The following is a 142176-nucleotide window of genomic DNA, read 5'->3' as shown; positions in this document are numbered from 1 at the left end:
CCCTGCAGGGCAGAGTTGAGGGGAGGACCGAGGCCTCTGGGTATCCCAGCATAGAACTCCTTTTCCGGTACATGGTGGGCCTTGGTTAACATGGGTCCCCCTCCTGGTGCTCCAGAAATGGTCTTTGCAGGGTCGGATCTGCTGCTCCGGTCTGTCCTTGCGCAACCCCAGCCCAGCCATTTGTCCCAGTCCGCCTTCTGGAGCCATAATCTCGTTCTCTGTCTTCCATCTGTGAGCAATTGCAAAGCACCAGAACCCTCCCCAGGAGGGACACTGTGCCTAAGCCAGGATCTTGGCCAATGTGGGAAGAGGGCCCAAGGTGTGTCCCTAGAGTTCCTGTCCTCAGGGACTGACATCCTTCTTGGCACACAGGTGCTTTGTAAATATTTGTGAGAAGAATGAACAGGTGAGGGCAGGGGAAGTAGATGGCACCTGAGGGGAGAGTCCAGATCTCCTGCAGACTTTTTCAGAGTTGAGTCTAGTCTGGGAAGATAAATTGGGAAGATGAATCAGGTCACAAAGGTCACTGAATGCCAGGTTCAAGAGTTTGCCTTCATTCTGCCAGCAGGGGGAGCCATCTTGCCTGTGATGGAGAAGGGGCTGGATTGGACTATAGATTTGTTTCCTTCTTTTTCAAAGTGAGAAAAATCATTGTTAGTCAAGGGCATACCTGCCTCAGAAAGCTGTCATTGCTACCTAATGGAGAGATTATAATAGATCACCTGGATACCTGGGTTCTTTTGTTTCTAAATTTAATAATTAAGCCAGCCGCATGTCTTTGGAATAAATAGAGGCTGTCTTGATTAGCTCCCAACGCTCAGGAAAGACTCACAGCCTTTGTGATGCCCTGCTGAATTGCTTCCTGGATGTCACCAGACTCTGAACCGTGCTGAATACCCGGCAGCAAGACAGTAAGCCTGCCTGGCCTGGGTTCCAGGGTAGTTCTTCATCTCTTTCCTCACCGTCTCATTGCATGGCTCCCGGATGGAGGTCTCTAGGGGGGTGCTGTAGGGCTCTGCTCAGTGCTTTTATCGGTAACCTGTATGAACTCATAACAAGTATTCAAATGCCCCAAAACTTCAAAAAGGAATTAACGTGTGTTGGATAGAAGAAGCAATACTCAGAGGTTTGCAGAAGTTAGAATGGTAGAGAGAAATCAGATGTTGAAATGTTCTACAAATGCACATCAAGTTCTTTGTTTAGATTCAACACTAAAGTGAGAAGGCTTGAGAGAGAGAAGATGAGATCTATGACACAGGGCTGCCTCCAGGCTCCAAGGGGCCACGTCTGGAGCATCATAGCCCCTCAGAAATGGGTCCTTATTACTGTGGATGAAATTTTGCCAAACTCGAACATTTTAGGTCAAGCGCTTTAACTTTTCTCCCACTTTAAAGTGGCTGCCTTCCCAGCGTCCCCAGGGCAGTCGGTGGCAATTCAATAATGGCCTTTCCTTAATGGTGTGAAGAGAGGAATTGTAGAATTGAGGGAAACCACGATTATTTATTTTTTTTAAAGATTTTATTTATTTATTTATTTGACAGAGAGAAATCACAAGTAGATGGAGAGGCAGACAGAGAGACAGAGGGAAGCAGGCTCCCTGCTGAGCAGAGAGCCTGATGCGGGACTCTATCCCAGCACCCTGAGATCATGACCTGAGCCGAAGGCAGCGGCCTAAACCACTGAGCCACCCAGGCGCCCCGGGAAACCACGATTATAATCCAAGAACTTAACATCAGTCCGAAGCCTGAGCAATGGAGCCAGGAAGCACCTGGCAGCTGGGAGCTCCCGGAAGAGAGAGCATCTCTGCGTGTCTGGAGGGAGAAGAGCTTCGAAGGTGTTTTCTCGGAACAGTGTGACAGGGATGCACCAAGAACTGCTTCTTCCAGGGAAGGAGAGGGCCCGTTTTTTTAGAGGAAACAGTGTTTCTTTGTTTCCAGACAGCCAGTAACAGTTACATTGGACCTGACCCTCCTATGTCTATTTTTCATTTTCCTTTCATTATTTTCAGTTTTGAGAATAAGCATCTACAAAGCCTCCCCTCTATTCCAGACATGGTGTTGAACTAAACCTAGTTGTGACTTCCAAGTCGCCGTGATCTATGAGGGGAGCTGGGACTTGGACACGAGGAACTCGGATGTGACTCTCTGCTCAGTTGGTACCCGGCAGGGAGTGGGGGCCTGGGAAGGGCTAACTTTCATCGAGTGCTTCCTGTATGTTGGGCACCCTCTCACGTGTGTTAGCTCATTTCAACCTACGAGTGTGCAGCACGTAGATATTATCTCAGATTAAACCGAAGATCCGAGAGGGTAGCAGTGACCTGGTCAAAATTAGACAGCTAGTCCACACTCTGAACCACTGCCCCAGACTGCTTCTCTATACATAGGGGTCATGTAGTAAAGGCTCGTATGTGCCATAAGAGAGGGGCTGGCCACACCAGGAGAAACAAGATTACACCGTAGTGGCCTGGAGACATTATGCCTGAGGTAGGACTTGCTGAACAAGATGCTGGTGACAAGCAGGACAGAGACAGGGTGTTCATTGTAGGAGTAAAGGGATCAAACATGAATGGCCTGAATCTGTCAGGTGGGGTGTCTGTTCGCTGCCTGCGGGACCCTCTCCTGCTCCCCTGGAGCTGATTAGCCCAGGGGTGTTAGGGACTGAATTTTGTCCCCACACAAACTCATAGGTTGAAGACATAATCCCCGGTATTTTAGACTGTGACTGTATTTGGAGATGGACCTTCTAAAGAAATAGTTAAGTTAGAATAAGGCCATCAGGATGGGATCCAATCCCATCTGATTTGTGTCCTCCTAAGGAGGGGAGATTAGGACACACACACACACACACACACACACACACAGAGACATCAGGGATGCTCATGCCCAGTGGACAGGCCATGGTGGGGGGTTGGATGGCAGTGAGGAGGCAGAGCTCTGCAAGCCAAAAGGAGAGGTCTCCGTAGAAAACAACCCTGTGGACCCCTTGATCTTGGACTTCCAGCTTCCAGAACTGTGAAAGAATAAATTTCTGTTATTAAGTCCCTGCTGTGGGTGGTGGTTGTTACGGCAGCCCTCGCAAAGTAAGACAAGGGCTGTATGAGCCCAAGACAGAAGAATGAAGACCTATGACCAACGCGGGGGTAGAGATAAACCAGAACAGAACCTTTCTGTTAGCAATTCGATCTGAGGGAACCTTACAACAGAGGGGGTGAACCCTGGAGGTAGAAGTTGAAAGGATACTTGTCAGGACAGCGGTGAGTTGAAGCCACGAGAGAGCAGAAACTATAAAAAAGCAAAGGGATGGCGCCATAGAGAGCCTGAAGCAAGACATACCCGAAGGGAGAGAGACCAGAGAACAAGAGAGCCCTTGGGGGTGGAGAATCATTCCCAAGAGGGGCTTGAGTTTCCGGCTTCTTCCCAGGTTGCGCCCCAGCCCCTGCGGGGGTGTGCTGGGAAACCCCATTAGCCCTGGGCACCTGGCGTGCATCTCTGTTCCTCGCTCCCTGAAGACCCAGAGGAGCAGGAGAGGATTACAGCTCAGGAAGAATGTCATGTGTGTGGGAAACCAGCAGGGAGCAGGCCAGGAGAGAAGGTTGAAGCAACTGCCTGGAAAGCCTGAAACGCGGGGCCAGGAGAGGGTGAGCTGTGCTGCGGGGGGTGGCACTCGGGAGCTGGGGGTGGTCCATGCAGTGGTGGGGCCATGAGGGTAAGGACCAGTGGCTGTAGCAAGCGGGCCCTGCAGTGTGTGTGACCCGGACGCAAGAGGCCTTTATTTCTTGTCTCTGCAAAGCCTCAGGCAATGGCTCTCTGTCTGCCTCCAGGGTTGATGCAGGGGTCCCGGCCCCTTCCTTGTGGGGGCTGCACCGTTGTGAGGTGAGCGCCCCCCCACACAGGTGAAGGGGTGCGTGAGGAGGGCCTGGTAGCAGAAGGAACGGAGTGAGAGCAAGGAAGGGGAGCTAGGGGCCACCCTGGCCTGCGGGAGGAGCGGGGACCTGACAGACGGGGATCCAGGGGTCTCGTTCCCATTCAGCTTAGAAGACCATTTGGAATCCATGGCCATGGTGGCAACTGGGAAATCATCACTCGTTCTCAGCTTCGAGAGAGGCGCGCTTGGACCTGATCAGGACCCCACCACTCCTTAGGCCCCTGCGTCTGTCTGTCTGTCTCTCTGTTACCTGTTCTCAGTCCCTCTGATGGGCGCCCAGCTGTTGCTCTGTGTCTTGAGGCCAGACTCCCGAGACACACCCATCCACCTCCCCACACACAGTGTCCATCCCAGATACTGGGTGGACATCATTGAGGACCGGCAGTCATGGGCCGGGCATTTGGTCCCATCAGTGGTGCCCTGGGGCAGTCCTGTCGCACCAGCATGGCAGCTGGGGCCCTGACACCGCTCTGTGAGCCTTGGATTTCTGAGGCTTGGCCGGTCCTGTGAGTACATGTCCCTTCCTTAAACATTAGTTTTCCTACCCTTAACATAAGGACCTGGGCCTTCATGTTCCGTGCAGTGTCCCCTAGGACAAAGAGGCCTGTGCTTCACTGGCTTATGATGGTAGAATTTTATTTCTTGCTCACGGACCAGTGTGTGAAAGCACAGTTGGTGCAGAGAACAGGTTCCCTTACGGAGTGATCCAGGGACCCAGGCTCCTTCCATCCCCTTTCTTTAGGGTCTTGGAGTCCTAAGCCAGCGGATGGGGAAGGAGAAGACATCTTTAACTCTCTCAGCCCAGAATTAACCCCTGACACCTCTGTCGTTCATTGCTGAGCCATGGCCCCGCGTCTGTTCCTGGAGGCCAGAGCCTGGGGACTGTGGCTCTGGATAGGCCAGTCCTTCCGACCTCACTTTATGGAAAGGGATCAGGAATCCCAGTGCACGGCTAGCCGGTTCTGCTGCATGGGTGGGGTTCGGTTTTGAACTTTTCTCCATCCTCTTGTCCCGGCACGGGTGTCCTCTTCCAAAAAGAATCTTGAAGCCAGTGGTCTTAGTTTCCTAGTTTATTGCCTTGAGACAGCATCCTACTTTATTGCCTATAATAATATTTACAGCTAGCCAAAGAGGCCTTAGCTACTGGGCAAAGTTCTGATAGCTCAGGGGGGGCCCCCCTGCCCACCCAAGCAGGCTAACAGAGATAACAGCTGTCCAGGAGAGAGGAAAGAGGAAGCAGCTCCTGCTTTTCAAATGAGAAAGCAGGAGAAGGGGAGGAAGAGCGGAAAAATAGTTGTCTTCTGAAACAAGGAAGAAGGCCACCTGCCTGCTTTCGTTTCCCTGGTAAATATTTGACTGGATGTTTGCCTTTTCTCTGTGGTTTTTGGGTGCTGTGAAGAGAACTGGGCAGGACACCAGACTCTCAGAAGCCGTCCATAACTGAGAAGCCCGCAGCACAGTCCAGAGAGGCAGACTGCTCACGGGGGCCGCACGCACCGCTCCTCCCGCCGAGATGCTTTCCCCAAACTCGAGGTGAGTTATGAGAGTCAGACTGAAGACAAGCTGCTAAACAAACAAACATCGTTGGCAACTGTCTTCTTTGATGCCGGCGACGCATGGAAACTGGTGGAAGGGCGTCGGGTTAGCCGACTTGCAGGTAGGGCTGGCACGCGGGCAGGAACCACAGATGGGTTCCTGGGTCCGTGAACAGATTTCTGTTTGTCTTCAGTTTGGAGCCAGAGAGGAATGGGAAGAGCCCAGGTACGGTGTTGGAGGAGCCGAGTCGGAGCCCTGGCTCTGTAGTTTCTAGAAAATCTGAGTGCCTCAGTTTCCTCCCTTATAAATCAGGTGTAATAACTCTGACCCCCCCCTCAACCCCCAGCTTAGGGAAGATTACAGGAGGAGAGACTGTGAAAGGACTTTGAGATCTGACAATCCGGTCCAGATGCCAGCAATTAAAATTCTTGCTCAAACATTGGAACTTAAATATTTAATCTCAAATGATCTAAGAACTGAAAAGATGAGCCCAAAGCATGACAGAAAGTAGAACTGGTACTTTCTCGTGTCCTAGTGTGTTTGGTTAGGTTGTCAGGGGGCTCTCGTGGAGGGTGAGAGGCAGAAGAGGAGCTGTGGACAGACAGACATGCCGGGGGTCAACTTGGGAAAGCAGATAACAGGTTTCCCCGCTGTCTGCCACGAAACTTTTCAGAAGCCAGAATGCTGGAAAGCCATTATACGGAGAAACTTTTGAGTGTTCCCAGACCCCAAAAATAACCTCTCTTAGGCTTTTCTGTTACCCTCAGACACATTTTGCTAACAGATGCACAAACTAAATGGAGATAAAGCACCAGTGCTCACCCCGTTCGAAGCTCTGGCGGCTAGATGGAAATGTGTCTCCAGGGGAAGGAGCATGGCGACAGCCCCCTCCCTCCCAGGGTCCCTGCTGCTTCTCTACTGGCTTGTTGTGAAACAAACCCAGGACACTGTTTTCACTTTGGCTTTTTTTTCATAAAGGGGAAAATCACCTGTGGATTTCTTTTGGTTAATGCAGATAGGGACTAACACAGGGCTTCTGTAGAAGGGAAGTGGCGTAACATGAACTTTGGAAAAGCGGGAGGTAGCTGTCCCTGAAGCTCCAGGCATCGGGAATGGAGAGGGCAGGGGTGGAGAAGGACATGGGACAGGAAACCGAGCAGAGGGGGTCCTGGAGGACAGGTGGACAGAGAGGGGAGTCAGCTGAGTGCCGGGGGACAGGAACCAGGAAGCCGGAGGGCGCTCATCACTTCCTCTTCTCTCCAGCTGGGCTCCGTGGGCTGAGCAGGGGAGTGGGGTTGGATGCGGACTTCAGGGAGGTCCCTCTGGTCACAGGGTAGAGGACGGATGAAGGGTCAAACCAAGAGGGGTGAGACAGGGCGAGAAATTCACCCTCAATCCGGGTGACAGTGAGGGTAGCCTAGACTGTGGCAGGGGCTGGGGGGGGACAGAGACATGTCTGGATTCAGCAGGGATCGGAGAGTGCCCCTGACTGGGCTGGATCTGGGGGGTGAATTGGAGAATGTGCCTCTGGGTGTCTGGCTTGGCCGGATGAGGGGACGGCGGTACCATTCCTGACATGAGGAACCCTGAAGAGGAGCAGGTTGGCAGGGGTGTCCAGTGGGGACGCGCTGGACTGGAGTCCCGTGGCACATCCAAAACGAGAGGACCAGGAGGCAGGCAATTGGCCATATGGTCTCGACTCAGAATAAGTCTGTGCTGCACCCAGAGGACGTGACCGACCCCATGGCCTTCAGGGGCCCCTTCCAGGACCTCCTCTTTATTGTGGTCATTGCCTAGACCCAGGCTGCCTTGTCAGGCCCTTCTCACAGGGCAGGGCTCAGTCCTGAGCATGTTGCTCAGATCTGTCTGGCCGGTGAAGAGTAGGGGTCACTGTCGTCTCTGAGGACCCCCAACATGGAGCCATTATCAATGTCTTAGTGTGATTTCAAAGGTTTTATTTATTTATTTGTCAGAGAGAGGGAGAGCACAAGCAGGAGGAGCAGCAGGCAGAGGGGGAAGCAGGCTGTCCACTGAGCAGGGAGCCCAATGCGGGGCTCGATCCCAGGACCTTGGGGTTACCACCTGAGCTGAAGGCAGACGCTTAACCGACGGAACCACCCAGGCACCCCCTTACTATAATTTTAATGTGTGAGTCAGTTTCCTGTTTAGAAAATAGCAGAAGGGTTCCCATGCCAGCTCTGCCGCTAGCTGAGGCCCTGTGGTCATTTACTTCCCCTCTCTAAAGCCTCTGTTTTTCCACCCATGAAGTGGGAATAAGAGTCCACGCTCCACAGGTTGTGAGAGATTCAGGGAGCTGATAACTTAAAAGACGGTAGCCCGGTTGTCTAGCACATGGTAAACCTTCAACAAACAGCACCTGTTATTATTGTTATTTTATTAAGTGAGAAGAAGTGAAAATGAACACTGCCTTATTGGACAGTTAGGAATGGTAGCAGTAGAAAAATGGGCTTCTGCCTTCTTTATTCACTGATTTTGTTTTGTTTTGTTTTTTTTTTGTGGTATCCCTCTCTGAACTTTTCAGAAATGGGTGAGAATGCCCCCTCAGATACCCACCAGGCTGACCATTCCGAGCTGTGCAGAAAGCTCAAAGCGATGGGTGAGGTGAGAGCAGAGGAGAATTAAGAGAATAAAGACCTAGACACAGGGAGGGGGAGAAAATGGAACAAAGACACAAAAGGCCTATTAACACCTCATCTCTGATCCTCAGAGCTTCAAGTTCCGTGTCTGTGTCAGAGTCCCCTGTGGATAAATGACAGCCTCTCTCTGAACCTTGCTAGGGACGCAGCGAGACCTCGGGAGTGAGGGCGCTGGGTGAGCTGTGCAGCCCCGTGCAGTCCTGCGGCGTCCTTAGCTCGGCGCTGACAAAGATCCCGCGGTTCCTGGGCCCCAGGCAGAGAGCTCCGTTCCCCACCTGGCCGAGCTGCTGCTTCTGTTTCTCTGAGACACTGGTGGAGCCTGGACACACACCCAGGATGTCCAGCTCGTTGGTACAAGGTTCTCCTATGGCTCTCGATAATGCTGGTGCCAGCCCAGGGGAGTGCCCTAGGGCCCCCTGGGGGCCAGGCTGCTGCTTGGAATCCACCTGCAGCTCAGGGAACCGCATCTGGGGGAGGCAGCTGTAGGGAAGGGCGACACGGGCCTCAGTTAGCAATGCACCATCCAGACCCATTCTTTCTCCCCCCGCCTTTATTATTTTTTTTTTTTTTAGATTTTATTCCTCCATTTGAGAGATAGAATGAGAGAGAGAGCATGGGGTGGGGGAGGGTCATAAGGTCAGCAGACCCCCCACTGAGCAGGGAGCCCAATGTGGGGACTCGATCCTGGGACTCCAGGATGATGACCTGAGCTGAAAGCAGTCGCTTGACCAACTGAGCCACCCAGGCACCCCTGATCTAGGCGGGTGCTGGCATCCCACCCATTCCACAGACATGCAGCCAAGGCTGCAGGAAGAGAAATGATTGACCCCAGGTTTCAAGATTGTTTGAGTCCAAATCCCAGGCTCTTCCCTCCAGACAGATCTGAGGTCCCACGTGAGCTTGAAAACACTCCATCGCACACCCTCTAAAGGATGTTACCGACCCAGAGCTGACCATTTCTAACTGTACAGCAAAGTCAAAATGGATGGAAGTAGTCAAGGCAAAAAAAAAAAAAAAAAAAAAAGGAATTGGGATTTTGGACACAGAGGAGACAGAAGCCCTGGGGCGAAATTAGAATAAGAACAGGGTGTGTAAATATCTTTCATGATACAGCTTTCCCCTGATTATCAGAGAGTCAAAGAAAGTGACAGAGACAACAGGCAGTAAGAGAGAAACAGAAGTGGGCAGCAGGGCTGGGAAAAAAACAAGAGATCGTCTGCAAGGTGGCCACCTGTGTGAGTTTCATGATAGTCATGGACTTAATTTTATTTTGTTTTTCAACAATTTAAAGTTTTAAAATTGGAAGTATACCATTTATGCAGAAGAGGAGGGAATAATATATCAAACCCACTTATTCCCATCACCGAGTCCCATGGCCAGTCTGGTTTTGTGGGCACCCCCGCATGTTCCCCACTTCCAGACAGCCTGTCATTTCGTCATGTGTGTCAAGTGTGAAGGGAGTTTGCCTCCCCTCATGGAACTCTTAAAGCTGCGCGCAGATGGCCTGGAACACAAGGTCAACCCTTCACAGCCCCTGTGCGTCTCTGGTCTTCCTCCAAGAACGTTCGGCCTGCCGTGGCCACAGGCACAGAATATGACATTGAAGAGTCCTAGAATGTGTCAGAAAGTCCTTATGTGACAGTCCACACTGCCAGGGCTCGAGTCCTGCTGTCTCCTCCCCTTACTAGCTGGGGAGGCTTGGACAAACTTCCTGACCTTTCGATGCCTCTGTTTTCTCATCTGTGAAATGGGGTGATAATAGTGCCTCTGTCGCAGGACTGTCACGGGCATGAAGTTCGCTAAGAAATATACAGCCCCTGAAGTGTAGCTTGATGCACAGTGGGCCCCAGGGGAGATGCCGGCCGGCCCTCCACCCACTTAAGGGAATAGTAGTGAGCACCTACTGGGGCCACGTGCTGGGCCAGGAGCCAGACTCATAGAGATGGATGAGAAGGGTCTCATCTCAGCCCCTGGGGAGTTCCCCATCCAGTGGGGGTGCAGACCTAGGAAGAGACACTTCCCAGCAGTGGGCTGTGCCCCAAGCAGTTCAGCCTTCTCAGTTTACCAATCTGAGTGGCCAGACTGAGACCCGAGGAGCCACACGGCACTTAGCAGCAGAGCCGGGTGGCCTCGAAGCAGTCGTTCTGGCCAGTTCTCTACATGCGGGTCTCAGGACCCAGCGACTCTGGAGGGCAGTTGGGCTCTTCTGGACAGCATGGAGGTGGGTTGTTGGGCCAAGTGTAGGTGGCCACTGTGGCTACTGGTTAACCAGGTGAAGTACTTCAGTCCACTGCATAGTCATGGGGCCAAGGGCAGGGGGGTCCCTGATACCCCTCTGCTGAGTAAGAAGCGGGGGTGCCAGGCTGTACCATGCAGTGGATTGAGAAGGGCAGATTGCACACACTCCAAGGACAGAGGAGCAGACAGGCTCTGGCCTGAGGAGGTGGAAACACAGCCAGCAAGAGTACCTTTTTTGCCCAGCAGCAGGAAAATCCCTTTTTTTGGTCAGAGCTGTGCAAAAGCGGGAGCAGGATGGAAAAGAACATCAGTTCTCATTGAGCGTGAGGTGGACCCTTGACTCTCACTGTGTCTAGTCATTGGGCAGCCTGGAAGGAGGAGCAGAAGGCCCAGAGAAGGCATGGCTCACCCACGGCACCCACGGTCGCACAGCTGCTGAGTGGTGGGGCTGGGCTGGCTCTCAGGTCCGTCTGGCTTCCGTTCCCTCCAGACCCCGCTGACTCGGTAAGAAGGAAGGGTTGGCTTTGTGGGGGAGACGATGCCCACGCCTAGAAGTGCCCAAATGAAACATCTTCACTTCTAGGTATGGGTGTGGTGGGGAGGGTCCTCGAAGGCATTCAGGCATCCAAGAGGGATGGATTCCAGAGCCTTCTGGTGACTAGGCAGGAGTCTGTGATTCCATGGCTGGGTAGATGAGAACATTTACCCTCAGGGGTGGACAGGGCACAGCGATGACACAGGCAAGGCCACCACACCCAGTGCTGCGTGTTTCTTATTCTCCCTCTCTCCTCTTCCCTTTCCTTTTTCATTCATTCATTCAGCACCTAATTTGGTTTGTCCCAAGTCAGAAGCTAGGGGCAGGGCTGGGCTGGGCTGGGAGATGGTTGGAATTTAAAGCCGAGTGAAACGTTTCTTGCTTTGGAAAAGCCCAGACAAAGAGTCAGAGCTCGGGCCTGAAGAACGCACCTGGGACAGGAGGTGATGAGGGCCAGGGAGCCATGTGGCTGAGGAGCTGGGGGGAGTCCTTCCCAGGGGAGCGCCGAGGGATGGACTCTGGCACCAGGGAGATGAGCCAGGGCGAGGAGGCTGGTGCAGCGTCCAGAAGGGCAGGCTGATAAGGGCCTGGGCTAAATAGTTTCCAGATGATCTCACCTGCTGTGACACATCGGAGCAAGGCCTGGTGTTTGGGAGCTCCTTGGTGCAAGGACAGACGCTTGCCAAAGGTACCGTGAGTCAGACGCCTTCAGGGGTGGGGGGCCCCTGCTCTCCCGATCACCTCCTAATCAGGGTTTTTTTCCAAGCAGCTGACTGAGATCCATTAGTGAACTGTAAAGTTAATTTAGTGGTTATGACCAGCCTCTTACAAAATGGAACAGGCCAGAACAAAATGAAGAGAATTGAATCAGATTAAAAATCCAAGAGGAGGGACGCCTGGGTGGCTCAGTGGGTTAAAGCCTCTGCCTTCGGCTCAGGTCATGGTCCCAGGGTCCTGGGATCGAGCCCCACATCGGGCTCTCTGCTCAGCAGGGAACTTGCTTCCTCCTCTCTCTCTCTCTCCCTCTCCCCGCCTACCTGTGATCTCTATCTGTCAAACAAACAAACAAAAAATCTTAAAAAAAAAAAAAAAATCCAAGAGGACACAGTGCATAGGAAGGGTATTGTGTTGTGAAAATTAGTTTTGCACGTGGTTACACCCATACACACACATGTGAACTGGCTCATGGCGACAGTGTGTACTTGACCACAACTATGACTTGTAGTCCAAAAACCTAAAAACACTGAACTGCTCCAATCTCCTCCTTTGGCAGAGCTTGGGAGAAGAGGTTAGGTTGGGGCGCTGGCCCCCTCTTGTGCTCTTTCCTCTAAACTTCTTTTTGTCCCAAAGCATAATTTATATCGACATCCGTTTCCAGCGTTGGACTTCCTCATTATTCTTGCCCATGCCTAGAGCCAGGGCCACCTCTGCCCAGGGGTGGGCCAGAGGTGTGCAACAGCTGACTCCCTGGAAAAAATATATGTGCTTGACATAGACTGTACCTACCTAGCACGTATCACACAACTTGTACATAATGAAATACACAACGCTCTTTATAGTCCATACAGCCAGTTAATTCTCATGGAATGCTTTCATTGATTTTTGCTGAACTCTTATTGTAGCCAACCTGCAATTGATGAATGAGCATAGTTTCGATGTGATTGTTATTTGATCGTTTTATTTGCATTAATGAGTAAGACAAATGTGCAACAATGAAGACAAGGGCTCAGAACGTCACTTGTTCATCAATTGACGGAAACTATTTCTAAGATGAATAGGATAAGAGTTTTTCAATTCTGGAAGAACAGTTCCAGATGCCAGAAGAAGGCACAACCCAGGGAGGGTGGTTCTTCTACATTTAGGGCTATTGCTTGCTGCTGCCCTGTAGATGTTCACCCTTCAGCACACCTGCCCCACCGGGATCTGCCAGGAAGGGGTCTCCGTGGCTTTCGAGCTTGGGTTGCCTGTGGTAGGCTTTGTATGTTCACGGCAGTGGCTGCCAGAGAGGAAGTGTAGCCCAGGGGGCCAGACTCTGGGGCTGTGGACCCGTTATGAGCTCACCTGTTTCCAGCTGCTGCCAGACCAGCTCTCGGCTCAGCCCCTCGAGCATGAGACAGGCCTGCTGGTGCATCTGTGTGGGAGGTCACCCATCTGGAAAAGTGTGATGGTTCTGTATGTACTGACACGAGATATTTCCTTTCCTAGGTAAATGCTTTTTCTTTCCTTGATTAAATGAAAAAAATCGAGTTTAGTTAGGCCCAATTTTTGCTTAACATTTTTCTTAACACTATAGATGTTGTAAACACACATAGTTATTGAAAAAGAAAGGACTTTTATTTACTACTTTATACATTTATACATTTGTACATACTTTGAGTGTTTTACAATGAGCATATATTACATTTCAAATGTTATATACATGCATGCATGAGAGAGTGACACGGTGAGGATAGAGAAAGAGAGAGAGTCTGAGCATATCTGTAGGCACCTTTCTGAGTATTTCCTTAGCTTATATTTTTCAGAAGTAGAATTCCTGGAAGTGGGATTGCTGTATCTGGAAAGTTCTTGGTGTATATATTGCAAAACTAGTCCATCGAATGGTTATACCAGTTAAACTTCTTACTACCAGGGGCACCTGGGTGGCTCAGTGGGTTAAAGCCTCTGTCTTCGGCTCAGGTCATGATCCCAGGGTTCTGGGATTGAGTCCCGCATCAGGCTCTCTGCTCAGCAGGGTGCCTACTTCCTCCTCTCTCTCTGCTTGACTTTCTGCCAACTTGTGATCTCTGTCAAATAAATAAATAAAATCTTGAAAAAAAAAACCCCTCTTACTACCAGTAAATGGACACTAACTTGCTTTAACCTTTAGTAATATTGGGGAATATCTTCAATAATTCCCAATTTAATAGATAAGATAGCATTTTATCTTAATTTCTACTTTTTTTTTACTAGCTGGAATCTTAAGAACTCTGCATATTTCTATCTTCCTTGTTGGTGGCTTACTGTTCTCTGGACATTTTTGTTCTCGTGGAGTTTCTCTTCTAATCTTGATTTTGTTTTTTTCTCTTCCTATAGTTGGTTGGAACGATTGAATTTTCTTTCTTCCATAGATACTTTTTAATATACGGGTTTACACTATAATCGTATTTTTCTAGCAGTTACCTATGGGATTTGTAACATACTTCCTTAGAACTCCTTTTTTCTTATACGGCCCAGAAAGAGAAAACCGTTTTCTTCATCATCCTGCCAAGCAGGAGAACGGGAAGGTGCCTTTCTCCCCTCGGGGTCCACACCTGTTCCCACCCCACCCCTCCCCACTGCAGGATATCACCTGGTATTTTATCTCCAATTTGGCATTTCACACATTATGTGTCACAATAACTACTCGCCGAGATATTTATTTATTTAAAGAAAGCATGAGTTGGTGGGGAGCAGCACAGCAGAAGGAGAGGGAGAGGGAGATGATCTTTAGCTGACTATGCCAAGCACAGAGCTGGACATGGGGCTCGATCCCGCATCCCCAAGATCATGCACCTGAGCCAGAATCAAGAGTTGGACGCTTAACCGACTGAGCCAACCAGGCACCCTGATATTTAACCATGTATTTTACTCATTTTCTGTTAGTTGTTGCTTTTAAACCCTTCTCCTTCTTCCTAGAATCCTCTTTCTTATTTCTTGAGAATTTCTTCCACTTTTCTTTCCAGAGGGTCTTTTGTGTCCTGGTGTTTCTAAGAATGTTATCTATATATAAAGATATATCTCTCTAGATACAGCTAGAGAAATTTATCTTCATTTATGTCATATATATTTATATGTTTATGTATTTATTTAAATGTATATTTTCTTAAAATCCTGTGCTCGGGGTTAACAGTAAATTTTGCTGATTTTTTGCCTGTTGTTGCTCCTTGAGCCCTTCTACTTCCTGGGATTATGCTTCTTATAAAAAATTTCCTATAGTAATAACTTCAGAGAGGTTCTGTCTTGCCCCTTCTTCAATTTTTAGCTCCTTTTGTGTTTTTTTTTTTCCCTCAGATGTTTGATGGCCCTCGACTGTGTGCTCATCTTTGTGACTGAGTGGCCACTGGGGTGCCCACTTTCTGGAAGGTGGCTTGTCCTAAGGCTGCCGTCAGGGCGGCGGGTTGGAGGGTGAGACACCGCTAGGCGGGGTGCCTCTGGGGCTGGCCATCTGGAAGGTGAAGCTCTTGGTCCCTCGCAGACCACCTGTGATCCAGAGCATGACCCGTCTCTCTCTCTCTCTGTGACCCATATGCACCACTCCTGGGGACAACCCCCACTGCCCGTGGCTGGTCAGTGGAGGTGGGAGGACAGCTGGGACTCTGCGAGACCCCAGTTCATCACTCAGTGGGCTGTTGGCAACCGCGTCCTGCTTCCCCTCTTGCACTGTGGGTGTAGAGCCCTGTGTGTGTGGCATTGTTGACTCATGCCTTTTCTCTTTGCTGTTATTTGACAGAGAGAGCAAGCGAGCGAGCGACAGCACAAGCTGGGGGAGTGGCAGAGGCAGAGGGAGAGGGCAGGGAGTCCAGATGTGGGGCTCATGGGGCTCCATCCCCGGACCCCTGGGTCATGACCTGAGCCAAAGGCAGATACTTAACTGACTAAACCACCCAGGCTCCCCTCTTTGCTGTAATCCTAATGATCCCTATATCATTCAGGGTCTTCTTGTAGTTTTGTTTACTTTCTCTGTCTTGTTTTTTTATTTATTTCTATTTATTTATTTATTTGACACACAGAGAGAGAGAGAGAGAGATCACAGTAGGGAGAGAGGCAGGCAGAGAAAGAGGGGGAACCAGGCTCCCCGCTGAGCAGAGAGCCCGATGCGGGATTTGATCCCAGGACCCTGAGATCATGACCTGAGCTGATTTTTTTGTTTTTTAATGACATCTTTGTCATTTTGAGGGTTTTGTATGGGATGGGGAGGCTGGTGTATGTGCTCCGTGTATCCTCCTGAAAGCAGAAGTGTGACCTTTAGGGTTCTATCATGTTTCTGGCCACCTGGGTTCCCGCACCTTCTCCACCACTTCTAGGATCTTTCAGACGCGTGGTTACACGTACCTGGGGGAACATTGGGGTTTTAAAGAGCTACAGGGAAAGGTGCTCCGCTCACGGGTTTCCCTGAGGAGTACTCTTCCCTGAGACCTTGGAGGGAAAAGCAGGAGCCGGCCAGGGAAGGAAGCCTGGAGAGGGCCAGACGGATGCCACCATGGGTAGCGCAGACCTGTGGGCCCCCGTGAGCGTGCCTTGGGGGAGGGGGTGGAGTGGAATCCAAGAGGCAAGAACAAAGAATGGGGAGTCCGGAAAGGAGAGAGTCCCTGTCAAGAGAAGTCATGGAACTGCCTTATCATCTTTTAGCCCTGAGGCCCCAGCATCCTGCTCCTGCAGCCTGGGGAGGACACGGTCCGCAGCCACTGGTCCAGATGCCCGCGGCGTTCCTGCCCAGTTAATGAAACTCCAGCCTCCACACAGGGAGGTCCTGCCAAGACTCGGCGGGAGTGGTGGGGGGGAATCCTGTTAAGTGTTTATGTGGCGGCATGTTTTCCTGAAAATACAAAAAAGTAAGAGGATTTCTTAGTTTTATTTGAAAAGGATGTCCAAATTAGATAAGCCTTGGGCCTCACAGAGCCTGAATCTGTTCCCGGCGGTGTCATCAAGGAAGGAAGGAGCTAGGAGCACTGCTGGCTCAGTCCATGGAACCTATGACCCTTGACCCTGGGGTCATGAGTTTGAGCCCATGTTGGATATAGAGACTACTTAAGAGATAAATTAATTAACAACAACAACAACAACAACAAAAGGAACGAAAGAGAAAAGGAGTTAGATCCAGTTAGCAGGACAGTTGGGTAGATAATCTGGCTGGAGAAAGAAACATGGATGAGGATAAATTCACATAGGGAAGACACATCACAGTGGGCAGTGCTGGCCCTGAGGAAGCAAAGTTAAAAAAGATCAGATGGTCCTAGTGGGGTACAAGTCGAGCTTCTGCCAGTGATGCTCAAGGCTGACGGGTCAGTGACTGCAGCCATGACTGATGGTGTGAATGTGGTTTGGGCTGTTTTTCAGAACCAGGCAGCTAAACGGCACCTGTGTCGGCTCGGTGGACTTGGAGCTCTTCCTCCATTATTCCCTCATCCCATCAGTAAGTAGAAGCAGGGGAGAGCCTGGAGCAGACTGGGTCACTCCCATACACAGACTCCCAGAGGAGCCTAAATAGGTCAGCAGAGAGACTTCGGGTGAATTTCCTCAACTAGCTCTCTTGCATTATGCACCAAAAAAAACAAAACAAAACAACAAAAAAAAACAAACAAACAGGCAGAAGAAGCCTTTTTAAGGCCAAAGAGTCAAAGACACTGGTTTTTAGGGGAGTCAAAAAAAAACTCTTCTAAGGAAGCGATGGTAGGTGAGGTCTGCTGGGAGATGTGGTATAGAGCCTCTCAGGCAGGCAGGAGAGCACGTGCAAAGGCCCTGTGGAAGAGGGGAACGGGGAGTGTGAGGAGCTGAGAGGGCTTGTGTGACTGGAGTGGGGAGCTGAGGTGGAGGTATCTGGGAGGTCCCGTGGAGCCCTGCGGGGCTCTGTGCGAAGGAGTGGTGTCAAGTGCAGTGGGGAGTAACTGGAGTGTTTCCAGCATGAGGCTGGTGTGATCAGATTTCTGTTTTGAAATGATCACATTGCGGGAATCACATAGAGGTAGGCCAGAGAGGAGATGGTTACAGATTTTAGCTCATCCTGGATGGTGGTGGTCAGCTTTAAGACTTTTGGGAGGAAATACAGTAGGACTGGGGAATGCATAGAATAGAGAAGTTAGGGAGAGGAAGAGTTGAGGGGGTGTGGGTTTCATCACTTGCACAGCTAGAAGAATGGCAGTATCTGCCATTCACTAGTTAAGGAGAACCAGAAGAGATCAGGGTTTACGGTGGTTGAAAGAACGGGGCAGGGAAGCAAATCATGAATTCTATTTTAAGACATACTGAATTTAAGACGCTTTCAATACATCAAAAAGAAATGCCAACTCTGTAGTTTGATGAACAGTTACGGAGCTCGTGGACAAGGTCCGGGCTGAAGAGTCAAGCACGTGAGTCTTCTGTGCATTGATGGTCATTGAAGGCACGGATGTGGGTGAGAAGATCCGGTAATAAGGGGTCCTTGGACTGAACTATGAGGCATTATGAGGAGCACTTTAATAATCCAGCAGAGGAGGCTGAGAGGTAATGGAGAACACCCAGAAAAGCGCAGCTGATGGAAGCCTAGGGAAGAGGGTGTTTCTAAGAGTAGGAGGTGGTCAACACCATGGAACACGGCAGAGAGATCAAGCCAGATTTGGGCATCAAGATTCCATTGGATTGGTGGTAATTTTTGACTTTGGCCAGAGGTGTTTCCGTGGATGGGGGTGAAGCCAGGTTAGGGGGTTAAAGAGCCAGCGAGAGGCGAGGAAGTGAAGGCAGCGAGTGTAGACAGTTCTCAAGAGGTTTCTTGTAAAGGGGGAGAGACAAGGGGTATCAAGAATTGCGAATATGATTGAATCCACAGCAGGTTAAAAACAAACAAACAAAGAACAAAGAAGGATTTGTAACCTGACAGGGTTTATCCCCTTTTTACAGATGAGGAAATGGAAATCAGCGAAGTTAGGTCTCTCTTCCAGTCAGTCTGTGGGGGGAGACGGGATTTGAACCTGTTCAGGGCAACCCAAAGGTAAGCTCAGTACAAAACTGAGCTTTCTGGAAGCTCAAGAGTGCATGTAGCCAGCTCCCCGCCTCGGGGGTCTGAGGAGTCACAGACACTCCGTGCCCTCTGCTCGCCCACACGTTTTCTTTCAGGGAAGGCCCCGCGGCCACGCTGAGGATGAATGTTCCCACTGACGCTCCTCTTCTCTTCCCGTAGCTTTTCATCATTTTGATCTTGTCCTTTCTCCAAAGACGAGAGCACCGTAAGCAGAGAGAGGACCCTTCTCACCTCCTGGGGAACCGCTTTGAAATCATCATGTGAGTGGTCGCCACCGCTTGGGGCACCCTGTTGCAAGGCCAGCATAGCTCCCCATGCCTCCTCTCCACCCCTCTTTCCCCTCCCTATCCTATCCCTGCCCAGCTCTGGGAGTTCAGAATTGGCCTCCAGGCCAGTGTGGTCTCAGCACCCAGGGCTGCCCAGATGTGATTACGATGTCTCAAGGAGGCTCTGCTCCTGGTGGGAAAGGCCTTTGCACACCCAGCACCATGGCGGCCTTGGGAAGCAGGAGGAAGCGAGCTCTGGGTTGGTCACTGGCAGTGGCAAGCATTCGTGCTGGGATGGCACCATGGGTCAGTCACACACCAGGAGATCCCACCCGGACGAGGCTGCTTTCGAGCCCTTGCTGGCTCTGCACCCCTGATCACGTTTATCTTTACGCTCTAATCATTCATTTCCCTGCCACATCCCCCTTTAATAATTCATAATAATAGTGATGCTAACGCAGATAACAGTTACTGCACAGTGACCGTGACCCAGGCACTGAACCCTTTGCTTTGCTTGCATTACTTGGATGAACTCTCTTGCTGACCTAGTATGCTGGAGGTTCTTATCCTCAGGTCATGGATGACAGCCCAAGTCCACAGAGCTAACAAGTGACGAGAGCTTTCACTGAGGTCTGCTTGATATTTGCTCTGATTCTCCAGATGTTGGAGCCCAAGCAGGCTCGAGTGTGCAGACACACTAAGGTCTTCCCCTTGGGCTCTGGCAAAGGGAGAGGAAGCAGGGCATCGAGACCAAGGCTAGCAGGGACCTACGGCTTCAGGGTGACATAGGAAGGCCCTGTGCCAGCTCTGAGGAGCAGACTCATTCTGGGAAGCACCCACTGAAAGGGTCAGTTGCTCCCAAGAGGCCAGGCCTGAGCCCCACTGTTTGGGGTGCCGAGCCAGACTCGGCCCTGGGCATCTGACAGGCGGGGCTGGTGCGGGACGTTTTAAGAAGCAGGAGCTCCATATGGGTCATGTTGAACTGCTTCAACTTCAGTTGGTAAAGGCACAGCCTGCTTGCTCCCTGGCCACTTTCCCATTAAAACCCCCGCTTTTCTGAGGAATTCTGTCAGGCCTACTGTCTTCACGCATCAGAAGCCCCTCACTTGTGCGTGGCATGCCAGTTTGCCAAGCAGTTCTTCATTTGCCGCCCACGGTGTCGCTGCCATAAGTAGAGCGGGGGCTGCCATCTGTCTGAAGGATCTGGAAACAGTCTCACATATCTCTGAGGTACCACAGGTGGGACTGACTGAATTCGGTTCCCGTCCACAGAACGGGTGTTGGTGAACATGCGCTGAGCACCCACTCCCACAAGAGCTTGTATTAGGTGCCCACCCCTTGGAGCATATAGTTTTCTAGACAAGCAGTAGTGTGTGAAACACGGGCATGCCCTTAGGGCTAAGGGGACACAGGCAAGGCAGCACCTAGGTGGGCCTGCTGGGAGGGGTCTGGGTGATAGTGGTGGGGGTGCTTTCCAGAAGAGGTGCTCCTTGAGCTGAGCCTTGAAGGGCAGGATGAGCAAGACTAAAGGGGCAGGAGGTGAGATCCAGACCCTGGCCCCAGGTCCCTGCCTCCACGCATCACTCCCAGTGTTTTCATCAAAACTTGCTTCAGATGGCCCTTTGACGGGAAAGTCCTCTCTTTTTTCCAGATGCGGTTGCTTACTTTGATCTGGACAGAGCTATTTTGGTTAGAAGAAACAGACATCCTATAAAGCTTGTTTTTGTCGAAGGGAAATAAAGGATTTTTATAAAGTTACAGAGATTTCACAGAATCTGGCAAGGCCAGCCTCATGGCCGCTGGTCTCCTGGGATGGTCATCTCTGGGAGACTAATTCTCTTCTTGCCTCCCTGCATCATGAGAGCCCCTCAGCACCATTTTATTATTGTCCTCTCTGCTGTCTGCTTTTATCCTCTGATTTAGGATCCTTCCTTCCCTAAAACCTCCATTTGCCTCTAGCACCCGCTCTGATCCCAATGTGGCATAGCTTTCCAGAACAGAATTTTAACAGCTGACTGGCCCATGTCTTCAGGGTCAGAAGCCCCAAATCCAAGACCAGGCGTCTGACTGGCCCACCCAGGGTCAGGTGGTCACCGCTGGTCCATTCGGCTGTGGCTGGGAAGGTATTCTTGCGTGGAACCTGCGTGGCCCATGCTACCCAGACCTCTCCAGGGATGTTGGGGGTCTCCTAGCAGCCGGGCACAGGGCAGGCTCCCCCAGGCCTGTCGAGCACATAGTCCTTGCTTTGGTCTCTTGAGTCACACTGCGCGTGTCTCTCATAGATGAAACTCGTCCTATTTTGTTTGTTCTCGTGGTTATTAGTGTCCTAATAACTAATTGCTTGTGTCCCTTCCCCCATCCTCCTCCCCAGGACTTGGAGCTCTTCAAGGGCAAAGATTTTGGTCTTCCTCACTTCGGTACCCTGAATCCCCATTTATCCCCAAGAACTGGCCCTGAGGGTCTCAGAAAAAAGTCAGTTGAAATGAAAAATTCACCACCCAATAATCCCTCCTCAGGGTGGGATTGGTAATTTGGAGGTGAACTGTTGGACGGAGCCGCGGTTTGGCCTCACAAGCTCTTTCCCTCCTTCACAGACCTCTGGACTTCGTGGGCACCTTTAGTAACCGATGGTCCTATGGAATCGCCTTTGGGGCCACAGCCAATAAGGTTATGTTCTTGTTCTCAGAAGGCTACCAGCCCTTGCAGATCCCACAGTGGGCCCAAGGTAAGGGCTGCCGCATACTGGCCTGGAATTTTGCCGTGGCATGTCTTGCTTTCAGAGAGCACATGCAAGGGTTCTCAGGGATCGGGATAAACGTGATGAGCCATCATTGTTCCTCCCTGCTTGTAACCTCCCCAAGGAAGATGCGTCATCTGCCAGGTCTCAAAGCTTTTTTGTGGGGCTTTCTTCCAGGGAGAGTCAGAGTTCCTTCAGATAGAGAATAAAGGTTTAAAAAGTGGGTTCACCATCACCTAACCTTGAAATTTCAGTCCTGAGTCCTAGGCATGCTGCCTTCTTGATATCAACAAGCCCTGGCATTCCTCCTCACAGAACAATGCTTATTTCTTTGGCCATTGGTCTGAGGCCTCTTTATTCCCCATGTCTCTCGTTCTCCCTGAAGGATGGACCCTAATTTACAGAATAGGCCATCCCAGTACAATGACTCCAAACCTCTCTGCCCAGCTGGGTTCTCTCTCAGGGCCTCCAGGCCTGTATGAGCAAATGCCTGTCAGCTTCTCATTAGTCTTTAGGGAAATGCAAATAACACTGATATGCCACCAGACACCTCTTTGATGTGTACAATCTGATAAGTTCTGACAAATGTTGACATCCATGAAATCTGGACCACAATCAAGACAACGAACCCCATAAACTTCCTTGTCACCTTTTGTCATCTCTCCTTCCCATCCTGTTCCATCACCGCCCTCATCACTGATCTTTTTCCAGAATTTTATATAAATGGAATTATACAGGATGTACTTTTTATTTTTGGTGTATCTTCTTTCACACAGCATAGCTATTTTGAGATTCATATACCTTTAACCTGTGCCAGAAATTCATTCTTTCTTATTGCCAGGTGGTGTTACACTATACTGAGAAAACAGATTTTGTGTGTGCCCATTCCCCCTTTTTTTTTCTTTTTAATGAGATTTATTTGTTCATGACAGAGAGAGAGAGAGAGAGAGCGAGAGCTCCCGGGGTGGGGTTGGGGAGGAGACGGGGAAGGAGATGGAGGGAGAGTCTTAAGCAGACACTGTGCTGATTGAGTGGGGCTCAACTCCATGACCCTGAGACCTTGACCTCAACGGAAACCAAAAGTTGGAAACCTTGTCATTGGCCGTCCCACCCAGGGGCATCCCCATTGATGGACATTTGATTTATTTGTGTCTTTAGCTCTTGCAAATAAAGCCACTAGGAACATTTGTGCACAAATCTTTGTGTACCTCGGCTTCCTTTTTCCCTGGATTTGTACCTTTGAGTGGAATGGCTGGGTCTTCATGTAGAAGATCACACTTTTTAAGGAAATCATCAAACCGTTTTCCAAAGTGATTGTTCCATTTCGATTACAACCATCAGCATGCGAGACTTCTGCTTTCTCTGTATCCTTGGCAACACGTAGTCAGTCTTTCTATTTTTTAATTTATATTGTTGTCAGTTTCTTTTTATTTTTTCCCCTTCTTTCTCAGCTTTTATTTTTTTTTTTTAAGATTATTTATTTATTTATTTGACAGGCAGGGATCACAAGTAGGCAGAAAGGCAGGGAGAGAGAGAGGAGGAAGCAGACTCCCTGCTGAGCAGAGAGCCTGATTCGGGGCTCTATCCAAGGACCCTGGGATCATGACCTGAGCTGAAGGCAGAAGCTTTAACCCACTGAGCCACCCAGGTGCCCTTTATTCTATTTTTAAAATTTTTTATGTTCAGCTCACCAACATCTAGTACATCAGTAGCGTTTGATGTAATGTTCAGTGATTCATTAGTTGTGTATAGCACCCAGTGCTCATTACGTCGCGTGCCGTCCTTGATACCCGTCACCCGGCTACCCCATCCCCCCACCTTCTGCCTTCTGAAACCCTCAGTTTGTTTTAAGGAGTCAGTCTCTTTTAAACATAATCTTTGGGGCCCTTAGGTGGTTCAGTCAGCTAAGCGTGTCACTCTTGATTTTGGCTCAGGTCATGATCTCAGGATTGTGAGATCAAGCCCCATGCCTGGCTCCACACTGATTAAGATTGTCTCTCTCCAGGGTTGCCTGGGTGGCTCAGTCAGTTAAGTGTCTGCCTTTGGCTCAGATCATGATCCCAGTGTCCTGGGATTGAGTCCGGCATCGGGCTCCTGGCTCAGAGGGGAGCCTGCATCTCCTTCTGCTGGCCACTCCCTGGGTTTGTGCTCTCTCTCGCTACCTCTGTCTCTCTCTTTGACAAATATAAATAAATGAAGTCTTAAAAAAAAAAAAGATTCTCTCTACCCTTCCCCTTTCCCCACCACACTTTCAGATAATAAATAAATCTAAAAAAAAAAAAGATTCGCTCTCTCCCTCCTCTACCCCTCTCTGCCACCCCCACTCATGCATGCACTGTCTTACTCAAAAAAAATTTTTTTTAAATTTAATTACATTAGTTTCAGGTGTCCAACATAGTGATTCAACATCTCGGTATGTTATGCTCTGCTCACCGCAAATGTAGCTCCCATCTGTCATTATACAACGCTATTATAATGTCATTGGTTATATGCCCCATGCTGTGCCTTTTATTCCTGTGGCCTTTTCCTTCCATAACCGGCAACCTCTGAGTCCCCTTCATCCATTTTGCACCCCCTCTCTGGCAACCATCAGTTTGTTCTCTGTAAATATAGATCTGATTCTGCTTTTTGTTTGTTTGCTTATTTAAGAAATAACAAGTGTTGGCGAGGATGTGGAGAAAAATGAACCTTTATGGACTGTTGGTGGGAATGTAAATTGGTACAGCCACTGTGGAAAATAGTTGGGAGAGTCCTAAAATATTAAAAATAGGATTACTATATGATCCAGTAATTCCACTACTGCGCATTTACCCAAAGAAAATGAAAACACTAAGCTGAAAAGATAGAAGCACCCTGTGTTCATTGCAGCATTAGTTACAGTAGCCAAGATATAGAAGCAACCTAGGTGCCCATCGATAAATGGATAAAGCAGTTGTGATACACACACACACACACACACGAATATTACTCAGCCATAAAAAGGATGAAGTCTTGCCATTTGCAACAACATAATGGACCTAGAGGGTACAGTGAAGTAAGTCAGACTGAGAAAGACAAATACTGTATGACTTTATTCATATGTAGAATCTATAAAACAAATGAATAAGCAAAGTCTTTTTAATTTTAGCCATTCCAAGAAGCATGTACTGCTGTCTTATTGTGGTTTTAATTTGCATTTTCATGATGACTGAGGACGTTGCGCATATTTTCATGTGCCTATTTGCTAACCCTATAGCTTCTTTGGTAAAGGGTCTGGATCGCTTTCCTTATTTACAAAAGTGAGGGGTTTTGTTTCCTTCCTATTGAGTTTTAATAGTTCTAGATCTCGTTCTGTGTGTAAGTCCTTTATCAAATGTCTGAATTGCATTTGCTCCCAGTCTGTGGCTTTTGTTTTCATTCTGCCAACACTTTCTTTTGAAAAGCTGACTTAAAATTTTGATGAAATCTAATTTATTCATTTTCTTTTATGGATCATGCTGATGGTGTCATAGAAGAAATCTTTGTCTAATATAAGGTCATTTAGATTTTCTCCTGTGTTTTTTCTGGAACCTTTATAATCATGATATTTTGCACTTAGGTCTATGATACATTTTGTTAATGTTTTGTGTATAGTATGAGGTAAGGACTGAAGGGTTTTGCTTTTGTTATTGTTTTTGCTTTTTTGCTTTTGGTTATCCATTTTTTTTTCTATACCATGTATTTCAAAAACCTATTCTTTGCCCACAAAATTGCCTTTGGCCCTTTGTCAGCATCAATCAGCCACATACGCAGGGATCTGTGTCCGGACTCTGCTCTCCTCCATGGATCTACAGCATGTGGGGGCTCCAATCTCTCCACACCCTCCCCAACGGTATTTTCTATCTTTAAAACAATGACAGCATCTCAGCATGCGTGAGGTAGCATCTAATTGCTGTCTGGATTTGCAGGTCCCTAAAGACCAGTGCTGTGGAGCAGCTGGCTGGGTCAAAACATCATTTCCTGCTTCGTGGCTCGAGCTCCCTCTCTTTTGTTGTCACAAAGTGATCATAGAGCTGTATCCTACTAATACCCCGAGTCACCTTCCCCAGTCAGCTTCTTCCCTCCGCTGGCATCTGGGCCCACGGTTTCCCAGCTCCTAACGTTCCTCTCCCTCTTGCTTTAGAGTCTTAGGGGTCTGCAGGCCACCTCCATGGGGGCTGTGTCGTGGGAGCGGCCTGAGATAGTCTGCAGAGTGAGGTCAAGGCCAACGGGTTTTTCTCACCCGTGATTTGCAGCCTTTGTCACCTGGTCGGCTTTCAGCTGGGATTTCAGCTCCGGCGTCTTGTGTCTGCTGGCAGAGGGGGGCCGTTCTATTCTCGGGCCTTCAGACATCCCATTGCCTTCCTCTGCTTCCACGTATTCAGATGTCGAGACCAAAGGGCCTCGAGACCTAGATTTCTGGTAGATGTTTTCTCCGGGTTTGGTTTTGCCGTCTTAGTTGCCCTGTCTGATTGCAAAGATTGCAAAATTATGCTCTTGGGGCTTCTTTCCTCCCCCAAATTCTTCCTCATATATGGTCCTGTCCTGCTGACCACCCACCCCTCACATGCACGTAAATACTGACCAGCCCCAACCGGCCATCTCCTTCCCGTTCTCTGAGTGAGGAATTCCCTTCCTTCCCTTCTCCTCTCCATCTTACAAACGCCTGCTTGTATTTCCTGGCCAGGCTAAATGTCACCACCTCCAGGAAGCCTTCCCTGATCAGGACGCCAGGTGAAGTCAGTGGCTTCCACTTCTTATCCCCACAGCAGATTGACTGTGCCTCTGTTAACACACCACTTACCTTCCTCCCTGTCTTCTCTACTAGACAGCAAGCATCTCAAAGAAAGAAGCTAGTTATTCCTCCTATAGCCTTAGTGCCTGGCTCTGGACCCGGCTTAAAGCAGATACTTCGTAAAGGTCATCTTGCATGATTAGATTTTCCTGGACCCTGTTAAACCCTCTAAGAGCTAGTCAGTGGCAGAATGAATATCATCATCACCTCATCTAGGACAGGGTGGTTACACGAGGCTTTGTGCACACACATCACCTCGCTTTGTGTTGCCGTGGTCCACTCCCGGTGCTTTACTCTTGGTCGTTTCTGTTTGTCCCTTTATGTGGCCTGTCTGTACATCACGCTGTGAGCTGGCCAAAAGCAGGGGCCAGGTCTTCTCTATCTCAATATGTAGCCAGTGCCTGGCATAGAAGAGGTCCCAGGAAGGGTCATTTGCAAGAGGGAAAGACATTCCCGCATTCCTCCTTGCGGAGCTGGGGCTTGTCCTCTCATCTCCTTGGGTCCTGAGGCCTGCGACCCAAAGTCCCTATAAAGCCCCATCGCTTCCATGGGACACGCCGAGCCCGTGAGAAGAGGACTCACACGGCATCTCTTGCTCTGTCTCTCCCAGCCTTTGTGCTGCTGATCGGAGGTATGGAAGTCGGCCTGTCCCACTTCCCCTTCTTCGCCTGCCTCTCGTCGGAGTTCCAGCTGCTCAGCTCTGTCCTCGGCTTCAGCTACTCTCTGATCTGGTAAGACGGACGCCGCCTACCTGCCTTCCTGTGACTGCTTCGGCCGTGGCTGACCTCTGGACAAAGGGCTGGGGGTAACTTGGGAGCTCCCTATGGAGGGCCTCTTTGCCCAGACCTGAGGCTCAAGATGGGCAGGTTGGGTGACTGGTCGCAGTCCCACTGGGGCCTGTGTGTGGGGCTGCACGTCAGGCTGCGGAAGGTCGGTCCACTGTGCTTTCTGCCTCACGAGCCACTTGTGATCAGAATGTTCCCCGAAGTCAGCGATGGAGCCGACTTCATTTCTGGAAACTGCCCAGAGTCCTGGTGGGGCGCATGTAGGAGTCCCATTTGGATGCTTCTTCTCTGTGCTGTCCTGTCTCCCCTGGGAGCGCAGCAGAAAGTCCGCAGCAGAAAGCACCTCAGCTTGACGTTCAGGGCACTGAGGGCAGGCCTCCCCTGTCTCTCCATCCTGCACAGTCTCCAGCACACACCACCGCTCACACTGGGTTCCTGTGCCCCTTCACCCACCCGCTTACTCCCTTGGCAAACACCCTATCATATCCCTGCTTGGAGCCCAGGAACACGCGGAAGAACAGGCCAGTCCCTGTGGACCATGTGTTCTAGCCTCTTGGTCTGCACCGTGCTGTTACCCCTGTGGACTACCGTCCCCGACTTGATCCGGTGGGATATACAAGTCCATCCTTCATGGATTATCAACCCCACAGATGCAGACCAGAATTGTGTCGATCTGAGCGCACGCGAGATGAATTTGGTGCCCGTACTTGAGCATAAGCAGGGTGGCTGATCTGGGAGGGAGGGACACAGAGGCCTGAGCACCAGCTCTCCCAAGGAGGAGGGGAAGGAGAGGGAGTTCTAGGCTGATGGAATCTGGGCTTCTTCCCGCAGGCTATACAGGGGGCAGCCACAGTACCCCAAACCTGTTTGTGTCCTGTAGGTTTGCTGTCACCGTCCTTTACATCACAGAGTGTCCCCACGGACAGGTGAGTCCCTGCTGAGCTAAGTTTAGAGTATTCAGTCCTGTCCCTGTGACCAGTTTGCTGTGTGACATTGGACAAGCCCCTGCCACTCTCTGGCCTTCAGTTACCCGTGTGAATGGAAGGAGAGCTGGAACCATTCATGGTGCTTCCATTTGTACATCTTACGCTCATCAAGGCGCTCATTCACAGAGTCCTCAGGGTTCATGTTCACAGCAGCCCCTCGAGGTGAGGAGCCTCTCAGCAGTGCCATTTCACAGGTGAGGAAACGGAGGCCAAGTGTATTAAGTAACTCTTCAGAAATAGCAGATTCGAGAGTTGAGACCAGGTCTGGCTGACTCCAAAGCTTATTTCTTTCAATTCCTTCATGTAGCCTCACTTTCTCTGTCTGGAAAATGGGAAGTTGGACTGGATGAACCCTCTGGGTTGACCATGCCAGGTTGGAACTGGAGGGAACTGGTTCATCTGTCTGGCCTTTTATGTGAGGAAAAGGAGCAAGATGAAAGACGGTGTCACGCTGCATCTAGAAGGGTGACTAGGCAGGTGGGGGGAGCACCAGGGGGCCACGGGGGTCTGGAGCTGATGGGAGCCTTGCCAAGGTCTCTCCTGGGCTTCACTCACCGTGGGGGACTAGACGGTATGAAGAAGGGAGTCTGGGGGAGCTGGACTAGAAAACGAGTTTGGAGGCCGGGCTTTCCCTCTGCATCTCTGTGCTGGGATTAAGAACATTCTAGCACACCTCTGCCCTAAAGGATGCCCTCCACTCTGCTCACAGTGCCGGAGATTCCAGATCCCCGGCATTTACTCCGGTATCTTGGAGAGCTTCCAGGCTTCCGAGGTTCTTCTGAAATTTGAAATATTCGTGGTTAATTAAGGGAGAGGGCAGGGTCTTAACTCTATGCTCAGAATCACTAATGTTAAGAACTGCTGTGTGCTAGGTGTTGTTTGAGGCTCAGCCCCCCAGATGAACGATTGCAGAGTTCAAGGCGCTTCGAGGCCCTTTGAAGGCTGTCTGTGGGAGCCGTCCCCAGTTCACTGATGAGAAAATGAGGCTCAGGGGCTAATGGGACTTAGGGGTTAAAAATCATGGGCCTGGAATCCAGGCTAAGGTAATAATAAAGATTTCGTCTCATGTTCTGAGATGTATTCATGGAAACATTATATATGAAAATGAGACATTGGAAGAGTCTAAAAAGTCAAAAATTACGAGAAGCTTTCAAGTTGGTTCATGTAAATAATGCACTGTGATGCAGCATTAGGAGTGACGTATGCAAATAATTTGTGAGCATGTGGGGAGCTGATTATGATGTATACAGACCTATGTATTTGGTATAATTTCAGTTTATGATAGAGATGTAAGGCTGGATGCAGAGGGAAGACACGGGAATATCGGCAGCAGTGAGGTCTGATGTGTAAGCAGGGAACAGACATTAGAGAGGAGGAGGAAGGGGAGACAAGAGCCCCCACATCTCAGCATGCTTCCGTCCACCTGAACAGCATGACATCAAAACCCAGCTCCCTGTGGGAGCAAGTGCTCTGGAAACACAGAAAACTGGGACGCCTGGGTGGCTCCGACCGCTGAACTGCCAGCTCTTGATTTCAGCTTGGGTCATGATCTTGGGGTCGTGGGATGGAGCCCTGTGTCCAGCTCTGTACTGGGCAAGGGAGTCTGGTTGGGATTCTCTCCTTCTCCCTCTCCCTCTGCCTCTCCCCCTGCTCACACACACACACTCCCTTTGTGTCTGAAATAAATAGATAAATCTTTTTTTTTTAAAGATTTTATTTATTTATTTGACAGAGAGAGATCACAAGTAGGCAGAGAGGCAGGCAGAGAGAGAGAGAGGAGGAAGCAGGCTCCCTGCCGAGCAGAGAGCCCGATGCGGGACTCGATCCCAGGACCCTGAGATCATGACCTGAGCCGAAGGCAGCCGCTTAACCCACTGAGCCGCCCAGGCACCCTAGATAAATCTTTTTTAAAAATTCCACAAAACCAACCTCTAAATTGTGAAAGATAAGTCACAATATTTCTTGTCCTGAAGCAGTGAAAAAAATTGACTGTGTGTGTGTGTGTGTGTGTGTGTGATTAAAATGAAACTAAAATCACAGATAAACCATGAACCATGTTGAGAGATCCGTACTTGGGAACTTGTGTTGCTGTCAGCATGATGGCAGTTACGGGGCCTTCCTGCCTCCCCGTCCCCCCTCCCACCTTCCTTCCTTCTTCCTTTGTGCCTTCCCCCCCTCCCCTCCTCCCCTCCTCCCCTCCTTCCATTCCTTCCTTTTCTTCCTTCTCTTTCCGTTCTTCCTTCTCTCTCTACTCTCTCCCTCTTTTCTCCTCTCCTGTCCTCTCCTCCCTACTTCTCCTCTTCACCCCTCTTTCTCTCCCCCACTGTTGTATGTTCTGAAAGCAATATTTAATTCCTGAACAGAAGAAGCCATGAAAGCCCTTCGTATAAAATAAAATGGGAATATTGGGACTCATACCCAGTGCTGCTGGGCTGTGGGCCACGGCAGGTGCCACAGTGGGGAGCTAGGGGAGCAGAAATGGACCCCTGGATGCCCAGCTCTGAGAGAGTGGGCTTGGTGGGTGCGGCCGGGACAGGCAGATCCCCAGCCACAGCCTCACCGGTGGCCTGGCCCTAGCCCAGCGATAGCCCGCACCTTGCTCTGTTTTGGTTGCAGTTTTTGGGGAGGTTCGAGACGGTCCTGTTCTACTGGCCCTCGCTGCTGTGCCTGGCCTTCCTGATGGGCCGCTTCCTGCACATGTTTGTCAAATCTCTGAGGGTGCACCTGGGCTGGGAGCTGCAGACGGTGAGTACAGAGTAGGAGTCCCCTGTGTGTCCCCGTGGGTCTGGTCTGCACAACCACCCCGGGAGGGAGGCGCTGTTCTTTTCTTTTCTTTCTTTCTTTTTTTTTTAAATTAACATACACTGTATTATTTGCATCAGGCTTACACAACTCATAGCACTCACCATAGCACATACCCTCCCGAATGCCCCAATGTCCATCACCCAGCCACCCTATCCCTCCCCACCCAGTCCCCAGCAACCCTAAGTTTGTTTTGTGAGATTAAGAGCCTCTTATGGTTTGTCTCCCTCCCGATCCCATCTTGTTTCATTTTTCCCTCCCTTCCCTGCATGGCCCCCCACCCTGCCTCTGGGTGGGAGATCATATGATAATTGTCTTTTTCTGACTTATCTTGCTTAGCATAATACCCTCTAGGTCCATCCACCTCATTGTAAATGGCAAGATTTTGTTTCTTTTGATGGCTGCATAGTATTCCATTGTATATATATACACCACATCTTTATCCATTCATCTGTTGATGGACATCTAGGTTCTTTCCATAGTTTGGCTATTGTGGACATTGCTGCTATAAACATTGGGGTGCATGTGCCTCTTTGGATCACTGCATTTGTATCTTTGGGGTAAATACCCAGGAGAAGGCGCCTGGGTGGCTTAGTGGGTTAAAGCCTCTGCCTTCAGCTCAGGTCATGATCTCAGGGTCCTGGGATCAAGCCTCACATTGAGCTCTCTGCTCAGCGGGGAGCCTACTTCCCCCCTCTCTCTGCTTGCCTCTCTGCCTACTTGTGATCTCTGTCTGTCAAATAAATAAATAAAATCTTTAAAAAAAATACCCAGGAGGCACTATTCTTTCTGCTCCAGTTCTGTGTGAGGAAACTCGGACCCGGGGAGGTGGGTTGCATCGCCCGAGGTCATGTTGCTGGTCTGGAGCAGAGCGGGAACCACAGCCAGAGAGCTTGGTTGCTGAGGCTCTCTCTTAACCACTGCGCTCCATCCAGAAGAACAACTTGACCCAAATTCCTGGCCTCTGTGACAAGAGCCTGTCACGAGGATTTTTGAGCCCCAGCATACATCTGTCTCTTTTCTCACAGGAAGAAAAGCCGTTTCTGGAAGTTCACCAGGCGGAACATGTCAAACGTCTCCTGAGGAAGCCCCCCCTGCAGTAAGCCATGGTGTACCCCCATTCACCCCTCCATGTCCACCAGTGTGGAAGAGCCCTGCGGTTGTGGCAGCCCCTGAGATGCCTGGAAGGGCACAGAGTAGTCAGGACTCTTGTCGGCTAATGGCAGAAACTCAACTCAAACTAGATTTAAGAGAAGAAGGAAGCGTATGGCCTCCCATAACTGAAAGTGTAGAGGCGGTCAGCTCAGATGGCCATTGATCCGGTGGCTTCATTGATAAAAGAACCAGGGAAAGTTCCCTCATTTTCTCTTAGCTCTGCTTTGATCTATGTTAGCCTTGTAGTGAGGAGGGTTTCCTCCCAGTGGTGGCCCCCAGCATCTCTAAGCTTATACCCTCTTGGTTTAACCTCATAGGAAAAAGAAATTTTCCTTTCTAATAATTCAAACCAAACTCCCATTGTGATTCATTGGATCACATGGGACTACACGTCTTTCCAAAACCAATCCCTGTGGCTAGGCAATTAGAGTAAATGGATTGTTAAGCTGGTCACACATTCACCATTGGAACTAGGATGTTGTTCAGGCTCACTTAACCACTAGGACTGATGGGAGGGAGCAGGTTCCCAGAGAAAGCCTGCTGTGCTCCTACTAATATAAGAAGACATAGCTCATGGCCAAGCAAAAGCACCTGGTCTTCAGTGACCTATCCCTGCCACAGCCACCATATACAAGGGGATGTGCCCCGGAGAAGGGATGTGGCTAGTCCAAGGTCATACAATGGCAAGGCTCATACTTTGGTTAGAACTACATTTGCTCACGTGTAGCAGAAAATGGAAAACAACAGTGGGACACACAAGAGGGAGATTTCTTTCTTCTTCATGTAAAAGAATTCTGCAGGCAGGCAGTTCATACTGACCCCACACTGCCCACCATGGAAGTTTGCTGATCACCTGTCTTTTGGCTGCCATTCTTAGTGATTGTCATCATGAAGGCTGTCCACGTCCAAGGTAGATGCTGGTCGGGCTCCAGCTTGGACCAGCCACCATGTCTGCATTTCAGACGCCAGGCAGGAGAAAAGAAGGAAAGGCAGTGGGGTCCCTCCCAGCTGTGTCAATTCTAACTCAGCACCTTCCCCAAAATGCCATGCCACACTGTGGTCACATCAGATCAGCCCTTGCTTGGTCTTCCAGTCTTAGCTGTAAGAGTCAGAAGCCATAGCCCTTTAGTCTGCTGAATTGCTGTATTGAGTAAAACAGTCTTTGTTCTTAAGAATGAGGGGAGAATGAAAACTGGGATCTGTCAGTGTTTTTTCTCTTCCCTGCATTCCAAGATGAAGCAGCGGCAATAAGTTTATTTTCAGAAGGATCGGGCATTTGCTATCAACCACAGCCTCTCTTTCCTTGTTATTCATTCACAGGGAGACTAAAAAGTCCTGGTTCCAAACCAGAATCTATGAGTGGGATCCCTGCTTTCAGTTCCCAAGCAGAATGATTGGAACCACTGTGTTGGCTTTCATATGCCTGTACCTTGTAAGTAGATCTGAACAAATCCTTTTCTGTTTCATAAATGGGGTGGGGTTAGGGCAGGGGATATTCTTTAAAAGCTAGGTCAAAACTGAATCTCTGTAAATCAAAGAAGAACAATATTTTGACCCCTACCATTTTTACTCCAAGGATACTTTCACCCACATGGCCAATATTACTAATAAATATAATTGAATAATTTATGGAGGCTTCTGGTGATCAATTCTGTGTAAAGAGTCTGCAAGATGCCACTCTATCCTAACAACAAGTAAAAACCTGAACAAACTGAAAAATCAATAGTTCTTCTTAAATGCATGAGGAAAGAGAAGTCATGGTGCAAACCATTGCCCCTAAAATTGGAGACAGACAGGTGGGTAGGAGAACCACAATGGAATGGAGCAAATAAAATCTAGCAATGTCTGGAAAGAACTATACACCACAACAAAGTGGGATTTACCTCAGATATGAAAAGGTACAATAGCAAAATTAATGTAATCAATCATATCAGTAACTGAAAGAAGAAAAACCACATGATCATATTAATGGATGCAGAAAAAGCATTTAACAAAATCCAATACCAGTTCATGAGAAAATTTTTCAGCCACCTAGTCATAGAGGGGATCTTTTGCAATATGATAAAGAATATCAACAAACCTACAGCTAACATCGTACCTCATGGTGAGAAGTTAGAAGCCTTCCCACCAAGATCAGGAAGAAGGCAAGACTGTTCCCCCTCACTGCCCAACATTAACTTAGGAAATCCTAGCTAAGTAATAAGACAAGAAAAGGAAATAAAAGCTATACTGATTGGGAAGGAAGAAGTTAAAATATCTTTGTTCACAGATGACATGATTTTGTTTGTAGAAAATCTAAAAGAATCAAACAAAAAAACTCCTAAAGGAGCACCTGCCCGGCTCAGTCAGTAGAGCAGGTGACATTTGATCTTGGGGTTTTAAGTTTGAGCCCCACACTGGATGCAGAGATTACTTAAAGTCTTAAAAAAAAAAAAAAAAAGAGCCCAATTCTGGAACTAGTAAGTAGTTATAGCAAGGTTGCAGGGTACAAGGTTAACATACAAAAGTCATTTGCTCTTTTATATATCAGCATTGGACAAGGGGAATTTGAAATTAAAAATACAGTATCAGGGTGCCTGGGTGGCTCAGTGGGTTAAGCCTCTGCCTTTGGCTCAGGTTGTGATCTCAGGGTCCTGGGATCGAGCCCCACATAGGGCTCTCTGCTCAGCAGGGAGCCTGCTCCCCCTACCCGCCACCTGCCTCTCTGCCCACTTGTGATCTCTGTCAAATAAATAAATAAAATCTTTTAAAAAAATACAATATCATTTACATTAGCATCCCCCTAAGAGAAATACTTACATGTAAATCTAATAAAAATATGTACAAGATCTATATGAGGAAAACTACAAACCTATGTTGAAAGGAATCAAATAAATACATGGAGATATATTCTATATTCATGTTTGGAAAGACTTAATATTGTCAAGGTATCAGTACTTCTCAAATTGGTCTATATATATCAGGATTGATCTATACTGGAATTCAGTTGCAATCTCAATCAGAATCCCAGGGAGTTAGGTTGTGTACATTGACAAAGTGGTTCTGAGGTTTTCAGGGAGAGGCAAAAGACTCATAATAGTCAACACAATTTTAAAGGAGAAGAAGAAAGCTGAAGGACTGACACTATTCAATTTCAAGACTTATTGCAAAGCCGCGCTAATCATGACACTGCAGTGTTGGCAAAAGAATAGACAAACGAATCAGTGGACAGAATAGAGAGCTAAGAAATAGACCAACATAAATTTAGTCAGCTTATTTTGGACAAAAGGGCGAAGGCAATACAATGGGGCAAAGGTTTTCTTTTTTCTATTGAAGATTTTATTTATTTATTTGACAGACAGATCACAAGTAGGCAGAGAGGCAGGCAGAGAGAGAGAGAGACGAGGAAGCAGGCTCCCTGCAGAGCAGACAGCCCGATGTGGGGCTCGATCCCAGGATCCTGGGATCATGACCTGAGCTGAAGGCAGAGGCTTTAACCCACTGAGCCACCCAGGTGCCCCCAAAGATTTTCTTTTTAATAAATGATGCTGGAAAAACTGGACATCTGCATGCAAAAAAAAAAAAATCTAGACACAGACCTTCATAAATATTAACTTAAAATGGATCACAGACCTAAACGTCAAATGCAAAACTATGGAACTCCTAGAAGGTAAAATAGGAGAAAATCTAGTTGACCTTGGGTTTGATGATGACTTTTAATTTTTTAAATGAAATGAAATTTATTATTGTTATTATTTTTGGCATTATCAAGCGTTTATTTGAGGGACTGAATAAGTGTGAATTTATGTATTTATGTATGTATGTATTTTTATTTTAAAGATTTTTATTTATTTATTTGACAGACAGATCACAAGTAGGCAGAGAGGCAGGCAGAGAGAGAGGAGGAAGCAGGTTCCCTGCTGAGCAGAGAGCCCGATGCGGGCCTCGATCCCAGGACCCTGAGATCATGACCTGAGCCGAAGGCAGAGGCTTTAACCCACTGAGCCACCCAGGCACCCTGTATTTTTATTTTAATTCCAGTATAGTTAACATATTATTTCAGATATACTGTATAGTGATTCAACTATTCTATATATCACCCAGTGCTCATCACAACAAGTGCACTCCTATTCCCCTTCACTATTTCGCCCATCCTTCCACCCATCTCCCCTCTGGTAACCATCAGTTTGTTCTCTACATTGAAATGGTGATGATTTTTTAGATATGACACCAAAGACACAGTCCATGGAAGGCTGATAAGGTGGGCTTCACTAAAATAAAAACATTTTTACTCTGCAAAAGACCTTGTCCAGAAAGCAAAAAGACAAGCCACATTGGGAGAAAATATTTGCAAAAGACACATCTGAGAAAGTCTGTTATTCAAAATATATAGAGAGTACTTAAAATTCAATAAGAAGAAAATAAATAACCATGATAGAAAATGGACCAAAACCTTAATAGTCACCTCCCAGAGAAGATAGACAGATGGCAAATAAGTGTTTGAAAACATGCTCTACAGGATATGTCCTCAGGAAAATGCAAATTGAAACAACAATGAGATACCACTACACACCTATTAGAATGGCAAAAATTCAAGATACTGACAACATCAAATACAGATAAGGGTGTGGAGCAACAGGAATCTCATTCATTACTGGTGGAAATAAAAATGGTATGGCCACTTTGCAAGATATTTTGGTGAGTTCTGATAAACTACACGAACTCTTACCATGTGATCCAGCAATCACTTCCTTGGTATTTACCCACATGCACTAAAAACTTAATGTCCACACAAAACCCTACACATGGATGTTTATAGCAGCCTGATACATGATTGCTAAAATATGAAAGTGACCAAGAACCTTTCAGTAGGTGAATGGATAAATAGTTTTTGGAATATCCAGACAATGGGATTCAATTCAGCAATAAAGTGAAATGACTTATCAAGTCATGAAAAGTCATGGAAGAAACTTATTAGATGCTTATTAGTAAGTGAAAGATGCCAATTTGAAAATGTCACACAATGTATGATTCATACACACAATGTATGAATTTTGGAAGGCAAAATTATGGAGACAGTAAAAGACCAGTGGGTTCCACGTGTTGGGAAGAGGGAGGGATGAATAGGCAGAACACAAAAGACTTTTGAGGCAGTGGAAATACTTTGTATGATACTATTATGGTAGATACATGTCATCAAAAGTTTGTTGAAATCCATAGAATGTGCGACACCAGGAGTGAACCCTAGTGTTAACTATGGGGTATGGGTGATAATCATGTTTCAGCTTAGGTGTATTATTTAAGTTTGCTTTCTCAACAACCAAAAAATTTAAATGTTGGCATAATTTTGGATTTTAATATTTTATTAAGCACAGGGTCAAAACATTTCATGTGGTCATAGTTACCTGAGGTAAAATGTCTGAGTCAAAAGTGGGGTCAACCTGGAGAGATAGAAATGGCAAGACCAAATTGTCTTCTGGTTGATACCTATATATATATTAATCCTGTGATTGAATTTTAAATGAATGTATTAGATAATGCTGAAGTACCACATAAACCTCTGAATTTCAGTGACTTAACACTATATATATTTTTGCCCATGTAACAATGCTGAGTGGGTGGGGTTCAGGTCTGGAGGGCAGCGGTCCTCTGCATGTTACTCCATAACCCAGATTCTTCTGTCATGTTCCTCATTATCTCCAAGAACCCTCACCATCTGCATCCAGTCAGCAGAAGGGGGAGGTTCATGGAGAAATGCATGTGGAAGGTTTTCAAAGACCTGTGTGGACTGGCACACATTCCTTCCATTCCTCTTCCGGGGCAAGAACCATGTCATGGTGGCCACATCTAACTCAAGGGAGGCTGGGAAAGGTAGTCCAGCTTTGTGCCCAAAGGGGAGAATGGATTTTAATGGACAACTGGAGTTCTCAATGTGAATAACTAACTTGAAGTTACTGTATTCCTTAAGTCTTTGGTGGCTATCTACTGAATGCCAAGCACCATGCTAAGATGGAAGGCTATTTAAAACGAGAAAACTCTATGGGGCACCTGGGTGGCTCAGTGGATTAAAGCCTCTGCCTTTGGCTCAGGTCATGATCTCAGGGTCCTGGGATCAAGCCCTGGGGTCATGGAAGAGAGAAGACAGCGGATTCATAAGTCTTGGCCTAGGAGTAGGCCCATGGTCTAAGAGAAGGGGATATGATGTGGTCTGAAGTACTTGCCATGTAAAGAGAGAAAAAAGGTGAAAGTGCTCTGAAAGCTGAGTGAATTATCCTAGATTGAGACACTGCCTGAAGATGGTAACATTTGGAGCAGCACATTCAAAGACAAATAAAATCTGGTTGATGAAGTAAAATGGTAGTAGGAACTCTAGAAGCTTTGGTATGATGGTAGGCATGGAGCCATGGAACCATGATGACAAGATGATGGGAGTGAGCACGTATAGGAACCAGCAGCTTCTCTAACATGGTTACCACCAAGACACCAGAAGGACAGTGAGTGGTGAGAGATACAGATGGAATTGTCCCCAAGGTCACTCCTTAGTTACAGGTAGGCATTCATTTCACTTGGATGTAATCAATGTTTGAAGAGTTCCTTGAGCCCTTGTGGGACCTAGTCTTGTGTGCTATCAGGTGAAAATAGTTTGGGCTGACTCCAAAGAAGTCCTCAAAGAAGTCACAGTCCTGCTCATGTTGGATAGCCACTGTCCAGAATCTATTTCAGATGAGTTTTGAGCTTGTTTTGACCTCAAAACCAAAGAGAGGGCTATATGTTATTCACTTACTAGGCTGGACTTGGGTGTGACATTGAAATGTTTGCTGTTTGTACCAGTTCATTGTCATTGAGTTCTGCATGTTCGTGTACGTGAGAGATGAGCTGGATGTGTTTGAGGGGGAGCTGGAGAGCTACATCGCCTCCGTGAACCAGACGGGGACCCTGACCCCAGTCAGTCTGCAAGTGAAAGAGCTGATGAGCGTCTCCGAAGGTAAAACCACCACACCTCCTTTGTTGGGAAAGTGTGGGAAACTGGGAGAAGGACTTGGAACTCGCAGCAGGTGCACCCCTGGGATAATTATAGTTGTAGCATTGCTATTATCTGCATGAGGTGCCTGGTTTGGGAGACAAGTGGGTTACGACTGGTCTATGCCTCCCTGGGTGACTGGAAGGCCAGTGGGGTTGGGATCCGGGCCATTCTGTTAAAATCTGTTTGGGGCTGAATTAAACATGCCCTGAGAATTTTCTCATTTTCAAGATTTTATTTATTTATTTGGTGGACAGAGATCACAAGAAGGCAGAGAGCCAGGCAGAGAGGGGAGGGAAGCAGGCTCCCTGCTGAGCAGAGAGCTGCCTGAGCCAAAGGCAGAGGCTTAACCCACTGAGCCACCCAGGTGCCCCATAGAGTTTTCTCATTTTAGTATATGTGCTGCCGAAACGAGCACAAGTTTTCTCATTTTAAATAGCCCATTTTGTTTTGATGCCAGTGGGAACAATTAAATCATCATCTCTTTTTCACTTTGGAAAAAATAAAACACAAGTCATGGCTTTTCGTTAGGGTTATATGGAAATTTTATTTCTGCTGTTCATATGTAGTTTCTGGTTTGTGCGGACTGCTGTGACAAATTGCTGTAGACTGGGTAGTAGAAACAACAAACACTTACTCATTCCCCAGTTCTGGAGCCTGAGGAGTTCAAGGTGCCAGCAGGTCTGGTGTCTGATGAGAGCCTGCTTCCTGATTTTGTATCCTCAGTGCTGGAGAGTAGGGAGAGGAAGCCAGCTCTCTCCTTTCTCTTCTTATAATGACACTAATCCCCAAAGCCACAACTCGACCTGCCATCATGCTGGGGTTAGGGTCTTGACATATGAGTCTGTCCATAGCAGTCACTTCACCTTAAGATACCAGCTGTCTTTGAAAACGACATTCTCTTGTCTTCAGCTTCCTCATCTTTAAAGATTTTATTTATTTATTTGACAGACAGAGATCACAAGTAGGCAAAGAGGCAGGCAGAAAGAGAGAGAGAGAGGAAGAAGTAGGCTCCCTGCTAAGCAGAGAGCCCAATGCGGGGCTCGATCCCAGGACTCTGGGATCATGACCTGAGCCGAAGGCAGAGGCTTAACCCACTGAGCCACCCAGGCGCCCCAGCTTCCTCATCTTTAAATAGGGGCTTGGAACAGGGTGGGAAGTGGTTTCCAAAAACCTCAGTAGCATCGACATTTAATGGTCATAAATTACCAAATGTTCCTAAAGTTGTGAAACAGGTGTTGCAAATGATATTTTTACTTAAGACACATAATCTGGTAGAGTACGGCATCCAGAAGGAAACAGATCTCCTGTGAATTATTTGAGGGAAATTCTCTTTCATACACGTGGCATGGAAAGTTACTTTCACGGGAGCAGTGGGGTACCACCCCTTCCAAACCAACATACTTCACTGTTGCCCTTGAACATTCCCACTCATCTTTAATGTAGTGTCATGCTCAGGCTGAGGAGTCTTGAGTACCAAGCTCAGCAAGCCTGGTCTAATCATTAAGTTCAGTCATACTGATTTTAAGTCATAGTTTTGAAAGTTTACATTTCCCCCCCTCCTCTGGGAAAGTTTGTAATGCCAACCGCGGTTACTCACTCTGGGTGAACCCGGAGTACATATATCACCATATTCACTTGTGTTTTACCTCCTCTTCCACGTATTTCTCTCATGTTTAGATACTTTGAGAGTCAAAACATAAAATTTTCACTCCATCTTGATCTTTTTCGGCTTTAACACCGCTGTCCCCTGGCCGAGAGAGACTTTTAGGTTTCATCTTTGAAGATAAACATTCATCTTTGGGATGATAAACATTAAATGAATAGTGTGCCGTCAGCCATACTCTCGCTGCTGGCTGGAGTAAGTCTGCACTCGCTCTGCTCATGGCCAGACGCCTCCCATCCTTTCCTTCAAGGCTCTCTGTGCCCCTGGGGGTGAGATTTATGGGGGTTTACCTGCATCCTTTGTGATGGTTGAGGTTTGGGATATAGCCCTTGCCTAATCCTGGTGATGCTGGGACAGAAAAATATTTAAAACTTGGAAGAAATGGAAATCAGCTTTCTTTTTCCTTCTTTTTTTTTTTTCATTTTATTTTATTTTATTTCTTTTCAGTGTTCCAAAATTCATTGTTTATGCACCACACCCAGTGCTCCATGCAGAACTTGCCCTCCATAATACCCACCACCATGCTCATCCAACCTCCCAACCCCCTCCGCTCTAAAACCCTCAGTTTGTTTCTCAGAGTCCACAGTCCCTCATGGTTTGCCTCCCTCTCCGATTTCCCCATGTCCTCCGTGATACTCCTTCTGCTCCACAAGTGAGTGAAACCATATGACAGTTGGCTCTCTCTGCTTGACTTATTTCACTCAGCATAATCTCTCCCAGTCCCGGCCATGTTGATACAAAAGTTGGGTATTCATCCTTTCTGATGGAGGCATAATACTCCATTGTATATAAAGAAGACCACATCTTCTTTATCCATTTGTCTGTTGAAGGGCATCTTGGTTCTTTCCACAGTCTGGCAACTGTGGCCATTTTTGCTATGAACATTGGGGTACAGATGGCCCTTCTTTTCACTACATTTGTATCTTTGGGGTAAATACCCAGGAGTGCAATTGCAGGGTCATAGGGAAGCTCTATTTTTAATTTCTTGAGGAATCTCCACACTGTTCTCCAAAGTGGCTGCACCAACTTGCATTCCCACCAACCAGTGTAAGAGAGTTCCCCTTTCTCCACATCCTCTCCAACACTTATTGTTTACTGTCTAGTTAATTTTGGCCATTCTAACTGGTGTAAGGTGGTATCTCAATGTGGTTTTGCAACACATTGCAAATTGCATCATTAACTGATGGTTAATGATGATGAACATTTTTTCTTAGGTGTCTGTTAGCCATTTGTATGTCTTCCTTGGATAAGGGTCTTCTCATGTTTTCTGCCCATTTTTTGACATGATTATCTGTTTTGTGTGTGTTGAGTTTGAGGAGTTCTTTATAGATCTTTCCAAAGATATAACTCACACACCTCACAATCCATCCACTTAAAGTACAGTTTAGTGGTTTTAGTATATTCTCAGCCATCACTGTTGTGTGACCAATCACCACAATCAAATGTGGAACGTTTTCATCACCTTAAAAAGAAATCATAATCATTTGCAATCTCTTCTCATTTCCCCTCAACATTCCCAGTCCTAAGTTACCACTGTTTTCTGGCTCTGTGGATTTGGCTCTTCTGGACTTCTTATATAAATGGAATCCCAGAATACAACGGTCTTTTAAAATTTTATTTTATTTATTTATTTGACAGACAGAGATCACAAGTAGGCAGAGAGGCAGGCAGAGAGAGAGAGGAGGAAGCAGGCTTCCCACTGAGCAGAGAGCCCGACATGGGGCTCGATCCCAGGACCCTGAGATCATGACCTGAGCCGAAGGCAGAGGCTTTAACCCACTGAGCCACCCAGGAGCCCCTACAATGGTCTTTTTTGACTGGCCTCTCTCACGTAGCAAATGTTTACAAAGTTCATCTATGTCATGGCATGCAACCAAACTTCATTATTTTTTATTGCCTGAGTTTATTCTGTTGTATGAATATATCACATTGTGTTGATCCAATCATTGGTTGATGAAAATCTGGGTTGTTTCAACTTTATGGCTATTATGAGCAATATTTCTGTGAACATTCATCTCCAAGATTTTCATATGTCTTGGATATATACCTAGGAGTGGAATTCTGGATCCTATGGTAACTATGTTTAACCTTTCAAGGAATTGCCAGTCTATTTTCAGAAGCACCTGCCTCACTGTATATTACCACCAGCGATGTATCAGGGATCCAGTTTCTCTCTATCTTCACCAACACATGTTGATATGTTTTTTGTTTTTTAATAAGAGCAATCTAGGAAGTGTGAAATGGCATCTTATTGTGGTTTTGATTTCTCTGATGTCTAAGGATGTTGACTGGGGTGGGACTGGAGGAGGTTGGCCATTTGTACATCTTCTGTTTATCTCCATGGAGATTCTTTGCCTATTTCTAAATTATCACTGAGCTGTAAGAATTCTTTTATGTTACACATAAATCCCTTAAAAGAGATACAATTTGCAAGAATTTTTCTCTCAGTCTGTGGGTTGCTTTTTCTCTTTTTTGACAGTGTCCTTTGAAACACAGATGGTTTTAATTTTGATGGAGTTCAGCATAGTCATTTTTCTTTCATCACATGTGTGCATCTAAGAAAACATTGCCTAACTTGAGGTCACAAAGATTTATTCTCCTATTTCCTTTAGAGACTTGTACAATTTTAGCTTTTACATTTAAACCTATCATCCCCTTTTAAGTTAATTTTTGTATACGCTGTGAGGTAAGGTTCTCACTTTGTTTGTTGGTTTCCATGTGAATATCAGTTACCCCGGTGCCGTTTGTGGAAAAACATATTCTTTCCCCCATTGAATTGTCTTTTTTATCCGTGTTGAAAGTGTGCTGATGGTGAGGATTTACTTCTGGATTCTCAGGTTATCACACTGATCTATTTATCCTCATGGCAGTACCACACTGTCCTCATTACTGTAGCTTTGTAGTAAGTTTAAAATCAAGAAATGGGAGTCCTGAAATTTTCTTATTCCTTTTCAAGATTATATTGCCTATTCTAGGTCTCTTCATTTTCATATGAATTTTAAGATTAGCTTGTCGATTTATGCAAAATTGGCATTGGAATTTTGAGGATTAGATTGAGTCTTTAGATCGGTTCAGGGAGTGTTGCCATGTTAGCAGAGAACCTCCTGTATAGGAACACGGCATGTCTTTCCATGGATCAAAATCTTCTTTAATTTCTTTCAATAGTCTTTTGTAGTTTCCAGGGTACAGGTTGCATACTTCTTCTGTTTATTCTTAAGTGTTTTATTCTTTTTGATACTAATGCAAACATATTTTCATTTTGTTCATTGCCAGTGCCTAGAAATACAGTTGGTTTTTATATATTTGTTTTGTGTCCTACAAGCTTGCTGAACTTGTTTATTAATGAGTTTAATCTTTTTTGTTTGTTCATTCCATAGAATTTTTAAAATATAAGAACATGTCACTGGTGAACAGAGGTAGTTTTATTTTTTCCTTTGCAGACTGGCTGCATTTTTTTTTTTTGCCCAATTTCCCTGGCTAGACCCTCCAGTATGAAATTGGCAAGAGTGGACATTGATTCTCTTATACCTGAACTTAGGGGGAAAACCAATCAGTCCTTTGCTGTTAAGCATGGTGTTAGCTGTGGGTTGTTTTTTGTTTGCTTGTTTTGTTTTGTTTGCAAATACTCTATATCAGCTTGAGGAAGTTCTCTTCTATTTCTACTCTTTGAAGTCTTTTTCATTATGAAGAGGTGTTGGATGTTTTTAAAATGGTTTTTGGCCCGACTGATAAACGGCTTGTCTGGAAGCTTCTCAATTCCCCTTCCCTGTCCCCCCCCCCCGCCCCCTTGCTCCCAAGCACACAGGATCACGTGAAAGCAGATTACATACAACATATTAAAAACTTGCCGAAAGAGGGACGAAAGATGTCAGTCAAGACCTCTTGACTCCAATTACCCTTGCTCAGGATTGCTTTTGACCGGGGGTGGCAAAGAGAAGTCAACTACGAGTCATTCTACAAGGGCTGGAGGTGACTGGGATGTGTGCACTCCTTCATTTTCTCTTCCCATTACACACTGTAGATGAAAAATCTTAATATCAAAGGAGAAGGCTTGTGCGAGAAGTAAAGCATAGCAAGGGCGTGTGTGTGTGTGTCTGAAATGAGACAGAAATAGAAGAAATAGAAGCAAAACTTTCTGTACACAAGAAATGTGTTAAAGGAAGTAAAACGTATCACCCAGCCCTTTCTGATGTGAACAGCTGTATTTTGAAAATAATGTTTCTGGCTCATCTTCTCAGGCCTCTCCCATGACGTCTTCTGTTTCAGGAGTCTGGCTGGTGACCATCTTGCCCGCCTCCCTCACGTGCGTGAGCTATCTGTTCCACATATTGGCCTGTTACCGGTAAGAGGGCTGTGGGAGTCACTGGTGTGTCTTCAGCTCGAACTTTCTAGAAATTCCCGAGTAGTGACTGCAGTGCCCGAATTGGAACCAGGAATGTATATGCCATCTAGGAATAGCCACATTTATTGGTTGTAAAACAGAAAGCCCCAAATCAAAAAAATCTATTGATCTGAGTTTCTGCTATAAGCTTGACATTGTGCTTAGAATATTTTGATTTTCAGGGGCACCTGGGTGGCTCAGCTGATCAAGCAGCCATCTCTTGGTTTCAGCCCAGGTCATGATCTCAGGGTTCTGGGATCGAGCCCCAGCAGTGGGGGAGTCTGCTTCCCTCCTTCTCCGTCTCCCTTTGCTCCTCCCCTGACATGCATACATGATCTCTCTCTCTCTCTCTCCCTCAAATAAATAAATAAATAAATCTTTTTAAAAAAATGAATTCTTTTGATTTTCACCACAACCTGAGAGGCACTTCTGTCTCTGTTCTCACAGCTGAGAAGGCTGAGATAAAAGACAAAAGAACTCAGCCTTGCCATTAGCAGCTGGCCATGTCTTCTGCCCTGAGATGCCTTATCACGTCTGGTATGCTCAGCATCTCTGTTGGGGCTCAGACTTGCCCTGCTCCCCAGGACTAACCACAGTGGCTTCCTAGAAGCTGCATATGGCTCAGGGAGTACCAAAGCAGATCAGGTCAAGGACACCGGGTGCACGAGTCTTTAGAAGAGCAGAGCAGGAGGAGGGGATGGCCTTGAATATGTAGTGAGCATTTCACTGCAGACAGTGGTTGAATTTTAGGTATCCGTCTTCTCTCCTCTCTCTCTGTCTGACTCTCAGTATCTCTCTGTCTCTCAGTTCTTCCCTCCCCCGACCTTAATCTCTAAGTCACATGCAGTCACAGGAGGCTCAGGGCCATCGCTTATTGCCTCCCCTTCCCCAGAGCATCCTGCCTTTACAGTCTCCCCATCTGGCTGCCCAAAGTGTGGGTCTCTTGCAGATGGCAGGCAAGTAAGTACTCTCCTGGTACAAAGAGGCCCCAGCTCTCCATCCCAGCCCTAGCTTGCTCCCTCTGCTTTCTTGTCCCCGGATCCTGTGGGTGGACTAGACACTGCCACTCTCCCCTGCCTCCCCCCTCCCCGATGCAGGGATATGGCCTGCAGGGTGCCTGGGAGATGATCACTGAGACATTGGACCACAACCAGTCACAACCACCTTTTAGAGCTGTTTGTGCTGACATGGGTAGAGGGCACAGGGGTGGGAGGCCTTATTCTTGTCCAGGCTGGCCCCTCCCTCCCATTCCATGAGGACTGATGACCCCCATCCTGTCTGCTTTACAGGACCATGGGGCAAAGGAAATAGCGGATAAGAAAACGCTACAACCAGATAGTACTAGCACTGTGCTCGTATTTTTATTTCTCTTGGAATTAGTCTAATCTCTTTTTTTAAAAAAGATATAAAAATATTTAATGTAAAATCCTTCTCCCATTCAGATCCCAGTTTGTTGCCCCAGAGCTAAGCATTATTCTTTTTCTGTATCCTTCCAGAAATTGTCTGTGCCTCGTGCAAGTATATCTGTTTTTGTATTCCTGGTGGCGTGCTCTACTCCAGGCTGCCAAGCTGAGACAATGAAGCTCACAGATGCAATTTTGAATTTTCTAATAGACACTAACTTTTAACCTTAAAAAGTTAAAAAAAGAGATGAAAATAATTTAATATATTTTATGGAACCTAACAGAACCCCAAACCATCTTTTTGTCGTGTAATAAATACACAAACTTTTTTTTCAAGATTTTATTGATTTATTTGACAGAGAGATTCAGCGAGAGAGGGAACACAAGCATGGGCAGAGGGAAAGGGAGAAGCTGGGAGCTAATGTGGGGCTCGATCCCAGGACCCTGGGATCATGACCTGAACTAAAGCCAGATGCTTAACAACTGAGCCACCCAGATGCCCCAAGTATGCAAACTATTAATGACATGTTTACATTCTTTATTTCATACTGAGTCTTCCCAATTTAGTGGACATAAAATTGCAAAACATCCTGGAAAATGCTGGAGATAGGATGTTAGGAAAAAGGCAGGACACAGATGAGAATGCACCATGAACATAACCATTACCAACCTAATCTTTACTCAAAGGGCCAGGCTGAGAGCAGTTTGCAGGGGTGCTGGGAGCATGAGAGGCTGTGGTTCCTTTTTCAGTTTCCTTTATGTCGTTATAAGGTGGACCTATCATTAAATATGGGTTCCCATTATTACCTATTTTGAAATATTATTACATAAGTAGTACATATTCATCACAGAACAAATAAGAAAACAGAGCAAATTGAAAAAAATAAAAGCCGCACACAGAGAGTCTCAACTTCCACATTTAGTCACCATGAAGACTAGGTAACTACACATTATTTTTACAAACTATATGAAGATTTTTAAATCATCAGGGAAACACATAACTGTGTTAAGACCACAGTGAGGCATCACCTCACATCGGTTCAAATGGCTAGTTTAATCCCCAAACCACAAGAAGTAGCCAGTATGCACAAGGATGTGGTGAAAATGAAGCCTTCGTGTACTGTTGATGGGGATGCAAATTGTGCAGCCACTGTGGAAAACAGCATGGAAGTCCCTCAAAAAAGTGAAAATAGAACTTCTGATCAGATGATCCAACAACTTCATTCCTGGGTATTTATGGGAAGAAAACAAACACCGTATTTTGGACACATATTTGCACCCCCATGTTTATTGCCACATTATTTACAATATTCAAGATATGAAAATAACCTAGGTGTCCGCTGATGGATGGAAGGGGCAAAGAAGATGCGACACACACACACACACACACACACACACACACACACACATATAGTGGAATACCATTCAGACATAAAAACGAATGAAATCTTGCCATTTGCAGAACGTGGATAGACCTTAAAAGGTGTTACGCTTAGTGAAGTCAGTCAGACAGGAAAGGGTAAATATTATATGATCTCACTTATATGTGGAATCTAAAACAAAACAAAAATCCAAGCTCACAGATGCAAAGGACAGATGTGAAGTTGTCAGAGGTGGGGTTGGGGGATGGGTGAAGGGACTCAGAAGGTATAAGCTTCCAGTTTTAGAATAAATATCATGGGGATGTAATACACAGCCTGGCGGCTCTAGGTAATAGTGCTCTGCTGCCGATTTACAAGCTGGGGAGTATAGATCTTAAAAACTCTCATCACAAGAAAAAAATCTTACAACTATGCAAGATGATGGATGTTAACTAGACTCATCACGGTGACCATTTTGCAATATATACTTAAATCATTATGTTGTACGCTTGAACCTAATATAATGTTACATGTCAACTATATCTCAATTTAAAAAGTATTTTGAAAGTATCTTTAAGTCTGACGAGAACGTCCCAGGAGCTGTGGTCAACACGGGGAAGCCGAGCCGGCCACCATCTCCCTCCACTGGCTTTTCTGTCTACATCTCTTGAGCTCGAAGCGCATAAACAGCCATGGCCATGAACGTTCCTGATTTCCCACTTTTTTCTCTAGAAAGCACATGAAGCGGTTGTGGGCAGGAAAGAAACACTTTCTCCCTTTGAAGTTCCATAATCCTTCCTCGGCGGAGAGTGTGGTGAGTTCTCTGAGGCCTCTCTCTGCTCTGAGACCGAGGGGTTGGCCGAATCCTGGTGTCCTGCGGCTGGGACGGGGGCAGCAGCCTCTGGGAGGAAGAGCCCGGACGGGGAGGCCATGGGCCTCACTTCTGCTGCTGGGTGAGCCATCTGGCCCTTGGTCTCCTCTTCTGTAAAATGATGACAGTCACGACACCTGTCTTGGTGTGTGGATCGGTGAACCTCAGATGAGGCGGGGATGCTTGACCCATGTGTTGGAGGCGAGCAGTTTTTTCTCCCCTCTGAGACCCTTTTTCTTTTTAAATCCCAGGTGGCCATTGCAAGGTACTCTGGCTGGCAAATAGCCTACATGCTGTGGGGTAAGTGTCTTCACGTGACCTGTTGTAGTTCAACACCCACTCCCCAGGCGCCTGCAGAGTCCTGGCTGTGGGTAGAGAGAAGAGAGGTCGTCCCAGGCAGAAGACACAGTGCAAGCAACAATGCCAGGACCTTCGGTGGAAGGATGCTGGAGGGGGCACTTCAGGGAGGGCCAGGTATGACCGGGTCACGAAGGGCCTCGGGTGACCGTGTGTTCCCTTGGCCCCCAGGCTACCTCATCATCCATGTGGTGCAGGGCCTCTGTGGCATGCTGATCATGTACAGCCTGGTGTTGCCTGTCGTCCACAACCAGGGCCTGGAGATGCTCCAAGGACTGGGCATTGGGACGTAAGTGCTGGGCCAGCTCTCTGTCTATACTCTGGGCCTTGGAGCATCTATTTAAATTGCCCCCTCCCTGTTGGGATCTCACTAATTCCTGGACGCACGTTCTCAGCTCTGACCCAAGGATGGGCCAAAATAGCAACTCATCACCATGGGAACCTTCTGGTTCACAGAATGTTTGCATTCTCGCTGGTCAGTGGGGGTGCTCACAGTTGTGTCTGTGGGGGAGACACATGTGTCCATTTCATAGCTGGGAAGATTGAGGTTCAGGGAGGTGACATGAGAGTCAGGTCAGTATAGTGGAAGGAGAGAGGAGAAAACCTGAACTTAGGTTCTCAATCAGCTGTGTGACCCTGGGTGAACTGCTTCTCTGAGCCTCAGTTTACCCCTGTGGAAGGTAAAAGTGAAGGTTGACATTACTGAGAATTCACTGTGCATCTTTTGTCTTAAGAACCCTTGGAATGTTGAGTCTCATATTAAGGCCCATTTTTCACACAAGGAAGCAGAGGCACAGAGGCCTCACCAGTATGTCCAAGGAGGGGAAGAGACAGGGTTGGGAGCTAGCCACCTGAAGCCAAGGCCCCATTTAAGCGCCCCACACGGCTGCTCTGGGAAGCAAACGCAGGACGTGGCCCTCTCTGGAAACTCCTGCTCTGAGCTCTTTGGTTCCGTTCTCCCCTAGAGCCGCGTGGGAGGCTGGGCAGAGCCTGCTTGTCCACTCTCGGGGCCTTCATGAACTCTCAAAAAACCCCATCCTTTTTTTTGATCTCCATGCTGTTAAACACGCAGCTTAGGGGTCGCATGTCATTAAATCCTGAACTTCCAGTCTGGAAGTCCATGGTCACAAGACCTGACCTTGCGGCTTTGAGAAAGCCGTCCGCCCTTCGTGAGCCTGTTTTCTCATCAGACAGTGGGTGTGAGAAGGCTCTGGAGGCATAAAGCACAGAGCCGGGGCTCCTTTTGTCCAAGCAGGTTGGCCGGTCCCTGTCCTCTCTGTCACCGGGCACCGGAGTGGGGCTTGGACAAGGCCACCTCAGGACTGTCTCACCCTGTGTTTCAGCCTCACCATAGCCATCGTCCTGGGTCTCATGGTCCTGCAGGTGTGGATCGCCACCACCTTCTTCCTGCAGCCGAAGATGAGTGCAGCTGACAGGCAGAAGCCCTTGGCCCTCAACAACAGGTGGGGTAAAAGAAGGGATGGGGATCGGAGGCTTGGACTTCAGCAGCCTCTCGTTCCTTCCTCTTCGCCCTTTGCAGGTTCCTGGGCGGACAGCGCTCTCCCTGAGAGGGCGAGGGGCAGTGGCTCGGGAGCAGCCTCTGGGACCCAACTGCCTGAGTCCAAATCCTGGCTCCACCCCTTATGGGTGATGGCACTGTATGTGGCCTTCCAGAACACCCACGAATGGTAGTTTCCTCATTTTACAAATAATTGCGCACCTCAGAGAGGCATTTGGAGCATGAACTGTGTTCCATTATGCACTTAGAACAATAGTGCCTGGTCCGAGGTGATCCTTCGTAGTTCACTCATTCAAAGCCCTTCACTCAGGGAGGAAACAAAGCCAGCACTAAGGATACAGAGGTATCCCTCCATGACCTGCTTGCAGAAGCTCTCCATCCACAGGGGCCAGCAGACACAGACACATGGCAACAACTCCGGGGTGGGGGGTGGTTGGTAACAGCCTCACGAGAGCAAGGCAGGTAATGGACAAAGAGAGACAGAAAGGGTTCATTCAATGGCAAGTGGGACGTTTGAGCTGAATGCAGTAGGCTGGTGGGATTCCGGTGGGTAACGCTGAGGAGAGTGCGTGGCCAGCAGCCCTCGTGGTCCAGATGGAGGCAGCTGGCCACGAAAGGGCAAGACGTGTTGAGAGAACAGTGAGAATTCAATATGGCAACCATGCAGTGGCCTTGGATGGTGAGGGGCAGACGGCGGGTACAGAGTGATAACCCCAGGAAGACCCCTCCTAGAGATGGCCCAGACATCTAGGATGCCCGAGTTGGGGCCTTATCCCACCCACAGGCAACAGGAAACCACCCAATCCGGTGGTCATCTAGGAAGTTTCCCCTGGAGGACTTGGAACAGTTCCAGCAGGGGAAGGGGGAGGGGAGCAGGTCATTATGACAATGGACAGTGGGAAAGCCACAACCTCTGCTGTAACCACAAAGCCAGCTGTGGCCACATGAGATTTCTTGTGGTACAGGAAACCTTAAAACCCAAGGATCCCATGAAACATCACAGCCACCATTGACAACCTGCACTGTATCTGAGCTCATCCCCAGACCAGTGCCGTGTGGCCGGGACCATCACGTCACACGGCTAGGAGACGGGAGCTGCAGGGTTTGACCCCAGGCCTGGGGCCCTGAGCCAGCATGCACAGCCACCTCCTCCTGCTCAAAGCCTGCTGCCCCTCTGCCTGCTTCTGTTTGCAGGAAAGCATTCCACAACTTCAACTACTTTCTGTTCTTCTACAACGTACTGCTGGGCCTGGGCGCTTGTCTCTCCAGGCTGCTCATCAGTTGCATCCTGGGCACGTGGCTGATCGCACGCATCGACAGGACCATCATGCAGAATGGCTATGAGGGGGCGGACATGGGTGAGTGGCTGATCCCTGGTGGCTATGCATTGAGATCGGAGGCGGGGGGCCACGGGGGTGCTGCTCTTGCAGCTTTCTGGAAGCCGCTGGCCGGTCGGGTCCCGGAGGCCTGGACTTCACACCCTCCTCCTGCCCAGAGCTCAGCTTTCATGGAGGCTCTAACGCTGAGCAGAAAAACAGCATTCAGTCTAATAGAAGAGAATTCAGGCTAGTGAAACAGCTGCATATTTGACAGACCTTCCTGGTATCATGGAGAGCAGTAGGAAGTACTAGAACTCCATCTGAACAGTTAGAAGGTAACTAATTTACTCGAACATTTTGAGGAAGAATACATCATAAAATTAACAGTGTCATTAGCTGGAAACATAGTTAAGAAAATGGTCTGTCCTCTTGAAAAGACTCCCAAATCAAGCCATTTCTGTAGAGCAAAAATCGTCTTGGTTTTCTTTCTGACCTGTGTCCATTCATTCACTCCCCCATTGCTTGTATGCCTGGCAGCCTCTCCATACAAGCCACGGTGTTCCTCCCGCTTTCGACTTGGGTCTCTGCAAAAGGGAAGGATTAGGACGATAACCCGAGAGCCCTTCCAGCTCTTTGTGCCTGATTTTCTAGATTCTCAGTGAAAACAGCACTGTTGAGGAACAGCGTGGCACAGGCTCGTGTGTCCCGGGACAGGACAGAGGGCGTGCTGCCCAGCCTGACAAGCCGTGTGCGTTTCAGGGTTCAGTGCCTGGATCGGCATGCTCTATGTGGATCATTATCATACCAACCCTGTGCTCGTCAGCTTCTGTAACATCCTGATCACAGGGCACAGGGAGAGGAAGCTGCAGCGGGCCATCAAATACTGGTGCCTAAATCAGTCGACAGGTAAGCCTGCTCTTTGAACCTATGCTGGGGTTGGACAACAGGCAATGAGGACCCTAAGGCTTCTCTGGGAGCCCCGATGACATGGCCCAGCTTCCCCCTTCCTCCATACTCTGTGCCTTGGGGAGCCTTTTACTGAGGAGACCAGGAGGCTTAGCACACAGCCAGCCTGGCCTGGGGACCCTGGAGGCCTGGTGTCCTTGTCCTTCTAAGTGGGCTCCTCCCATAGTCCCAGGAAGGAGCCCTAGTTCTGCTGTCTGTGTCCTCCAGTCCCTTTGTTTGAGACCCCACCCATATCCCAAGCTTCATGCCAGACACCGTCCAAGATGGGGCTCGGTTTGGTTACACCAAGCTCTTCTGGCTACTATTTTCTGCTCCCCTGAGGGTCAAGACTGTCTACCCCACCCCTCCCACCCTTATTACTCTGCCTTCTGCTGGGAAGCCCACCACTTAGCCACGTCTCGTGAGCACTGGTCTGGACTATGTTCATCACTGTTCCCAACTGCAGACATCCGGCTCTGGCAGAGTCTCACATCCCTCCAGCCGCCCTCATGTCCCCAGAAGTCCCCGTCCAGCTCCTTCTCCTGCACCCCACACCTACCAGCCAGCTTCTCCTAGAGCTTCTGAGAACAGAGACAAGCTGCCCCGTCCCCCAAGTCTGTCTGCTCTGGTTCACTCCTAGGTCCCCGGATCTCAGCCAGGTCTAGGACAAGGTGGTTCCTGCTGCAGACCCTGGTCAACAACCCCAGACTCGTCATGCTCAGAAAGGCAAGACCAGGTCACGGCTCCCGGGACTTTACCCAGATCCTGCTGACGTGCTCAGAGAGCTGACAGTAACCTCCGATGTTGTTGCAAGGCCATTCCAGCACAACTGCCCCTGAGACGGGGCCCAGGCTCCCAGCTGCTGTCCCCCGCAGTGTGAGGGGATGCAGTCACTGTCATGGGACAGCACGTGGGCTGAACCACGAAGTCTCAGGTCTAATAATCCAGTCCCTTGGTAAAAAGATCAAGAACTAAAGAGAATTTCTGTTGAACAGTCTTTTCTCAATAATGATTTCCACTATCCATGGTTAGGAGGTAGCGCTGGGGATTTCTGTACGGACAAGCACTCAGTTGGAAGACAGGATAGATCTTTGTGAAGAAAGTGGTAAAATGTCTACACCAGGAGAACTTAACTGTTTAAAACCGTTTTTCTCTAGAAGAAAGTGTGGCCTTAATCCAACAGGATCCTCATTGCTTCCCCCTTTCCAGGCCTTGTGGTGGTGGGAGAGATGCAGACAGGGCCTAAGCAGGGGGTGCGTAGGGGCATTCTGGGGGTCAGGAGAGAGGCAGGAGGCCGGTTCCGGGTCTCTGTACACTTGGAAACCCTCCAATTCCATCCAGATCCTACCTATCCTCAGAGACGGGTGTAAATAGCTCCCCCTCAGGAAGTGGGACTTACCCCACCCACCAGATGGATGGGTCTCCCACTTCTCTGTTATAAAACTCCCAGGGAGTGTCCTGCCTGGGGCAGGAGTGGGGGCTCTGATTCCCGCCCCCCCCCACCAAACCCCCGCAATACTCCCCCTGCAGTGAGTTTTCGAGAGATAATCACCTCATTCCTTTTCTGGAGGTTGATCTGGTTCCCCCGGGAGGCAGACAGCCAGGGTCCATCAGAAAGAGGGCCCCTAGCCCATAACTGGCCTCCCTTCCCCACCCCTTCTCAGGATGCACTACTGCCGGGGCCCTCCAGGGGGCAGGGCATGCACAGATAACAAGACAGGGACCTTGGCCAGGCTCTGGGCCCCAGAGAAGGGGGGAGGTGAGAGTTGAAGCTCAGGGAGGAGCCAGCACAACCCACTCTGATGACAGACAGGGAGGCGAAGGTCTCAGGCAGGAAGTGACTGCCGGGCCACTTATGTGTCTCCTGACTTGGAGGAACCCCACATCTCTCCCCCCAATGTGGGCATCTCCTGAAGGAGAGGCTGAGTCCCACTTGGGCAGCTTTGCTGTGGGGCAGCTCCAAGAACCATGACATGAGGTTTACATGGTGCCTCCATTTAGTCCTCCCTAAGAGGAGCATGAAACCCCAGCACGAGAGAGGCCTGTCGGGTACTCTGACCTCAGGACTCAGTAGGCAGCTTTCTCCTCCCAAACCCTGTGATCCTGGCCCTGCTGTCCTGCCCGCAGGTTGTCTGGCTTCCAGATAATCCTGCATTGCAAGGTCAGTGAGAAATGTGCCAAGGAAGGGGAACATCAGGGCGGGAGTGGGGATGAGCTCTGGCTCTCAGGTGCCCCCAGAGACTGTCCCCTGAAAACGCCTCAGCCTCCACCTCAGGGTTCCCATGGGGAGCCCCCTCAGTTCTCTTCCTGTCGCCCTCTAAGAACACCAGACCCCTACTAGTCCCCTCTCAAGGCCTGCTTCTGGCAATCCCTGGGTATGTGGTCCTGGGTCCCAGTCACTGCTAATGGGGGGTTTCCGACACTGTGGTGACGGGAGGTGGAGCTGGAGGGGGAAGGCTCCACCCCCTTGGTGTGGAGACCTCTGTTTAGGAGGCCCCTCTCCGCTGACCCTGGGCCCCGTTCCCCACAGGCGTCCTCACTTTCTGCTGCTGCCTCTTGTGGGCTTTCTGGGGGATCATCCACAGTGGCAGACTCGGAGATCCCCTCCTGCTAAGTCAAGGACAAGGTCAGTGAGACCATTGTCCCCTCATCCCATTTCTTCCAAGATTCCCTCATACTGTGGACAACTGACCTATGTCCATGACTACCAGTGCTACTCTGTCTTCTAGAGTGCTCTGATTCTGGAGCAGTCCCGGCTCCATACTCACCTAATATTTGGCCTCGGGCCTGAGCCCTGGCCTCCTGGGCCTGTTTCCTCATCGGAAGAGTGTGAGGAGAACTCCCAGGGTCTCCAAGGACTCAGGGTCATATTACTATCATCATTGCTCCCCCCTCACACCTCAGCACATTCCTCTCATCCCTTCAACCTTATCACTACCAGGTCCTGTGGGGCCTGCACCACGGGATCATCACCTTCCACCTTCCAGATGAGGAGACAGAGCCCCAGAAAGGGGCAGTGATTCTCTCAAAGGCCTACAGAGGAGAAGCCACTCCCATCTCCAGGCAGAGGCTGTGCCTAAGCTGCCTTTCCCTCAGCCTGGCCCCGTCACTGACCAGAGTCCTGTCCTCTGGGCTGTCAGTGTGAGTCCTGACCCCCAGCTCCATCCAAGCTGTGGATGAAGAGGGATAGGGGTCTTGGGAGCCTGGCTGAGTGGCTCCTGCTTGCCCAAGCCCGCCGGGATTTCTGCCACCCATGCTGGGCCTGCAGCCACACCGAAGGCTTTGTCTCTCCAAGATGACCCTCAGGACATTGTCCTGCACAGCTGTCTTCCTTCTTCCATTCAGAAAGCGGCTGCTGAGGCGCCATCTCTGGCTGACGGGGGAGGGAGTGACCAGAGCATAATGTGGGAACACCTTGCTTTCTCTGTTTGAAGCTTCTGACTTCCATTCAGGAAGGATCCACAAAGAATCCACCCATTCCCCAAACTCTTAGAAGGTATCTGGGACATATGTCATGTCTGGGACATCTGGGACATATGTCAGCTAGATACCCAGATGAGACTCCTGACTGACTGACTGGCAGTGATGCTTGAGGAAGTCACAGAGGCACAGCTACAGGTCCCTGGTGCCGGCCATCTGCACCCAAGCCTAGGCAGCCATTTGTGCATCCAGCCCGTGGGATTCCCCTGCAGCTCCCACCCCGGTGCAGGCAGGATGCCCTCCTCTTGGAGATGAATCCTGGAGGAGCAGCACAGGTCTGGCTTCCTGAGGACAGGTTTGGCTTATTTAGGGAAGAAAGGAACCTCCACCGGCCCCCAAGAGCTTGGAGGAAGCTAAGTGCCAGGTGGATGGACCAGCATGGAAGCCGGACTCCTGCTAATTCTCCCAGCTCAGAGACCCCTTCTGGAACAGCCCAGCTACCACCACTGTATCCCATGACCAGGGCCTTCTGCCCTGCAAAGTGCCCCCCACCTGCTTATAGACCAAAAAGCAGCTTCTTTCTGTTAATGTAGACAAGACTAGAATTTTTCAAAGATGAGAAATAAAACCACACCCTGCCTGGTCCCCCTCCCCACCTCCTCCTCCTCTCCTTCCAGACCTCCAGGGCTCCACTCCACCTGCCCGGTGAGTTGTCTTTGCTACAAAGCTTTTGAAGTTTTCAGGAGCTCTTCCTGAGGGGAAGAGAAAGAACAGAAGGAAGGAAAATTGGGGGAATGATGGGAAAGCTGTGAGTGTCAATACATGTTATTTGAGTACCCAAAAGATCAAAACTGTCCAGATGAGGGTTTCCACTGGTTTCCTCTGAGCTCAAAGGGCTCCATGGGCCTGGGAAGGGAAGCCTTCATACTGGTCTTCATGCTGGAGCTCCCATTCTCATTTCTTCCAATTGTTTTGGACTGGTTTTGGTTCCAACTGGACGTAGAATTTGTTGCTATAAAGTGAACACTTGAAAATCTCCAGTTTGGCCCAACCCAATCTCTGGCATTGGAAGAAACAGATTCCTGAAGCAGAGCTGGTGGTCTAAGCTTCCAGGGAGGCTGAGAGGCTCCACTCCCAGCTCAATCCCTGTCCCCAAGGTTGGCTGCCTCCCAGAAGGTTCCAGCTGAAGGAAGGGGCAAAGCCAGCCCTGCGGGAGATTCCTCACCCACCCTACTCCTGTGGAGAGAGGCCTCCCATTCTGGAAACTTCTCCCCATGTCTTCTTCAGACAGTGAATGGCACACAGTGAGAAGAAGTTCCTGAGGACCCAGCTTTCCTGGAAAAGGGGGGAGAATGAGCTGTGAGGGGAAGCTCTACTTTCTCTAGCTGAGACTGCCTCACTGTGCCCAGCTGCTCACTGGACCAATGGTTCTGCTTAGGTGAGTTCTATGTAATCCCCCCACCTGCCACCTCTGAGCTCCCCAAGACCTCTGGAGCCCCACGGGTGCCCCCCATGGGTGCCCCCCACGCAATCAGGTGGGTCCACAGGGTGCTGGACCTGGTGGGCTGGAGATCCTGGGGAGGAAAGAATTACTTTTCTATTTTCCCCCTTTAGCTTTAGAATGTATTGTCAAACGTTTAAACTTCACAATTTTGTCATATTATGACTAAGCCTGAGCCTATTTTCACATATTTAAGGCTATTTATATTTCTCTTTCTATAAACTGTGGATTCATGTCTTTTGCCAAATTTCCCACAATGTGTCTGTTCTTTTCCTTATCGGTTTCTAGGAACTCTTTAGTTATGAGGGATGTGAGCCCCTTTGTAATATGAATTGCAAATATTTATTCCCAGTTCATCAATTCTATTAGGACTTTTTGGTTGGTTTGGTGGTGTTTTTGTTTTTGTTTTTGGTGTGTGTGTTTGCTTGTTTTGCTACGTATCATTAAGATGTCATTTCTCCTGAAACTGATGTATAGATTCATAGGGCCACAGTAAAAGTATGTCAGCAGATATCTGGTGGACATTAACTGTACGCTTTCAAAATTTCCATAGAAATATAAGTGACCAAGAATAGTCAAGACAATCTTAAAGAAGATCCAAATTGGAGGGCTTACACTACCAGATGGTAAGCCTTAGTATAAAGCAACAATAATCTGGGCAGTGAGCTATAATAGTGCAAGGACAGACAGAAGGAGCAACAGACAGAGTCCAGCTGAGACCCATACATATGAACATCTTGTAGATGATAAATGGAGAGAAGATAGTCTTCTCAGTAAATGGTCCACGGTCACTGGTTATCTATATGGGAGCAAAATTAATCTTGACTCCTACCCCCAATCCCCATCATAAACAAAATCAATTCCAGGTGGGTTTTAAATCTAAATGTGTCAACTCAAAACAGTAACATTTGTAGAAGATAATTTAGGAGAATATTTTCTTTTCTTTTTTTGAAAGATTTTATTTATTTATTTGACAGACAGAGATCACAAGTAGGCAGAGAGGCAGGCAGAGGCAGGGGGTGGGGGTGGGGAAGCAGGCTCCCCACTGAGCAGAGATTCTGATATGGGGCTCGAGGACCCTGGGATCATGACCAGAGCCAAAGCCAGAGGCTTTAACCCACTCAGCCACCTAGGTGCCCTAGGAAAATATTTTCATGACCTGGAGGGCAGGCAAAGATTCCTTAGGACATAAATTACACTAGCTATAAAGAGAAAAATGAATAAATTGGACCTTATTAAGAATTTCTCTTTACCTTCCAGAGAGTTAGAAGGCTAGAACAGAATGGGAATAAGCACTTGTCATCTATTTATTGGGGGAAAAGCACCAGATAGGATATGTAACTGTATCCTATGAATTAATAAGAGACAACCCACCAGAAAAAAATATGGGCAAAACATTTGATCAGATATTTTTCAGAAATATAACTAAAAGTGTATAAAAGTTTACACGACATCATTACTCACCAAGAAGGTTCAAATTAAAACCACAATGAAACACCACTACACAAACACCAGAGTAGCTAAAATAAAAAAACACTGACAACAGCAAGTATTGAGGAGGATGTGGAGGAACTGGAACTCTTAAACATTGCCGAGGTGGAAACACACACAACCACTTTCAGAAATTTTGGTAGTATCTGCTAAAGAAGGACTTACACCTAGTGATTGGCCCCAAAAGTCCACTCTTTGGTAAATACCCTATAGAAATGCCTACATACATTCCCCAGGCTAAAGAATGGTCAGGGCAGCCCGACTTGGTAATTTCCTAGACTGGAAACACCCCCCATGGGCATGAAAAATAGAAAGAATAAAATAGGGCATTAAAAAAAATAATGGGATGCTATACAGAAATAAAAATGAACTTACAGCCACATTCAAAAATGTCTGAAACTTGACAAAATGAAAAGTCCAACAAAGGAGTCTGTTCTGTATGATCGCATTTAAATGAAGTTCAAAAACAAGCAAAACTAATTCAGAAGTTAGAATACTTGTTATCCTTGGGGAATAAAGGGCAGTGACTTCAGATGGGTAGATGAAGGGGCTCCTGGAGAGTTGGTGATGTTTTAGTTCTTGGGGGTACTGGTTGCCAGGTGTGTTCCTTATGGGTAATGTATTAAACTATACCCTTATGCTTTCTGGGTATGTACGCTGTGCTTCAACATGCGAATCCAATCAGCTTGATCCAGGATTTTTTTCTGATTAGTACCAAGGCCAGCTGGCATAGTGTTTGGCCCAACATTCTGGAATTACATGATCTCGACCTCGATTCATATCCGGGATCTAACATCTCCTATCATGGAGATCTTGGCCCAGTCATTCACTCTCTGAACTTCAGTTTCTTCACCTCTAAAATAAGCTTATTATGCTACCCTGTGTAAAGGGATTAAATCCTCTCCAAAAAGATTAGCTCTTGTTGGTCCTTGTCAGTCTTTCTTCTCTGGACTGTGGAGAAGATGGAATATGGCCAGTGGAAGAGGAAGGAAAAAATGAAACTCTAGTCAAGAGACCTTTTGGGGGTGCATGAATGACTCCATCATCAAGAGTATGTGACTCTTGATCTCAGGGTTGTGTCCCACATTGGGTAGAGAGATTGCTTAAAAATAAAATACTTTAAAAAAAATGAAGATATTTTCAAGGTGAAACCTGAGATATGATGGTGAGGTGCAGAAAAAGTTCAAAAGCTTGACTCCACTAAGCCCCATTCCCTGTCTCTTGCCTCCTGCCCACCTCTCACATGGAGCAGAGACTAACCTGGTGATCTCTGGCTGGTTAATCTTCTGGATATCACATTGTGGAGTTGGAAGAGCAATGCAAATGGCATCCAGAAGCCAAACACAAATTCCCATGTTTGATCCAAACTCAAACACAAAGACCCAGACTCAGGAGGTAAATTCTCAGTGGTGAGACTATGGGTTATATTTATGTTCTCCCTGGAATATTTTTTCTGTTTTATACAGTAAGTGTGTTGCTTACTCAGAACAAATCACTGTACCTGATATATCCATGCCTACATATTTCTATCCATATACATTTAAAAAAAAAATAGAACTCCCAGATTATAGATGTGCCAGAAACTAGGATCCAGAACACATCCGGAGAGAGAAAACACTGTTTTTGATGTGCAAGTGTCAAGCCAACAGGGTGTCCAGGGACAAGACAGAGTATGGATGACTGTAAATCATCCCTGCACGTTTCCTGTTTTGGCAGGGGGGGGGGAGGTGGAGGGGGGCAGAAAGAGACTCCTAAGCAGGCTCCATCACAGAGTCCGAAGCGGGGCTTGATTCACAACCCTGAGATCATAACGGTAGCCGAAATCAGAGTTGGATGCTTAACTGACTGAGCCACACAGATGCTCCCACATTTCCTAGTTTTGACTGTTTTTCGCTCCCCCCACCCTCAGTTATCTACACTTTTCTCTTTTTGCAGCTAAAATTAGTCCAACCTTTTGTTACAGTATTTGTAACATAATATTTGGAAACCCAGTGCCAAAGAAGGGGAATAAAAGGGTTTTCTATTCACTGTTTCTTAATTTTTGGAACTAGTCTGGATAGAACTAGTCTGAATTTACTAGCAATTGGAACAGAGATCTCTGCCGAGGGGAGGGATTTTCTGGGGAGTTGGGTACCTCACAAAACATAGGAAACCTTCAAGGCAGGTTTAGTGATAATGTCAGGTAGTGTCTGGTCTGGACTCTGGCTGGCTGGGTGGGAAGGAGACAAACTCTAGGAGGGTCAGACCAGAACATTCCAGCTAGTCGTGCATTCACCCAGGGAACATTCACTGTGTCTGAATCATGTGCAAGGCACCAAGCGAAGGGATAGTGAGGCTGCATCAAAATTAGATGTAACCTGCTCTTCAGGAAACACCTACTCTGGGATGTTCTGTGCTCCTGTCTTTGCCAGCCACCAACATAGGAGCACACGCTGTGAAAGGAGCAGCGACAGGGTTTGAGGAACGTGAGTGACTGGGACCTTTGTCCCTGGTAGTGCAAGCCTGGCTGGCTCTGGGATGTGGGGAGACAGAAGGCTGCCTGCAGAGAAAGCTGAGGAAGGCCTGGCTGGGGGTGGGTGGGCAGGCAGGGGGCCGGGGCATACGCAGAGTGGAGAGCTAGCTGAAGCAGGAAGGGGCAAGGGGCGAACCAGACGTCGGGGCCTCTGTGGTCATCTAAAACAGAGTTGGATTTGGCAGGGGCTCCAGATTTTGGGCGGCGGGGAGGGGGGGCGGGTGTGGACTCTTGAGTGGGAGAGAGGGCAGGTCCGAGCGGTATGTTAGGAGGTTATGAAGCAGTGGTGGGGAGGATGAATGGAACTCAAAGAGTCCTAGAAAATCGTCTTTCATCATAATTCCATACAAGCCTGAGGCCTGAATTCGGAGCCCCTCAACCACGTACTCTGAGAAAGAGCTGGTTTTTTAAGAGATGCGTTCAGCTTCTTACTTAGAGCCAAGCACTGTGCTATTGCCAGCAGAGGTTGGTTTTAACCAAGCAAAGATAGGATTTTCTTGACTACCATGACTCAGAGTTAGAGTTAGTGCGCTGCTCCGGACGCTCCTGAGTGCTCCGAGGCGCCCTCTCGCGCTGGGGAGAAACTGGCAGGGAGGGAATGGGCTCCCAGCGGTTTCCCTGCTCCGGGTGGAGAGCTCACGCTGCTCTGGGCAATCTCCTCCCACCTCCGAAAGGAAGTGAGGGCGGGGCTAGCGGGACTCCCGCCCCTCTGCGTTGCCTTGGTGACCAAGTGCGTCCAGTCGCAGTTGCGCCTGGAAGGGCCCTGGCTGACCTGAGTGGTGCCGCCTTGCAGGTGGGACGTCAGGCCCGCAGCAGCAGGGCCTCCCTTCGTAGGCCTGGTTAGAGGGATGGCCAGAGACTGCCCCCAGCACCCTCTCCTCTGCAGGTTGGCAGGGCTGGTGGCGTGAGAGGAGCCTGCTGGGTCTTCTCAGCATACAGTAGGTGCCTAATTAGCGAAGCCAGAGTCAGGTTGCTCCCTCCCTCCACCACTACCTTCTTGTGTCCACTCGTGGTGGGGAGTAGCGGAGGGGGCAGTCAAGGGTCCTTGAACCCTGTTCAGCTCCAGGTTGGAAGTTCAAGGCCAGGTTGAAATCCAAACCGACGCCTTGGGCACGTTGACTTTTCCCAGGAGAGCTTGGGACCGTGGAGCACAAAAGAATAACACTTATTATTATTCTTTGCCGCCAAAGTTCGGGTTTGCACTCTGCACGGTTGGAAGAGTCAGCCTTCTCCGTGAGTTCTGTCCTTACCTGAGGTTTGTTTCCTTTTTGCTTTCTTCCCCTCTCCTCTTTGTTTAAAATGAAAACCCTGATGTCTGAGAGGGACCCTAGGCTTTCTCTCAGAGCAGTAGCGTGGGTTGCTTGGGTGGGCCTTGTCCTAGGCGGAGGACTTGTCCTGGAGGTGGGGGCGTCAGTTTCTCAACCTCAGTGGGAGTGGAGACCGAACCCCAGACAGGATTCCCGGACAATGAATTCCCAACAGGGGCGTTCAACCAGCGGTCAAGCCAAGATGTCCTCAGTGGGGAAGGTGACCCAGGTTCCCAGCGGGAAACTCTACCACCAGATCTTCGAGGCTGAGGTAGGTCAGTCCCTCTGTCACCCCCTTTCCTCTCCTCCCCAAGCTTCCCTCCCTCTGAAGGCTTTTTTGCCTGGGAATTCGATGAAATAAGGCTTTGAAATAGCTTCGATTTAAAAATAATTCTTATTGGTTCTTAAAACATAGGAATACAAAATTAGAATATCTGTTCTTGAAAATTAAAAAATTTACATTAAGATTTTAATTAAATTAAATTAAACTTAAACTTAAATTATTCAGAAATAGCCAGAATTAACCAATGAATATCTTGGGACCTTTTTCTATGCACAAAAGGATTTCTAGTTTTTTCTATGTAAAAATGGGTTTGATTCTATACCAGTGTCTTGAAACCTGCTTTTTCCCTGTTAGTAGTATCACGGGTTAAGGGGCATTCATGTACTTCAGCCTCTCATGTTGAGAGGCTGCCTAGTTGTTCATCTCCGACTTCCCATCATGTATTAAAGCAACACCCTCTTGACAACCTCTTGATAGGTTGCTTGAATTGCCTTGTTGTCTATAAAAACTGCACAGACAAGAACAATATCTTACTGTACTGCTTATTTAAAAGGGATTTTTACTTTGAGCCCTAAATAATGCTCTCTGTAGAAGGCTTGGAAATTATACAAGTGTAAGGAAACCAAAGAATCAAGTGACTCACATGATCCCGCTCCTGGAAGCAACACACCATTTCTTAACAGTTAGCACATGTTTTCTGGGTCATCTTTCTGTAAGTTTAAAATTTTGAGATCATATTTAATTTTGGTTATAATTTTTAATTTAGGCTTTTAATTGATATGTTCTAGGGTCTTTCATAAGCATTTCCCTGTGCCATAAGAAGTCCTTTGTAAGTCTGATTCTTAATAAATTCTTAATAAATGCCTAACAGTCCACTGAAGGGACATACCAAGTTTACTCAGCCAGTCCCTATCACTGGACAGTCCCATTTTTCTAATTCCTTATGATTAAGGATGCTGCGTTAATAAGCATCTTAGCCCTCATTGAAATTTCTTAAGAGAGACGTTTCTAGACATCTCAGTGTTTTGGGGGAGCATGTGGTTCGTACTCTGGGGTTGAAGGTCCCCCAGCAAAGTGCCCTCCTGCTGGCAAGTTCCCCTTGGTCACTTGGCAAGGCAAGTAACCTTACAAGACTGTGGGGTCAGGCTAGAGTGCTGGGGAACTGACTGCTCTGACCCACCACTGGGATCTTTTGTGGCCTCAGGCGCAGCTGGTCCGCTCTCTAGCAGCCTCCAGGAAGCATGTCTTGGAACGGTCTATGACCCCCAAGAATGGCAGGAAGCCCTTGATGAAGAAGATGGATATTCCTGAAGGAGAGATGATGTCTTTCCGGCAGCGGAAATGGGCACACAGCTTACCCAATGACTGGGTCACAGAAAACCCTGTTCTCTACAGGTAGGTCCTGCAGTCCACACCGCACCACCACACACTGTGGCGGGGGTGGGGGGTGGTCAGAGTCTTTGAAAATTCAGAAAGATCTTCACACTAGACGAGTGCCTGGTAGGAATGGAGTCCCAGGTACCTCCTCTGAAAAAGGTACTTTGCAGGTCTGTGTGCTGCTCTGTCCCTTCTGCTTCCTCCTGTCCCCCACCCCCATGTCAGGAATGATTGATTGATTGAGCACCTAGGGCCAGGTACTGGGTTTGGGAGCCCACCCTCCTGGAACTTGAGGCCTGATAGTAAAAATAAGCAAGTTCCCCCAAAGGTAGGAAGACTCTGACCCAGAGGACAAGCAGTGGTGCAGAAGTGAGGAAAGCGCCTGAGGAGAGGCCTCAGCTGAGACCAGAGGATGAGGGGAGGGAGGCATGGGGCAAGGCTCTGAGGCGGGAAGGGCTTGGTTCTCTCCAGAAGACCTAAGAAGTCCATGGGCCTGGGGCAGAGGGGTGGGAGAGGAGGCTAGGAGAGGCCTGCACCACAGTTCGGATTTGGGCCTGCTGAAGTCAGCAACTGACCTGCCTTCTGAAGGTCTTCTGGCTGCTGTGGGCACAGTGTGGGAGGCCAGCCCAGAGGCTGGGAGGCCAGGGAGGAGGCTGCCGCCATCGCTAGAAGCCTGGTGGGGCTGCGGGCCAGAGAGTAGCGGACTTCACGTCTATTTTGGAAGCAGAACCCCCCAGATGAGGTAGTGGATTGGATGGGAGGAGAAGGCTCCTGAGAGTGCTGGGTCTGTGGCTTGAGTGCTTACGTGGACGGTCGAGGCGCCACTTCCTGAGATGGGCGCATATGGTATTGGGGCCGGGAGTCGGGGAGTTCCTTTTGAACCTCCATGCTTAGAAGTTGAACTTGAGATTCCTGAGCATGGCATTTCAGCTCCCTGAGCTCAGACTCCTCAAGCAGGAGAGAAGGAGAGAAAAGGAAATGGAGAGGCTGCATCTACCTCACTGGGGTGCTGGGGAGAACGTAGCAGGAGCTGACCTTCCCTTCGTGCTGCAAGCTGGCACAAGTCACAGACCCTTCTTAGGCCTGGGACCCTGAAGGGGAAGTCAGTCTTTCTTGACCTGCCCTTGTTTTCTCTTTCACCTGCCTTGGGGTGGAGATTGACCTGATGCTGGGTAACAGTCTCTGCCCCGACCTACCTTTGACTTTTCCCAGGGAAATCTCCTGCAGCTTCTGACCCTCAGCACCCTTAACTACCTCCAGAAGGGCAAACCCACTAGGTGCCCAAGCCCAGGCTGGGAGTCAGTGCTGATGCCCGGTGCAGGGGTCCAGAGGCACAGATGGCAGGGCCCTGTTGATGCTACCCCTACTTCCCAGGAGGATGATCTTGGAGCCTGCCTATGAATCTGGCTCCTGCAGGGTCTAAGCCCCCTCTGAGCTGACCTGAGAGTCCTTGTGCCTTCTAAGGTTTAGCCTAGGACCACCCATTATTCCAATAACCAGAGTAGTCAGGAGCTCTTAGCCCCCACAGGACAGTGTTTTAGGAAAGGCACTTCTCATGGAGGTTGCTGGCATTGTGCTGTGCTTGCTTCCTGGGACGGACACAAAGCCAGCTCTGCCCTGACTGCAGATCCAGAGGACAACTCCCTATGGCCTGGGCAGGAAGAAAGATGTCTTTGTAACCTGCCAGGATCTGCCGGCCTCCGATGACTAGGGTCATTAACTCAGCATTGGCGTCTCTCCGCCAGCTTTGTCCCCTTCTTGAAAATTCAGCCAGGCAAAGCCAGCCAATTTGTGTGTTCCTTCACCCAAGGGAGGGCCTCTGGTGAGTGGAAGGGGAGCCCAAGGTAGGGATAGATCAGCACCAGCATAAAACAATTCCTTGGGTCAAGTGGCTGAGAAGCCAGAGCCATCAGCATTCCTGTAGTCAGAGCACCTGGGCTCCCACGGGCATCTGGTCGACGAGGTTGAAAGACCCACGCCTGCAGGGCCAGCCCTGGTTCTGCAGTGTTCCTTGCTGGTAAGGTTGCAGTGAGGACTGTGTGAGAAACGACTAGAAACCACCACACATGTGGGGGCCCTGAGGAATGGCAGGTGTCATTGAGATATGTTGCATTTCTGTGCTGCTTTGTCCTGTGGACAGTGCATTCGGGGATTTTATTCCAAAGCTAAGGTCCTCCTCAGCCACCCTCCTCCTCCCTACTGAAATAGTTTGTCCTGGGGTCTCAGCTTTCTCCTCCCACACCCAAACCCCACGGACTATGAACCTTGGCTTCATACCTGTAGGTCTGGGAGTCTCAGCCCTGCTTCATACAGTGGCTTCTCTAATCCCCTTTCCCCCCAAATGCCTCATAGGATGGGTTGGCGAAGGAGCAAATGCTGAATGCTTAGCACCGGCCTGACTTTCCCGGGCTGGTCACACCCTTTATGGTCCACAGTGTCCCCGTGTGGAAGTGGCTCTTGCCTACTACTCACACTTGGTTTGCAGCCAGAGCAGAAGCAGACCCCGATTTCTTTTTTTTCTTTAAGATTTTATTTATTTGAGAGAGAGAGAATGCATGAGCAGGGTGAGGGGCAGAAGAAGAAGCAGGCTGTCCACTGAGCCAGACTCGGGGATCATGACCTAAGCCAAAGGCAGACATTTAACCAACTGAGCCACCCAGGTGCCCCATGTCCCTGATTTCTTGTCTGGGGACCATGGTGCCTGCTGGCTGCAGATGTCCATTGGGAGACTGGCACAGCCTCAGGGCTGTCTGGGATGGGGTGAGCCTGGGTTATCGCTGATGCCCACGGTGTCTCTGAGGACTCCCTTGAGTGCCAGAGCTGCCTTGAATGGGGGAGGAGGCTGAGGGTTTACTGTTTTCTCTGTTTGTGCCTCAGGGAAAAGGAAATAATCAAGAAGAAAAAGGCTGAAGAAAGTGAGAGCACCATTGCTGCCAGAGAGGTCCGGGGCCTCATGGACACCATTGGTGAGCTTCTGTCCCACCACAAGGGCAGGCTCGGCTTTCTACCCTCGGCCTCCTTCCCTCAACCTCCTCCCCTCAGCCTCCTCCCCTGGGCCTTCTCCTCAATACAGGGGGCTGGGGAGGGGACGAGGGGGTGAGGGGCTATGCACATTCGGCATGTCCCGATGAAAATCAGTTGGTAACGGGCTGGCTTTACTGCAATTTCAAGAGAGGATTTCAGTCTACCTTGTCTTCCTTCATACTATCGAGGAGGGGTCTTTTTCTTCATGATTAAAAAAATAATACATGCTCACTGTAAGTAATCTCTACACCCAACGTGGGGTTCAAACTTAGACACCCCCTAATATATGCTTACGGTAGAACAACAAAGGAAGGAGATAAGCAGAAAGTAAAAACTCTCCCTTTGCAGTAGCACTGCCTCCTCCTGAGAATGCCCCCCCATGAAACCACATGGGGCTTCCGGTGTCTAGGTTCCCCCATAGACTCAGGGGACAGCCTAGCACGGGGCAGGCGCACAGAGCCTATAGCAGATGGTCCGCAGCCAAACCCCTGCTCAGCCACTGCCCGTGTTTGTTCCTTACCGCCCATGCCTGACCTTCCTCACTTTTTACGTAAATGGGACTAATAAAATACGACTGCTTCTTGGCGTCTTCAGGAGTGGTAGTTGAGTTAGAACAATGCTTGGAAGGGGTAAGTGCTATGTAAGTGTGGGTTACTCTTACTAGTGTACATCTGTGCTTCCACAAAACATTTTAACAAACATAACTGGTCCCGTTCTATACGTCCCATTTGGAAACTTTTTGTGGCATTTAACAATGGATGAAAACTTCAGTCCTTACAGCACTTAGGCATCACCTTTGTCTTTTCTGTTTTTCCTTAAGCCTCTGACCCTGTGGTTTGGTTTGGGGGTCCATCTCCTGAACCGAGGCACTTTCTGCCTTGTTGACTTCTATTGGGCACTCTCCCCTCGCTTCGAAGCTCTGAGGGCCGCCTCCTCACCTCCATTGTTCTCCCCCAGTTCCCGAGAGGCCCTGCACCCCCACCTTGGGCACCAAGGGAATGGACTCCCACAGGCGGGACTACGAGAGTGCCCTGGGCAACTTTAAGAAGGAGATCGCCCAGATTGGGCTGGTGAGAGTCCTCCCCCCACCCTCCTCCCCCACTCCCAACTCAGGGGTCCTGAGTGGCTCTCCGGTAGTGTAGACGGAATCTGAATAGCCATGTCTGAGTGGCTGATGGTGAGTGCTCGGCACGTGCACAGCTAAGTCGGGTGCCCTTGTTTCTCCTAGTCTGCAGGTGAGGCCCAGAAAGTCTTGCCTGACTTGGCATGTAAGGGGCCAGGTGGGAACTGGACTCCAGAGCTGAGGCCAAAGCCCAGCCCTTGAGCTCCCTGCTCAGTCCTGCCGGGGGCGGGGAGAGAGGGGCAGGGGCTGCTGGTCTTCCCAACCCCTGCCCGCTGTCCCTTCATTCATCTGTCCCAGCTGTCCGCGAGCTCTACTTTCGCCTGTGGCTCTGTGGCTTTGGTCATACAGCACAACTGAGCCTGTTTCCTCGTCAGAAGTAAACTCGGGATTCTTGCACTGGGCACTTCTTTAATGACTATTTGTCGACTCCCAGCCATGGGCCAGGCCTGATGTCAGCACCTACTCCAGGGGCTGTGATGAGGAGCACGAGAGTCCAAGGATGAGGACGAGGGCTCAGCCCAGAGTAGAGCACCTGGCACGAGGCCCGTGACCGAATAAATGGTGCTGGCCCTTGTACTCTGGCTGTGAATGGACTCGTAAATCCTAGCCCCTTAGGTCTAGAGAATGATTATCAGTTTTGAGGCAGGACCACAGTTGGCACTTCCCCCGCCAGGGGGGCGGGGGGCGGGGAGGGCCGGGCTCTCTGGAGCATTGACCCCACAGCCGTGGTGGCCCTACTGACCTGTTTTAGGAAATGGAACCTTTCATTTTGGAGCCAGGAATGCTTCTTATGAAAAAGCTGGCTGAGTCAGCTGAAGACATCAACCAACTCTTCAAGAAGGTGGAAAGCAACACCGACCTCGAAGACTACACCTTCGAAGTAGGGAGGGGTTCCCCTGTAGCCAGGCCCCCCCACCCGGGTCCTGCTCCCTCCCTCCAGCCTGTCTGTCCTCCCAGCCTGACCCAGGCTTCTTGGTCTAGACCCTGCTGGAGCTGTGGGATCTGATGGCTGAGAAGTTCCAGTTCCAGAAGCAGGGGATCAAGGAGCTGGATGAGGCCCTGTATAAGGCTGAGTTCTCTCGGACAGATAAAGTGAGTTGGCCTGCATGTGGGCTCGTAGCGATTTCCACCTGTGGGATTTATGACGCCTCGTCTGTGTCTTTTTAGGGCTCCAAGAGAAGACAGTTGCTAACAATGGCACCTTGTTGTTTCTAGCTCAAAAGCGTGCTGAAGAAGTATGCGGAAATCATAGAGAAGACTTCCTACCTCACGCAACCTGACGTGTACAGGCTGATAAACAAGGAGGCCATGGTGAGTGGTCTGCACGTGCAGGGGGTTGGCCCAGAGGTGGAGCGGGACCTGAGGATGCCCCAAGTCTGGTGGTCTCAGGAACAGGGGTTTTCTTGTAGGTCACATTTCCAGGGAACTCGGGTTGGTCACTTGGGTTCAGAACCAGGGTTTTGGTTAAGTATTTTCAATAGAAATCTTTCTAAAGTACATGGTACCCATCCCTGCTGTCTGAATCCCAGTGACCTAGCACAGGGTCACTGGTTTGGGCACTGATGGTTTTCCGAGCAGGTCTGGGCCCAGTCTTAGCTTCCCTTGTGCAGTGTCGTAGGTGCTAGATGATGAGCTGTCCTGCTCTCTGGGTGGTCTGTGCCCTCCTAAGTGACCCCAGCCTGCGCTGTTTTTCTGGTGGTTCTTATCTGCCTTCCTGCTGGCTCTCAGTGCCTGTTGTTAAACCATGCCTGCCTCCTAGCTCTGTCCACATCCCACCCTTGACCAGCTGCTTTCTTTGGGTGTAGAAAACAAGAAATTCAAGGTTGTTCATAATGCCTCCAAAGTCAGAGTTAAGCCTGACTCTTTCGCCATGCGGAAGGACGCTTGTGTATGTACGTATGTATTTTCTTCCAGAATAAGTAACATTGCAGTGCTCTGGGAGTCTCAGGTGTATGGTACAGTGACCCAACACACCCGTATATTATTCAGTGCTCCTCATGACAAGTGTGCTCTTGATACCCTTCACCTGTTTCACCCATCCCCCCCCCCACCTCCCCTTCGGTGACCACCAGTTCTCTATATGGAGTCTGGGGTTTTTTTGTCTTTTTTGTTTGTTTGTTTGTTTTGTTTCTTCAGTTTGACATGAGTCAAATCCTATATTTGTCTTTCTCTGTCTGTCTTATTTCACTTAGCACTGCACACTCTGTGTCCGTCCATGTTGCTGCTTCCTCTGGCTACTTAGGGGCACGTTTTGCCTGCATGGGCTTCTAGGCCCTGTGCAGAAAGCGGGACCTCCCAGCAGTGTGTGGGAATCCCGGACGAACCACAGACAGGGAGCAGGCACAGACCTCCCTCTCCGCCGCCCAGACGCGCAAGCTCCCAACATCACTCTGCTCTAGCACCTGGAATTCCCTGTCCATAAAATGGGGGTCACGATCCTTAAATACCAATGCTTGTTGGGGGGGGGTCAAAGATGCCTCAGCAGTGGCCTCAGTCATTTGAAATAAGTAGGAGTCCCTAACTTTTATCCATTTGATCTATTGTGGGGTGGGGGGGGGGGGTTAGAGTTAGCAGCATCCCGGGAATGTTTCATTGTTTGCTTCCACACACTTACTTTACTCATTAGGATAGTTGCCCTTGCTCCTGACTCCATGTGCTTTTATCTCATGTAATTTCACAAAATCCCTCTGCTGCCAATAGCATTATCTTCAGATTATGGCTGCAGAATTGGAGGTTGAGGAAAAACCTGCCAGTGTTCCCCAGCTAGGAAGTCTAGCTGGCAACAAACCTCAGGTTCTGGTGAAAATTATTACTAGAATTTCTACCCGTTGTGTTTGGCAGATTTCCACCCTTGTCCCAGGGAGGCGCCTCCCGTGAGGGCTTTGGGCAGCTATGGAGACACTTGGCTGTCGCACCCCTTGGGGGCATGGGGGAGACTGCTCTCTTAAAGGGGGCAGGCTACTAAGTAGCAGAACAGTGCCACACAATGAAGAATTGTCCCCGCTGCCTTACAAGAATGCCCAGGGGAGGTTCACTGGGAGGACTGGGGACGAATGTTCTAGATCTGGCCTCATCTGGTAATTGGGTCTTCATTCTCATCATAACCATATGTGACTGATCCCTGTTGGCACAAGCGCTCTGCTTTTGGAACAAATTTTTTAAAAACAAAGCAAAATAATTAAACACTAAGAGCCTATGAGAGTGCTGATCTCTGGTGACCTAAAATCAGCTTCTTCGACAATCTGATATGGTCTTGGGGTTGGGTTAAGGGTACATAGTTAAGTCAGGGTTCATAGTAAGCCTTCCGGGAAAGGCCCCTGTCCCTGTCCATGGCTGCTCAGCCCTAGGCAACTTTGTTGAGTGCCCAGTGGCCCCTCAGTGCCCTTCGGATGCTGTCACTGTCCTCCTTGGCCTTGCTGGGCCCCAGGCCCTCAGCCTGCCGCTCACCTGGCTCCTCTTCCCATCATCCCTCTCCAACTGAGCCTTGTTCTGAGCCTGGAGAGCCCCCACCTCATGCAGAGCCTGCCTGCCTATATCACAGGTTATAAACCAAGCCCTGCTGGGCAACCGGAGGGCCATCGCCCAGCTGTTCATCAACCTCTCGGAGGCCACGCTGCAGCAGGAGCTCCACAGCCACCGCCGCTGGCAGAACCTGCTGGACGCCTGGAAGGATCTCAAGAAGCAGGCCCTGGTGCAGAGTTTCAGGTCCGTGGCTGCCCGCCCTGCCTGCAGCCCCTCTGTAGGCCCCCTGGGAGGCCGGCACAGTAGGCCTGTGGCACTCACCCTCCCTTTTCTGTCGGGACTCCAGAGTCCTGCTGTTCTTCTGGGGTGGAAAATAAGTGCTTCTTTTCTTTTCAAGTCTCAGTAGATCAAAGTAGAAAGAAGAAATGAAAAATCACCACTAATCTTAGCACGGGGAGAAGCACAGCTGATATTTTGGTGTATTTCCTCCCAAGCTTTTTTAGACCCAAACTGCATATGTCGCTTATGTATCTTAATTTTCTCCATAAACATGATCACATAAGCATTTTCGGAGCCCGGTACAAATTGTTTGAAAACATCCATCTGATTATCTGCCCAATTTCCACACTACTGCTACACATAACCCTGTTTTACTGGGCTGGGGAGAATGAGGGTCCCTCAGGCTTTGGTACTTCCTGCCCTCTGGTATCAAGTTTCACCTCAGGGAGGGAGGGAGAGGGCCCATCTCCAGGCTTCTGCAGCCAGGTGGCCCTTTCGTTGATAGGGACACAAGGATCCTGAGGCTTCTGGCCAACAAACAAGGCTTTTTTTTGCTTGTTGGGCCAAGACGTCTGAGGATGTCAAAGGATGTCTGTCTGTCCGCCTGCATGGTGCATCTACAGCTGGGGGCCCATCTGTACACCTGAATTTCCCGTTGGAGATCGCCAGAGTCTGACACCAGGGAGGAGTACTGAGACCTGGATCCATCTGTACTTTCCCTGTGACCTTGATCAAACACTTGAATGTCTCAGAGCCTTTGTCTCCTTACACAAAGCAGACATGATGATGGGCCAGTGTTAGGGTTTGAGTAATGATCAAGATGCTATACGGAAAGTGAGTCGTCTGGGCCTGGGCCTGGAGATTGTTACAGATGTCAATAATCATCAACAGTGATGACAAGAGCTAACATTTATGGGGCATTTCCCCTGAGCCAGGCATGGTCTGAGGGGCTTTGCTTGCATTATCTTACTGGGTCCTTATAAGTGTCAGGCAAGGAAGGTACTCTTTATAAGGTCTATTACAGAAAAGGAAACAGATTCAGAGGAGGGGAGGGACTTGCCCAAGGTCACAGAGCTGGCAGGCAACAGTCAGAACCCACACCTAGATCCGTGCCTGCTGGTCACATGCTCTTAGTGCTGGGATCTCCCTGGTGGCCCTCTAGTTCTTCTCTCGCCTTCCACCCTCCCTCCTTTCATCATTGTCCCAGAGGCCCTCAGTGGGGAAGAAGCAGCTGAAGGGTGTGAGGGTACTTAGATTCAGAATGTTCTCACCGCAGGTCTCATTCCCTCTCTCCTTCTGCCCTGCCCCTCCTCTCCATGGTACCAATGCATCTGGATCCCCAGTGAGTTCATGGCCAGTGAGAGGATCCAGGCTCCTCCAGGTGTGAAGAAGGAGATGGAGACCATGCTGAAGGACCAGAAAGCCCTGCAGCAAAAGCGGCTGGAGCATCTCTGTACCATCTGGTATGCTGCGGGGAGTGGGGAGGTGGCGGGGCTCCAGTGAGAGGTGCCGTGGGGGAGGCAGGCACAGTCCTCTGCATTGACCATTCTCCTGGAGCATCCCCCAAGCCAGGCCATTTCTTTCTAACCTAGTCCTGTGTTGGCCGCCTGGGCCCATGTTCTGGGGGCATTCCAGCCCCAAAGGCAACAAAGAACAGGATGTATTTGTTGGGGAGACAAGTTTAGTGTGGCTGTGCCAAAAAACTTGGAAGGAAGCAGTGGCGGGGGCGGGGGGTAGTGGTGGGCAGGCTGAGTGTGGTGGGGAGGGGGCAGGTTCAGGGGCTGGACTTTCTCCTGAGAGCTGGTGGGGAGCAGATGGCTCCATCAGCCTCGCAGTTTGGAGGGTGAGTGGGAGCGTCTGAGGCTGGAGCCTGAGGTCCGTGAAGAGGCTTGCTGCCACCAGACGGGGAACCTGTCAGAGTCCAGGGCTGCACCCCTCAGCCCTGGGCTCACCCAGCTCTGACTCCATAATAAGCTGTTTGGTGAGGCACACAGTGAATGTGCTAGACCCTGGAAGCCCACTGCCTGGGGATTCTGTAGCATCCCGTCTCAGCAGCAGGACGGAGCCTGCGTGGTCCTGATGTGGAGGTACTTCATGTGCTGGGAGACGTTCCTCCTCTTCCTGTGTGCCTTGGTCCCTCCCACCCCTGCGCAGGAGCCGTGCTTATCTCCCCACCACAGAGCCAAAGTTCTCCTCAAAGTTCTCCTCCTGTGTCAGTGACAATTAGAACCCCACCCAGTCTCCCCAGGCTGACACTTTTCCATGCTGGTGCAAAATGAACAAGGTGGATAAAAATCTTCGCACAAGATAAAGCGCTTTTCTTATTTTCTGTAACTCTACTTTTTCTGACTGAGTCCCTGTTTATGAAACCAGGCCAAACTCAGGTCTTTCTTGAGGTTGTAGCTATTGAGGTGAAGCCATGATTCCCCATGGGAAGCCGTGTAAAGGGGTCTGTTCCTCTGTGTTTGATCCACCCAGTTGCCCTGGGGCAGCTGCCCTCACCTCTAGACAGCTGGCTACAGGAATCTTGAGGCTACTCTGCGCCCCTGTGGCCTCACACCCACGGAGCTGTTTTTCTCCTGGTATCTGGGTCTTAGCTGCTCCCCAGCCTTCCACCAGGAAGGAGGACCCAGGCTGCCCCTGCCAGGCAGCCGTCCTCTCTGCCCGCCCCTGTCCCCAGCCCCCTTCTGTTGGGTGAGAAGAAAGCCCCGGGTCCTCAGGTCTCAGCTGCCAGCCCAGCTCCCCTCCCCTGGGCTCTCAGCCCTCTCCCACCAAGGTTTCCCCTCCCCAGTGCTTTAGGCTCCCCGGAAAACTTAGATTTTGAGACAAGATCCAGAAAGATTTCCAGGCTGCTGTTCTTTCCATCCTGCCATATCCCGCACATAGACTGTGAACACATAGGCTGGCTACCTGCCCGAGTGAAGGGAGAGACAGGGCCAAAGACAGGGGGGAAAATGCATTTCCTGGTGCTTCTGGCCCCTGCTGGGAAGGTAGGGTGCCTTCTCATCAAGCCCAAGGAGCTGTCTCGAGGAGCTACCTCATATGGGATTCCATACCCCATCCTCCCATAGCTCCAGGCCTTACTCCTGAAACCCCAGAGGCCTGGACCTTATTTCTCTGCTCATGCAGAGGCCCTCTGCAGGCTTGTGGGCTCTGGTGTCGCAAAGCTGGGGGGTCTTGATAAGATTCCCAGGGCTCCCAAAAGAGAGTTTTCCAAAATCCTAGGAGTATTTCCGTGGATTTTCTTGGATCTGATAAGCATATGTGCATGTAATTTAAAAATATTTTTTAATTCAATTTTTATTTTGGAGTGATGTTTGACTTACAGATAACTTAAAAAGATAGTGCACAGAATTCCTGTAGACCCCTTACCCAGTTTCCCCTACTATCATTATCTTAAATACAAAACAGAAATTAACTCACGCATTCCCATTAACTAGACACCAGATGATTTCAGATTTCACCAGTTTTCTGCCACTGTCCTTTTTCTGTCCCAGGATCCAATCTGGGACACAGTACTGCTCTTAGTATAATGTTTAGACTTGAGATTATGCTGTGCAAGTCTCGGACTTATCTTTTGCTCTTTACCATCCCACCATAAGTAGGGTGCCCAAGGTCATCCTGGGTTACACATCTTGTCCTAGTATAATTATTAATAGACTCCTCTCTTCATTGTCAAAGACGTCCTGGTTTGGACGATATGGTATAGGGTCCTCGTTGTATGTATCTTTCCATACTGTTAAACACCACTCCAAATTTAGTGGCTTAAAGCAATAAGCTGTTTCTCACCATTCTGTGGGTCGTTTCCCACAGGATGTTTCCCTGGTCTGGGCTGGCCGGGCTGAGGCTAGATGGTCCAGAATGGCCTCACTCCCATGTCTGGAGCCTGGACTGGAACAGCTGAGGCTTCTCTGGTAGCAGAGGCAGAGATACCTGCAACAGGAGAGGGAAAGGGGAGAACACAAGCTTTTCCACCTCACGGTCTCATTTGCTAAGGCCTCATTGGCTAAAGAAAGTCACGTGGCCTGGCCCAGCCCAGGGGTGGAGAAAGAGACAGAGGGGAGCAGCTAAGGATATTGGCCAGTTTTTCAATCTGCCACATGATCTTCAGTGACTTCAGAAGAGAATGCACAGTGCTTTATTTAGACAGAACCAGTTGTTGGATATGAAGTTTGTTTATGGTTTTTTGAGTGCTTATAAACACTACTGTTAAGCATGTCTTAATGCATAAACTTTGTATGCATTTATATTGTTATCTTGAATTCGGTTTGTAGAAGTAGGCAAGTAGGCTTCCTTTGTCCAGTCATGTAAGCCATTTGTTTTTTTTTTTTTTTTTCCCATTAAGGAAATTTAGTTTCTTTTCTTCCTCCTCCTGCTTCTTCTTCTTTTCTTTTTTTTGGGGGAGGGGGTGGAGGGAGAGCGAGAGCGCACATGCGCACAGGGTGGGGAGTGGGTGGGGAGCGGGTGGGGAGAGGGAGAGAGAGAATATTAAGCAGACTCCACACTAGCTCCATCTCATGACCCCGAAATCATGACTTGAGGTGAAATAAGGAGTTAGGGACTTAACCAACTGAGCCACTCGGATGTCCTTGGTTTTATTTTCTAAGTAACAGACTTGGTAATATTAATAGACCTCTTATGAGTTATATTTTTGGTACCAGGAAGTCCCCAACAAGCCAACTATTTCTTTGATATTAATATAGATACCACATAATACTGGGGCCACGTGCCTGAAGATGCTACCAGTTCTGGTAAGTGAACGTTCTACACAAGCATGGCTTACTTGTCCTATGTTCCTTCCCCAGTGACCTTCTACCCCCCAATTACAGCAAAGCTCAGCTGACTGAATGGCATTCTTCTCTCAACTCCCTCAATAAGCACCTTGGTGAGTGAGATCTATGGGATGCCACCTGGGTCTCTTCAGAACCCGTTTAAGTAGTAGCCAGTCATTTAGGTGAGAGCCCGTCATAAACGCAGGAGTGGGGCACATCCCCCTAGAGGAGGGAGAGAATGCAGATGCAAGCATGAGCTCTGAGGGTTCACATAAAATCTCCCAAACCTTGCATGGTAGAGCCCACAGCTTCCTGGTCTCTTCCCCATTGGCAGCCATGCCAGCCACACACTCTGATCCCTTAACCAGCAGGAAGCCAGAGGGATGGCTCTGATGACCTCCTGTGAGGACAGCTTGGGGACCAGGCCCTGGGCATAGGAGATACCAAGCATGTGGTTATGTAGTCAGAGAGACTTGGGTTTGACCCCCCAGCTCTGTGCTGTTCCAGCTGTGTGACCTTGGGGAAGGTGCAGCCTCTCTTGGCCTTGAACTGCTCCTCTGTAAAATAGGGATCTCAAGAGGAGCAATAAAGGTACCTACCTTGTGGGGTTGTTGTGGGAATCACATCCTACAGTCCAGTCGTCCATAGTTCAATGCCTGGCTTACAAGAGAGACTCAATAATAAATGGTAATGTTTAGAAATGCTCTATATCAGGGGTCCTCAAACTCCCACCCATGGGCCCCTGCTTGTTTGCAAGTAAGTTTCATTGGAACACAGCCCTGCCCATTTGTTTCCATATTGTCTCTGGCTGCCTCTGCTCTACAGCAGCAGAAGCGAATAGTTGCAGGGCACCTGGGAGGCTCAGATGGTTAAGTGTCTGCTTTCGGCTCAGGTCGTGATCCCAGAGTCCTGGGATCTGCCCATTCCCCCTTCCCTGCTTGTGCTCTAGTTCTCTCTTTCAAATCAGTAAGTTCTTAAAAAAAAAAAAAAAAAGGAAGAGTAACTGCAACAGAGACTCTATGACTGGCAAAGCTGGCAGTATCTACTATCTAGCCATTCATAGAAAATGTTTGCCAAGCCTTGTTCTAGAAGACATAGGATATTTCGATTTCCTTTGAGGCTTACAACGACCTGGTAAGGTCAGTAGTGTCATTGTCTCCCTGTGATAGAGAAAGACTCAGAGGTATGGAGAGATGAGGGATCCTGCCCATGGTCACACAGCTAATGAAATCACGCTTGAACTTGATCTGGGTACTTCGGTTAAGAGTACCCACCGTTGCTCCCAGGGCTCTCAGGTTTAGAATTGCAAAGGTATTATAATACCAAGGTACGAGCCCCAAGACTCTCAATAATAGCAATGACTGCCATTTAGCAGGCACCTGCTAGGGACGGGAGTGGGCCTGGGCCTCAGTACACAGCAGGATGGCTCCTTGGGTGTTTCCCATCCAGGGTGGGGGTCAGGCCATGCACAGTGTTACAGCAGAGAGCAGACAGGTGACCAGCATGTTTCTGGGCACGCAGCTCGGTTATGGGTCAAAGGAGACCTTGCGGGGGAAGTGTTCTTCCAGTCAAGAAGAGCAAGGCAAGAGGTGGCCAAACCCAGTTCTGAGAGGAGATTTTCTAGCAGGAAGAATAGCATGCGAGAAGGCTCAGGTGCAAGACAGAGCTGAGGCCTTTGGGGAAAGGAGAACATCGCAGGAGAGGCTGGAAGGTGCCCAGGACCCAGACCAGCCAGCCTCGTCGCCATGTGGGGGAGGCTGGGCTTTCTGTGGTTGGAGCAGGAACCCAGGGCAAAGTTCTGACCTGGGAGTGATGAGGTCAGAGTGGGAAGAGGTCAGAGGGGTACAGGAGTGGAAGCACAGATCACTGTGACTTCAGGGGATGGGTGGGGACGTGCTTGCCAAGGAAGATGCCCTGAGGCTGGAGAAACCAGCTTTAGAGCTTCTCCTTGTCGGTTCGGTTCCACTACATACCTGTTCTCCCCCCTCCTGTGTCCTCCATCTACCCAGCTTCTAGCCACCCTGTCCTCCTCCTCAGCCCTCATCCAAAAAAACAAAACAAAACAAAAAACCCACTGCAGAATCTTTGTGCTTTCAGTTTCTAGGACTTCCAGGAACATTAAACCTCAACTGCTTGTCTTAGACACCAAGAGTCACACAATGAGTTTATTAGAAAGTGGGAAACAGTAGACGGGGAGGAGAGAAAAATCAGACACCTTCTGAGTGTTCCACCAAACCTTGCACTTCTTAGGGAATTAACCACAGATGTGATCGGTAAACTCTCGTTAATTTGCACCCTTGGTATTGTTTTATGATTTGGTGCAACCCTCTGAAAGCATTTCATTAGCCTTGAAATGGAGTCAAGAATTAGGGTCAGAATAGATTCGGAACAGATAAAGGCAACTCCTCGTTCCACGCCCTTCTCTTGGGGTGTCGCAGACTTTGGAGGAAGGGGATCCCAGCCCCTGCTCGGAATCGAGACCATGGATCTCACCTTAATTATCTTCGCTGAGGGGAGAAGTTGCCTCCCTTGCAGAGGGTAAACTCTTTCTAATGTCCCCTCTTCCTCCTGGAAGAGCAGCTGACATGTTTTCTTTCTGCCCACGGAGACACCTTCCACATAGACTGCATGATGCGGATCCGCCTGCAGTACGAGAAGACGTGGCAGGAGTGCCTGGCCCAGGTGCAGACGTGCAAGGTGGGGGCCCTTCCCGCCCTGCCCCGCCCCTGCCCTCCTCCAGCCTGGATTACCCCCCACCCCCTCTGCCCGGACCCCTCCTCCCCAGCTTTTCCCACCTGTCACTCAGGGTGGAGCCCAGCCTGACCTCCTCCAGGAAAACTTCCCAACCCCATGGGGGCAGTGATACACTCTGACCACGTCAGCCTTGACCATCTGTACGCCTTACAGCACTTGACATTGATCCAGGGCAGGTCGGACCAGGGGATTATTTCCAGGGCTTCACTTCTGTAAGTGAGTACAGCCACTGCTGTCACACCCAGCCCTTCTGTCCACCCTGCTGGCCCCTGTCAGAGGGTGAGATTGTGGGTCCCTCACAGACTACTTCCATGACAGTGCCTGCTTTTTGGGGGTACAGGAAGATAATTTGAGCAGAATGCCCAGATTATCCCCTCCTGCCTCCTGGCTCCGACAAGTTCCTGCTCCTCCTCCCGTCATGAGTCTGTACAGCTTTTGTTCTGCCCCCGAGACTCTGGGGTGAGCAGAATTCACAGGGAGCAGAGTGCTTCATGGTATCAGGCAGGGTCCAGTGCTCTGTGGCCTTAGGGCCAGCAGCGTACCTCTCAGTCAGGTTTTTCAGGGTGTCAAGCCACAGAAGTAAAGCCTGGAGGGAGAGAAGGGTGGAAACCTTTGCTCCTAGGCCCTAGGAGAGCCTTCCCAGCACCATGCCCCTGAGAGTTTCCTCCCTTCATCCCTGCTGCTACCTGGGACCTCCCGAGGAGCTCAGGGGCCCTCAATGCTGAGCCTTGTGCCCATCCTACTTCTCTTTGTCAGGCACAGCAGGGGCTAAGTTGAAGTCAGCACACACCCCCAGAGTGTCTTAGGCCTGGCAGGAAGGGCCCTTGGTATTCCTATTCAGCAGCATTGGAAGCATACAACTATAGACAATTTTTATTTGGGGAGATTGGTTTATATTAGATTTTGTACATAAACCAAGGCTTTATTAATATGAAGAAGGCTGCTTTCCAGCTGGCATAATGGGAATTCAGTTACAGGAAGTAGGAGCGCGTCTGACTTGCAGCCGCACCGAGGCCGTTAGCATGGCTGATTATGTCTCTGGCGTCTGCAGGACGACAGTTCTGAGTTCAGGTCACAGCCCCCCACTTGCCAGATATGTGGCCTCCAGCAAGTTCCTCCGCTTCTCTGAGCCTTGGTTTCCTCATCTGTCAAGTGGGGCTAAGTGAGAGAACAGGGATAGTGCACAGCGCCTGGACTCCGTGGGCCGACTGTAAAGATGGACCATCTCTACCGCTGGGGGTGGGGTTTCCCCTGAGGCTGGGTGAGAGGCAGACCTCAGGGGACAGGGTCAGGCCCGGAGGTGAAGCCCTCCCCCCATCCTAAGCCAGGCTCTGCCCTGGTTCCCCTCCAGAAGCAGCTGCTGGACTGCAAAGCCTTCACTGAGGAGGAGGCAGAGAGCCTGGTGAGCCCATACTTCTTCCAGATGGTGGGCGAGCTGCAGAGCAAGGTGGAGGAGGAGCTGGAGCTCTTGGATGTGCGTAGCTGGGGACCTGCACAGCTGGAGAGCGGGGTGGGTGGTTGGGGGGAGCGGTCACCTGGAGTGCCCCGCTATGAGAAGACCAGAGTCCAGGGGCCCCAAACTTTCTTGTCACCAGTGAGTCCATTTCCCCGGTCCTGGCCACCCCTCTGGGGTAGTTCTTTGCACGGGGTGCTCTGGGCTCCCCCGTGACACCCCTCCCACCCTGCTGCCCAGTGACAGCCGTGCTGCCCAGGGCTGGGGTAGCGAGAGCTCCTCCAAGCCCTTGTCAAGTCTGTGTGCCCAAGGGCCACAAGGAAAAACAAACCCCTGCCCCAAGATGCTTAGGATCAGGACCTGGGTAGGGAAACATTTTCTGCTAAGCGCTGGATAGTAAAAACTCAGGATAGTTCCCTGAGGCCTGTCAAGTCTCTGTAACAACTTCTCACTCCGTTCTTGTCACACAAAAGACAATTTTATTTGTGAACACTGAAATTTGAATTTCATATAATTTCTACATCATTCAGTATCTTTGTCTGATTTTTTTGTTCAGCCATTAAAAAATGTAAAATTAGCTTACCTCTCAGGGCCACATACATAAAAGGCTGAGGGCCAAATTTAGTTCTTAGACCAAGTTTGCTGCCCCCTGACCCCACTGAGAGCATAAAATACAACCACGAAATGGGGAGAGGTGAGGATTTAACAGCCAAGAATGGTGTTTGGCTCAGATGCTAAGAATCAGGGAACTCCAAAGAAGGAAACCTGCCCAGGCTGAGATGGGCATGGCCTGCCTGAGTACCCAGGCTGGTGTCTGGGGCGGCTCCTGCTTTCTTCCAGGCCCCAAACCTCCCCTTCTTCCCACTAGTGACTTCAGTGGATATGGGACAGATCTAGAGATGGGACTTTGGGGTCAGCCAGACTGAGGGCATGGCTTTGGGCAGACCAGAAGCTGTTCCAGAGGAGAGAGAGCCATGAACCAGTGTGTGACTCAGGAAGATGACCCCAAGGGATGGTGCCCAGGCAGTGATGGCGGGGCCGGCCGTTGGAGAGGTGGGGCCTCCATTGGCTGGCGAGGGAGCCCTGTGATGGGGGTGGCCTTCTTCTCCCCCTGGGCCCATCGGCCTTCAAGCCCCCTTCTCTGGGTTCTGCCACTACAGATATCCTTCGAGGGCCTGGCAAAGCAGACAGAATGGCAGAGCTCAGATCTCTTCAGCTACTTCCAGGAGGCTGTGCAGCTGTGGGAGGCACATCAGAGCGCACTGTCGGTGCTGGATGTAGAGCTGGAGAAGAGGATGGAGCAGCTGAGGCAGAAGCGCAGCCTGGATGAGAAGGTGTGGTCTCTTGCCCCCCAGAAGCCCCTGCGGGGATGGAAGGGAGGGCCGCACCCAGACAGTCAGCTGCGGGAGGGCTCTGCTGGGCGGCCTGTAGCCTCAGATGGCATTCATATTACAAAAAACAAAAACAAAAACCAAAAATAAAACAAGCCACCATATTTATCATAGAGTAAATAGAAGTTAACCCCAAACTTATCTTAGATTCAAATGTAAAACCTCAAGCTATAAGACTTACACAGATGGAGAAATCAAGGCTCCCTTTGGTCATGGGCTAAATGGGAATAGAAGAAATCTACCTGTTAGGTGTGGGCTAGTGATGGGTCCCTGGACCCAAATGTGTCTGTAAGAGTGTGTGCATGAGAGACAGACAGACTGGGGTGGGGTACGGAGCTTCTACCTATGGCAGTCACCCCGTGCCCACAGGAGATGAGCTGGGCCCCCACCCCCCTTGCCTTCACACAGTCTAGGAAATGGAGGGAGACACCCAGCATCTGATTTTAAATACAATTGGTTCAAGGAGAGCAAGGGCCAGGCACCATGGGAGGGGGTGGGGGGTGGCCTGCCGAGGCAGCGTGGGTATAGGGACGTGTCCCGAGGAGTCCCATCTGAGCTGGGTCTCCAGGGATGTAAAGTAGACAGAGAAGAACATTATCGACAGAAGAGCCCAGAGCATTGAGGGTAAGTGTGGTAGCACATTTGGTGCCCCCTTTTCTAGGAAAAAGCCCTGTGTTTGCCCTGAGGCACCTGCCCCTTGGTTCTGGTGGTAGGGTCTCTGCATGTCACTCACAGGCACTCGGTGAGTTTTTTGAGTTTTGATAACTCACATCTGCTTCCTTGTATTTTGGGGGTGGCTGCCAGGCCCTGGAAGCCCGCCTGGATAAGCTTTTGGACCAACTGAGGCAACAAAGCGACGAGGAAACACTGAAGATTCACCTGGAAAAGGCCAAAGATTTCCTGGAGAATATGAAATCCAGGTAGGCAGACCAGATCCCAAAAGACAAAAGGGAATGGCCTAAAATTCATCTTCAAGATCAGAGGCTGCCTGCTTAGGACCCCAGGGTATGCTCAGCGAGCTCAAGATTAAAATGTTGCCTCTTGCTTTGGAGAATGTCCTAGTGGTCCTTCTAACACAGAAGCTTCCAGGAAGAACTTTCCTCTGAAAAGTTTATGGAAGAAGATTTCAAGGCCATGTAATTTAAAGGTCAAGAGCAGGGGCCCTCCCACTACCTTTTCAGATTTTAAAACATAGGTGCTCTTTCTTAAAGACAAAAAAGTTAACCAATACAAACATGTAGAAATTTCCCCCTCATTCCTGCCCACCTCGTCTTTTTCATGGGCATGTACATTTATTTATGTGGATATAAACACATATACAGTGTTTTTTCAATAAAGGTTGACTCATGCAATGCAAGTAGATCTCTAACTGCAGATAGATGTCTGTTTTCTAATGACCAGAATTCATCAATATGGGTGCTTCATAATGGTCTAACCATCCCCCAGTTGATTAGCTCTTTAAGATTGGTTCCAGTTTCACAGTATTAAAAACAGTACTCTGTGAACTGTCTTGTATCTTTGTGCCTTTATACAACTGATTCTATAGGGACCATTCATAGAAATGACACTGCACCGCCAAATGATTGCAGTACTTAGCTTGAGTACTTAGCTTCTGAAGTGTATCTTGAGGCAGGTAAGTCACTCCCCCACCCCATCCCCCACCCCCACATTCAGCCTCCTCTCCTTATCTGGGAGACAGATAAAGCCTGATCCCTGGAGCATTAGAGGTTTGAAGGGATCATGTAGGTAAAGTTCAAGCACAGGGTTAGGACCGTGGACAGGAAAGGGGAACACATGTTATAACAGAGAACTCTCCCGTGTGTGTTTTCCAAATGTTCTACAAAAAGTGTGTATTCCTTGTAGGATCAGAAAAATAGCAAAACAAACCAAGGATTGCCAAAGCGAAAGGAAACTCGGGCATTGATTCTGTGTGGCCCCTAGCTCATTTCCCAGCGGCCTGGGGTGTGGCTCTGGGTTGGGGTCCCCCCAACTCAGTGGAGCTCCCCCCCTGCTTTAGCCCCCCTCCTCCACTCCCCTCCCAGGTATGAGTGTTTCCACAAGCTCCTGACAAAGGAAGCGACGGAGTACCCAGTGATCATACTGGAAGAACTGAACTCCTACAGCTCCACCCTCAGCCAACACTTCTACATTCGGGAGATCTTTCAGCAGGTATGGAGAGCAGTGCAAACACACAGCCATTCCCGGAGAAGCAAAGAGGAAAGGGTATCTTCTAACTCTGATCTGCCTTCCCTTCCATACCTTCACGAACCCCTTCTCAGTCAGGACAGCAAGCGGCAAGAAGCCGAAGGCGTTTCTAAAAGAGACCTTCTTTCTTAGATTAAAAGGGGTTGAAGGGCTCCCGAGTTCAGGCCTCAGGCTTGTATGGAATTATGAAGAAAAGACGATTTTCTAGGACTCTGAGTTTCATTCATCTTCCCCACCACTGGTGTCCTATAATACAGCTAGGACCTGCCCTCTCTCCCCTCTGGAGTCCACCCCCCACCCCTACCCACCTCCCCCTGCCCACCCCCCACCCCGCCAGCCTTCCTCAGCCTTCTTGGTGGGCAGCCCTCTGTCTCTCCACATCCCAGAGCCAGCCAGTCTTCCACTACCAGGGATTAATGTCCCAACCACTCACATTCCTTGGCCCCTGTCCCTGCTCCTCTCACTGGACATGCTCGTATGTTGGTGGCTGGTAAAGAGAGGAGCACAGAACATCCCAGAGTAGGTGTTTCCTGAAGGGCAGGTTTCATCTCATTAACTTTGATGCAGCTTCAACTCGCCCTTCGCACAACGTCTTGCACATGATTCGGACGCAGTGAATGTCCCCTGGTGAATGCACGACTAGCTGGCACGTCCTGGTCTGACCCTCCTAGAGTTTGTTTCCTTCCCACCCAGCCAGCCATTGTCCTGCTTGGCCAGACCGGACACTACTTGCAGTTATCACTAAAGCTGGCTGAGGCTTTCTCGTGTGCACAGGGTCCCCAGCTCCTCTGAGAATCCCTGCAGAGAGGAAGGATCTCTGTTTCAGTCATTAGTAAATGCTTCCTCTGGCATCTGGCTTGAGGGGGAGCTCACCATCTGCACTTTGAGATCAGTCTGCTTGCCTTGGTTCAAGTTGAGTATCTATTGTGATCTTCATGGCACAAGGGAAGACTTTGAGTTCCGACGGGCTTAAGGAGCTTGGCCAAGTTCACTCAGCTTGAAAGGAGCTGGGATTCCAATCCCCACCTGCGAATTCTACAGTCCACAGTGTTATCCATGGCACAGTATATTCACGACCTCATGTAGAGTCTGTGAAACAGGGAATTTGTAGGGTTAATGAAGGGGCTCCCAGGTCATGTAAATCATGTTCATTCTGTATGTTCACATCCAGCACTGGGAGCTGCAGACCCCTGCCCCTTGGTTTGCATCCCTCTATTTATACTTTCTTGCTCTTTGCCCCAGATCACCACAAAAATGTCAGAATGAGAGTTGTTTACTGATAATGCCTATTGTGGGATAGAAAGATTTGCAAGCCTGCTTTGGATTAAGGAAAACTGATTCCCCAGGTTGGGAACACTCTGATTACTGCAGGAAAATAAGTAGTCAAGGCCATGTCAGATGTTGAAGGGAAGGGGTGGGTGCACTCTTCTCATTTAAGTAGAAGTGGCACTCTGGAGAAAGGCAATGCTGCTCACTCAGTGCCCTGTGGTTTTTCTTTGTAGACTTTGGATGGGGAAGTCATTTTCAAATTCAGGGAACCAGGTAACACTATTCTAATTCAAGTCTAATCCTCTCTGACTTCACTCTTATACATTTGTGGGCTGGGTGGGCCCAATCCAGGCTACCATGATAACCTGTTTTTCCTTGTGCTTTGGGGTCGGTCATCAACAGAAGTGTACGAAAAGTACTTCCAGGAGAGTACGAGAAGCTGGAGAAGCAAACAGAGGGCTCAAATGGAAATGAGCAGAAGTGAGGAAGGTGAAAGTAGCAGGACAATTCCCTCCAGTCCAGCAGAAGAGATGGAAGAAGATGATCAAGAAATTGAGTCTTCCTTAACCGAGGAGATGGCAGTGAGCCAGCAGGAACCGTCTAAACAGAGTGACAAGATGGATGAGTCCAGTGAGGAGTCAGTTAAAGAATCAGAAAAAATACAAGTTGAACAAGACTCCTTAAAACCATCTCTGAACCAGGAAGATATGATGCTTCAAGAAGAAGAAAAAGAGGAGGAGGAGAAGGAGGAGGAGGGGGAAGACAAGGAAAAGGTGGAGGAGAGGGAGGAGAAGGTGAAGAGGAAGAAGAAAAAGCAAGAGGAGGAGGGGCAGGAGGAAGAGGAGCGCGAAGAGGAAGAGAAGCAGGGGGAGGAGGAGGAAGAACACGAGAGTTTATTTATGGAAGAGGTAGGCCAGCAATGGATCCATTCTTGGGTATGGGGAAAGCATTCTAGGCTCGCTCTATGTATCCCTATTACAAGCTGGGGTCCCAGTCTCCACTGGGATTTACAAATGTTTGCATGTCTTTTATTTTGTCAAAGGAATCCAATTCTTACCTCACAACAGTGCTTTTTAAAATTCACTTTCTTCTCCTAACATCTTATTCTGCAACCTACTCTGAAGTCAGCCCTTAACTGTATGGCTTTCCTTGTCTTTCCCTGGTCATCTCTTTCCCAGCTCTTCTTTCCTGTGTAGACCAACCTCGCCTCTTCATTCCCTCTCTCTTCCCATTCTCTTCTGTAACAGAAAAGATCCATATCCAAGATGGCAGACAGAGCTCTCCTTGGAGTGTAGGGAAGTTACTCTCACATTAATAAGTCTTGTCCTCAAAACACATTCCAACCCATAGAACAGTAACTTGAACTCCAATAAATTGCAAGACTCTCTTTCTGTACTGCTGTAGAAGAATTGGCATAGGAGACTCGTTTTTGAGCAGAGATCCCAAATTCAAATTCCCACAGGCATGTAATAGAAAAGTGGTCTAGAGACCAAGTATAAATTAGTAACAAGTGGTGAAGCTGATTGTCTTAGTCTGTTGAGACTGCTATAACAGAGTACCATAGACTGGGCAGCTTATAAGCAACAGAAATTTATTTCTCACAGTTCTGAAGGCTGGAAAGCCCAAGATCAAGGTGCCAGCAGACTTGATTTGTGGTGAGGTCCCACTTCTGGTTCGTAGACAACCATCTTCTCACTGTGACTTCATATTGTGGAAAGAGCCAACTCTTTTATAAGGGCACTAATCCCACTCCTGAGGGCTCTGCCCTCCTGACCTTATCACCTCCTAAAAGCCCACCTCCAAATACCAACACACTGGGGATATGAATTTCGGAGAGCACCCAACATTCAGTCTAAGGCAACTGTGCAGTCATTATTCAGCTCCAGCCAATAATGCCATGTGGGAATGGAGACAGAATTGCCAGCTTTCCTGATTTTTAAGAGAAATCCAAAATCCAAATTCTTTGTAGGATTTCCTGATTTTTGAAAGCACTGTATTGGGGAAAAAATAATTACAGGCAAGATTTAGCCCACAGGTCTATAACCTTCATATCAAGGATCCTGTGGCTGGATCCCCAGGTCTGTCTGGTGATGTCAAGTTTAAAGTCTTCTCTTCTGCATAGGCTGGAGCCCAGGAAGAGAGTGTGGAGGAAATCTCCCACGACCAGGACATGGAGTCCTTTACAACCTCCAGCGGACACACTTATTTTGTCTTCCTAACCCTGGAACAACAAGAAGAGAGTTGCAAGAAACCCTATTCCAACCTTTCTACCATTCTGGTCAATGACATTTCCAGTGCCAGCTTCCTAGAACAAGTGATCATTCCATCCAGACTGGTTTTACAAATTAAGAAACAGTGAGTAGAAACCCCCTTTATTCTCATTCTCCTATCCTAAGTTTTATTAACAAGGTGAGGTATTATAACAAAAGATTGGACTAGTTTGAACTGGAAAAAGAAAATGGGTAGGTAACTGAGGGCTGAGATGAGAAACAACTTTAAAAAATAGTCAATTTCCGAGAATTATTTGTAGTCACGTGTATCTTCTATGAGAGTGACCCCCTCCACCTCTCCCAGGATGCCTTGCTAGCCTGCGGCTTGTACATAAGAAATAGTGCTTTCCCTGCAAGATGTTAGAACCCCAGCACAGGTGGAATCTTGCTGTCTCCCTTCCTTCTTTCATTCCTTCCCCCTCTCCTCCCCTTTTTTCTTTTTTTTTTTAATGATTATGTAGACGTAGATTCTAGGCATGAGTATGTATCTGTATGGTATTTGGCTCTGATCATATGACATATTAATTGCATAAATTAGAAAACTGAAAAAAGTACAATGAAGATTATAAAATAACCCATAATTCTACCACTGAGAATTTACCTCCCCTAACTCCCAGGTTTCTGGGCCTCTGTGTTTGAACTTGGACCCAATGTGGAAATTTGCAGTTAGCTTTAGGATAGCATGTCCATTGCCCTCCTGACTCTAAATGTCATAGCTACGACTGGCCAGCTAGAGACCACCTGATTAGTCTCCCTCCTATGTGTGGACATGGGCAGGGGATAAAAGGAGTTAAGTCAGGCTTTTGGACTCTTCTCTTTCACCTCAGCATCATCTCATCTTGAAAATGTTTCTTTTTTCAAAATTTTTATTTACTTTTAAAATTTCTTTTCAGTGTTCCAGAATTCACTGTTTATGCACCACACCCAGTGCTCCATGCAATATGTGCCCTCCATAATACCTACTGCCAGGCTCACCCAACCTCCCACCCCCGCCCCTCCAAAATCCTCAGATTGTTTTTCAGAGTCCACAGTCTCTCATGGTTCATCTCCGCCTCCAATTTCTCACAATTCCCTTCTCCTCTTCATCTCCCCATGTCCTCCGTGTTATTTCTTATGCTCCACAAATAAGCGAAATAGTGTGATAATTGACTCTCTCTGCTTGACTTATTTCACTCAGCATAATCTCTTGACTTGAAACTCATCCTTTTTCCTTCCCCTGTCACAGGCCATTGTCTGTCTTCTCCTTAAAGAAGAAAAGCAAGGACCACCACAAGAGCTAATATTTATTGAGAGGATTTAATACTCTCAATAACTATGAAGGGTTACTATAATTAGCTTATGTTACACACAAAGAAACTGAAGCTCAAGGAATTAGTAATTTGGATAAGATCTCGGAGATAGGGAATGGTTGGATCTAGGATATGAATCTAGACCATGTGATTCCGAAGTCTTAAGCCAAACATTATGTCATCAGGCCTTGGGATTAACCAGAAAAATAATTCTGTGTTAAACTAAATGGACTTACATATTGATGGATACAATACTGAAAAGTATGGAAATCATGAATGTATAACTCAATGAATTATCCAAAGGGAGCACACCTGCTCACCAGTACCCCCACACCCAAAATAGAACATGACCAACTTTCCAGGAGCCTCTTCATGTATTCATCTCAAGTCACTGCTCTGTCTTCCTCAAGCATAGCAAAATACTTTCATTTCTTTTGCTTTTTTTGAACTTTATTTAAATGGAATCATAGAAAACATACTCTTTTATGTTAGAATTCTTTCATTATATTTATGAGATTCATATGCATTTTTGAATGTGTGTCATCTCATTTTTACTGCTCTATAGTAATCCATTATAAAAATACATCACTCATTTTCTTTATCCATTCTACTACTGGTGCATGTTTGGGTTGTTTTTCATTGGGGAATGGAACAATGCCACTCTGAATTTTTTTTTTTAAGTTCAATTAGCTAACATATAGTACATCATTAGTTTGTGATGTCCTGTTCAATAATTTATTAGTTGTGTATAACACAACTTAGTTGCTTATCACATCATGTGCCCTCCTTAATACCCATCACCCAGTTACCCCATCCCCCCACTACCCTTTTATGCAACCCTGTTTGTTTCCCAGAGTCGAGAGTTTCTCGTGGTTTGTTTCCCTATCTGATTTCTCCCCATTCAGTTTTCCCTCCCTTCCCCTATGGTCCTCTGCACTATTCCTTATATTCTACATATGAGTGAAACCATATGATAATTGCCTTTCTCTCCTGGACTTATTTCACTTAGCATAATACCCTCCAGTTTCATCCATGTCGATCCGAATGGTAGGTATTCATCTGTTCTGATGGCTGAGTAATATTCCATTGTATATATGAACCACATCTTCTTTATCCACTCATCTATTGCAGCACATCTTGGCTCCTTCCACAGTTTAGCTATTGTGGACATTGCTGCTATGAACATTGGAATGCATGTGCCCCTTCTTTTCACCGCATCTGTATCTTTGGGGTAAATACCCAGTAGTGCAATTGCTGGATATAGGATAGCTACACACACACGAAGAACCACACATGTATTTTAGCCTTTGATTCAACAATTCCAGTTCAGGGAATGTGTTCTGTAGAAATGCTTCTACACTTGGTTTATGTACAAGGTAATTCATTGCAGCTTTTTTTTTTTTTTTTTTTTTTTTAAAGAACAAATGGTTGGAAACCATCCAGTCTCCTCCAGCAGGAGTCTGGCTGAATTCAGGATGCTCCATCCAGACAAAGGAATAGAATATAGTTGGGAAATAAAATAAGGAAGAAATGAAAGGGGGAAGCACTTTCTGGGTCGCTTGGGAAAGCTCTCTCCCTGCTCACTGCTGCTAGAAGAGCTGACCCTCACCGGTCTCTCCCTTAGACTTCGAGCTGGCCTTTTTGAGCACCTAGAGAAGTGGTTTGACCAGTGTGTCCTCAAAACTCGGGTCATGGTGGCCACCAAGATCAATGAGCTGGATTCAGAATTGGAGCTGCATCAGCATCTACATGAGCCAAGAGCCAAGTGCATTGAAAAGGACATCCATAACGTCAGGGCAGGTATGGACCCTGCTTGGGAAGGCCTCCCTACCCCAGACAGCCAGAGTCTGTGCCATGGCAGTTCTGCATTCATTAGGTGCCCCTGTCTGAGGGTTCCACCTCCCAGGCTGGCGGAAAAGGCAGTATTCAGAGCCCACACTTGAGATTAAAATTTAAAAAAATTTTTTTACAGTTCTTTAAATGCTAGAATGAAGAGTATTGTCCTATTTTAGCTGTGTGAATACCAGATCTGCTCACACACCTATCTGATACACACTTGCATAGCAGAAGCTCTAGAGGCAAGCTGTAGCTCAAGAATCATAGCTACTAGACTCTGGCTGTGTGACTCTGGACATGTTACCTGACCTCTCTGATCCCTCCCTTACTTGCAGAAGGGGGTATTGTTGATGGTAATTAACTCTCCCTGAAAGGGTACAGTGAGGAATCATGAGCAAGTGGGACCCATTAATTTCAGCTTATAATTTATAACTTCAGAAGAGGTGCCGTTTCTCTCCAAGACAGAGGGCTCCTAGAGGGTGGCATACTTTTAGTTGGATCTTCAGGGACCCTGTTGGGTTTTCACTTGTGTCACACTTCAGACTTTTTCATAAATGCTTTGCACTCCCAGAGTGACCCCCCTACGTGGTCCCAACCAAACTCCTCCTTCCTAGAACAGTGACAGAATTGTGGAATCAGACAGCCTGGCTTGGAATCCCAGTGCTTGTGGCCCAGGGAGCCCTGCTTGGCTTTGGAACCTCATTGTGTTCATCTGGAAAATGTGTGCATTAAATATAAGTGTAAATTGAGATTCTCCATGAAGGCTGATTTCCTGCGTCTTACCTGGATCCCTGTCCCAGTGCACAATTGGGAGATTGAGGTCAGAGAAACAAGTTCCCAGAGTCCCCACACTCGTTTTTGGTAGAGCTGGGATGACAGCACTTTCCCCTGCAGGCAGCAGGCAGAGAGGGTGGGCTGGCCTAGGGCTGTCTGCCAGCTCTAAAGGCCTCTGACCTAGCCCTTGAAGCCAAATTCCAGTTCCGTTTACTCTGCCCTAGAAGTCCTTTGGAGTTTGAGCTCCCTGGAAAGAGAAGCCACTGATAGAAAGGAACAAAATCCAGCTGCCCTGCCCAGCCTTGTGCTGGTTGTTTTCTCCACACTCTTCTCACCACATTCCCACCCTTCCTGATACCCTCCACCCCACCCCCCTGCTCCTGGGTCTCTTCACATGCAAGGACTCCCCTGCTCACAGCTTGGTCAGCCTTCTTTCCAGTGAGAGACCCTGGGGCAGTCTCAGATCGGCCCCCTCAGATCGGTACCCATTCCCCAGCCAAGCCCTGGCAGGGGCAGCTGTCACTATCCAGAAAAGAAATGTCCTGAGGTGACTTGAGATCCCAGAAGGCCTCCCTCTGCCTCGTTCTTTTTCAGCTGAGCTCTTGCTTCACCAAGAGCGGCTAGACAGCCACTGTGCTGGGGTGATAGAGACGCTAAGGAAGGAGAAGATGATGTTCTGCCAGTTCCAAGAAGAGCAAAACATAAAGAGCAAAAACTTCCGCCGCAAGATTTACAACATGGAACACATCTTCTCGAACGCCACGAAGAGCCAGAGGTGAGGGCCATGGAATCCCAGACACGAGATGCCAGCCTTTGGCTGATCTCAAAGGAGTGGTCCCTTCCTGGTGGACACGAGTCAGTTTTCCAGGCCCCACAGCAACCTTCCCTTTTCAGCTCACCTCTTCACAGGTGTCAGGGGCTAACTGTGTGACCCCTCTGGCGGGGAGCTGGGCACTGGGTGCTGGGTGAGCAGCCAGGGAGAGAAAAGGGCACCTGTGGTCAGGAGGCAGGGATGTTACTAAGCTGCCCCAAAATGTCCATGAGGAGAAAGGCCATTTCCACCCAGGAGAATCAGAAGGAGCTTCCTGTAGGACGACCCCCCTGTCCTGGGATGGAGGAAGGTAAAGAGGAGACAGAATTTTCCCCCTCAGAAAGGAGCGCTGGCCCAGCTTGAGGTGGGAACGTGCTCATGGCAGAGCAAGGGGTTCCAAGGAGGCCATTCAGGGCTTTGAGATGGAGGCTCCTGCGTGCTCAGGGAGACCTCTATCAGGTAACAGGTGAGGAGCCCTCCCCGGTGTCAGGTACACAGGAGGCTGCTGAGGGCGGACTTACAGGTAAAGAGGAAAGTTTCAGGGTGCTCCTTCGGGAGAGCATCAGCCACAGAAAGCACATTGTTGGGAGAGAGAGAGAGAGAGCACTGCAGGGAGACCGAAGATCCTATGGGACCTGGGGATTCCTTCAGTACTATGGCGGCGAGGGCCAGAGAGAGGCGAGAGATGGCCTCTGAGACAGCACACTGAGAGTTCCACGCTGTGTCCTGCACACACTGGCATTTTGAACTTCCTTTTAGCTTCTTTTCCTACCCAGAGGAACATGGCCGTGCTTCTGGTGGCCCCACAGCTGGGCACAGCAGTGGAACTCAAGCAGCCCCCAGGCTGCCCTTCCACACCCGGGTCACCACCCTGCCCTCCTGTGTCCCCCAGGCTGGTTAGTCTCAGCAGCACGCTGCACCGGGAGCTGCTCAGCTATGTCGACGTCACCCAGGTGTCCCTGCGCAGCTTCCGCCAGTACCTGGAGGAGAGCTTGGGCAAGCTTCGCCTCACCAACATTGAGTTCATCAAGCACTGCAGGTGGGAGCCCACACCCAGGGCCTCTGTGGGCCCTGGGCTTCCCCTGTCGAGAAGTGGTCTTGTTTCCCCTTACTTTTTTATTGTGACAAAAATATATCACATCAAACTGTCCATTGTAACCATTTTTCAGGTGCACCGTTAGTTCTGTGACACTAAGTTCATTCACGTTGTTGTCCAACCATCCCCGCCATCCAGCTCCAGAAGTTTTCATCTTCATAAACTGAAACTCTGAATCCGTTGAACGTTAACTTTCATTTTCCTCCCTCAGCCCCTGATAGCCATAATTCTTTTTTTTGTCTCGGTGAATTTGACTACTGTAGGTGCCTCATGTAAGTGAAATCATAGAATATTTGTCCTTTTGTGTATCTGGCTTATTTCACTGAACATAGGGTCTTTAAGACTCATCACATAGCATGTGTCAGAATGTCACTCCTCCTCAAGGCTGAATATGTCTACATTGTGTGTATACACCACACGTCGTTTCTCTGTTCCTTCCTTGAAGGACATTTGGGTCATTTCACTGCTTCTGTCTTTGAACCCCCTGTATCCATTTTTTCCATGAGCTTACACTTTCTAAAGCTTCATCAACCACAGGTTTGGGGATGGGAGGGAAGTCTGAGGTCTGATCGTGGCTTGTATTTCTCTCAAACCACTTTCAGATTGTTTTCTGAGGGAGGCAACTTTTCTTCTGAAGAAATCAATTCACTGTGTCATCGACTGGAGAAGGAAGCTTCTCGAATAGAGTTTGTTGAAAGTTTAATCATGATCAACATGGAGAAGATGGAGAGCGAATACCTGGACCAGGTGGGGGAGCCCTGCCCCTCACCTCCAGCCAGGCTCCCAGGACACCCTTGCTCATTGCCTGACGGATCCGTCAAGCCCCCTTTCCAAAAAATTGTGCTTGTCCCACTCTGCTTCCGAAGTCTTTAAGTTCCAAATTAAACCCACCTCCTTTACTTTTTATATATCTTTACAGGCCAATGATGTCATCAACAAGTTTGAAAGCAAATTCCATAACCTGTCTGTGGACCTTATTTTCATAGAGAAAATCCAGCGGTTGCTGACAAATCTGCAAGTAAACATCAAGTGTGAGGTAGGACAGATTCGTTCTTCACCTGCGTGCTAGACACTGTTCCAAGTGCTGGGGATACAACTATGAGCTCTGCCCCATGGGACTTGAACTCCACCCAGGGAGATAGATATTAAATTATAATAACCTCTAGGATTCATTGAGTTATTATGCACCATACATCTTGCTAACCGACTTATTTTGATCAGCTATATTAGTCCTCCCAATAACAGTGTGAAGCAAGTCCTGTTCCCCCCCCCCCCTATTTTAGAGACAAAGAAACTGAGACAGAGAGTAATAGGTGACCTAGACAAGAATACAGAGCTCTTGAATGTGAAATCAAAATGTGAACTGAGGTCAGTGATCTTAAATAAACAACCTAACTGTACACCTCAAGGAACTGGAAAAAAAAATAAACCCAAAGTTAGCAGAATGGAGGAAATCACAAAGATCAGGTAACAAATAAATGAAATAGAGACCAGAAAAGCAATAGAAAGGATCAATGAAACTAGAGATGGTTTTTCAAAGGTAAACAAAATCAAATAACCTTTAGCTAGATTAAGAAAAAAGAGAGAAGACCAGAATAAAATCAGAAATGAAAGAGGTGATAGTGCAATGGATACTGCAGAAATACAAGAATCTTAAGACTGTTATGACTAATTAAATGCCAACAAATTGCATATCCTAGAAGAAACGGAAAAAGTTCTGGAAACATACCTACCAAGACTGAATCATACACACACGGGAAATCTGAAGAGACCAAGAATGAGTAAGGGGATTGAATCAGTAATCAAGAACCTCCCAACAAAGAAAACTCAGGATCTTATGGTTTCATGGGTGAATTCTACCAAACATTTAAAGATAACTTGACACCAGTTCTTCTCAAACTCTTCCAAAAAATAGAATAGGAGGGAATACTTCCAAATTAATTTTACAAAGCCAGCATTACCCTGATACCAAAGACAGATAAGAACATGGTAAGAAAATGACAGACCGATATCCCTGATGGATATCGATGTAAAAATCCTCAACAAAATATTGGCACACCAAATTCAACAGCACATTAAAAGGATCATACACTATGGGGGCACCTGGGTGGCTCAGTGGGTAGGGCCGCTGCCTTCGACTCAGGTGGTGATCTCAGGGTCGTGGGATCAAGCCCTGCGTCAGGATTTCTGCTCAGTGGGGAGCCTGCTTCCCCCTCTCTGCCTGCCTCTATGCCTGCTTGTGATCTCTGTCTGTCAAATAAATAAATAAAATCTTTTTTAAAATCTTAAAAAAAAAAGGATCACACACTATGATCACGTGTCATTATCTCTGGGATGCAAGGATGGTTCCATATACAAATCAATCAGTGTGATACCATATTGGTAGAATAAAAGATAAAAATCATCATCACAATGGATGCAGAAAAAGCACTTGATAATGTACAACATCTTTTCTTAATAAATATGTTAAACAAATGAAGTAAAGGAGGAAAATACATAAGTATAATAAAGGCCATATGTGAGAAGCCCACAGGTAATACCATACTCAACAATGAATAGTTGGAAGTGTTTCCTGTAGGATCAGGAACAAGACAAGGACATGCCCTCTCACCACATCTATTCAACATAGTACTGGAAGTCCTAGCTGGAGTGATCAGGCAAGAGGAAGAAGTAAAAAGGCATCCAAAAAGAAACAGAAGAAGTAAGATCATCTCTGTTTTCAGAACACATGATCTTATATATAGAAGAGCCATCAAAAAATTGTTAGAACTCATCAACAAATTCAGTAAAGTTGTAGGATACAAAGTCATTATCAAGAAATCAGTTGCATTTGTATATACGGACAGTAAAACATCTAAAAAAATGAAGAAAAACAATCTCATTCACATTAGCATCAAAAACAATAAAACACTTAGGAATAAATTTAACAAAGAGGATGAAAGATCTACACACTGAAAACTATAAGAATTAGATGAAAGAAATCAAAGAAGATACAAATTGAAAGATATCCCATGTTCATAGATCAGAAGAATTAATACTGTTAAAATGTCCATACTCCCCAAGCTTATCTATAGATTTAGTGCTACCCCTATCAAAATCCAATTGAAATTTTTTCACGGGAATGGGAAAATCCATCCTAAAAATTTTGTGGAACCACAATAGATTATAAATAGCCAAGCAATCCTGAGAAAGAAGTACAAAGCATCACAATTCGTTATTTCAAACTATACTACAAAGTTATAATAACCAAAATAGTATGGTACTATTGGGCATATAAACCAATGGAACAAAATCTAAGTTCAGAAATAAACTCTCACATATAGAGTCAAGGAGTATTGAGTATTGACAAGAAAGTCAAGAATAATCAATGGGGAAAGGATCGTCTTTTCAATAAATGGTGTTGGGAAAACTGCATAACCACATGCAGAATAATGAAATTGAAATCTTATCTTACACCACACACAAAAATTAACCCAACATGGATTAAAGGCCTAAATGTAAGACACGAAACCATAAAACTGTGGGAAGAAAACATGGGGAAAGACTCTTTGACATTAGTCTTGGCAATGATTTTGTGGATGTGACACCAAAAGCACAAGCAACAAAAGGAAAAATTAACAAGTGGGACTGCATCACATTGACTAGCTTCTGGACAGCAAAAGAGACAACAAAATGAAAAGATAACTTACAGAATAGGAGAAAATATTTACAAATAATATATCTGATAAGAGGTTAATATCCAAAATATATAAAGAACTCCTATAACTCCATAGCAAAAGAAGTAAACAATATGATTTAAATTTAGTAATAAGGGGCACCTGGGTGGCTCAGTGGGTTAGGCTGCTGCCTTTGGCTCGGGTCATGATCTCAGGGTCTTGGGATCGAGTCCCACATGAGGCTCTCTGCTCGTCAGGGAGCCTGCTCTCTCTCTCTCTGCCTGCCTCTCTGCCTACTTGTGATCTCTCTCCATCAAATAAATAAATAAAATCTTAAAAAATATATAAATTTAGTAATAAATTAAAATAATAATATAATAAATAAATAATAATATAATAAAATAAATAATAAATTAAATTTCCTTTGCCCAAAGGAACTGAATAAACATTTTCCAATAGAAGACATACAAATGGCCAACGGGTGGATGAAAAGGTGCTCAACATCACCCATCATCAGGGAATGACAAGTCACAGTGACAATGGGGTATCACCTTGAACTTGTTAAAATGGCTGTCATCAAAAAGATATTTCTCCACACGGCAAGGGTGTGGAGAAAAAAGAATCCTTGTGCACTGTTTGGGGGAATGCAAACTGGTACAGCCACTGTGGAAAACAGTATGGAACCACCATATGATCCAGCAGTCCCATTTTTGGTTATATATCCAAAGGAAATGAAAATATGGTCTTGTAGCCATATCTGCACTCCCATGTTCATTGCAGCATTTTTCACAATGTGAATGTGAACAATGTGGCAGAGTGTCAACAGATGAATGGATAAAGAAGAGGTATCTGTACAATGGAACATTATTTGACCATGAAAAGGAAGGAAATCCTACCATTTGTGACAACACATATGGACCTTGAGGGCATTAATCATAGTGAGATAAGTCAGAGAGAGATGAATACTGTATGATCTCACTTACATGTGGAATCTAGAAAAGCCAGACTCAGAGATAACCGAGGATCGAATGGCGGTTACCAGGGACTGAGGGGTAAGAGAAATGCAGAGGTGAGGGTCAGTGGGTAAAAACTTTCAGTTATAAGACAAATAGGTTCTGGGACTCTAATGTGAAGCATGATATTATAGTTAAAAATACTGTGCTGTATACTTGAAAGTAGCTAAGAGAGTAGATCTTAAATGTTTTCATCACAAAAAGGAAATGGTAATTATTTGATGTGGTGGAGGTATCAGTTAATGTTATGGTGATAATTATTTTGTGATATATAAGTGTATCAAATCATCACATTGTAAACCTTAAACTTACATAATGTTATGTGTCAATAATATCTCAATAAAGCCAGGAGTGACTTTGACTTATTTTTAAGCTTTTTTCTATATATGGAAAGCGGGATGCCTGAGTGGCTCAGTAGGGTAAGCGGCTGCCTTCGGCTCAGGTCATGATCCCAGCATCCTGGGATTGAGTCCCACATCAGGCTCCTTGCTCAGCAGGAAGCCTGCTTCTCCCTCTGCCTCTGTCTGCCACTCTGTGTGCCTGTGCTCAAATCTCTGACAAAAAAAAATGTTATATATGGAAAGATTTCTCATATATATGTGTGTGTGTGTGTGTGTATATATACACACATAAAGAACAAAACTGGCCTCATGCTATTTATACAATTTTTTAAGGTGTATCATCTTTAAAGATTCTTTCAAAAACACTACTGTGATGGCTTCCCTCTCCTGAATTTGTTGCTATTTTTACTTAGCCATTCCTTTCTGGAGGAATATTTTGGTGGATTTCACTTATTATTATACCAATGGTATTATAAACACCCTTGTGCAGGAAACTCTGATTATGTCCATGGGTATCTTGCAGAGCTAGATCACTGGGGCAGAGCACAAATGTTTTAAGGCTCCTCATGTTTCCTAGGTGGCTTATACAGACAACCCCCCCCCTAGTGGGACAATGCCCTTAACCACTACTGGGGGTTGTCGATTTTATTTATTTATGTATTTATTTATTTATATTTATTTGTGAGAGAGAAAACATGAATGGTGCAGAGAATCAGAGGGAGAGAGAGAAGCCAACTCCCTGATGAACAGGGAGCCCGAGGCGAGGCTCAATCCCAGGATGCTGGGGTCACCACCTGAGCCAAAGGCAGAAGCCCAACTGACTGAGCCACCCAGGTGCCCTGTTGATTTTTTTTATTTTTAAACCTTATTTGTTTGAGAATAAAAAACAGGCCCCCCCCCAAAAAAAGTTTTTACATTTGCATTGATCTAGCTTCTGATAACATTTTGCATTCTCCCCCATTTCGTTTTTCCAATATTGAATTCATCCCCCTTTGATAATATATTTTCCTGATCAAAATAAGTATTCTAGAAACAAATCATGGAACCTCTGGTTTTTCTAGGTTGCAAAATCTAATTTGCAAACAGATGGATTAAATTCTTCTCTGGAACAGCTCCAAAGGAAAGTAGAAATGTGTCGAAACTCAAAGGGAGATAAAAAAGTAAGTATTCAGTATTTGCTAAGCTATGAATAGTAAAGATGCATTACACCAGAATTATAAACTAGAAGTAAACTTATATCTGTCATCAAAATTCCTCCGGCTCCAGAGGGGCCTCCTAGCCTTCCTACTCAACTCCTGCTTTAGTCAATGGAATTAAGGACGAAAAGAAAACACAGCTACCTCCCTCAGCCACCAGACCCTCCCAAGCAGGCTTCTAGAGTCCAGAGAGTTGGGGGCTTAGGTCTGACCTCACTCCCCCTCCGATGTCACCAGGCATCCTTCCTTGTAACTGGAACTCAGCCCTCAATGAAAGATAGAAGCAGGACTCTGGCCTCTGAACAACCACTTTTTTGTTTTTTGCTTTTTGTTTTTTTCATTTGCTTGGTTTTTTGATCATGGCACACACACTGGTAACTTCTGTTTTCTATGTATAAACTGTAGAGTCCAAACAAGAGCGATACGGATCAGCAATAGCAGGTCTCTCTGCACGTTTCTGTTGTTTTCTTGCTTGTTTTCCGCCCCCATGAGTTTCACGCTCAGCCTGGCCTCCCTGAGCAATGTTGCTCAACGATTCCCCCGGACACTCGAGAACCAGAAGTCTCAGCTGGAGGTTTCTTGAGCAGGATGCTCCTTCCTCACCAAGCTTTGTCTTTTCTCTTCCATTTCAGTGACTGAGTTGAGGTTTTATTTTTGTCAACACTGAGAGGACATTTAGTGTCTATCTTTCTTGCTTTTTCTTGCATAGTAACACATGCTTCTTGAAGAAAATTCAAACATCCACAAAGCACAGAGTGAATACACATCCTTCATCTTATTCTGTCTGTCTCTCACACTTTTTTTTTTTTTATATATTTTTTTTTTGCAGAGCCCCCAGTGACCTCTGTATTTTCCTGCACTAATTTTCTACGCATACCCAGGAACTCAGGGAAAGCAGGTTTATCTGAAGTGACCCCTTCAGCAGACACTCTAGAGACAGCTCTCTCTCCAGAGCAGAAACATTTGCTCTTCCACATTTCCTCACCTCCCCAGCCCCCTCACGGTACCCTCCTGGTGGTGTCAGGGTGCTGGACAGGGGGCCTGGGGCTTGCACAGCCTCCTGGCCAGGGCAGGGGAGCATGAACTTGGGTGGACAGGCAACCGTGTTGGATGGAGGGGACTGGTTGGCTATTTCTGCAAAGCAGTGATTGGGAGACGGGAACAATGCATTGGATACATGGCAGAGGCGGTGGGGACCGGGAGGCAGATGTGGCCAGGGTCATGGGCTCAGTGCCATGCACAAAGAGTGCCTCTGGCTGCTGTGTGCAGAAAGTCAGGGAGGGAGTGAGAAGTGAGACAGGGTGCTGCAACTGAGGCAGAGAGAATTATGCCAGCAGAGACACCTCTGGTTCTGGAATTGAGTGGCAGGGGAATGGATAGGACCCAGAGCATAGTGGAGATGAAGGAAGCAGAAGAGGCCAATGCACCTCCTGGCCTGGATTGTCTACAGAGGCCAATAGACAATTCAGGGGACCAAGTGTGAGGACTGCTGAGTGATGTGTGAAATGTGCAGTGAGCGTGAACATCCTTCCAGGTGCTTCTCTGTGCACCTAGGGGCATGGTCTGTGGGATTGCTGCATGTGCCGCTGACCTTATTAGATCACTTTCCAGAAAGGCTGTGGTCATTTCACTCCTACACAGCCTGGCCATCTTGTCCAAACATTTCCTTCTAAGAGTATCAGAGCTAGAAGAGACCCGAGGGAACATTCATTTTCCATGCAAATAAGGAAATGAAGTTGAGCAAATTTAAATGATTTGTCCAGAATGAACCCATAAAACCAGGACTAGAATTCCTATACCCCATCATTGAAGGATTTGCTCCCAGTGCAGCTGCCCAGGGGAGCCAGCTGGCATCCCCAACTGTCTCGGAGCTCTCCCCGACTGTCTCGGAGCTCTGCCTGCAAGTGAGAGGCCTCCAGAGAACCAAGAGGCCTGCAGTTCAAATATAGGAAACTAGCCTTCCTTCAGCCCGCTTCCTGTGGTTTTCTTACCCTAGATGGTGACCTCAGAAGACCTCCTTGGCTTCGTCCAGACTTGGAAAGAGAAACTGGGCCAGAGGATTCAGTACCTCAACTGCAGGCTGGACACAGCATCCATGACTCAAGTGGTCTTTACCGTAAGGAATGGACAGTAAAGGAAGGGGTTGGCAATGGAAAGTGTGGGGGAGTCATCAGGTCTAGGCTCAGTAGAGCCTAAGGGAAGAAGAGGCTCCCAAGCTCCTGTTGGACACCAGGCTTACTATAAAGACTATATATATATATATATATATATATATATATATTAGGAAGACTATAGTCTATGCAGTCAGACCTGAGCTCAAATCCCAGATAGTCCACTTCCCTGCCTTGGGTGCTTAGAAGACCCCTCACCTCTTGACACCACCTCCTCATCTCCACCAGGACCTTCGGCTTACCCCACCCACTGGCTCTCAGGCAACCCTCACCTTTCAGCCCCTTCCTTCTTGTCCACACCCATGAGCAACCACTACCTTCTCCCCATCCCATCCCTACCCCCTCTCCTTGCCCACCTGGATGCCCGTGCCCGTGCCCTCTCACTTCCCCTCATGATCCACTCCCTGAGCTGCAGTCTGGAGAAGATCAGTCTGACTCTGTCACTCTTCTGCCTTCAGGGTGAAATCCAGACCCTGGGACGGGGTCTTTACAGCGGCTTTCTCAACCTGCCCTCCATGGCCTCTTCATTTCTCACCCTCATTTCTACCCCAAAGACATGACTTACCCCCGGGCCTTCTCTTTCAGACCCTACAGTGAGGTCTCCATTTTTAGGGGCTGTCTCTCTAGACTGTGTGCTCCAAAAGGGCAGAGCTTGTTGCCTTCACCCCATACTCAGCCTCTCACACCAGGCTTTGAATGCTGGAGGCACTCAACCATGTTCCAGGGGGAAGTGTCGTAGAACCAATGTGGGCAAAAGTGACACCCCGCAAGTTCTTTTCCGGGCACCTTCTCACTGCCACGTTTTGAGCCAGTGCTTCCTTTATGGGAAGGCTCTTCACACAGGCCACCAGTACTAAGCATCCCTCACACCACTGGCACTGCGCCCTTCCAGACGAAACTCAGGAGTCCAGCCAGGGTCCTTCCCTCTTATAGTCCCCCGCTGAGAGAAGGACACTCGGTAAGATAGGAAACAGCCTAACTAAGCACTCCCTGTGGGCCACCGCTCCTACCCTTTCTCCACGATCCAACTTTTGGGGGGTGTTGTCTCCTTGTTTGTGTACACTTTCATTCACTCCTTCCTTTCAAGAACAGTGCCTGGGCATATCTGCAGGCTGGCCTTATACGTCCATGATCCTTGGTCTCATGGAAGCCTCTGGAACTTCTCTTTCACAGCGCTGGTCCTAGTTTTGACCAATCATTTATTTGTAGAAGTGCATGTTAGACTAGACTGTAAGCCCCACAAAGATGAGGGGCACATGCAACCTCTCTATGCTGTGTTCCAGGCCCCAGGCAGCACCTGGGCAAGTACTTGGGAAACATTTTGAAAGCCAGCACGCGCACATAAATGCACGCGTGCATACCTGCATGAATGACCCTCATGCAGGAGGACCATTACCCCGGAGATAGGACCATTACCATTTTTAAGAAGGAAAGTCGAGGCTCAGAGAATCAGGCAGCTGGCCGCCAGCTGCAGGGCCTGAAAACACGAACACAACCTGCTTGCATCCCTGGACTGAGGCTGGGCCCACCAACTCAGGTCCCTCTCTTGGGCCTGTAGGACAATGTCATGACTGACCTGGAGGTAGAGAGTGACATCATGGTGTCTTCAGAAGCCCTTGAAGAGGAGGCCAAGGTAGACTTGGTCACCCCAGAGTCCTTCGCCCAGCCGAGCCACATGGGGAAGCCCATGACTGAAGATCCAGCTGTGGAAGTGGTCAAGAAGATCCTGCAGTGAGTTGGCTATGGGATTTGCAAGAGCGCTCCACCACCCTAGCTCATGGCCTCGAAACTTCAGGCACCATCTTTGGGGTCCCGCACACAAGTTTCCCACCCCTGACAGCCTGTGACTTTGTATAAGGCCTTCTCCTCTTGAACCTCAGTTTCCTCCTCTGGAATGAGGCTCATAATCAGACTGATATACACAGTATTGTGGCCTAACCAGGATGGTAGCTAATCTTGTGCTCACTGGGAAAAAGCTCATATCCTTTCCTTTGGTTTCAGACTTCCCAATGAAAAATGCTCAACCCAGCCATGTGACAAAGACCGGTCCCAGACAGGTAGAGGCAAACAGGCCTGTGGGTCTCAGGGGACTGGCGGTGGGGGAGCTGGTGTTGCCCCCTGGCCCATCCTCACCTTCGGTCCTCCATTCTTGCCCTTGGCACTCATCACCCAAGGCTTGAAGCGACACCAGAACCGGGGGGAACACATCGTGAAGAAAGCCCAGTCCAGTGCCAGTGCCACTTCAACAGGAAGGTAGGAGTCTGGGCTGCCCAGGATCTCCCCTGCCCACATGCCTTCCCTCACCCCCAAGACATAGGCCAGAACCCACCCTGTTGCTTCTATAGACTGTCCTCAGAAGACACCACCTATGCTCACTGTTCTGAGACCCCCAAGGGACCCCGTGAGAGGTTGGCTCTGAAGCTGGCTTTAGTCAGGTCTATGCACTTTCCTGCTGAGTGATGTGGCTCACATGGGCCTCCCACGTCAAGAACCCATCTTGATGTTCTGTGGCTCTCTGGGATCTCTGGATCCCAGCCCTCTTCCCATATCCATCATTCTGGTTAAAAAAAAAGAGGGACATTGGAGGGTGCCTGGGTGGCTCAGTAGGTTAGGCATCTGCCTTAGGCTCAGGTCATGATCCTGGAGTCCCAGATCAAGGCCCATATTGGGCTCTGTGCTCAGCAGGTAATCTGCTTCTCCCTTGACCTTTCTATCTCTCATGCTCTCTCTCTCATCCTCTCTCGCTCTCAAATAAATAAAATCTTAAAAAAAGGGGGGGGCACATTGGAGATGGCTTCCCTTACAGGAGGAATCCTAGACTTCTACATCCTGGCCATGCCCTCTGCCCACTGTACCTCCATTGCGGTCATTAGACTCATGGCTCAGTGGGTGTGGACCTCACTGTCTCCTGATAATGATTTTATAGAAGGCGAGTAACAGAGCCAGTGGCTGAAGCGACTTCTGCATTCTCTGAGAGCCCCTGTTTATATGCTTTCATTCCTGGTTTTGAGGAAGTGGTAATGAGGAAATCCCTGCTTTGCATACCTCCAAGAGGCCCATTTGAACACGAACGCCATCTGCAATGTGGAAATAAACCCAAGGCCAATCAAATGAGAAAAGCAACGGCTATTTATTCGGAGCGTGGTACAGCAAGGGGGTCAGCCAGCATCACTTAACATTTTAGCCGAGACTCAAAGGCCGATGAGGGAGTGAAGAGGCAATGGTGAAGAAATGGAAGACTTTCTGTGTGCTTTTATTGGAGGCTGTTGACATGGGGAAACTGGAGGCCGGCCAGCTAGCAGCAGCCAAACGAAGTGATTACTTAGGGTTGTGTATTTGGCTTTCTCTGGTTAGTCTCAAGTTAGAAACAGGGAAAATGATCAAGTCCTAACCTTTTCGAGCTGACAGTTACATGAGTAGTTGTTTAGCATTTTGGATTGCCATGAGAGAGAACAGTAAGGCTTCCTGCAAGTCTGCCCTACATCAGGCTGGCTTCCCAAGTTTTTCTTTATAGTCGACAAGGAGTTGCTTTCCTGGGCAGGTGGCTATAGGGTATGGGTCAGAGATTTCTGTATTTTTGTACAGTCCAGCTGTTATCCATTTGTACAGTCAGTCTTTCAGTGGTTACAAAATACAGTCCATGTTGCTAGGGCTATCTGATGTTGCATGGAACCTACTTAAACTAAACATTATTCGCTGCTTCTATGAAATTCAAGTTTAATTTGGCATAATGTACTTTGATTTGAGAAGCCCCTCAACCTGTTTTTCTTTAGGTCCTCACTACAGAGAAGCAAGGATATATAATTTCTGGCCCTTCACCCCCTCTCAGGGACCTTGGGTGGGTTTTAACAATAAGGACTTCACCCCCACAATAAGATTGTCTCCACAGAAGATGGGGAATAGGGAAGTATCTTGAAGGGTTCAGCCCCAGACACGGGAGTCATGGTATCCCCAGGCAGGCCCAGAGGCTCTAGGCCCAGGAGACCTGCCTATCCATGCCAACCTCCCAGGCACTGACTCACCTGTGTCTCACAGCATCACACGGTACTCCAAGCCCAACCGAATGGACAGAAAGTTCCAGGTGCTCGGGGAGAAGCCACCACCTCCAGCTGAGTAAGTGGAACCTCATCCTTTAACTCTTTAACCCATTGTCTCAGTCAGGGGGTGGCTAAACCTGACACAACTGGGGGGAAAAGAAGAAGGAGGGGTGGGTGAGGGGACAGGTAAGGGTCAAGGTCAATGTGTCTCATTCCATTTCACCTAAATTCTTTGAGAGACATGTTCATCAAAATTTCTCATTTTCCAATCTAAGTTTTTTGGGGTAGCAGGGCAGCATACCCCTTTTAGGTTTGGGGTTTTTTTTGTGGGTTTTTTTTTCAATTTTCTAATGCCTCACCTCCCCTATTCCTCTTTTCCTTTATTTTAATTTTATTGATTAAAACAAACTCTTTTTCACTTAATATGGCTACATTTCAAGCTGTTTAAACAAGCAAGATTTTAGCTTCAGAAAACTGGGGGCCCTCAGAGAAAGTCAAGATATACAATGAATACACACATACCCCCTTAACCAGGGATCTCACCATCACAGCACCCCTACTTATAAGTCTTTTTGCCTCACTGGTCTTATCTCTGAGGTTTTGTGAACTTTGCAAAGAAAAAAAAAAAAGTGGCTTTCACTTCAGGTGGCCCAGATGTTGGGTCCAAGTCAGCAGCTAGAATCTCCCTTGTTCCCTCACAAAAAGACATTCCTTATCATTAAAATCTTGACTCTCTCTTTCCATTTTGTATAGTTCTATCATTTTATCGCATGTGTATATTCGTATAACCATCATCAAAATCAAGAAACAGAACTGTGCCATCACCACCAACAGATCGGTCACTCTGCTGTCCCTTCATAACCATACGTACTCCCTCTCCATCACCATTTCCAACCCTGAGCAACCACAAATCCCTTTTCCAGCCCTACCATTTTGTCATTTCAACAATGTCATATAAACAGTCTTATACGGTGTATTACCTTTTCAGAGTGGCTTTTTGCACTCAGCATAATATCCTTGAGGTCCGCCCCAGCTGTCACATGCATTAGTTGTCCATCCCTTTGTGTTGTTAAATAGTTAGCCACCATATGGAGGCACCATGGTATTTTTGTGGTGGAAAGAAAAAAATCACAGACTAAACAGAAAGCATTTATGAAATCTCTGAAAGGGGAGAGACTTTCCTGGCCTAGCTTAGTGGTGAATTGATCAGGAAATGGAATCAGACAGATGATGTTTTGACCCCCACACTGGGACTCTAAGCAACATCTTCCAAGCCTTCATCTTCTCTGTGCACTGCGGGTAGAAGACGATCCTCCTCATGGGGCTGTAGAGAGGAGCAAAGGGTTACCCACAGGCCTCCCTTGACTATACAGGATCATCACCCCAAGAAACACTAGATGAAATCACAAGGAAAAATGATGGAAAACTTTGGCAAATAGGTTTTTTAACTCCTCTGAGGTAAATTGCAATTAAAAGTTATATAGCAACCAGCCAAGACACAACAGTGGTAGATAAGGTCAACAAAGCAAGAATTGGCTCCTCTTCCTGCCCCCCTGCCCTCAGCAAACTGCTAAGGAAATTTCCAGCACTCAGTAGGGTAAGGGGGAGAACTGGAAGAGACCACACACAAGGAGGAGATAAAATTAGGAACACACATGTTGAGAAAACACTAATCCTCACTAGAATGCAAACCAACGAAAGGGGAAGAAATCCATTCCATATTTTGCCCGAGATTAACCAATCTGTAAATAGATTTTTAGAGGAAGTTCCCAGTTTATCAAGGGAGAGTGCAGATGGTCCCTCCCAGGTACTGCCAGTGTGAGTTGTTGAAGGAAAATTTATTCTGATCCTTGTTTGAACAGTAGGGAAGACTTTATGCAGGACCATTGCAATAGGCGTCAAGACTGTTCCAACAGGGGAAAGGTAGGCCTCAACTCAGAGTACAATAAGGACAAGAGAAGATCTGTAGCCAGTGTACAGAGCGGTGGGGGGGGGATGAGTAGAAAATTGAAAGGTAGTGGGATTCTTGCTAAGCCTACTTAGCAGGATTCTTGGTCATGGTGATCGGATAGCGAAGGTCATCCAATATGAGGGTGGGGGGGTTGTGTCTCAACTGACTTTACAGTGTTCTTGCTCACATAAGACCCAGCAGGCCAAAGACAGTGCCCAAGGATGAGGCCTCGTCAGGAAGTAGGCTCAGAAGAGCCTGTCTGAAGTCTGGTCGAGCAGAGAGTCATTGTTAGTCCCTCCTCTTATTTAAGGAAAGACTATCAGTTCATTTCTCATTCCGTCGGCTTTTGTTCCTTAAAGACCAGCTGAACCACCTGTTGAGACTTGGTGGTAGGGTACCCAGTCAAGCTTTCTGGATGCTGGGCCTGAAGCATCCTGAGTGGCCTACACGGGAGTAGCTCTAGGCATTATGGTTATCTCTCGTCCAGTGTCAGCTTGCTGGACTTCATTAGATTTTGGAGGGAAAGTCAGCCATAAATGACAGGAAGTCCCAATAAGGATCCAGGCAGCCAAGCCTTGTTCTCGGTGGCATCAAGTCAGCCAAGTGGGAGAGAATTTGGAAATATTCACTGGGGGAGTTGTAGCCAGATATTGAAGGAAACTAGCAGAACTGAGTGTTTGGTAAGGACTGACCAACTGTGCAAGATGGCAAGATCCCAGTCCCGTTTACAGATAGGTAACACAATCTCAAAGACAGTAAACAGGACTAGAATCTTCTAACCCACAAGAATGTGCTGTAATTTTCCACTGAGGCATAAAGCTTCTATCACCCCTCTTTCTGATGCTTGTCTACAAAACATGTCTACAAAACATGCCTGATTTCTTTAGGTTTGGCCTGATTCTTCATGTAGGTGCAGCAAGTGTGGTAACTGACCGCATAGATCTCTTCATAAAAAGTTTCAGAGTAGACTTGCAAAAGCCTCCTGGGGCTAAGAAGCCAGGCTAGAGTTCACCTGTGATCCTTCTAGATTTAAGTGAAACCCTCTCTTCTTGAGACCCCACAGTATTCTAGGTTCCTCGGCTTGCTAGGAAGGGGTCTTCCTTCCTCACCTGTAAGCTGGGAACCCTGTAATCCAGGTACAGGCTGCTTTTCCCAAGAGGGCTTTGTAAAAACCACTGGCTCCATAAAATTGACCCTAGTTCCTTATAATTGTCTGGTCATATCTGATTCTATGTGTCCTTCTCCACATGATATTCTATCCAAAGCCTTGGTTATGTATTAGTGCTTTGAGGTATGTCCCATTACAAGGAGGATGGATTCTTACTGAACCCCCATGAATAGTTGGGGGTTGCCATGAAAATAGGTATACTCAGTAAGAGTTCTCAAATTCTGGGATGTATGTCAGTGGCTAAAACACTCAACCTATTTCCAAAGAGCGCTTTTTCCTTTTCCATTTCAGATATTTGTTTTTAGTGTTCTCTGGTTCCCTGAGAGCCCTGAGAGGGATGGGAAACCTAGAGTCCAGGGATTGTGGGAGCTGAGGGTGGGGATGGGAAGGGAAAGATCCTTCAGGGTGGACAGAGCTGGGGCTTTGCAGGGGGGCATGTCAGAATAACCGGGAAACTGAAGGGGAGATGGAGGTGGCTAGAGGAGGAAGTCAAGGAACAAAGGTGAGGCGAAGGCAGAGGGCTGAGATGGACCAGTCTGGGGATATGTGAAGTTTCCCAGAGAAGCCAGTGAGGTTCCACATTATCCTTAGTCAAATCATGCCAGTGGCATGAATCCTACAGCAGACTGTTTGGGAAAGGATGGTGAACAAATACAAAGGATTCTGTCTAACGTTTGGCCCAAAAGAGTTTTTGTCACAGCCAGCAAAAGATCTTTCTAGAAAGCAGTTTGGGAAGGTAGTAAAGGCCATAGAATTATCCTTTTGTGCACCAAAAGGTGTTTCTCCCAAGGAAACCATCTCCCAAGGAAACTGTTGAGAAGAGAGAGCTCACACAAAGATACACCACGCAATACTTTTTATACTGGTTAAAAATGGAAAAACTTAACATTCTAAAAATAGTAGATTGCAAACCATGGTGCTTCCATACTCAGTAGTGTTACACAGCCATTTAAAGAGATATCTTAATGTGGGGGAGCACTTAACAAGTGAACAGAATGTAAAATATACATGAACCTAATTCCAAACTGATTTTAAAAGCAGCAGAAGGAAATAACATAAAATGTTGGCCTTTATTTTTCCCTTTGCTTTTCAGTCTGTTTCTAATTTTCTTTAATTATGATGAGCAAATTTTCCAAATGAAACATCAAGTGACTGATATGCATATATTTTAGAAATTGGCCAATAACATGTGTGTTCAGCCATCACTGTGTCATTAATAGAAATTCTGAAAAATTGTGTCCAGGTGGACTTTACTGTTTTTCTGGGAGAGATAGAGGTTAATCAGCCAGTCCCAAATCCCCCTGTGGATAGTGTTGTAGGGTTGAGGACTACTTTGAGAACATGGGAATAGGATGGTCAGGAATTGTCTCCAAGCTGGGATCTGAGGAAGAGCAGTAGCAAATGTGACCAACAGGAAAGTTGGCAGTGTTCTTGGGGTGGGGAGGGGAATCGGTATGTGCAAAGGTCCTGGGGCAGGAGCAAGTAGCTACAAGGATCAATGAAGCCAAAAGAGCATAGACTCTTGGAATGGGCCAAACCCACCTTGTCACATCAGAGAGGGATTTAAACTAGACACATAGAAATATTAGGTGAGAGCACACCTGGGCATCACATGAAGTGTCTAATTCTGGCTGGGCCACAGAATGTTTTGTCCATTTGGTTTTGCCCACACCATTTGGTGTGATTAGATAAGGCTCCTCAGGGATCTGTCTTTTGTGTATTGCAGGGATTTTAAAGGGATCATCCTGACCCTTCTCTGGGAGAGCAATGAGCATCTGTTGAACGTGGTAGAGGTGAGGGCCGCTACCCACAGGCCTCGGCCTGTCCCTTGACCGGCGGTGGGCCACACATCACAGCTGCCTCTGCCTCTTTTGTTCTGCTGATAATGGCCTTGTGGGTGAAATTGAGAAAGGGGATTCCAGCTCCCACACCCACAGCTACCCACCTTCATGTCACCTCCTGTGTTTTCCTAAGAATTAAACCTCATTTAATAATTTATCTATTTATTGATCCACCAGACTTTTCCCAGACACTGTGTGTCAGATACTGAGTGGGCCAAGAACAGCAAGCCCAGTCTCTGTCCCTGGGAGGCCAGTGTCCCACAGATGGGCGACAGGCATGATGGCCCCACGGGTGGGGCTGCTGGAGCAGGCACTCTGGGGGGACGTCCAATGGGAGCTACCCAGTGCCCAGTTCCAGCACACCCCACACGCGGGTGTCTGTGCATGTTCCCGTCAGCCTCCCACTGGGCTGCAAATCCTTCAGAACTGGGGCTCTGAGTCTTCCATATTGGTGGTGCTCGGCCTAGTACCCAGCTTGGCACTTCAGAAAAAGCATCATAGAAAGCTTTCGACCTGATCATTGAAATAAGATTCCATTTGGGTCTTGAAGGACAAAGAGAGTTTTGCCATTCGGTCATGTGTGCATTGCATCTGGGATAATGACAGTGATGAAAAGGGCGATTGGGTAGGAGGAGTGTGACTGGCAGGGGTGCCATCAGGAGAAAGAGCTAGGCGGCGTGGAGGACAGGGTGGAGATCATAGGAGCGTGGAGATGCTCTGGAGCCCCGTGGTGACGGTCAGCCTCTCCTGCAGGAGTTCTATCGGAGAGAGAAGCGTGCCATCACCAGGCCTGACTGCATGTATGAAAACTTTGACCAGTGCGCCGAGAACATCTGCAAGAAGATCCTGGAGTACCACATGCAGACAGACGAGTACCATAACTCCTGCCTCATAGGTGGGTGCAGGTGACAGGCAGGTGGGCAGGTCAGGGGCATGGCACGTGCCACTATCTGAGGGGAACCTGGGCCTCAGAGCCCGCAGGAAGCCTTCTTGACCTGGAGGTTACCAGGGGAGGCATGGGAGGCTCACTGTGAAGAGCCATCCTCTTAGGGTGAGGTCAAAGTGTTGATCGGATTGAATTGGGAGGAAAAGCAATGCTGAAAAAAAAAAAAAAATCACGTTTCTTGAGAAATCTGGTGATGGACATCACTAAGAATGCTTTGTTCATTGCACAGATGACTTTGAGAGCTTTACTGAGATACTCACATGCCATCCCGTTCGCCCATGTAAAGTACAAGCCAGTGGATTTTAGGAGACTCACAGAGTCAGACAACCATCACCACTGCCAGTTTCAGAACCCCTGTCCCTCCATCACTACTGCAGCCCTCAGCACTGCTCAGCAGCTTTCTCCCTCTATAGATTTTCCTAATCCAGGCTTGCATATGAATGGAACCATGTACCGTGTGGTCTTTTATGGCTGGCTTCTTTCATTTTCTGTAATGTTTTCAAGGCTCACTCATGCTGTAACAAGTGGCACTATTTCATTCCTCTTTATGGCCAATTCTTATTCCATTGTGTGCACATACCATGGTTCGTTTATCCATTCATCTGGTGGTTTCCACCTTTGGCCACTGTGAATAATGCTGCCACATGCATTCGCACATGCATTTTATGTGGACGTATGTTTTCACTGCTCTTGGATATATATAACAAGGAGTGGAACAGCTGGGCCCCACGGCAACTCTGTATTCGACCATTTGAAGAAAACTTTCCATGGTTGGTTGTTTAAGTGTTCTACTGGATGCCTGGCCTGTGCTGGGCTCTGATGACCCCAACAGACACAGCCTCCTGGAGAGCACAAAAACAGTCAGGTAGAACACGTAGTCTGTTCACGTTTATTGTAATGACTTGAAAGAAGCTGTGAAAACACACCCAGTGCCTACCTTTGTCATCTCTCCACGTTCCTCCACAGCTTTATCTATAGCCATGTCTGTTGTATGCTCTTTTAAGCCCTAATTCTTCCTGCTTCTAAGGCAGGAAACCTGAGGGCCCCTCACAAGCATGCTTATTGGTAGAGGAGGAAGAGGATAAGGGGACACCCAGAACTCAGATCAGACCCAGCACTGTCATCTCCCTGCCTTGTGACCTTGATTAAGTCCCCTCAATTCTGTGAACCTCAGTTTCCTTATCTGTACACCAGAGATTAGGACAACACTCACTGCCGCAGAGACCCGCCACATCCAGGGAAAATCAGCCGTGTGGGTCTCACTGCTGTTACAGTACAGCGACTGGATCTCAAACTGTTTCTCTAGCTCAGAATTTCCCCACATGGGCGCCTGGGTGGCTCAGTGGGTTAAGCCGCTGACTTCGGCTCAGGTCATGATCTCAGGGTCCTGGGATCGAGTCCTGCATCGGGCTCTCTGCTCAGCAGGGAGCTTGCTTCCCTCTTTCTCTCTCTGCCTGCCTCTCCATCTACTTGTGATTTCTCTCTGTCAAATAAATAAATAAAATCTTTAAAAAAAAAAAAAAAGAATTTCCCCACATGAAATCCAGGATCCTAGCCTCTATGACCATCCTCAAACAAAAGGTTCTGGTCAAATGGGTTTGGGAAATGCTGCAGATTATGTCTTCTCTGCAGGAGTCACAGTTCCCATTAAATGGTGACTTCCATTTCCCAAAGCATGGGAGTCCAGTATCCTGACTAACGTTCCCACTGAAAACATTTGGAAGTATTGGATATAATATTTTTGTGATAAAGTATTTTTTATTAAAGATTAATTATTTATTTATGAGAGAGAGAACATGAGAGAGGTCAGCTAGAGAATCAGATTCCCTGCTGAGGAGGAAGCACGGTGTGGGACTCAATCCTGGGACTCCAGGATCATGACCTGAGCTGAAGGCAGCTGCTTAACCAGCTGAGCCACCCAGACATCCTGTGATAAAGTCTTTTAAATGTCTTAGTGAACTAGTGATAAAGTAAGAAACTCACAAGGCCCCTAAATTGGGTGACAATAGGAACTCCAAGAGACAAATTTAATAGCAACACATTGCCCAAAGGCCTTTGCTGACTTCCAGGTGAACTTGCATCTTTAATTTCGTGAGTCTCCAGGGCCTTGGGAAGAAGAGACACAGCCCCAGACCACCCAAGGGAGAAAGTCTGGAAGGACACAAGCCACAGAAAACTGGGACCCCAAAGGGCTCCAGCTGCAGAGTAGGGCAATTGAGACAGAAACCAAGCCCCCCTCCCCATTTCCACACCACTACCACCACCAGTGACTAGAAAGAAACAGTCTTTTTTTTTTTTTTTAAGATTTATTTATTTATTTATTTGACAGACAGAGATCACAAGTAGGCAGAGAGGCAGGTAGAGAGAGAGGGGGAAGCAGGCTCCCTGCTGAGCAGAGAGCCTGATGAGGGGCTAGATCCCAGGACCCTGAGACCATGAACCAAGCCGAAGGCAGAGGCCCCAACCCACTGAGCCACCTAGGCACCCCTAGAAAGAAACATTCTTATTAGAAACTCTGCTACTGGGTAAAGCAGAAGGAAAACTCCAATGAATCCATAGCTATTGGGATGCCTGGGTTAAGTGTTAAGTGGCTGCCTCTGCCTCAGGTCATGATCTGGGATCAAGTCCTGTGATGGGCTCCTGCTCAACAGAGAGTCTGCTTCTCCCCCTGTCCCTCACCCCTGCTTGTGCTCTCTCTCTCTGGCAAATAAATAAAATCTTTTTAAAAAATCCATAGCTATAAAATAGTTTTTGTACTTGAATTTGACTTTGTTTTTGTGGATCATCCAAAAGACTTCCTTTGGATAATATAGCTCAAAATGAGCTTGTGTTAGTGGTGCCCAGATGCTTACCTGGTGGAGACAACTACACATCCTTTCTAGAAAAAGCCTGCCTTCAGTTAAGACCTTTAAGGATTCTCACAAATCAAATGTCCAGAATAAAAACTCACAGTAAGATAACAGACAACACACACATGCACACACACACACATGCACACACACAAGAAAGGGGCCCCTTAAGTGTGAGTCACAGAATGAGATCAGTATTGAACATATCAGACCTGAATATAAAATCATGTATTTATTAGAATTAATTAGAGTTAATTATTAGAATTAATTAATTAATGAGTAAGGAGTGAGAAGCTATTAAAATGACCAAGTAGATAGGAAAGAGAACCATATAGAACTTCTAAATTGGAGAAATAAATAGATGAAGTTTTAAAATTATGAATGGCTTTACTATCAAAGAAAACATCCAAAATACAAAGCAGAAAAACAAAGAGATGACAGTCTGGGAGACAGGCAAAGGGATATGGTATGAGAAGGTAGATCTAACGTAGAGCTACTTAGGGGTCCAGAGGGACAGAAGGGGACTGGAGTCAAGGCTGTCTTTGAAGGGATAAGAAAGACTCTTCAAGAGTGGCTGCACTTTTCATGAGCTGGGAAGTCCTGCCAAGTGGTGAAGAGAAATCCTTTGAACTTGCTTAATCCAGTGTTTTCCACACTGCTCTGACCTTGCCCCCACCCCTCCTGATGAGGTAGCTGTTGCCAGGTGGTAGACCCCGTCTTTCTCTTTGGAACATTGCTTTGGGATTTTGTGAGAGTGACCACTTCAGCACCTGCCTTTTCCTGTCCCCTCCCTTGATCCCCCACCTCCAATTCTTATAGAATTACGGGCCCAGATGAGGAGATTTGAGGAGCTCCTGCCCCAGGTGTGCTGGCTGGTGATGGAGAACTTCAAGGAAAACCACTGGAAAAGATTCTGTGTCTCTGCCGAAGAGATCCGGGGACAGTTCCGGAATTATCAGGAGAAGCTGGAGAAAGGGAAGGTGGGGTCCCCCAGCCCAGCCCTTCCTCTCTAGGACCAAGGGCCCTGAGAGCTCAGAAATGGAGGCAGAACTGGGCAGGGTGGGGTTGACGGATTGGCTCTGAGGGCAGAAGAATAGGGCATTGGAGAAATGTCTTCTTCATAGAAGGTGTTCAATAAACTTATTTTTTTATTTACTGGGTGGGTTTGCTGTTTCTGTGGGAGTGTGTCATTGACATCAGCAGTGATGGGCTACCTGGTCCTTAGAGGCATGGGACATGGATGCCATCAGTTTTATTGGACTAAGGCCCTGGTTGTGCTGAGGCAGCTGCTCAGCTCTCCCATTCCCTAGCTCTCAGCGTCAGCTCCAACCATGCCCCCATCTGGCCTTCTCTGCCTCTCCTCTGCCCTTCCATGGCCCTTCACACACCCGAGTTGGAGCACACATCATTCTGGCCCTGGCCTTTATTAGCAGAGGACATGGGCCAATGACCTTTTGTTCCGGACCTAGAAACCAGGTCAAAACCCCCACTGATTTCTGGATTATTTGGTTGAAGGATGAAAATGCCCAGAAACTCCATCTAAATCTTGGACATCCCGCACATTTCCAAGAAATGGAGTCTCTGTGTCAAGTGGAAGAGAAAAGGCAGAATGACTTAGACACCGCGATCATGACAACCAGGGAAAAGCTTGAGGTCAGTGGTGCCATGAACCCCCAGGTCGGGGTGCTAAGGGCAGCACCGCCCCAGAGAGATCCCGTCCCTGCCCCAGTGACAGTCCAGCGACAGCGCTGAGCACGGCGCCTAGCTGGCACCCTGGCTGAAGACGGGCATGAAAGTCAGCATGTGTTATGGGCTAGCTCATCATTATTGGCGGGTCTCACGTGTGTCTTTTGATTTCTCAGTTCGTTAACTATAAAATTACTAATGAGAACTTCTTTTTTCGAGATCCATGTCTATTTATATCTCTTTAGTGAATTGCTTGTGGTCATCCCTTGGCCACTAATGAATCGCTTCCTATTTTCAAGCCCAGTCAGCTCTTGGGAGAGGCCTCTTGGCTGAGGACCAGATGCCACTTACCTTGGACATAGCCGACACATGGCTTTGGTCTTGTCTCACCTGCTGTCTCACCTGCTGTCTCCCCAAGTCCTCCCTTGGCCTGCCTTTGGAGGCAGGCTCCTCTCCCTGCAACGCCAGGATGCCCATGTTTTCCCCAGGAATTCACCAGGAGGTACGGCCGGCATTTCATAGCCAACTTGGCCTCCTTCACCGAGAAGTTCTTGCTGCAGTTGGATGAAGTGGTCACCATCGATGATGTCCGGGTTGCAAGTAAGTCATGCCGCTGGCCTTATGCCTGGGCCCCAGGGGGTTGGTGAGGTGGAGGGTGATGGGCCAGAGCCATCTGCTTTTACCCCCATTCCACCAGAATGAAAACAGACTTTCCACTGAGAGGATTGATGGATTTTTGTTTTCATTAAAAGTAAAGTGTTAAAAAAAAAAAGTAAAGTAGTGTTGTTGTTTAAATTAAAAAAGCAAATCCCCAAATGGGTCAAAAATTATATGTAAAAAAAAACCCCTAATAGTAAATATTTTCATAATCTTGGGGTAGGGGAAGCTTTCCTAAGTTTGGGAGGAGAGCCAGAAGCCATTAACGGCCTCCAAAGGCACTCTTCTGTGGCCAAAAAAAAAAAAAAAACAAAGAAAAATGTCAAGAAATTGAAAGACAAACCACAAACTGGACAGATATTTTAGCAAGCTACTATATATATAAAGTTGTGAATCATGTATTAAATGTTATCCATCTATCACTAACTTAGCAAGTAATTAAAATATTTTTATTTTAAAAAGCTTGTTTTCCAAGGACAATACATTTTTATAGTAAAATTAAGAACTCAATATCAGTTACAAAGGAAGTAAAGGAAAGAACACAGTCTTTCCACCCAGAACGAAGTGCCATTTCTGTCGGCTGTCCATCCTCCAGGCCTTTCCTTTGGGGCACAGGCCTGAGCGTGTGTGACTGTGTGGGGCAGATTACAGAGTATGTGCTCTTTTATAACTTAATTCACCCTCAAGTGGTCATTGGCCAAGCCAGTAGGTTATCTTCTTGAGCAGTTTCTCTTACTGTGCATTCTACTTTATTACTTAGTCCCTTGCTGTTAAACATGGGGCCATTTCCAGTTTTTCACTCCTGTGCTTGTGCTGAAGGGAGCATCTGCATCCTTATATCTCTATTCTGGGGCTCTAGGTTCCTAGAAGTAGACTTTTGGGATCAACATATATATGCATGTTGAGGCACTGGGCACATTCCCATACTGGCAGTCTCTCCGTCCAGTGTGAGCCCTGTGTGGGAAGCGGGGCCTGCAGAGGCACTAGAGATGAGGGAGAACGGGCAGACCAGCCAGCAGCGAAGACACTCTCGGTACCTTGGAAGGAACCGGGGTGCTGGGGAGATGCCCTGTATCTGCCTCAGGGAGGCCTTTCCTGCTGTAAGTCAGGCTCCTTCCCTGGGAGATTGGGGCTGCCCCTGCCTGCTGGCTTTCATACCACTGGTGCGGCCCTCTCAGGAAAGCATATCAAAGGACAGGTCAGTGAGCCAGACATCAGAGAGATGATTTGAATATTTTTGCCCCAGGGGTAGTTCTTCCATCAGAACCCATTTGCGCTAGTAAGAACTAAAACTTATCTGGAGGCTCATGGGAGCTGTGTGAAGGTCAGAGCATGGTGTCCTGGGCTTTGGAGCTGGGAAGGGCACCTAAACTATACTTCCTGTCACTCAGCCAGGACCCCTGCCCGCCGCTGCTGGCTGCCCGCCTCCACCCCAGGGCTACAGATCTGGTGCCCTCAGCTTCTCTGTGGGACCAGGCTCAGTGACCCCCTGGAGACTCCAAGTGGGAAGGAGGGGAGGAAGCCCTCATCCCTCCAAACGTAAGGTCAGGGGGAAATCCTCTTGATCTCAGCCTACGTGTGAGGCCATGGTCATAACCTGTCTTTTGCCTGCCAGGGATGGAGTCCCCCAGACAGAAAGCATCAATCCTCATACGGAGGAAACTTGCTAGACTTTCCCTGAAGGAAGAAAGTGAGAAGCCCCTGATTGAACGGGGGAGCAGGTAAGAGCCGAGAGCATTGAGGAATACTCACCCGGGGCGGTGTTTGCTGGCGCACGGGGCAGTGGGATGGTTAGGAGCCTGGAAGCTTTGGAAAAGCATTATGTTCTAAGCCTCAGTTTCCTCTCCTGAGAAATGGGCATGGCAGCCCACCTTCCATGGTATTTCAAAGAGAAAGTTCAATGAGATCTTTCTTAGAATGCCTCTGGCACATAGCAAAAGCTCAGCAGTTATTAGTTTCCCTGCTAAGGACACACAAAGTGGGGGCCTGCAAAGAAAGGGAGGCCCATCCCAGTATGGGGCACATTCTCGAGGTGCTAGGTGGCCCCATGAACCCCTGCATGGGAGTTGTCAAAGTGCTTATTCCCTGGGCCCCAAGAATGTGGCTCTGGAAGAAGTCAGACAGTCAGGCAGTGACCCAGTGCTCAGCCCAGTAGGAAAAATGGGCCAGGAATGGGTGCCTGCCACCTGGCCAGCCCCCTGCTGAGGAAACAGGCCTGGTAAAGGGAGCCAACCAATGGTATGGCGTTGCTCCCGCCCTGCGCAGAACCCAAGACCGTCCATGCAGACGGATTTAAACAGTGTGAAAGTACGAGAAAGAATTTGAAGAAGCATAATGTTAAATGCTCAGTAAGGTTTTCCTTTTAATGAAAATATTTCAGACACGATGTTTAAAAAAAAAAAAAAGATCTGCTAGGCTCTTCCACCAGGATTGGAGGGTGCGCTGTGAACGATGGTGAGGACAAGCCTGTCCGACTTCACCATGCGTGTTTATTTGCAGGAAGTGGCCAGGAATCAAACCCACTGAAGTCACCATCCAAAATAATATTCTCCTCCGGAAAACATCATGCATCACCACCACCAAAACGACCCTGGGTCACCTGGCAGCTGTGGAAGCCCGAGATGCCGTCTACCTGGTGAGTGGAGAGACCACGTGGGGCCAGGCGGGACCCAGGGAGCGCAGGGCAGCTCTTTGGCTGCCTTGGGAAGAAGGGAGCTTCCTGTCACAGGGTTCCCGGAGCTTTGGCCCATGGAGCAGATGACCCATGTCAGGGTGCCCCAGAACATGGTGTCAACACTCCAGATGGTTAATGTTCTCAAGCCCGAGGCTGAGATCTGCAGGTTGTGTCCAGTCCCAGTGACAGCGTGGGTTTGATGGCTTGAGCCCCAGTGCTGAGGGACATCCCACCCAGACTGGGGGGTGAAGGAGGACCTTCCAGAGGAACGGTTGAGTGAGAGCGAGGGGACAGAGGTCACGGGAGCAGTGGGCAGCTGTCCAGAAGACCCTACTCATCTGGCCTCTTCCTGATGCTTTGCTCCTAGAAATATCTAACACTATTTGAAAAGGAGTTGAAGAAGATCCAGGAGGACAGCATGTTGCAGGTGAAGGAGGCTCAGAGCTGGAAGGACTGCTGGAAGCGCTCCATGCTTACCATCCAGGGCCTGTACTTGTGATACCCTCAACCTACCCCATGTAAAGGCTCATTTTTACTGGACTTCTCTCTCTGTCTGTCCATCCATCCATCCATCCCTGCTCTATACCCAACTCTGTAGCTCCATCAGTGACCAGGACATGGTGTGGTCTCTGTCCTTGTGGAGGTCACTTCCAAGGAGGAGGACGGAGGGAAAAGGGGAGTTCCACGTGGTTAGCGGGGATGGTGGGTCACAGGCGTGGGCCGTTTAAAAGAAAGACCAGCATGTCAGAGGATGTAATTCCAATAGGCATGCTTGGCACTTCAGCTTGGAAAACGCAATAATTAAAATGTATGAGCACGAATACATTTTACATTTCACAGTGTAAAATAATTGCGACCATGCATCCAACAAAGAAGTGATCCAGTCTTGATTGGGTATCTGTCTGGCAATTTGCCTGACCAAATTAGAGCATTTTGAGGAAAACCTCCCAGGCCTTCTTAATTTTCCTGGGGCCTCTTTAACCTTGTGAGGCTCAGATCCTTCTCTCTAGAAGCCTACATGGTGCCATCTTCCTTGCTGATTTTATCTTCCTGGATTAGGTGGCCTAAACATGCCAAGTCTCATTGGTCAGTAGCTCTCTGTGGCGGATGGACAGGCTGCCTACATTCCTTCCTTGACTTTGTCAACTCCTGTTTCTTTTACCTGGTTTGTGTTTGGACTTGGCATCAGTTTGGATTTTCCCATGTTTAACCTCTTTTAATGACTTGATGAGGGGGGCTTTTGTCCCTGCTTTACAGGTGTTGAAACGCAAATCCAGAAGGCGGAGACAACCAACTAAAGGCACACAACCAGCATAGAACTTCAGCATGATTTTTGGTTTCCCAAACGTGGGCGAGGACTTGGGGACAAGTCGATTGTTTTGGAGATGATCCCAAGAAGCATGGGGAAGGGGAGCCTGGAAGGAGACTTAGCCTCACTCCCAGCCCTTCCACCTCCCACAGCAGGCACATTCTGCCCTCCTCACCTGTCCCCCACCCTGCATCACCTGTCCTCTGGCCTGCTGCTGACCTGTCTCCTGACCTGTTCTCCTATAACCATGGTCCGCACTAGGGGCTATGGGCTCACTGTAGCTCCAGGTGCCTGCAGAGGTGGACTGCAAGGCTCCAGTCCTCTCCCCTCAAGTCTACCCTTGGGACCTTAGGGATTCCCCATAGAGCAGGTAGTTAGGAAAATGCATGCCACTGCCCCAGGACAGAGCTGCCTCAGTCTCTTTCTAACTCTCCCTCTTGTAAGTTCCCCTGTGTCTACTCTTCCTTAGCCACACGTCCATGATCCCCACCTGAGAAGTCAGTGTGAGTGAGTGTGCCTGTGTCCAAGTGAGGATGTGGAGAGGAAAATGACCTTATATGGAGAAGGGGGTAGACAGGGGTCTCCCTAGGATCTTAGAGGCTCTCAGCATCAAGTAAACCCCAAAGGGAGGTGTTGAGCCCTGGCCTAAATCTTTTCCTTTTCCTTTAGACTCTGCCCACCTCCTAAGCCCCAGACCAGTCCCTGACACACTCCTGGCCTCAGTTTCCTAATTGTGTAATGAGAAACCAGATACAGAACCACGTAAGTGGGTGTTCGGTGAGGTCAGGCTCCACCAAAACAGGTTGAGGGTGTCAGGGTGGAGTAGCATGGGTACAGAAAAGAAACCAGGGCATGGCAGCCAGTCTGTGTGCCCATAGCCAGGCACACACAAGGGGCCCTGGGGAAGACCCAAGAAGAGTGCATACACATGAGCCCTCAAACTGATGTGTACGCATGTACACGTGAGGTTGTTCTCCTGCAACCATTTCTGTGCACCCCACAGCTGCTGAAGCCTGGGTCACAAGTTCTCCCCCAGACCCATGCAGGGGTATCACTTTAACTAGGACGGAGGGTGGGGAAGGGGCAGTTCCTCAAAGAAATGCTGATGTACTACTGTTCCCAATAGATGAGGATGTAGATGTCGGGCAGGCAAAAGCACCCCAAGTCTCAGAATCATGCGAGCTGCCTCCAAACCTGTCTCTGCCACTATGCTCAGGGGACTGTCCCCAGAGAAGGGACCTGTCTTGTCCAAAATCACACAGTGATTCAATAGCCAAACTCATATTTTGGTTAGGCTTGGATTTGCCTATATATAGCAGAAAACCCAAAGTAATGTGGCATAAACGAGAGATTTAGATCTTTCTTATATAAAAGAACTCTTTTTCTGTTATGCGACAACTCCAGTGACCCCCACCCCCGGCAACTGGACAATGACACTGACTTATTTGTGACTTACTCAAAATAACCAGAGAAAATTACTTATGTTCAGGGAGACGGGCTGTCCTCGGTAACCCCCTTCTCTGTATTCATGAAACTTTCCCACATCCCCTGCAGTGGAGGACATTTGTTAATAAAAGAAAACAAAACCGAAAACGAATCCCCCCACCCCCCCCCCAAAAAAAACTCTAACGGGCGGGCAGTCCTTACTGATCCTGGACAGCTTGTCAGGGAAGACCCCATGTCATCTATCCTCCAGCATCTTAGCTTGTGGCTTCCATCGTCCAGTCTGTCCCTGGCCCAGGGTGGCTGGCTGCTGGAGCTCCAGCCTAGACCAGCCACCAGGCCTGAGAGACGGCACTTGAGACGGCAGCAGGAGGAAAGGAGGAGGGCAAAAGAGGCCCTGCCAGCTGTGTCTGGGCCATCTGGCCAGACTCCCCGAAGTCCCACACCCCACTCTGATCACATGTCGTTGGCCTGAACTTTGGTCACTTGACTCAGCTGCCACAGAGGTTAGGCACTTTAATTTTTTCATTTGTCGAATTGCTGCCCAAATTAAAACTGTCTTTAAGCAAAGGGGAAATGAAAACTGTGGAAACTACCAGCACTCTTTGCTACCCAGAACTCCAAGATGAAGAACAGGAGAGGGGGTTCTTTTCAGGTGGGTAGGGCGTCTGCAGCCTCTCTTTCCTTCATGTTCACTGGTTCACAGAGAGAGCAGTGTCTCTGCTCTAAACCACAGCATATGAGCAGGACCTCTGCTTTGGGCTTCCAACAGAATGATGGGAACTACTGTGTCGGCCTTCATCTGCTTGTCCCTTACAGGAAGATCTGAGCAAACCCTTCTCTATTTCATAAATGGGGTGGGTAGAGGTCAGGCTGTGAAGTCTTTTAAGCAAGCAACATGTTCCTGAAATGCTGAGTCAAAATTATATCTCTGTATATCAAATAGAATCTGTTGACCCCACCATGTTGAACGCCACAGTGAATATACTAGTAAAAATAATACACACAAAATAAAACTAACAGTGGTTAACATCGCTCATGGTGAAGCTCATTGACTAAAAATTAATAGAGGAAAAATATATTTGAAAAACATTTTGATAGGCATAACTTGACCCCAGAAAAATGACTTGATAGAAATAATAATCCCCTAAAATTTATAATAGCAGACTCTGTAGTCAGCAAATTATGATCTGGACCAAAAATCAATTTATGTAAAAAAAGGATCCTAATATAAATAGTTGCAGTGACTTAATAATAAAAGTAGATAAGCTACAATTGAGTTTCTGTACTATGTTTGTTTCTCGAATGTTGTCTCACTTTTTAGCACTTAACAGGCCTCATATTTTAGAGCAGTTTTAGGTTTATAGAAAAATTGAGCAAGTAGCACCAAATTCTGTTTATCTCACTCCCTTCCCCCACAGTTTACTCTATTTTTAACATCTTGTAATAGAGTAGTTCATTTGTTAAAGCTTACAGACCAGTACTGGTACATTATTACAACTAAAGTCCATAGTTTATGGTAGGTCTCATTCTTCCTGCTACACAATTGATGAGTGTGGAGTGGCATGTCTCCACCATTAGAGCATCAGGCAGAAGAGTTGTACAAAGCTCACATCCCATGTTCAACCTCTTCTTTCCTCTCTTTCTCCCCCAAACACTTTTTGTCCTCGCTAGAGTTTTGCCCTTTCCAGAATGTCAAAGAGTTGGAACCATATAGTACGTAGCCTTTTCAGACTGACTTTTTTCATTTAGCAATATGTATTTAAAGTTCCTCTATGTCTTTTTGTGCATGGGTAGCTCATTTCTTTATATTGCTGAGTAATACCCATCATCTGGATGTACTACAGTTTGTTTATCCATGTACTTACTAAAGGATCTCTCAGTGGCTTCCAATTTGGGGCACTTATTCATAATTGTTGAATATTTGTGTGCAGGCTTTTGTGTAGATGTGTTTTTTTTTTTTTAAGATTTTATTTATTTGACAGAGATCACAAGCAGGCAGAGAGGCAGGCAGAGAGAGAGAGGAAGTGAAGCAGGCTCCCTGCCAAGCAGAGAGCCCAATGTGGGGCTCGATCCCAGGACCCTGGGATCATGACCTAAGTTGAAGGCAGAGGCCTTTACCCACTGAGCCACCCAGGCGCCCCTGTATAGACGTGTTTTCAGCTCTTGTTTGGTAAATACCTAGGAGCATGATTGCTGGATCATAAGGTAGGACTATGTTTTGCTTTTTAAGAATCTGCAAAATTGTCTTGCCAAGTGGTTGTACTATTTTGCATTCCCAGCAGGAATGTTGTGCCATACCATTGTCAGCATTTGGTCTGATCAGGGTTTTGTTGGTTTGTTTCTTTTTATTTTTCATTTAGCCCTTCTAAAGGATGTTTGGTGGTATCTCATTGTAGCTTTAATTTGCAGTTTCCTAATGATATATGATGTTGAACATCTTTCCATATGCCTATTGCCATCTGCTTGTCTTCTTTTTTTTTTTTTTAAGATTTTATTTATTTGACAGAGAGAAAGATCACAGGTAGGCAGAGAGGCAAGCAGAGAGAGAGGGGGAAGCAGGCTCCCTGCTGAGCAGAGAGCCCGATGCGGGGCTTGATCCCAGGACCCTGAGATCAAGACCTGAGCCGAAAGCAGAGGCTTAACCCACTGAGCCACCCAGGCGCCCCTGCTTGTCTTCTTTGATGAGATATCTGTTCAGATCTATTATCCATACTTTTTTTATTGCCCATTTTTTTAGTGATTTGCTGGAGGTATCTTTTCCTGAATTAAAGAGTTTATTTTGCTTCTGAGATTTTGTTTACCAATTGAGATATTGTTGCATTTTAGGCATCCCTTGTATGTTTTGGACATCCTTATTTGCCATCTTTATGTCTTCTTTGCTGAGGTGTCTGTTCAGATCTTTTGCTCATTTTTAAATTTAATAATTCTTTGTTTTCTTCCTGTTGAGTTTGAAAAGTTCCTTGTGTATTTTGGATATCAATCCTTTATCAGATAATGTGTTTTGTAAATATTTTCTCCTGGTCTGTGGCTTGTCTTTTCATTCTCTTAGCAGTCTTTTGCAGAGGAGTAGTGTTAATTTCAGTTAAGTTCAGTTTATCAGCATTTTCTTTCATGGATCAAACTTTTGATATTTTGTCTAAAAAGTTGTTAACAAATCTAAGGTCACCTAGATTTTCTCCTATGTTATCTTTTAGGAGTTTTATAGTTTTACATTCTACATCAGAACATTCTGAGTTAATTTTTGTGAAAGTTCTTTATGAAGGTTCATTTTTTTTGCAAGTGGATGTCCAGTTGTTCCAAAACCATTTGTTGTAAAAATCTATCATTTCTCCATTGAACTGCCTTTCATCCTTTGTTAAAGACCAATTGACTATATTTGTGAGGGTCTATTTCTGGGTTCTTTATTCTGTTCCACTGATGTATTTGTCTATTCTTTCATCTAAAACCACACTATTCTTTCTAAAGATTTATTTAATTTAGAGCTAATGTGTGTGTGCAAGCAAGGGGAGGGTAAGAGGGAGAGGGGAAGCAGAATACCCACTGAGCAGGGACTCAGATGCTGGGGCTTGATCTCAAGACCCTGAGATTTTGACCTGAGCTGAAACCAAGTTGGACACTTAACCAACTGAACCACCCAGGCACCCTTATACCACACTATCTTGATTATTGTAGCTTTACTTTATAATAAGTCTTGAAGTCTGGTAATGCAGTCCTCCAATTTTGTTCTTCTCTTTCAATACTGTGCTAGCTGTCTTGTCATCTTTTTTTTTTTTTAACCTTTCCTTGTAAACTATAAAATCAACTTGTCAATGTCCATAAAATTACTTGCTGGGATTTTGATTAGGATTACATTGTCTATATAGATCAAGTTGGGGAAAACTGACATCTTGATAATATTGGGTCTTCCTATCCATGAACATGGGATATCTCTACACTTAACAATTCTTTGGTCCCTTTCATAAGAGTTATAGTTTCCCTATAAAGATCTTATAAGTATCTGTGAGCACGACAATGCTTTGTTGTAGTCCTAAAGAAGATGCAAAATGTGGTTGTATTTATTTAGATAATCATCCAAATGAAAATGAAAATATTTTACACTCTTATTGAGAACTCTCAGATCTCCAACAATAAGCCAAGGACACCAGTTTATACAACATTGGCCTAGACTCCACTCCTATCTTGTCAGCACCACAGTTCTAAGTAGGTTGCTGATGATGTTGTAAACATTGCCCCCAAGTTATAAAACCAGCTTTCCAGCAATAGGGTTTATGCAACCTGTCATAATCCCTAGCCACAAATCCTGGAATTTCAAATAAAGACCTTTTTACCTTCCCAGACACATTACAAGATCAGGATTGAGACTTGGAATCACCCAGAGCAATGCTTTTCTCAACTTTAGCAGTATAGGCTCCAAATACCCCCAAGGAAAGATTCTGACAAAACAGTTGCAAATTATGTTATTGAAAACACCTGGACATTATCTGAGTTATAAATGGGTCTTGTTTATTTGCAAGGAAATGACCAACTGGAATTTAAGACTTTGTTCTGGGTACCATTTTCAAGAAATTTGATTAAGTAAAGCTTGCTTAGAGGAGGTAAATGTGACATTTAATTAAGAGAAGACATTAGGAAGGTTGTGACAGCAGCCTCCAAATATCAAACAAGCTCTCCTCTATAGGGAAGATTCCATTCTTTCTCTTTAGCCAACAGGTAAAACCAAAGCTTATGAGTGGACACTCTAGGGAGAGAGTTTTTAGATCCAAATGGCATTTTGATAGATATTCAGAGCTACCTGCCCAATAAAGACAGGGCTCATACACAAGGGGAAGTCCCTCACTGATACAGAAATGGTCCATGCAGAGGAACAATGTTTTGAAATAGTTCATAAAGGATGTCTGTCTAGTTGACAGGCCTGTTGATGTCAACAAGCATCTGGAGAAGTATCAGGTCACACTCCTCCAGCCTCTCCTCTACTTTACCACCCATGATCTACTAGGATTGGAGGTGAACACAGTGCCTTCCCAGGAAGGAAAGGATGTAGAGAAGAAAAGAATTGATTGGAAACATCTGGAGATGTGAAAGGAAAAATTCTAGGATATAGAATGGCAAAATAAAGATCAAGACTCTTTCTGAACAATTGTCAGCCCATAAATTTGTACCTGGATTTGGTGCAAGCTATTTGTTAACCTCTATTATATAGGTCTACAGCTTTCCTTAGAGATTTTGATAAAGGAAAAAAGTTTACTTTGTCCTTATACTTTTCATGCATTTTACTTTGCTTACTTCTTCAGTCCCTTATTTCATTCATCAGGTACACATAGAGGCAGCATAGCATTGTAGAAAGAGGATGGATTTAAACCCTTCCTTATTTATCCATCCACTGAGTAAATATTACAAGCCTATATGTGCCAAGCACTAGAACACTGCAATCATCATGATTAGGGAATATATCTATATCCCTATCTTTCTACCTATCTATGATCAACCTTCAAACCCCTTTTTGGGAATATGTACTGCACAAAGGAAGGAAATGCTATGTCACTGTTGACTACTGTGTTGCTCTCAGATTAAAAACCACTTACCTAGAGAAAATCTCCTCTAGTGTCTTACTCTGGCCAACAGCCTGCTAGCTCCTTTCTTAACCAACAACTGGTCTCCAGGTATTACAATGTTCTAATTGCAAATATAAAACACCCTGTGTTAAGGAAATTGCTGCTGAGAGCAGGAACCACAGTTTCAAATGGAAAAAGACTAAGTGCAAGGGGATGAAGAGAGAATTGGAAGGAAGGCCATCTATTCTACTTATGGGCTAAATGAACTCTACGCAGAACCCTCAAAACAGTGGTTTTAATCTCCTCAGCTGGTTGTGAGTACTAGATAGAATCAGATAATTTGGGAGTGGGGTGATACAGAATTCTAATAAATATAAATACATGCATTCATCCCTAAGACTGTTGGAGTAAACAGGAATGTCTTGCTCAGCTTCTCTTTGGGTAGGACTGGCTATTGGGGGATTTCTAGAAGCAGCACTCAAGCCCTATCTGACCTACCATCTTCTTTTATAATGAATATTTTGTAATCCCTCCTTTAACTCTCCTGATATTAAATCCACAGATAAAATAACCTGGAAAATTCATTCTATGGTTAAACTATGAAAAAGTTATTTGTGTTTATACATAAAGCAAAGGTTTTTTATCTACATGAATGACTGGCAAGACATTCACGTGTTGGTTGGGACAAAGGGAACTTCTCGGAGATGAGGGAGCTCTTCCATATATACCAGGACAGCAAGCATGCAGCCTGGACCGCTAAATCCCAGGAGGTGCCCACCCATCATTGTGACAACCTAAAATAACCTCGTGAATGTCCAAAGTGCCCTTGGGAAAACAGCAGGTAGATGTACTCCCATGGAGAACCACAGGTGAATGGGAACTGACCACCAAACAGCCCATAGGGAAGGCTCCTTTTCTACTTACTGGCTTAACATTACCACTTAAGCAAATCTGAAGTTAGAATGAGCCCAAAGGGCTCCCGATCCAACAAAAGACTTCGATTTATTCAAGATCAAACTTTTCTTTATTTATTTTGTATATTTATTTATTTGACAGAGAGAGACATAGCAAGAGACAGAACACAAGCAGGGGGAGTAGGAAAGGGAGAAGCAGGCTTCTCGCCAAGCAGGGAGCCTGATGCAGTGGGGCTCAATCTCAGGACCCTGGGATCATGACCTGGGCTGAAGGCAGATGCTTAATGACTGAGCCAGCCAGGTGCCCCTCAAGGTCAAACATTTAAGTGGGCCAGTGATATTCCCAGAATACTACTTCAAATCTGAACCCATAGTTTTTTAAGATTTTATTTTTTATGTAACCTCTATACCCAGTACTGGATTCTAACTCATGACTCCAAGGTCAAGAGGCACATGCTCTACTGATGGAGCCTGTCGGGTGCCCTGAACCCACATTTTTTGAGTACCATCTGCAATTTTGATTTCAGGGTCAGCTAACCAATGCTGAGCGCCTCCTGTATACTTACATGGTTCTTTCTCATCGCCTCCTCCCTTCCTTACCCCTAGCATCTACTGCAGCATAATTTTCGTACCAGTCTGTTCATCAACTATTACAGAATCCATAATGCTGTAGTTGTTACCCTTGTTCAGAGTATTAGTTACCCTCTCTCCATGCCCTACCCCACATCTGGGCCGTTTAGCTGCTGCCAACTCAACACCTGCACCCTTGGAGTCCTCCTCCTTTCTAGGCTGTGTCCAAGGCTGGGCTGGGTGAATGAACCACAGTTCCAGAGGGGCAGAGGCCACCTCTTAGAAGCCAAGACCCTCCCCCCATGGGTCCTATGACCTTGCTATACACAATATGGCTTTAAGCTTTTGTTATCCCCTGTTTTCCAGTGTTCGATGGCTCTGTGGCCTCTACAGCTTTAGGGATCAGCCCCTTCTGGGGATTAGCCCCTTTCAGCTGACTCACCTTGGAGGCCTTTGTGGACAGATTAAGGAGTTTTGCTTGATCAGCACATCCTGAGCTTTACCAGGGCCTGGGTTTTAGCAGGGCCCCAGCAATCTCTCCCTTCAATGTTCTGTTGTGTTTTGTTTTGTTTTGTTTCTCTTAACTCAGTTAAAACAAATGCAATTGTCTAGAAATTCCTCTATACTTGTTTGCGAGGCAATAGCTGACCGGAGAGGGTAAGATCATGGTGTTAATGATTCACCAAACATAACAAAGATCTGTCCAAAAATTTCTTTTGTTATGAATCCATTTTCCCTGACCTTGTGTAAGTAAAAAGTACCAGCGAGGCTGGGCTTAATCCACATAATAAAACTTTGAACATGGTTTTGTTTAGCTTTGAGAAGGACTTAAAATTATTATTGCTGAAATTATTTGCCATTAAATAACTCAGAGGGAAAAAAAAAAAGACAAATGTAAAGTCTTTCGCGTGTTCATAAGGGAGATGAGACATAGAACACGTTCCCCTGCTGTGAACATTTTTGCAGGACAAATAAGTTACCCTGGGAGCTCAGCCCAAGGAGAAGTCACTTTCAGGCGAGCCTGCAAGGAAGATTTCTCCGGAGAGGAATTCATGAAGACCCCAAATAACACCACAACCGAGACCCTATGGCTCGTTCAGCAGTATGCAGAGGGATGGACATGAGAGTTTTGGTTTTGGTTTTCTCTTTGGAGACAATATAGGGAAGAAACAGAGGAGTTCAGATGGGAAGTGAGGTGAGAATACCGAGAGGTCTCTAAAATTGCCCCTCTCAATTTTGGAGAGTGGAAGAGCCGCCGATGGCAGAGAAACTCAGAGAAGGAGGGTTAAGGGGGTCTCTTTCTTAGACTGTATCTATCGCACACCACACACTCCGTCACATGAGATAAAAACGAAGTGAGCCACAGACATGGTCTTGGGGCACGATTGCTGTCTCCCCTGCTTTTTACATGGTGTCTTGCAGGACGGGGAGAGGGGAAGGAGGGAAGGACAGAGATGTGCCTCAACCAATGGCTTTGGCCTTGTCTGCCTTGTATAGGTGCTTTGGTGTTTGCGTCCAAGGTGGCTCTCTCCAAAAAATGCACGAAGGGCTTTAGGTGGACACTTCACCTTTCTCAGCCCAGGAAAAGGCAGCCATAAATCCAACTTCCCTCCTTATACCTGGGTCTTGATTTGCACTCTGTTTCCATGACAACCTCTCTCTCTCTCTGGAGTATTCGGAGGGGCACAGATTACCTGCCAGGCTGCTGCCCACTGGCCAGCTGCTCCCTCCTATCCACTCCCCTATATCCAAATGCCACCTGTGCAGATCACATCCTCTCAACAGCCCTTGGGGGTGGAAGCTGTGCCTGCCTCTCCTGAGGGAGAGCCACAGATGCTCCTGGCCCCCACAGATGCTCCTGGCCCCCACTTCTGTCATCCAAAGATGATCTTGGGTTTTTGCTGAGAGAGAATACCTTCTCCCTCAGTCTAGTTCATTCTGAAAACTCCGCTCTCTGTCCTCAGGATATATACCTTCATATAAGGCAGTTTTCAGTACGGATTCCTAGTGGGTGCCCCCAAACCATTTTTGAGATCATATGCCAAATTTTATATCCATGTGTTGTTTTCACATATTCTGACTTCCTTCTCCCATAACCCATTTGTCATCTCTGATTCCCCCAAAATCCAATTACATCCAGAGCATGGGAATTAATTCTTGAACTCCCCAGGACTTGGACCATTTCCAAAGAAAGTAAACAAAATTCCTAATCTCTCCTTGTTATGTCAGCTACCCATGGAGTTCTGAGAACCTCCCGATATGTCTTAGCCAAAAATCCACCCGCAGAATGGACACTACCCAAGAACATATAGGAAGGGCCAATGAACACATGAAAAGATGCTCAATATCATTAGTCATGGGGAAATGCAAATTAAAAAAGTCAATGTGATATATGTATCCACATCCACTGAAACAGCTAAACTTAAAATGACTGGCAATTCCAAGGACTTGAGAAGATCTGGAAGAACCAGAACTCTCATACATTGCTGGCAGGTGGTGGGGGCGTGGAGAACAAAATGATGCAGCCACTTTAGAAACAATCTGACAGTTTCTTATAGAGTTAGACGTACACTGATTCTACAACCAGCAATTCTACTTCTAAGTCTTAATGCAAGAAAAATATGTCACCACGCAAAGACCTGCATGTGATTGTTTATAGCAGTTTTGTTCATAATAATCCCAAACTGGAAATAACACAAATGTGTATCAAATGTGAATGGATAAACAAATTGTGACACACCTATACCTGTGATGGTATGCTGTTATGCAATAAGAAGGAACAGACTGCTAATCTATGCGACAACATGAGTGACTCTCAAATGCATTATGCTAAGTGAAGAAAGCCAGAAACAAAAGACCACACACTATATGATTCCATTTACATGGCATTCTAGAAAAGGCAAAGCTATAGTGACAGATGTCAGATCAATGCCTGCCTGGCGCAAGAAAACTTTTTTTTTTTTTTAAGATTTATTTATTTGTGAAAGAGAGTGCTAGCAGGGAGAAGAGGATTGGGGGTGGAGGGAGTGAGAGAGGCAGAGGCAGATTCCCTGCTGAGCAGAACCTCTCACAGGGCTCCATCCCACGACTCTTGAGATCATAAGGTGAGCTTAAGAGTCAGAAGCTTAACCTACTGAACCACCCAGACACTCAAAGAAGCACAGGGGATCTTTTTGGAATGATGATCTAGTTCTACATCTTGACTGTGGAGGTGGACACATGACTAAATACATTTGTCAAAATTCATCCAACTGTACATTTAAAATATTTATTATATGTAAAATATTCAGGGGAAAAGCTGGTTTTTAAAAAAAAAACAAACTAGCTATAGAACATCATTTTTCTTTGTATATAGGATAGTCCAAACACAGAATTCCTTTGTAAGTACAACTAATCTCAGACTTGAGGTCCAGTTACATTGCTTTTATGACTTGCCTTGCATATTGGACTCCAGAGTTTTTCCTAATTTTCTATCCCAACTGGTGCTCTTTCAATTGGGAGCTGCTTTTTACATCTTTCCCATCTTAAAAGTGGAACCAGAGGAGGTTATCAGCACTGCAGAGTCCAAATCGTGTCTGGCTATATTTTAGGTCTATTAAATCCACTGCAGTGTTTAGAGCAGATTGGGAGAGAGATCCTAAACTGACTGAAATACAGCAGCAGGGACGGAGAGGAGCGCCAGGGAGAGACATTTGGGCAGATCTAGTTAGAGACTAGTTGTGGGAGTATCACAGAGAACAGCATACAAAGGAGATTTTGAATAGTTCCCCACCGCCTCTGGGGAGAAGCCCAAACTCCCGCGTGGGCTCTCAGGCCTTCCATGGTCTACTTCCAATCTACCCTTTCATTGCCTGCTGTCTCTTTTCACTGAACCAAAAGATCCCTCAAAGGATCCCTCTGAGATCCCTCAGAGATCCTAGATCTCTGGATATAGAGTTTACTTAAAAAGAACCTTAAAAAAAAATCTAAAAATAAAAAAAGCTCCGCAAGCGTAGGTTTGTGCCTTAACATAGTATGCACTTCATGAAAATTACATAAGAGTGGGTGTTCAGTAGGTACTGGTTGATTGTCCGTTCACCTAATGATGGGCATTTGTGTTGGTTCTATTCTTGGCTATTATGAACAAGGCTGCTGTGAACATTCTTGTCCGGGTCTTTATGTGGACATATGCTTTCATTTCTCTTGAGTAAACCCTGGAAATAGAATTACTGGATCATATGGTAGGTTTATTACCTCCATATACTAGGATACTACTCAGCAATAAAAAGATATGAACCATGGTCCACACAACAACATGGATGAATCTCAACATATTTATGTTGAGTGAAAAGGGCTGGACATCACCACCCCCACCAAAAGTCAGCATATACTGTACGATTCTGTTTATATAAAACCCTAGAAAAAGCAAGCCCGAGGCACTGGGGTGGCTGAGTTGGTTGGGTGTCTGACTCTTGGTTTCAGCTCAGGTTGTGATCTCAGGGTCCTTGGGCTCTGTGCTCAGGGTGTGGACTCTGTTTGAAGATTCTCTCTCCCTCTCCCTCTGCCTCCCCCCCCCACACACTCATGCTCTCTCTAAAAATAGACATAAATAAAATATTGGGGAAAAAAAGCCAACTAATCTATAGTGACAGAAAGCAGATCGGCAGAGGGGGCAAGGACAGAGAGGCACAAGAGGTGAGGATTACAGAAGTGACCCAAGGAAACTTTCTGGGGTGATGGATGTATAGTGATAGTTTCACAGTGGTACACATACATGAAAACATCAAATTATACATTTTAAATGTGAGGTTTATGGTATGCCAATTACACTCGAGCTCTTAAAAAAAAAAAAAAAAAGATACTGCTTGAGGGATTCCTGGGTGGCTCAGTAGGTTAAGCGGCTGCCTTTGGCTCAGGTCATGATCCCAGAGTCCTGGGATCAAGTCCCACATCGGCCTTCACGCTCAGTCGGGAGCTTGCTTGCTTCTCCCTCTGCCTGCTTCTCCCTCTGCTTGTGTGCTCTCTCTCACTGACAAATAAATAAAATCGTTTAAAAAAAAGTACTGCTTGATAAAATAGCAGACCCCAATAATTGCATATAGAATAAATGCAGGGAGGTGTTCACTGTTGCTTTAAGGAATACAAAGCAATATGCTCAATACATCTTGGTAGAATTAATGTGCAGAAGAAACAAGTGAATATTAGGTGTTCAATAACTTTATAATGAACAAAGGAATGAATTTGACAAAATTTACATCACCCTTCTGTGCCAGGCACAATTCTAGGCTCTGGGAATAGCCTGTAGAGCATGACAAAGATTCCTGTGCTCATAGAGCTTTAATTTGAGGACAGTAGACAACAAAAAAGATTAGTAAAATACATACAGTATGTTCGATAGATGTTAAGAGAGAGAAAGCTGAAGAGAGAGAACATATCGGGGACTAACATCTTTCGAAAGTGGCACCCTCCTTGAAAAGATGACGCTCGTGAAAAAACCTGAGGGAAACGAGTGGACCAAGTGGATGTCTGGGAGAGTGAAAAGTAACTGTTCCCGCAAATTAATAAAAGAATGAGCAAGAGTTGAATGAAATGTCTGAGGAGTGAATGAAGACAGCTGTAGGAGCGCACAAGTGCTGGCGAGGTCCTGCTGGCTCCCGTTGGGTCCCCGGCCCTCGCAGCCCGCCCGTACTTGCATTGTCCACGAGGAGGCGCGCCTAAGCCCGCTCCGCAGTCGTCTTCCGCCGACGGCCCGTGCGTGGGCACGCGCAGAAACCGCTAGGAGGCGTCGGTTTCCCTTCCCACGCGCGGACGCCGGCGTGGGCCGACGCGGCCGGGGAGCCCGCGCGTGCGCAGAGCCGAGGCCGGGGGGCCCTCGGGGCGGGGCGGAGCGGGGCGGGGCAGAGTGGGGCGGGGCGGGGGCTTGAGGTGATTCCCGAGCCGCGGTGGCGGCTCCGGCCGTGCGGGGAAACCGAAAGTGGGCGGCGGCCGCGGTTGTGGCACTGGCTGAGACGGCAGCGGGAGCTGGGCCCAGAGGAGCGGAGACGGGCCGTGGGCCCCCGGGACGAGGTGAGCGCAGGTCTTGCCGCTGCGGGTGCGACAGGTGCTGGGCGACTTCGGACGAGGTTTCGGGCGGGCGCGGCGCACCTGGGTCACTAGCGGGACAGTGGCCCGGGCGGGACAAGAACGGGCCTGGGGCCTCTTCGCAGCAGCCGCAGGGGATGCCGCGGGGGGGAGTTGGAGTTCCAGAGCGTTGTGTTTTTTAAATCTCTGATGGGACCCGTACCCCGGCCGCTGGGTGACAGGCTGGGCGTCCCCCCGCCCGGGAGCCTGACAGAGCGCTCAGTGCAACGGGGAAATGTAGCAGTGGGGGTGTGGACGAGGGGCGGGAGGCGCTGACCAGGAAGTGGTTCCACAGCCGCCCGCCTGGAGCAGGGCACATCGGAACCCCGGGCTGCCTGAGCTCCGTATTTTACACCCTGAGCTTTCAGTCCCTCGAAGGCAGGGGCCTCTCTGCGGACCGGCCCATACAGGCCGCTCAGGTAATGCGGGGCGCAAATACTATACAAAGCTCTGGAACCGTGAGACCCAGGCCGGGACACAGCGAGGAAGGAAACACGAATCCATGAATGAGTTGTCTCTTAACTTTGATCAAGATCCAACAGGGTCAGGTGTTCAGCCTCAAGTTACTGTGAGGGGGCTTAGAGCCCGCCCAACTTTTCTTCTACGTTCCGCTTGCGGGGTATAATATATTTCCGGTTATCACCAAAGGGTACCAGTCCCAAATAGTTTTAGAGAGCAAGACAGGTTAATACCTGTGTTAGAAAAAGTCCTGGCCCCAAAGGATTTTCATTAATGCCCTGCAAAACAAAACAAACTACTGATCTGGGTCAACCCCCACTGCCCCCACCACCACCCCCCCGCCCCAATCGTGCAGGTGGAAAAATTGCAGCAAAGTGTTCTGCCTAGTGATATGCCGCAACTTAATGACAGAAATGAAACTCAGACCCAAATTTCTAACTTATCTTCGGCTGCCTGGATGTGTAGGTGTGGCATACTGCAAATAGTGTGGGCTTTGCGGACCTGGGTTGGCAATCTGGGCTGCTCCTCTTCCTGATTGTGGATGGTGAATAAATTACTTTCTTTGAGCCTGGTTTTCTGTGTATCAAATGGAAATGTTTAACATAAGTCCACACAGCTTTTGGGAGGTAACTGCTGTAAATCCTTTGGTTTATAGTAATGGTCAAGAAATGTTAACTCTTTTCTTTCCACCAAATTTCCTGTATTTTCCGTAATTGGATTTCAGTTTCTTGGAGTGCTCTAATACAAGATTAATTGGCCCATGGTGGGGAATTTTCCATCTCCACTTAATGGACATTTCAGAGCATCAGTTACATGCAAAGTACCGTGCTGGATGCAGTGTAATTGGTCCCGGGGCCAGCTGCGTTAGAATCCACATCTCCTGTGCCCCAGCCCTAGGCCCTTTGGTGGCACACAGATTTCCTCTTTGCTGGTTAAACACAGTGAGACTGTGAGGCAGCAGTTGGCAGTGCCTTCGGATTTCAGTCCCTGGAGACTGTAGACTGGAGATGGAACATAATCCCTGCTAATGCCCTTTTAAGTGTATTGGTTGAACGTGGCTGAATGAACTTACTGTGTTTTGTACCAAGAGATGTAAACTTCTTGAAGGACTGCTCTTTAAATTCTCTGTGCAATGTAATCTAGTTGGAGACTTAATATGAATTTAAAGGAAAATACTTTGTAAATCAACTCTAAGTGCCCACTCTGTGTTTGGTCAAGTGCTGTTTTCAAGAACTGAGATTCGACAGAGGGCTCTGCATCTGGGCACTTTCAGAATCAGCGGATGAATACAGTAAGGACCCAAGTTCCTTGGTACTTGAGTGAAATGTAATTTCATATTTATGTGAATTGGTTTTTCTTTCTCTATGCAAAACTTATTTTCTTTGCCCTCTATTCCTGCCTTTGTGCTTTGGAATGTTTCATTCTTTTTATTATTTCCCCAGTAGGCCAAATGTATTTTAAAAAATTTTGTCATTCAAACTATCTGAAAGTAATCAATTTTGTGATTTTTAGCTGCAATGTGTATATATGCCAGTTAGAGCTGCTGGTCAGCACAAAATGCCCAATGACTCCAAAGCAAACTCAATATTATAGCTGTACAGCTTTGTCAGGAGGAAGACAACCTATGGTTTACATTAGATCTTTGGCTCCCACTTCAGAACTTGAAGGACTCCAAGGAAAGTTGAGAGTCACAGCTCTTGTCCATCTTCCTATCTTCCATATGAAAAAAAGTGACCTGAAGTGACTCACTCAAAGGGTCACAGCTAATTAGTAGCAGAACTGGGATTAAGATCACAAATCTTAACTAAGACACTTTATTATTGCAAGAGGTTTTTTTTTCCTCTAATATGTAGATTTATGGAAACCCCTTACTTACTATTTGTAATATGTAGTTAGTAATGCATTCACAGCTTAGAGCTTGAAATAATAATAATAATAATAATAAATAGAAATGCTCCCTAAATATGCCCTATGGAAATATGTCATCACTTGAAGGTGTTAATTACTCTTTCTTTTTAAAAAGATTTAGTAAAGGAGTAATTCAGGTGGTCACAAGTAGACTATACTGTAATAGGAAAGAAAAAAGAACATGTTAAACTGTTGCAAGATGAGAAATCATCCTGGAAGGGTCTTAGACCAAAACCTTCCCTCTCGTGGGCTCAGTTTATTGATTTGTAAAATGAGGGGGTTGGGATAAACTAGATGATATCTAAAATCTTTTTGGCACAGACATTCTGAACTTTGAGGGCCTGGCATGTTGCTAAAATAGTGTCTTCAAGTAAATGGGCAATCAGTTACCACAAGTATTTGCCCTAAGAAGGTACTAAAAATTGTGTAAGAAGGTAAGAGAGGTTACTCGGTAATTTCAATTTACCCTAATAATTTTTCAGATTTTTTTCTGGGGTTTAGTGCCACTCTGAAATGCAGCTTTATGACACTGAGGAAGATGAGCCAAACAGGACTGTTGGAAATAGGTGAGAAAAGAGAAACTTAGAGAAGAACATGCACAGGTGAGAGCTGGACCAGCTAGGCTAATGGGTAGTGAGGAATCTCGGGCTCTGGGAAGCACATAACATGTAAATGACTGAGTCAGGGAGGCTCAGTCAGTGGTAAAGGCTGTATCTAGAGGACACTGAAACCACATTCTTTAGAATAAGACTTTCTGAGGATGATTATCAGGTATATTAAGGAGAAAAGCTGTGAATTTCCAGACACAGTTTTGAGTATGAGAGTTATTTTAGGCTATTTAAATTATTTAAATATTGCTTTCTTAAAGGTTATTATTTTCCCCTACTCCTTGCTCCACTTTTTGTACATTATTAGCACTTTGGAGTTCTCTATGATTTATTTTGTAATAAAAAGAAAAAGGACAGAGTGAAAGGATAAAAGGAAATGTCAATTGCCACAGTGAATATTTGCAACAATTAGAGATTCTTTTGGGATTGGGTGCCCATACCCTTAAATCAGAATATGGCTGATCCCTATTTCATGCCACTTTAAGGGCTGATCATGAAGTCAGTGTCCCCTAAGTTCCAAATTACTTAAGAGAAGCCAATTCTAGACACTTGGAGCAGCTATCTAAAAGGAAGCCCTAAGTTTGGAAACCAGAAGACCTGGGTTCTTGTTGTGATTCTGGCCACAAAAATATGTGAGAATATATGAGACCTAGAATAATTGCTCTGGGCCTCAGTTTCCTCATTATTAAACTGAAGGGTTTGGAGGAGATGGTCTGAAGGTGCCCACCAGCTTTCCATGCTTCTCTCAGCTCTCTACTCTGGGGTTGGGCCCACCATTCTATGCTGCTTCCCTAAGCCGGGCAGGGTGTGGAAACATTGTGGGCTTGTGGTCTAGCATGGAATCTCTGCTCCCTGAGCCTTTGCCAAAGCAGTAAGTGACTTTTTGTCTACTAATTAAGTGAGAAATTTTGGAGGGGATCCAGTCGCTTTCTTACCAAGCTTCCCAGTTCATAAGTATGTTAATGAGGCAAATAAGAAAATCTGGGAAAATTCTGGTATTTCAAATGTAATGCTGTACTAAGCATTTCCCCGATATACCAATGCTTTTATCATTGTGCTCTTAGCCATTTAATACATATATTCATAGGTAGTTTCCCATCCACAACACACTTCCAGGAAATGCAAGTAAGTACTGAATTCCAAGCTCATAGAACTCTACTGTTGATGCTTGTCATTCAGAAGAGAGGCAAGGAAAGGAGGAGGAGAAAGAGCAAGATGAAGGAAGTGAAAGTCAAATGCAATTGGCTGTGATCTATTGTGGCCATTTTCTTCCTTCCTAATGTCTTTGCTAACTGACCTTGGTTAGTTTTTGAGATCAAAAGTACTCTGATTAAATAATTCCCCAGACCCACCTCTACTTTACTCTGCTGTTTAGGATTCTTAGTCAGCTCAAGAAGACCCTATATTGTCTTCAGAATAAGAATATTTTTAAGGAATATCCTTAATTCTCAAGGAAACCTTTAATTCTTAAGGAAATTAAGGAAACCCTTAAGAATTTTAACCTGAGAAGCTGTGTTCTAAAACAGAGATAGCCAGCCTTATTTCTCCCAGCCTAGCCTAATTTATGGTCACCAGGACTTGCATAACATTCTCAAAAGTAACTTGAGTTTCCTTAAACTCAGAATTAATATTTGTCACAGCACTTTCAGAGAGTAGAAATAAAGGGGAAAGAGAGTTGACAAGTCAAAGCAGCAACTTAAAAAATTTGGGAAGCTACTTTGGAGAAACTTTGAAACTTAATTTTTGGGGGGAGCATGACTAAAGGTTTGCCATTGAGGCCCAGAGTTGAAATTCCCATAAACTTCCTCTTGTGCTTCTAATGGATGACATCCAAGATAATAAACTTAATTTTTTATAGCTAAAGGAGAGTATTGTATGCTTTTTATAAAAGTTATTGAGTGTAATTGCCATCTTCAGAAAATTTCAAAAAAATGCCATGACAATCAAGGAATTCAAATTTAAGGCTTTTAAAGCAATATAGATTAGAAAATAATGATTGTTTTAAAAAGATTATTTTAGTTGTAACTTTCTTTTTAGTCACTGCCCAAAGTAATACTACTAATGTAGGAATCACGGATCCAACTGGAAGAAACTGATAAGCATGAGAATACCACCTACATCTGAACAAGATGTGTAGTCACATTTTCCCTCCCAGGCTTCACTGTGCTTAACTGCTTCTCACCAGCTTTGAGATCTTCAGTCTCATAGTCCCAAGGGATCACTTTTCCCTCCAAAAAGATATAGCTTCTAAAAGTTGTTGTGAATTCAGTATCAGTTTCTTTGTGAATCCCAACAGTATAGGCACAATGTTTGAAAACCAGGGAATACATGCAAGTGTGAGACACTTACTGGTATTCAGGCTGTGCCTCTGGCTCATTGGTATGTGTGAACAACTTCTTCTTCTTTTTTTTTTTTTTAAAGACTTTATTTATTTATTTGACAGACAGAGATCACAAGCA

The 142176-nt window shown here is 47.4% G+C and overlaps 3 protein-coding genes across 12 annotated transcripts in view; all 3 read left to right on the top strand.

Annotated features, from left to right (window-relative positions):
- The first annotated feature begins 5314 nt into the window (after window positions 1-5314).
- LOC132024586 (stimulated by retinoic acid gene 6 protein-like) lies at window positions 5315-53959 on the top strand. 2 transcript variants are annotated; one of them, XM_059411250.1, is made up of 18 exons: window positions 5315-5457; window positions 16966-17041; window positions 18782-18882; window positions 21483-21613; window positions 27028-27148; window positions 28083-28128; window positions 30805-30933; window positions 32019-32089; window positions 33466-33577; window positions 38956-39109; window positions 45078-45153; window positions 48689-48770; window positions 49079-49127; window positions 49356-49473; window positions 50528-50647; window positions 51898-52061; window positions 52782-52928; window positions 53608-53959. In XM_059411250.1, exons 1-18 carry the CDS (start codon window positions 5438-5440, stop codon window positions 53754-53756), a joined length of 1866 nt encoding a protein of 621 aa, XP_059267233.1. In that variant the 5' UTR covers window positions 5315-5437; the 3' UTR covers window positions 53757-53959. The 2 variants fall into 2 exon arrangements, with proteins under 2 accessions (XP_059267233.1, XP_059267235.1); XM_059411252.1 differs by lacking the exon at window positions 16966-17041 and having other exon boundaries at window positions 5316-5457.
- An 8173-nt stretch (window positions 53960-62132) lies between these two features.
- Window positions 62133-124634, top strand: CCDC180 (coiled-coil domain containing 180). 7 transcript variants are annotated; one of them, XM_059411246.1, is made up of 37 exons: window positions 62133-63146; window positions 63374-63469; window positions 64686-64876; window positions 67736-67824; window positions 68840-68952; window positions 69757-69885; window positions 69987-70097; window positions 70221-70316; window positions 72547-72710; window positions 74090-74209; window positions 77552-77631; window positions 80127-80215; window positions 81624-81746; window positions 82886-83059; window positions 83921-84036; window positions 85159-85285; window positions 86824-86863; window positions 86993-87498; window positions 88713-88945; window positions 91774-91949; window positions 93354-93534; window positions 94463-94609; window positions 95269-95413; window positions 95586-95702; window positions 100738-100836; window positions 102869-102988; window positions 104602-104774; window positions 105045-105296; window positions 107079-107156; window positions 111926-111992; window positions 112794-112935; window positions 116655-116815; window positions 117351-117488; window positions 118010-118121; window positions 119794-119899; window positions 120678-120813; window positions 121220-124634. In XM_059411246.1, the coding sequence occupies exons 2-37, from the start codon at window positions 63401-63403 to the stop codon at window positions 121349-121351; spliced, it is 5052 nt and encodes a 1683-aa protein (XP_059267229.1). In that variant the 5' UTR covers window positions 62133-63146; window positions 63374-63400; the 3' UTR covers window positions 121352-124634. The 7 variants fall into 7 exon arrangements, 6 of the variants coding, with proteins under 6 accessions (XP_059267229.1, XP_059267228.1, XP_059267230.1 ...); XM_059411245.1 differs by having other exon boundaries at window positions 62133-63469; window positions 105045-105100; window positions 105218-105296; XM_059411247.1 differs by lacking the exon at window positions 117351-117488 and having other exon boundaries at window positions 62133-63469; window positions 105045-105100; window positions 105218-105296.
- An 11904-nt stretch (window positions 124635-136538) lies between these two features.
- TDRD7 (tudor domain containing 7) overlaps window positions 136539-142176 on the top strand; it is a 74770-nt gene continuing 69132 nt past the window's right edge. For all 3 annotated transcript variants that reach the window (XM_059411243.1, XM_059411239.1, XM_059411238.1), the window contains exon 1: window positions 136539-136688. The gene's annotated coding sequence lies outside the window, so the exon portion shown is untranslated. The remainder of the gene's footprint in view (window positions 136689-142176) is intronic.

The sequence above is a fragment of the Mustela nigripes genome, chromosome 9 (assembly GCF_022355385.1).
Source record: "Mustela nigripes isolate SB6536 chromosome 9, MUSNIG.SB6536, whole genome shotgun sequence".
Classification (NCBI taxonomy): Eukaryota; Metazoa; Chordata; class Mammalia; order Carnivora; family Mustelidae; genus Mustela; species Mustela nigripes.
The sequence above is the reverse complement of the archived record's forward strand: the minus strand, read 5'-3'. Positions and strand labels throughout refer to the sequence as shown.

Bases quoted from the DNA above. Each gene is read 5' to 3' on its own strand.
- LOC132024586 (XM_059411250.1), top strand. From the start codon at position 5,438: ATGCTTTCCCCAAACTCGAG. The intron at 32,090-33,465 runs GTAAGCCATGGT...ATTCATTCACAG, and splicing joins CTGAGGAAGCCCCCCCTGCA to GGAGACTAAAAAGTCCTGGT. The intron at 50,648-51,897 runs GTGGGGTAAAAG...TTCTGTTTGCAG, and splicing joins CCCTTGGCCCTCAACAACAG to GAAAGCATTCCACAACTTCA.
- CCDC180 (XM_059411244.1), top strand. From the start codon at position 63,191: ATGAAAACCCTGATGTCTGAGAGGGACCCTAGGCTTTCTCTCAGAGCA. The intron at 81,747-82,885 runs GTGCGTAGCTGG...CTGCCACTACAG, and splicing joins AGGAGCTGGAGCTCTTGGAT to ATATCCTTCGAGGGCCTGGC. The intron at 95,703-100,737 runs GTAGGACAGATT...TGGTTTTTCTAG, and splicing joins AAGTAAACATCAAGTGTGAG to GTTGCAAAATCTAATTTGCA.